Source organism: Rhinoderma darwinii, chromosome 13, assembly GCF_050947455.1.
Source record: "Rhinoderma darwinii isolate aRhiDar2 chromosome 13, aRhiDar2.hap1, whole genome shotgun sequence".
Taxonomy (NCBI): Eukaryota; Metazoa; Chordata; class Amphibia; order Anura; family Rhinodermatidae; genus Rhinoderma; species Rhinoderma darwinii.
The window spans coordinates 64,401,344-64,518,785 of NC_134699.1; the positions used below are offsets into that span (position 1 = coordinate 64,401,344).

Genomic DNA, 117,442 nt, shown 5'->3' on the forward strand with positions numbered 1-117,442 from the left:
TGTCATTTCATTTATTCACACATTCACTACAGAAAATACCCCGAACCACCCCACAGTCCGCTCCGGCAAACAAATAACATTTTAATATAAAACAAGTTCCAGGCTCCAACTCCAGAAATGGCCGCGGAGAAGAGCAAGATGGGTGTGCACAGCGCCAGGAGGCCCCTAGAAAGTCGCAGCTTCTATAGACGTCTGAGCGACAGCGAATCATATCAAAGTGACGCGAAGCACCACCCAGTATGACATGTGACATTGTGGGCGGAGCTCGTGCTACTCGCAGAATGATTTTGGCGCTTCCACTCAGATGCTGGTATTGGTGACCCCATGAAGGGTTGGGGGTTTTTCTTTCGGCTCGGCCTCCTCTCTCCAGCGCAGCGGCCGCTCAGTAGCCATGTTTTCTTTTCTTGTGCGTCTTAAGGCCGGCCGCGGACTGGAACGCTTTACCGCAGTCCTCACACTCGTGCGGCGTCGTGTCCAGGTGCTGAGTCTGGTGACTTTCCAGTTCTGTTTCTGTCGGGAAACAGGCGCCGCAGATCTCGCAGCACAGAATCACCTCGATGCGATGCTCTGCAGGGCCGGGCACGGGGCTGGAGGATTGTGTCGCGGGTGAGGCCGGGGCCCGGTTATGTATCAGCTCCACGTCCTTCCTCTGTTTCTTACGGCCTCTTATTCTTTTTGTCTTAGTCCTTGTAACCGCAGGATCCTCGGAGGCCGGGACATCGTCCTCTACCCCAGCGTGTTCAGAGAGATGAGCGGTGTCTGGTCTTGTGTCTGTACCTGACAGAAGCAATGGCAGTAAATACAGCTTTTCATGCAACCGGAGTATAAAACGAGTGAATGCAGCTTTTGGTGTTGCTAGAGAGTGACCTAGAAGTATGAATGCAGCTCTGGAGGTTAATGGAGCGTAAGGCTATGTTCACACACTTAACAAAAAACGTCTGAAAATACGGAGCTGTTCTCAAGGGAAAACACCTCCTGTTTTTCATGTGTTTTTATTAGCAAGTCGCGTTTTCCACTGCGTTTATACGGCCGTTTTTGGAGCTGTTTTTCAATCAAAAACGGCTCAAGAACGGACATGCACTTCTTTTTTACAGAAGTTTTTTTACGCAGCCGTTTTGAAAAACACCCCTTCGGAACAGAACGCCGTATTTCCCATTGAAGTCCATGGGCAGATGTTTGTAGGCGTTCTGCTTCCGATTTTTCAGCCGTTTTTCGGAAAGTTTACGGCACGAAAAACCGTCTAAAATATCCCGTGTGAACATACCCTAAGACATGTGGATACAGCTCTAGATGTGACTGGCGTATAGGGCATGATGTAACGGATTCAGTACAAGTAATAATATAGTTACTAAAGATCGTACCTGAGTTGTGCGCGGTCTCCTCCCCCCCATTCCTTGTGATCTTCCCGTTCTGATTACCTGTGAATAGAAGACAGGGATGAGCAGTGAGGTCCACGGCCATTACCGCGGGAGAGAAGAGCGTGGCTCGTTTACCTGCACCGCTTCTCCTGACCTTGCGCAGGATGGCGGCGAGCTTGGTGGGGCGCCCGCTCCGGGGACGCGTTTCGATGGTGTTGAACACTTTCCACTTGTATATAATCTGCCGGACGGTGGAGCGATGCAGCTCAAACACTTTGCTGATGGTTTTGTAGCCTTTGCCGGACTTGTGAGCCTCCACAACCTTCTTCCGGAGCTCTTCGGAGATCTCTTTGGATCGGGGCATGGCTCCCGGGTGCCGACCTGCGACATAAAGAAGTCAGAGATGACAAGCAGCGCGCAGCAGCCGATGTGATCAGAGAGAAGGAGCGTGCAGTCATCATCATGTCCTGCGGCACTGCCATCCGGGAGACCGATCCAGCTCATCTCAGCCTAAGCTTCCTGTTTCATGAATAGAATTCTACATCTACAGTGAAGACTGACACCTACAAGGATTTTCTGGTTTTATGAAAATAAAGCGGATGAAATAAACAATATTGGTGTTAAAAAATCTGCCCAGATAAGACGATCCGGCTGATATGTCAGAAAACCCCCTTTAACCCCGATACTGAAGGTATTTTAAAGCGATTTTTAACGTTTTTCCATCGTCGCATTCAAAGACCTGCAACGTTTTTATTTTTGCGCTGACATCGCTGTCTGAGGACAAGTTGTATTTTTAAATCGCACCATTTTGCGGTACATAGAATTTTTTGGGGAACTTTTATTAACTTTTCTGGTGGGGTGATAGGAAAAAAAACACCATGAAATTTAGCCTCTTTTACGCCGTTTACCGTGCGGTATAAATAACTTTATTCACCGGGTCGTTACGATTGCGGCGATACTAAATGTATATTGTTTTTTTTTTGTTTTTTCTTTTACTACTTTTACACAGTAAAAACATTCTTTTTTTTTTTTTTAATTATTTGTTTTTGCGTCGCCATATTTTAAGAGCCATAACTTATTTCTTTGCCGACATTGCTGTAGGAGCGCTTTTTGTTTTGCTCGACGACTGGTGGTTTTTTATCGGTACGTTTTGAAGTACATGGAAATTTTTTATCAAATTTTTTTGACGGCAAGATGAACCGAAAACAGCAATTCTGGCGTTGTTTTTTTATTGCGTTCACCGTGCGGGTTAAATAATGCAATCGTTTCATAGTTGGGGTCGTTACGGACGCGGCGATACCAAACATGTGTAACTTTTTTCATAATAAAAAGTATTTTGTAAGGGAAGAAAGTGGGTTTTTAATTCTTTTTTTACTTGGAATTTTTATTTATTACAAACTTTATTTTTACTCCCACTAGGGGACAATTATACCCGGTTTTCCGACAAAATCAATAGCGCAGTCGACTCTGTCGGAAAACCGGAAACCTGCCGGAATGGTGACTGAAACGGAAGCTGTGGTTTCACTTTCACTTTCCGTTGCGGGGTTCACCCGACGGAAACCTCAGACGGAACCCCAAAACGGAAGCGAACGGTGATGTGAACAGGCCCTTATGCAGACTGCACTTTTGCTTCCGTCAAAAAAAAACAAAACAAAAAAAAACGGAAACCTAGCGAACGGAGATAAATGGAAAGCAACTGAAACAAAAGCATTACCATTGAAATCGCTGGTAGTTGTAACGGAACCGTTGCTTTCCGCTTAATCTTTCCATCATGGCGGGAGAGAGGTAAACGTATAGTAGCGCCAGTGTGAACTTAGGCTAACAGCCTCGGGCTTTGTGGGAAAACTTATGAAGTGTCGCAGAAAAGGCGTCACTTCGGAAGAACTACCCCGAACGGTGAACGTAGAAACACCGCACACCGTCGGTAAGGGGTTAACCGCCAGCGGTCTATGGACAGGTTGCCGAATTTTGACATATACAAAAAAAAAAAATCTTATTAAAAACTAAAATATAACAAATCCTATTAAATACTCATTTTCTAGCTGGCGCATCGTCACAACGCCACGCACCACTTTATACACCGCGCCGTCCTGCGATCCTGCGTGGGAGGGACATTTTTTTTTCATTCAAAAAAATAAAAAAAGTGTGACCCAAAACAGAAAATGGCACACAAATCCTCAAGATAAAAGGTGACTATACGCAGAATTCGCCCGCGACATTTACTCCGGCGTCACGTGAAGAGAGCGGCATAAAGTCACCAGAACAGAAAACTGCAAATCCATAAACCCCAGAGGAGCAAGCGCACCCCAAACCCCGTACCCCCCCGTCGCAGCGTTACCGACACAATATTGTCAAGTTCACACATCACATCCGTGCGCTCCAATGTCAGCCACAAATGGGATAAAATATACACAGCACACAGACAAAGCTGCTGCGAAACCCAAACCTACATCAGGTCAACACGCCAGCGCCTTCATACAACTTTACACTAAAATGACATGAAAATTCAACTTTGCATCTAAAACGGGCACTCACGGAGACCGCTGCGCAAAAAAAAGGTAAGATGTGAGAGGTTCACTAAAAAAAAAAAATAATAAAAATCGCCAAACCGTTTTTGTACGCGTTACCTTAGGGATTATACGGCTACGTAGATCTGTTCCCATCCCCCTATACAAAGTCTAATTCTCATCCAGGATCACAATTCCCTAACCTTGTACGGACACGGATTCAATGTGTGGAGAGGATTGAAAAAAAAAATATTCCTGCAACTCTCTATTACTACTTTGTGCTTGAATTGTTCGCCTTTGTCAAGATCTCTGCTTGTTGTCAGTGAATGTGAATATTCTTGTTTACGTCCATAGGCTAAGAATCCATCCGAACCTTAATACTTCTCACAGCTGAGGGCTTGTTACAGTGCATCAGTCTACACAATCCTCTGTGGGTGAACACCAGCAGCAGCTCCTGTCCTGATGGTTTGTTACAATGTATCAGCTTGGAGTGTAAAATATTTTTGATCGTCAAAATTTGATACATTTGCAACGAACCTTTGAGGATGAGACAACAAAGTGGAGTGACTGGTCAGAGGAGTGGGGGACACTGGGGGGGGGTGAGATCACAGAGACCAGCAGTCCCGTCACGTGACCAGTGACATGAGCTCAGCACGATCCACCATCATAACAACAGGTAATAAATCATCATCTTCATCACACACCTGGAGACAAGAGCAGAACCGGAAGCAGCACCATGTGGGAAGAGCCGTGCACTGATTCTACACAGGAGGCAGCCGCGGAGGACGCCGGGACATGTAGTGCTCACTCCGCTCGTATTATGCCCGATTCCTCCGCTCCGAACTACAGGAAGAAACCTGACAAAGACCAGCCAATCAACGTCACTGACGCCACCGGAAGTCTCAGTCCACAGGCATTATAAAGCGCACGGCAGTGTTAGTGATGTTGCTGTAGACACCCACCCCCAATGTCCTTAAGGCAGCAGCCATTTTGTTGTAGTCTTCAAATTGAATTTATACTTCCATCTGAATGTATGGAATAAAACTAGATCTCCTTCTGCTCTACATTTCAAGACAAGCTGGAAATAACTCCATCTCACCACCACAGAGCCCTCTTAACAACTCCATGTGACCACTGCAGCCCCCATAACCGCTCCATCTCACCAGAGACCCCATAACAGCTCCATCTCAACACCACAGAACTCCCATAACTCCATGTGACCACTGCAGAGCCCCCATAACAGCTCCATGTGACCACCAGAGCCCCCATAACAGCTCCAATCTCACCAGAGCCCCCATAACAGCCCCATGTGACCACCGCAGCACCCCCATAACAGCTCCATCTGACCAGAGCCCCCATAACAGCCCCATCTGACCCGAGCCCCCATAACAGCCCCATCTGACCACCGCAGCGCCCCCATAACAGCACCATGTGACCACAGAGCCCCCATAACAGCCCCATCTGACCCGAGCCCCCATAACAGCCCCATCTGACCACCGCAGCGCCCCCATAACAGCCCCATCTGACCACCGCAGCGCCCCCATAACAGCACCATGTGACCACAGAGCCCTCATAACAGCCCCATCTGACCAGAGCCCCCATAACAGCTCCATGTGACCACAGAGCCCCCATAACAGCTCCATGTGACCACAGAGCCCCCATAACAGCTCCATGTGACCACAGAGCCCCCATAACAGCTCCATGTGACCACAGAGCCCCCATAAGTTCCTTTTTCTCTCCATAGAATAGTTTAGTAATATACCATATATAGTAGTACACCGGGGCAAAGACTTTGTTTGCTGCCCTGTATGTAAATACCCTGCCCCCCCTCACTGGGCATCCAGCCCCGGGCACATGCCCCACTTCTTCTAGCTTCGCCCTCAGCCTGCTATCCCCCATGCTGTACAGTGCAATATACCAATTACATCGTAGTTATGGCCATTGTCCCACCTATCCCTGCAGTCCCTGATCCCGGGGACTTTACTGCTGACATTTTCTAGGAGAACATTTTTAATTGCTGATGAATCTGTTCGGCAGTATGTTCCCTATTGTTCTCTGTTATCAGCCACCACGAGCTGGGAAGGGGCTGACTCGGCAGTTTTCCTTATAGATCTCCAGTGCTGAGATATTTCTGCCTCTTTCCAGCCTGGCTGATAACACAGAGCAATAGCTTGTCTCTAACACAGGCCAGCAGCATGGAGATGAAGCCAAGAATTAGTGTCCCTTTAACCCCTTCCCACCTGGTGATTCGCTAGTTGAGAGACTGGAATGTTTTTTCTTAGTTAACCTTTTCAGTGCTGTGATCTGTACAAGGGAGGGACCCGGAATGGGCGTGGCTGGGACTAGACAAGGGCCCCTGGGCCCGCGCTTCCTGCTCATATCTCCGCACACACCAGTGTATGGAGCGGAAAAAAGGACCAAAACTAAAATAAATACATTTTATTTCATAAAACCTTTGTACAGTATTAACCCCTAGTGTCTGGCCTCCCCCTGACCGTCACAACGCGCACTAAGAAGTCAGCGATGAACATTGGCAAAAAACAAAGATGGCGGGATGGTGGTTTTTTTTTGGGGGGGGGGGGAGACTTTTATTCCAGAAAAATCGAAAAGTTCTATTTAGTCCTAAAGACCCAAAAAAGTCCTGAGGGGTTACGGCAGAATTTTGCCCCCAGTATGACATGTGACATTGTGGGCGGAGCTCGTGCTACTGGCAGAATGATTTTGGCGCTTCCACTCAGATGCTGATATTGGTGACCCCATGACGGGTTGGGGGGTTTTCTTTCGGCTCGGCCTCCTCTCTCCAGCGCAGCGGCCGCTCAGTAGCCATGTTTTCTTTTCTTGTGCGTCTTAAGGCCGGCCGCGGACTGGAACGCTTTACCGCAGTCCTCACACTCGTGCGGCGTCGTGTCCAGGTGCTGAGTCTGGTGACTTTCCAGTTCGGTTTCTGTCGGGAAACAGGCGCCGCAGATCTCGCAGCACAGAATCACCTCGATGCGATGCTCTGCAGGGCCGGGCGCGGGGCTGGAGGATTGTGTCGCGGGTGAGGCCGGGGCGCGGTTATGTATCAGCTCCACATCCTTCCTCTGTTTCTTACGGCCTCTTATTCTTTTTGTCGTAGTCCTTGTAACCGCAGGATCCTCGGAGGCCGGGACATCGTCCTCTACCCCAGCGTGTTCAGGGGGACGGACAACGTCTGGACCTGACAGAGGCAATGGCAGTGAGGGAATTAGGGGCTTCTACACGTTTGCAAAAATAAGTACACCCCTGCTGTGCAAACCCAGTACTACTGGATGGCGGTCCGAGGTTCCAAAAATCCACGGAACATTATGGGACGGATATGAGGGAGGTTTCAGCAGTCACTTTGCACACGGTGCATTGTAGGGGGTCTCAGATGAGCTGTTTGGGAAATCTCTCTCAAGCAATCTAGTGACTAGGGTAAAAGACTTGTGGATGCAGCTTTATATGTGAATGGAGTATAAGATGTGTGCATGCAGCTCTGGGTGTGAAATATGATCATTTTGAATGCAGCTGTAGATGTGAACAGTTAGGGTATGTTCACACGGCCTATTTACGGACGTAATTTGGGCGTTTTACGCGTGGAATTACGCCCAAAAATGCGCCTCGATAGCGTTGGCAAACATCTGCCCATTGAAAGCAATGGGCTGACGTTTGTCTGTTCGTATATTTACGCGTCGCTATCAAAAGACGGCGCGTAAATAGACGCCCGCGCCAAAGAAGTGTCATGTTACTTCTTCAGACGTAAATGGAGCCGTTTTCCATGGAAAACCAGCCCCAGTTACGTCCGTAATGGACGCGGCGTTCAAGCGCCTGCACATGCCGTTCCGGCTGAAATGACGGGGCTGTTTTCTCCTGGAAACAGCCCCGTAATTTCAGCTGTTACGGACACTGCCGTGTGAACATACTCTTAGGGTATGTGCACACGATGAGTCAAAAACGTCTGAAAATACAGAGCTGTATTCAAGGGAAAATAGCTCCTGATTTTCAGACGTTTTTTAAGCCACTCGCGATTTTCGCTGCGTTTTTGGAGCTGTTTTCTATAGAGTCTATATAACAGAACGCCGTTTTTCCCATTTAAATCAATAGACAGATGTTTGGAGGCGTTCTGCTTCCGATATTTCAGCCGTTTACGACACGAAAAACGGCCAAAGATAGGACGTGTGAACATAGCCTTACTGAGCATGTTCTGTAGAGGAGACGTCTCATCTGACACTCGCACATTCTCTTCCCGCTCAGTGCAGCCGCGCAACATCTGGAAATGAAAAGACACAAATAATATGTCACCGGGTACAGGGGACCCCACAATCTGACCGCAGACCTTATACACTGATATCACCGGGTACAGGGGACCCCACAATCTGACCCCAGACATTATATACTGATATCACCGGGTACAGGGACCCCACAATCTGACCCCAGACATTATATACTGATATCACCGGGTACAGGGACCCCAGAATCTGACCCCAGACATTATACACTGATATCACCGGGTACAGGGGACCCCACAATCTGACCGCAGACCTTATACACTGATATCACCGGGTACAGGGACCCCAGAATCTGACCACAGACATTATACACTGATATCACCGGGTACAGGGACCCCACAATCTGACCGCAGACCTTATACACTGATATCACCGGGTACAGGGGACCCCACAATCTGACCGCAGACCTTATACACTGATATCACCGGGTACAGGGACCCCACAATCTGACCGCAGGCATTATACACTGATATCACCGGGTACAGGGGACCCCACAATCTGACCGCAGACCTTATACACTGATATCACCGGGTACAGGGGACCCCACAATCTGACCGCAGACCTTATACACTGATATCACCGGGTACAGGGGACCCCACAATCTGACCGCAGACCTTATACACGGATATCACCGGGTACAGGGGACCCCACAATCTGACCGCAGACCTTATACACTGATATCACCGGGTACAGGGGACCCCACAATCTGACCGCAGACCTTATACACTGATATCACCGGGTACAGGGACCCCAGAATCTGACCCCAGACATTATACACTGATATCACCGGGTACAGGGGACCCCACAATCTGACCGCAGACCTTATACACTGATATCACCGGGTACAGGGACCCCAGAATCTGACCCCAGACCTTATACACTGATATCACCGGGTACAGGGGACCCCACAATCTGACCGCAGGCATTATACACTGATATCACCAGGTACAGGGGACCCCACAATCTGACCGCAGACCTTATACACTGATATCACCGGGTACAGGGGACCCCACAATCTGACCGCAGACCTTATACACTGATATCACCGGGTACAGGGGACCCCAGAATCTGACCGCAGACCTTATACACTGATATCACCGGGTACAGGGGACCCCAGAATCTGACCGCAGACATTATACACTGATATCACCGGGTACAGGGGACCCCACAATCTGACCGCAGACCTTATACACTGATATCACCGGGTACAGGGGACCCCAGTATCTGACCGCAGACCTTATACATTGATATCACCGGGTACAGGGACCCCAGAATCTGACCACAGACATTATACACTGATATCACCGGGTACAGGGGACCCAACAATCTGACCGCAGACCTTATACACTGATATCACCGGGTACAGGGGACCCCAGAATCTGACCGCAGACATTATACACTGATATCACCGGGTACAGGGACCCCAGAATCTGACCGCAGACATTATACACTGATATCACCGGGTACAGGGGACCCCACAATCTGACCGCAGACCTTATACACTGATATCACCGGGTACAGGGACCCCAGAATCTGACCACAGACATTATACACTGATATCACCGGGTACAGGGGACCCCACAATCTGACCGCAGACCTTATACACTGATATCACCGGGTACAGGGACCCCAGAATCTGACCACAGACATTATACACTGATATCACCGGGTACAGGGGACCCCACAATCTGACCGCAGACCTTATACACTGATATCACCGGGTACAGGGACCCCAGAATCTGACCGCAGACGTTATACACGGATATCACTGTCTGTACTGAGAATGCTCTGGAGTGCTTCCGACAGTTAGACCAGCAGAATTGTGAGTGCAGCTCTGGGTGTGACTAGTGGTAATGGATGGTCTATGTAGATGATGCTGAACCTGCGATCCGCACAGTTTCCCCCCTCAGAGCTCCCTTATACACAGTGACGAGGACCTGCACCGTGCTTACTGCAAAATCCAGAGGTGGCTGAGCAGACAGGTCTACACAAGAGTGGGGGGAACCGAGGTCTGGGGGCAGCGGCCAAGCAAACTCAATGACTGCAAAGATTGTAATAACTATTTATAATGGGAAACTCCACTTCAACCAGACAGCATCACTGCGAATACAACTGTGGGGGTGACTGGAGTGTAAGACTAGTGAATGCAGCTCTGGAAGTGACCGAGAACTGTGAATGCAGCTCTGGAAGGGACCGAGAACTGTGAATGCAGCTCTGGAAGGGACCGAGAACTGTGAATGCAGCTCTGGAAGGGGACCGAGAATTGTGAATGCAGCTCTGGAAGGGACCGAGAATTGTGAATGCAGCTCTGGAAGTGTCCGAGAACTGTGAATGCAGCTCTGGACTGGCGTATAAGACGTGTGGCTGCAGTTCTGAATGTGACTGGAGTATAAGACGCGTGGCTGCAGCTCTGGATGTGACTGGAGTATAAGACGCGTTGCTGCAGCTCTGGATGTGACTGGAGTATAAGACGCAAGTGGCTGCAGCTCTGGATGTGACTGGAGTATAAGACGCAAGTGGCTGCAGCTCTGGATGTGACTGGAGTATAAGACGCAAGTGGCTGCAGCTCTGGATGTGACTGGAGTATAAGACGCGTGGCTGCAGCTCTGGATGTGACTGGAGTATAAGACGCAAGTGGCTGCAGCTCTGGATGTGACTGGAGTATAAGACGCAAGTGGCTGCAGCTCTGGATGTGACTGGAGTATAAGACGCAAGTGGCTGCAGCTCTGGATGTGACTGGAGTACAAGACACGTGGCTGCAGCTCTGGATGTGACTGGAGTATAAGACGCGTGGCTGCAGCTCTGGATGTGACTGGAGTATAAGACGCGTGGCTGCAGCTCTGGATGTGACTGGAGTATAAGATGTGTGGCTGCAGCTCTGGATGTGACTGGAGTATAAGACGTGTGGCTGCAGCTCTGGATGTGACTGGAGTATAAGACGTGTGGCTGCAGCTCTGGATGTGACTGGAGTATAAGACGTCTGGCTGCAGCTCTGGATGTGACTGGTGTATAAGACGTGTGGCTGCAGCTCTGGATGTAACTGGCGTATAGGGCATAATGTACAAGTAGTTATAAAGTTACTGATTCTACGTAGAAATGTCACCCGTCTCGTACCTGAGTTGTGCGCGGTCTCCTCCCCGCTGGCTCCGCCGCCGCCATTCCTTGTGATTTTCCCGTTCTGATTACCTGTGAATACAAGACGGTGATGTGTTGCGGGCTCAGCGGCCATTAGCGCAGGAGAGAAGAGCGTGACTTTTTTTTACCTGCACCGCTTCTCCTGACCCTGCGGAGGATGGCGGTGAGCTTGGTGGGGCGCCCGCTCCGGGGACGTGAGGCGATGGTGCTGAACGCCTTACACTTGTATACGATCTTGCGCACGGTGGAGTGATGCAGCTCAAACACTTTGCTGATGGTTTTATAGCCTTTGCCGGCCTCGTGAGCCTCCACAACCTGCTGGCGGAGCTCTGCCGGGAGATCGCTGGATCGGGGCATGGCTCCCGGGTGCCGACCTGCGACATGGGGAGGAGCGGGGGTTATATTGCGAGATCCTGCGCGGAGAAATTGTTACAATGTATCAGTCTGGAGTCCGGGCCGGCCTGTGCACTGGATACAACTGTAACAATCCCGCTACTGTGAGGAGGATCGGGGCAGTCACACGTGGATTTCCGCAGTGTAATCATAATGGGCTCAGATGGGAAAAATATTCCGCAACTTGACAGATTTCTCTACGAGTTGCGGCCTTACTTCAGGAGGGCCGTAAACAAGAATGTTTCCATTCTGTGACAGCAACCAGAGCTCTTGAAGTTGGTAAGGAAGTGTATTATAAAGTTGCAGAACGTCATTCATTAAAAGCATTTTCCAGAACGTGTATTTATCACGAACCCCGCAACTATAACAAGAGGCCGCCAGATAACCGCGTCTCCAGGTGACAAGGTGAGACAACAAAGTCACCGGGGGGTGCAGGGAAATATATGAAAGTAGTGTGAGGGTGCGAGAATGTCAAACAATTGTCCACAGCGCTGCACCCCCGGCTCCCCTCCCTGCACCCCAACTTACAAGTGATATAGTCAGAGGAGAGGGGGGGGGCACTAGGGAGTAATATCAGAGAGAACAGGAGTTGTGTCACGTGACATGAGCTCAGCACCATAAATCATCATCCTCATCACACACCTGGAGACAGAAGCAGCACCATGGGGGAAGAGCCGTGCACTGATACTACACAGCAGGAGGCAGCCGCAGAGGACGCCGGGACATGTAGTGCTCACTCCGCTTCTACTATACCCGTCTCCTCCGCTCCGAACTACAGGAAGAAGCCTGACAAAGGGCGACCAATCAGCGTCACTGACGTCACCAGAAGTATTAGCCTCTAGACGACGGGAATTATAAAGCGCACAGCAGAGTGAGTCATGTTGCTGTAGACACACGCCCCCAATGTCCTCAGGGCATCAGCCATTTTGTTGTAGCCGACCCCACAGATTACAGTTGGTCGATGATTGCATTTATACTTTCAGCTGAATGTATTGAATAAAATTAGATCTCCATCTGCTCTATATTTCATTACAAGCTGGAAATAACTCCATCTCACCACACTGCACCCATAACAGCACTCTTCGATCACAGAGCCCGTACAACAGTGCCATCCAGCCAGAGCCCACACAAGTGTCATCCAGCCACAGATCCCACACAACAGTGCCATCCAGCCACAGAGCCCACACAACAGTGCCATCCAGCCACAGAGCCCACACAACAGTGCCATCCAGCCACAGAGCCCACACAACAGTGTCATCCAGCCACAGAGCCCACAGAACAGTGTTATCCAGCCACAGAGCCCACACAACACTACCATCCTGCCATAGAGCCCACAGCAGTGCCATCCAGCTCCGCAGAGCCCATACAACAGTGTCATCCAGCCACAGATCCCACACAATAGTGCCATCCAGCCGGAGCCCACACAACACTACCATCCAGTCCCGCAGAGCCCATACAATAGTGTTATCCAGCCAAAGATCCCACACCACAGTGCCATCCAGCCACAGACCCCACAATTGTGCCATACAACCACATAGCCCGCACAACAGTGCCACCCAGCCACTGAGCCCACACAACTGTGCCATACAACCACATAGCCTACACAAGTCTCATCCAGCCACAGACCCCACACAATAGTGCCATACAACCACATAGCCCGCACAACAGCATCACCCAGCCACAGATGATGGTTATTAATATAGGTCACAATCACCACTCACGTGACTTAGATGCGACTGTAAAGGGTTACTGCGCTTTTCCACACGCCTATCGCATCAGGCTAACAATGAGAAAAGCGCACCCGACAACCAATCCAGACATCCTCAGAAAACGCCACCACTTGCTGCATTAGGCCGACAAGAGCCTCCGGGTAACACACAAGTTCACCCAGGCACACACTGGATCTGAATACCATTAAACAGGTTATGCTTTTCCTCTTCGTGGTTGTGGGTAGGTTTAAAGCAACAAAGAACAAACATATTAATTTTAAGGTTTAATACATAAAAGTGTAGCTTCAACAGGTTACAAAAATGATGTGATAAAAATGACACACGTATAAGCAAAACCGTCACAAAAATAAAAAGGAAGAAAGTGAAGAACAGACGTCTTACTAATCAGATCGATGAGAGATCCCGCTGAGGAGAACGTCTTGAAGTTGGACACAACGTGGTCGCATCTCCTGTGGTCTGACCGCGTGTTTCTGGATATGCCATTTTTTAAAGGGTCCGAACAAGACCCCTCACCCTCCTGGTCACGTGAGAGGAGGATGGGGCTAATTCATGCAAAACAGGAAAGTTGCCGGACACAATTCTAATAGGAAGCCAGGTGTACGTAAAAAGTTATGGCTTCTGAAATGCGACATTTAAAAAAACGGAATAAATAAATGTTAAAAAAAATGCTCCGTCAAAATCGGCCGGCCACTAAAGCGTTAAATCTTTAGCCGTTTGCAAGTGTGAGATTCAGACCAGGAAGTAATGAAATCGCTGACGAGACTTTCACTTCAATTTTTGTCAACGATGGCGTCTCCTATTCTGAGGGACGAGCTGAGCTGCTCCATCTGCATGAAGATCTATACAGAACCCGTCACCCTGAGATGTGGACACAACTTCTGCCGGGGGTGCATCGCTGGCGTTCTGGATTCCGAGAAGAAATGTAAAGTTTACTCATGTCCCGACTGTAGAGCAGAGTTCAAAGATCGTCCTGAGCTCTGCAAAAACATTGTCCTGAGTAACATCATAGATTGTCTCCGGTGTCTTGAGCCAAAGACGGCAATCTTCTGCACCTACTGCATCCGTTCTCCAGTCCCTGCTGTCAAAACCTGCCTCTTTTGTGAAGCTTCTCTATGTGAGGATCACCTTACAGTCCACAGCAAGTCCTCAGAACATGTCCTATGTGACCCCACCACTAACCTGGAGAACAGAAAATGCTCTGTCCACCGGAAGATCCTGGAATATTACTGCACCCAGGACTCTACCTGTATCTGCGTTACCTACTGCGTCGCTGGACCACACCGCGGTCACCAGGTGATGTCTCTGGCTGAAGCCTCGGAGATAAAGAAGAAGAAACTGGGAGATGTTCTGAAATTGTTCACGTCAATGAGAGAGAAAGCCAAAATAAGTATTCAAAGTCTGGAGCGACGCAGGAAAGAAGTGAAAGAAAAGGCAGGGGAGACGAGAGAAAGGGTCCAGTCCCTGTTTACAGACCTGAGAAGAAGGCTGAACCTGTTAGAAAGGAGAGCGCTGGACGTCCTCGTCAGGCAAGAACTGAAGGTGTCGTCCTCAGCCCAAGATCTGATCCACCACCTTGAAGTCCAGAAGGATGAGTTGTCCATGAAGATGAGTCACCTGGAGGAGCTGTGCAACATGACTGATCCACTGACCGTCCTACAAGACGAGGAGGCCTCACGTGACACCGGTGGTAACACCGAGGCTTACGATGTTGGCGACATTAACAACCATCAGATCTCTCTATTGCTACACACAGGTTTATCCGATCTATTAGCCGATACAAATGTGTGGATCCATATATTAAAACCCGAAGACTTTCTATTGGATGTGGAGACGGCTTCTAACAACATTACTTTATCGGAGGACCTGAAAGGGATGTCCTACTCGCACGCCGACCACAATCGTCCGGACACGGCGGAGAGGTTTGATCGTTACCACGCTTTAAGCATGAGGGTCTTCTCGTCAGGGCAACATTACTGGGTAGTGGAGATCGGTACATCCAGATATCTGAGGCTAGGAGTGTGTTATCCCAGTACCTGCAGGAAAGGCTATGTAAATATCGGAGATGACAATAAGTCCTGGTGCCTCTACCGAAACGATCTATATAAATTGTTTTCAATACATGACGATAAAGCAACGCAGTTACCTTACGACGTTTCCTCCGATAGAATTGGAATATATCTGAATTATGAGTCCGGACAGTTGTCGTTTTATGAACTCAGTGACCCCATTAGGCACTTGACCACCTTGAACGCCACCTTCACGGAGCCCCTGCATGCGGCATTTCAGTTAGAACATGACGGATATATACGAGTTATAAGTGGTGAGTGATACTTTAGTGTTCTGACAATTCTGACAGCCCCTTTATAAATGAGGGGCCCCCTGACGATGAGCTGGTCCATATGATGACCTGTCATTTCTAAATAAAGTATTACTTGGCACCCATTATAATTTATGGGCGAGGGCTCTCCACTCTGGCTGATGGGAGTCAGGGATAGGCAGAGTATATGGCTTCTTAGGGCGCCATTGGTGGTCAGGGGTACAATCTATGGATTCAAGTAAATATTTAATGATTTGTTGCAATGTCTAGGATGGCTCCTTGAGAGGGGCTGAAGTTGCAGGCGGACCCCCGACTGAATAGAACGGACTGTTGTCGTATATTGAGATCAGCTAGGTTTGCAGAGGGGATGGAGGGAAATGGGGCATGTTTTTTTAAATTCAGAAATAAAGTTTATTGTAAAACAGCAGAAGTAAATACAGGGCATTGAGATGTGAAGACAACAGGTCCAATACAAGTACGAAGAACTCAGTAATGCAATACAGCAACGGGTCAGAGGAATCAGAAGTTCAGACAATTAGGGCAATGAAAGTTATCAAGTAAAGAATGTCGATAGTGTATAATGTAGACATGGAAAGCGAGAGGAGCCAAACCAACAGGGCAGATAGGAGCCACGTCCGTGGCAGCCAACAGATCAAGGGATCGGGGGTGAGTCCAAGCCTCTGTGTTGGGGGGGAGCAGACAGTAGCGGGAGATTGCAGCCATCTAGCCCAAGTTTTGGTGAATCTGAGGGGACAGTTTCTATGTGGGGTAACACACCACCAACCACAGACAGCCACCCTGCAAATGTAGGGGCCCGACAGGACAACCAAGTCTTGGCTAACAGCTTCTTGGCATGATATAATGTCTCCACAATGAATGTATGGATATGACGGGAGACGCCAGTGCTGTCCCTGACTTGGGTAAGGTGTTCCAGTGCACTGTGCAGAGATAATATACGGCGTATACACTGCTATACCCATCATTGAACCATACCATGTTTATTTTCAATATATGCTGATTTCGTGCTTGCTTGGTTGCTGTGATGATATTTTTATGTATAGTTCCATGTAACATCAGGGGAGCCCTCTGTGGCCCTATATATGCCCATTCAGTGTGCATTGTATTCTTTATTGTACAGCTCTGCCCCTTTATTTCTGATACAGCGCCATTTTTTGCATATCACGGTTTGGTTGTCCATCTGTACTGTGGTAATCATCTCTATGCTTTTATTTATTTGCTTGTTGTTTTAATCTTATTCAATAATAAATTTAGACCTTTTGAATTGATCTCTGGTGTGTCAGACTCCGATCTTTAGGTTATTTATGACGGGAGTCATAGTCCGCAGGGTTCGGAGTGAATAGACAGGTCTTAGGGCACAGCGGGACAGGAGACCGCATCTCGTCGTTCAGAAATTGGACAACTTGAGACCAGAATCCGGCTAATTTAGGGCAGGACCACACTAGATGATAAAAGGAGGCCGAGGTAAGTCCACATTTGGGGCACTCGTCAGGACGGAAGCGACGTAATCCAGAGGTGGTATAATACGCCCTATACAGGATGTAAAATTGTGTGAGTCGCTCATTATAGTCGCATGATACAAATTTAGGAGAGAGGGCTCTGTCCCACTCATCCTCAGTCAGCGGCCCCACATCACATTCCCATTTTGCCTTCAGAGGGGTGAGCATAGATTCCCTAAACTCACCGGATAATAGGCTATAAAGTTGGGAAATCACATGTTTAGCTGGTGGAGAGAGCAGAAAGTTGGAAACTTTGGTACCCAAGTTCTCCGGGGCCAGCTGCGTCTCAAGTGCATGTTTGACTATCAAATAGGAGAACAATTTGGAGGGGGGAGAGAAAATTCCTCCTGCAGCTCTGGGAAGGTCTTAATACCAGAATGCCATCTTGCCAGGTGGGATAATTGACCAGCAATATAGAACCATTTAACACTGGGGAAAGATACACCACCCTCATGCCATGGGGTGTATAGACGCCGGCTAGCCACCCTTCATCTACCATTATTCCATACAAAAGAAGGGAGTAAACTCCAATACGCTGTAAAACACAGGCTGGAGGGTATACAGGAGACTGCTGGACAATATACAGGATTTTAGGCATTAGGGTCATCTTAACTAAACTCTCGCAGCTGTAGACAGGAGCAATTGGTTCCATCTGACAATCTTGGCACGCAGAAAGGAAATCAAAGGGGTGATACTTAATTCTTCAAAGTCAAAAACTGATCTGGAAATCTGTATACCAAGATACCTAATAGAGGTCGACCAGAGGCGCGGGGTGGAGATCGCTGAGGCAACCGGGGCCGATATATCTAATGGTAGAAATGGAGCGTTTATATAGAAAGAATGGTAGAGACGGGGGACTTCCGGGGGGCGGGGCATCGTGGATGTCCGCTTTTAGACGGAGCTCCCTCGCGGCCTACCAGGATCCACGGTGCATTACCGCCATGGCGTCATACGACTGCTCCTAAGGGCTGCTACGGGACTTACCGGGTCTGCCCACCTTGAAGGAGCTCCTCGTTTAGCTGTCCCCAGAGTCCTGGGCGGTGTAATGCTGGATCGCAGCATCCGATCTCAGTGGTGGCCGCCATCTTGGAGGATCCTCTCCGGCTGCTAACGCTGGGGCCTGCACTTCGCAGGAGGAAACCGGCCTTAAGGTGGGAGGTGACTCCCGTCCAGGCCAGAGGTTTTAGCTGTCTGGCGGCAGGCAAATTCCCAGCTACCGCCAGATAGGGGTGATACTGCCGGCTGTCGGTGCCACGTGGGTCAGCACGTCAACGGTGCACATCAGCTCCCATCTCCTGGACTATGTGACACAGCGGGCATATAGGTAGCGGGCCGTTATCTCCCCAGGCTCCTGCCATCCTGAATTTTGAGCCCCTGACGCTCTGGGCCACTAAAGGGGTAGCAACGATCTGCCATTTTTCTTTGCATTTGCCTGCATTGCACCTTTGTATGCCCCTCAAGGTTCACAGTATTGCACTGGGAATATCAGTGCTGAAGAGATCATAATTTTTGTTTTGGATCATACTGAGGCTGGATAGTTCTGTGACAGTTTATTTTTCCTACTATAACTAGCTGATGGTTCACCATGATTTCACATGCTCAGGACTGCAGCCCCATTTTCCTAATGCCGCAATGATTATGTGACACATCGCTGGAGAGCTTCCTCATCATATCCCTGTTACGCCCACAGCGCCCCCTGGTGCTCGCTCTTCTCCTCACGATCTGGTGATTGGGTCATGGACAAATATCTAACAAATCTACAGGAGGGAGATCCTCCGGCTCTCAGATTTCTCAGGTGTCTATCTCCTCCCATTCTCTGGAAATGCAGAAGTCCAAGAGCAGCACTAAAGGGGACAAGCAGGCTCCTAAATCCTCGTCTGCCAAAGCCTCACGACCACAGTTCTCACCAGAAGTGTCACTGGGAGGGGACATTACGCCGCCACTATTGTCTCCATAATACAGTCTGCAGAACAGCAGCGAGATGGACACCCACCAAGCCACCCTGGTAGCTCAAGAGGTCTCTAAAATGTTGTTGCCACTTTTTGACAAAAGACTGGAGGTATTGCACACTGCTATTAATGCAGCTCTGGCACAACTTACATCGCATTCTCTAAAGATAGCGGACTTGGAGACGAGGGTGGTAACAACAGATACCTCAGTGTCCACAATGGAGGAAGATGTACGGCGAATCCAAGCCTCTAATCAAGAACTAAGAGACAAGATGGACGACCTGGAGAACCGGGATAGACGTAATAACTTGCGTTTCGTGGGGGTCCCGGAAAAGGTGACTGGTGAACAACTGCTGGATTATCTCTGTAAAGATCTTCCTAATGCTCTGAACATCGAGCTTGGCGGTGACTCGCTCATGATAGAACGGGCACACAGACTGGGCCCTCCCAGAGCTGGGCGAAATGCGTGGGATGGCAGACCTCGTCCGGAGATTGCCAAATATTTCCACTGGGCAATAAAGGAGAAAGTCCTACGGGCCTACAGACAACAGAGGAAACTAGTCATCCACGACTCTAAGATCCTAATCTTCCAGGACTACTCGGCAGTGGTCGCTCAGAAACGCAAAGCTTTTGCCCCGATCTGCCGTCTACTGTATGACAGGAACACTCGGTTCCAACTCTTGTTCCCAGCAAAATTGAAGGTGCAGGATGGTGACCACACACTCATCTTTGAGGATCCTGTACAGGCCAGACGACGACTTCGCTTGGAGGAAAATGGTGCAGGGTGACTCAGGTCTTTGATAGAGGAAAGCTCGCACACTTGGCATATGGACATGTGCTTCATATTCTTCTAGTTTAAAAATAGTTACTTGTAGCAATTCTACCTCTTTGATGGCAAATATCTTGTTACCCAAACCCAGGTTCGCCATCAATGTTGTTTACATGTTTATTTTGTATTTACTATTCTCGCTTGTGCTAAACTCCTTTCTTTTGCAGACGACTGAGGGCATGGTTCTCGCCGATACACACACCATTGGGATTAGGCTGGGCACGCGGCTTGCTGGGACCGCGGGAGGTTTCGTACCTGGATCCAGCTTCGTGACACGGGATGAGTCCCCAACATACGCACCTTCCTGACACATATCACACTTCTCCCCCTATCCGATTCCTCTCCTGGAATGTGGATGGCTTGAATACGCCCTTGAAGAGGAAGAAGATGCTTAAAGGGAAGAGGTCATGATTTTTTTTACCATATTGCTTTTAATATAATATTATATTACTTCTCTATGGGGGCTGCCAATTTTTTTTTCATCTCTGTGTCGATTAACGACAAATACAGATATAGAATACGGCACATACAACCCCATAGAGAATGCGAGCGGGAGCCGTTCCATTCACTATAGCGTACGCAGTCTGTGTGGGAACGGCGCATGCACCGCTCCCACACAGGCCAAAATGAAGCTCATTCGCAGAGAGAAATCCGGCGCCATTTTCATGTGGACCGGAAGCCGCTGCCGGACAGTAAGATGAAGACTTCCGGCCGCAGCTTCCAGCCATATGTTCAGGCGCAAGGAATAGGAGCGGAGGCGGCAGCAGGTAATTTATGTTCGTGTATATTATGTTCGTGCATGTTCAAATTATTCTTGGATAAATTATTCTATCTCTTGAAAATGGACTCGGTAGAGACCTCTCTCCATAAGGAATTACGGGTCCAACAATTTATTGAAACATGGGAAACACTCATTGCATTACTCCAGCAAAACCTTCAGATACAAATACGGAAATGCTTTGAACCAACGGTCTGGTTCCACGCACAGCTGCTTCTGGGGAATGCACCCGTGTAAGATACGGTCGGGATACTAGTGGTTGTCTGGTGTGGGCGAGAGCCATGCTTCTTCTTCCGTGTCCCCGCATAGATACGATGGGTTCTGTTGGGGTGGATGTATGCGGTGGGCTGGTTCCCGCGGACGCCTCCATCCCCGATTTATGTTTTTCTTTTTCAAATTCAATGGGGTGGGGAATTGCTTACAATTTAATATGCACGTGGGTGTTGCATCTGTATTGTTTCCTTTATCAGCAACGCGATGTCTGAGAAAAGAAAAGTGTACACAGCGCCACATGGTGCAAGATAAACCTCGATAGGTAAAACCATGAATTGTAGTGGTAAGTTGTTGGCCTTCCACTCTAAGCTATACCTGCCAGCATGAGCTCTTACGGTGAGTCTGTTTTTGTAACCAGGTTGCAGCTTTCAGTATCCAGGTACCGGCATCAATCGTAATGAGCCGCAAGTAAATAGAAATTATATATTTTTTGAAAAAAATATATATGTAAAAAACTGGATATTTTGGAAAGCGTTACTCAATATGAAGAATAAGCAGAGTGATGCTGATAAGCAGGTTTATTGTATAACAAGGATGGGCAACGCGTTTCAACGCAGAACATGTGACTGTTTACCGGATGACGTCAGTCACATCTGTTTTTTATCTATGTACTTGATTGTTTCATGTTTGGCGGTTTTTTTGCCTCTAATCCCCTCCCCATCATCCACATATAAGACATATGTCTTGCTTGTTTCATACCTAATTTTGGCCTGACGAAGTTGCATGTTCTGCGTTGAAACGCGTTGCCCATCCTTGTTATACAATAAACCTGCTTATCAGCATCACTCTGCTTATTCTTCATATTGAGTAACGCTTTCCAAAATATCCAGTTTTTTTACATATATTTTTTAATTTCTATTTATCAGCACAGCGAGATGAGTTATTTTGTTCTCATTTCTTTTCTTTTTTCCTCTCCTTCTCCCTTTCCCCGCCCCCCCCCTCATCTACTTATTATGTTCGACCAGTTAGGTCAACCCCTTGATGATGATTAATTGGTGTTTAATGGAAATTTCAATGATCCTCTGGACTACTGATGATATTACATTGTTCCCCCTCCTTGCTTTCCTTCTGTTTCCCCCACAAACGTAATAGTTTGGAAAAAATGTTCAATAAAAAGGTTGAAAAAAAGAATGCTAGTAACAGGTGTGAAAGTGGGGCGACAAGAGACAACTGAACGATTTATAGCCATCATGATGACCGTCAGGGATTGAGGGTGGGGGGTGGTTCGTTCTAAAACCGCTGCCTGCGGCCTAAGAGCTGATCCTGGCCTTGCAGGAGTCCCAAGTAAAGGACCCTCCCCGTTACATCCGTTGTCCTGGGCAGGCAGGTGGAGAGATGTTAATGAAGTGGGTAACACCTGAACGTTTCGTATTGTCCATTCGCCTCGCGGTGCTGCTTCCCATGAGCCTCCTTGTTCTGTCACTCGCTCGTGATCACGCCTGGAGCCACCATTCGCTCCCGTTTTTTGCCTTTGTTTGGTTACCGGTCCACTTTGGGCTGCAGGTCTGTATATCTTTTTGCTATAGATTTCATCTGAGAAAAGACCTTTCCTTTGCAAACGTTTCTTTGATACAAAAACAAAATCTACAGCTCCAATATGAACCAAACAACGTACCAGACGTCTGGCGACCCGTGCCGATGACTCCGCAGGCGCGCTGGCTCGTCTGCACCCGGCCGTGGTTGTACCTTCTGAACGTACAGACACCTTTTGTGCTTTAAAAACTCAGATCTGATCCTCAATGATTAAAACCATAAAGTGGCCGGACCGAATACGGCTTCATTATATCAACAGTGATGTGAAATGTCTCAATAAAACGTCTGAGGTGTCACGTGACCTCCGGGGGTTTGCCGCCGCGCAGTGCCTTGGTGGTAGCGGCACGGGACGCGCTGTAGTGATAAACCAATCCCCAATAAAGCAAGTTTAACAATCGTTTTATTTCACTTCAGGTTTCGAGGCCTCAACGTTCCACATTATAAACATCTTCATAACTAAACCGCTTCAGGTAACATCGAAATCAGAGCTTTATGTCAACAGTAATCACAGAGGAAACATTCAGGTCACCCGCACGTACAACTGCCCCACATATCAGCCCTTTCTGCGCTCTCTACTCCGGGTTTACAACTCCACATAGTCTAAGGCCTCATGCACACGACCGTGGTGGTGGGCGCCGCCAGCCGTAATAAGACATGTCCTATCTTCCTGCAGTCCAGGCTCCAATGCACGGACCGTGGAAAGCAGCGTCGCGTGCATGGGCCCACAATACACCCGCGGATTTGCGGCTGCATAAATACGTTCGTGTGCACGGGGCCTAATACTGGCGGGTCTGTAGGCTGAAAATGTCGTCTGTCCCCTGCAAACTGGACCCAAAGACATGTTCAGCTTTAGTGAATAAGGAAATGTTAGAACAGAAGGAATAAAAATACAAAACATGAAACATAAGGACACCAAAGGGTTAAAGAGATCCTAAATAAGCCTAAACATAGGAGTCCTGCTCAGACTTTCTACACGGAGCGCGGCCCCATCCAAGATTGGGACTCTACAGCAACAGGTTTTAGAGGTGGCGGTAGAGGCAACGAGCTGGCACAGGAAGGGTGTATTATATAACATGGGTGTGTAGGAGAGCACGACCTGGGCATAGGTTGTAGCTCCGTCACTTTAGACTCCATGTTTCCTGCTTGGACTGCATATTGGAAAGAGGTTTCCTGTCCATTTTGCAGTCTATGGGGCAATATTTTATTATTAGTTTCGTGTAGTGCGGACGTGAGGCCCGGGGCACGGTGTCTCCACAACCTTCCTCTAGGTCTATACATCTCTATGGACTTAATCCCCGCCATATAGCAGGCGCCTGTGGGGGACCAGAAGTAGATGATCTCCTCACAGCAGGGTCTGCTCTTTACCTTATGTCTTATTACGTATGGCCTTCTAGATGGGAAGCATCAGGAATAAGTCATGTCTGGACAGACTAACATTAAACAGGGCGGCTATGGAGTGGGACATCTGGCAGGGGACTGAGGGACACCAGTAACCCCGACACATCCGCCCATTGTCCCCACACTGCAAAAAATCACAAATGAGTCGATTCTAGATATTCAAAGCGAAGACGACTTCGAAGAAGACTTTACTGATCCCACATCCGAGACGAGCGGCCGTACGACGACTTGTTGGGAATATGTTTACATTTTATGACAGAGGTCACTGCCACCTCGCGGGCTGAAGGGCCGGCCGGCCTGGTAACTAGAAGAGAAGCGAAAAACAACCCCAAGACACGATGTTCACTGAAGATTGGAGTCTAAAAACAGAACGAATGTGAACTGTCCATACGAAGTGCTATACCTGGGGGAGGGGGACGCGAGATCTTCACCTCCTGATCTTATTCTAGGTGCACTAAAGAGCCAAAAACATTAAGGAATGTATTAAATAAGGACTAGAACTATTCTATAATACTGCAGCTTGACACAGGTGGATAAGGATGTGGGGGGGGGGGGGGGGTTGGGTCGGAGGGGTGTAACACAGAACCCCCCCCCCCACTCTCTTTAGTGATCTCATGTATGACACCCCCCGACCTGAAACAAATAGTGGGGAGTCCTATAAAGGATGCATAGGGGAGGATGAGAGCATTGTACCAGCGAGCACTCCCCCCCCCATCCAGGAGAATATACCAAAAGAATCCGCATAATGGGCATTGTAGTAGTACAACTGGACTGGCGGATGTTGAATCCAAGGCCTGGCTGATGTCTTCAGGGGACCATCGATATGATATTTTTGTTGGTGGGATTCTCCATCCATCTAAGAGGACAGTCTGACGTCTCATCAAGCAAAACGGGGATAGGACAAGTAAATTTTTACCTTCCCAAACCCATGTTGACCCCAGGAGTAACAGAACCAGAGGCTCCCAAAAAATATCAGGTCTGTTCAGCTGAGCGGGATTAATGAAGAGCAGACCAGTGTGAGACGACAAGCCGCGCGTCGAGTGCCAGCGCAACTTCCGTGCCCTCCTACACTTGATTAAAAAAAAAAATCTACAAATATATAGAATCACACAAACTAGAAACCTAAACTTTCACTTAGAGATCGAAAAGACAGTAAATCAGGAGTCCTTTTTTCCGCAGAACGTGCCGACCTCCCTGTGGATGATGGAGAAACGAGGATTCCAAAACCAAAAACCCAGTCCAGTCTTCTTGTTGGTCAGACGGTATCGGGCGCGGCGGCACTTGTGGTGAACCTTTATAAAATATCTCGCAAGTACCAAGTCCTACCTGGTGCGGTCGCCTCTCCGGCCGTTATACCTCCTCATGGTGGAAAGCCCATTTATGTTTCATGAAATGTGACTTATGTGCAAAGCGTTTCCCGCACAGCCGGCACATGATGGGCTTCTCGTGGTCGTGAATCTTCTCGTGTCTGGCCAGCTGGGACTTGGTGTCGAATCGATGGTCACATTTGCTGCAGGACACCGTCTTCCCTTTCGTGTGCCTTCTCTGGTGAACCAGCAGACTGCACTTATGACCGAACTTTCTTCCGCAGTGTTCACACTCGAAGGGTTTTTCTCCGGTGTGCGCCCTCTGGTGGATAACGAACTGGGACTTGTAGTCGTACTGGATACCGCAGATGGTGCAGGCGTAGCGCTTCACGGCGTGGTTCTCCGCCCGGTGCTTGATCAGCAGTGATTTGGTGATGAACACTTGGCCACAGTCCTCGCACTCCACGTCCACCTCTTCCTCGTAACTCTTCAAGTGCTTCTGGGATTTGAGGTGCCTTTTAAACGCCAGTCTTTTGGGGAAAGTCATGTCGCACTTCTTACAGTGGTAAATTCTTCTCCTTCGACGTAATAAATTGTATTTCTTCATTCTAGAACCGCCGTTGGACGCTCCCTCATCCTTAAGTACATTGGAAGAGCTCGGAAGGCTTGACGAGAAGTCCTCGTCCCCTTGCGTGGAGTCCTCCTCGTCATCATCTTCCTCGGACAATAACTCGGACTCGCTGTAGTCGCTGAACGCACCGTCGTCCGGCAGCCATTCTGGAGAGTTCGGCTGCTTTGTCATATCTTTGGCTTCCTCCTCACTGACTGACTCATCTGTTACACGGGAAGACAAGATTAAAGAGCAGCCATCACGATTGGTGGGGGTTTAATACAATCACAAGGCGGGATCTCCCTAAACGAGGGCTAATGTTTTCCGTGTCCTGCTGGGAGATCTTTCAGGTCATTAATTAATACGTGCGAATGATTCTAAGGCCTGTGTCCCCCTCCGAACAAGTCCATGGGGTTTACATATCATCATCTCGCTCCTCCGGACCATGCTAGGGATAGATTTCTCTATTAGTGAGATAGGGGGCACCCAAATCAAATACGGTCATCAGTACGAAGGTCACGTGCAGCATTCCAGCCAATCCCATGGCAGGTAAGTAACCCGCTTACCGTGTGATTGGATGAAAGACCGCAGCGGATAAGAGTAGGACTAATGCAATGCCCTGATCTTCCTCTAGGGGGAATTTATACGATGAAAAGAGCTGTACAGTGGAGGAAATAAGTATTTGATCCCTTGCTGATTTTGTAAGTTTGCCCACTGTCAAAGACATGAACAGTCTAGAATTTTTAGGCTAGGTTAATTTTACCAGTGAGAGATAGATTATATATAAAAAAAAACAGAAAATCACATTGTCAAAATGATATATATTTATTTGCATTGTGCACAGAGAAATAAGTATTTGATCCCCTACCAACCATTAAGAGTTCAGCCTCCTCCAGATCCAGTTACACGCTCCAAATCAACTTGGTGCCTGCATTAAAGACAGCTCTTACATGGTCACCTGTATAAAAGACTCCTGTCCACAGACTCAATGAATCAGTCTGACTCTAACCTCAACAACATGGGCAAGACCAAAGAGCTTTCTAAGGATGTCAGGGACAAGATCATAGACCTGCACAAGGCTGGAATGGGCTACAAAACCATAAGTAAGACGCTGGGTGAGACGGAGACAACTGTTGGTGCAATAGTAAGAAAATAGAAGACATACAAAATGACTGTCAATCGACATCGATCTGGGGCTCCATGCAAAATCTCACCTCGTGGGGTATCCTTGATCCTGAGGAAGGTGAGAGCTCAGCCGAAAACTACACGGGGGGAACTTGTTAATGATCTCAAGGCAGCTGGGACCACAGTCACCAAGAAAACCATTGGTAACACATTACGCCGTAATGGATTAAAATCCTGCAGTGCCCGCAAGGTCCCCCTGCTCAAGAAGGCACATGTACAGGCCCGTCTGAAGTTTACAAATGAACATCTGGATGATTCTGAGAGTGATTGGGAGAAGGTGCTGTGGTCAGATGAGACTAAAATTGAGCTCTTTGGCATTAACTCAACTCGCCGTGTTTGGAGGAAGAGAAATGCTGCCTATGACCCAAAGAACACCGTCCCCACTGTCAAGCATGGAGGTGGAAACATTATGTTTTGGGGGTGTTTCTCTGCTAAGGGCACAGGACTACTTCACCGCATCAATGGGAGAGTGACAACCTCCTTCCCTCCACCAGGACATTAAAAATGGCTCGTGGCTGGGTCTTTCAGCACGACAATGACCCGAAACATACAGCCAAGGCAACAAAGGAGTGGCTCAAAAAGAAGCACATTAAGGTCATGGAGTGGCCTAGCCAGTCTCCAGACCTTAATCCCATCGAAAACTTATGGAGGGAGCTGAAGATCCGAGTTGCCAAGCGACAGCCTCAAAATCTTAATGATTTACAGATGATCTGCAAAGAGGAGTGGGCCAAAATTCCATCTAACGTGTGTGCAAACCTCATCATCAACTACAAAAAACGTCTGACTGCTGTGCTTGCCAACAAGGGTTTTGCCACCAAGTATTAAGTCTTGTTTGCCAAAGGGATGAAATACTTATTTCTCTGTGCACAATGCAAATAAATATATATAATTTTGACAATGTGATTTTTTTAATATAATCTATCTCTCACTGGTAAAATTAACCTAGCCTAAAAATTCTAGACTGTTCATGTCTTTGACAGTGGGCAAACTTACAAAATCAGCAAGGGATCAAATACTTATTTCCTTCACTGTATATACTGCCATGTCAATTTTATAGGGGAAAATGTGTAGACTGATGAACCTTCACCCTAAAACAGGATCGTTCACAATTTCCCAGATACAAAAGCGACCGCTGAGTTCCTGACATGATATAAATATTACATAGTATGGAATTACTTTGCTGGTTCTTTTTGATGTCCCTCCCTCCGCTTGATTCCTATTGGTAGAGCCCGGCGCCAGTCTTACCTGAATCTGTATCGTCCGGCAGTTCCGAGACATCCGGAGGCTCCTCTGTGACCACGTCGCTGTAAAGCTCCTTGTGTGATTTGATATAGTCCCACTCCTCCACCGAGAAATACATAGCGACGTCGTCGCACTTCACCGGCACCTGCAACGCAGGACATGAGGCTCAGCGCCGGCGACTCGCACCCCAGAACAGTTACACTCCACCGAAAACAGACGTCTCTGACTAAAATGATTCATTTCTATATCCCTAACGAATCATGGCCTATTGATAAGCGACAGCTGAATTATGTTCACGCCGCTGCTCAGCAGGTGCGGACATACCTCTATGTACTCATCGTGTCACCTACAACGACCACGAGACACACACAATACAAGCCGATAGCAGGAACAGCCCGGTACATCTGATCAGTGGCCATGGCCGGTACCACAACTTGTAATGAGGATGATGATGATGTCAGCACTCACCTCCTCCGGACTGTCAGGGGGGTCATCTCTCTCCGCCAGCACCCATTTCTACATAGGAAGACACATTACAAGTTAGATGAGAGAATAATAATAAGATCGTTATCGCAGTTTCCTCCGGGTGTCACCCACTGGGAGAAGGTGATCAGACATCACCGCCATGTGGTCTATACAGTAACAGCCCCTACAGGGTCCAATGTTTGGTGCAACGTCTGACAACTCCACTCCCACGCTCTTACAGGAGAGATCGGTGCTTGGAGAGTCTCAAATAGAAACAGAGGTGGATTCATATCCCCATTTACAGCAATGTCAGCACAGATCGGCCTTTACACAGGCAGGATGTGGATATTGATGTGGATGGTGATGTGGATGAACACCCGGCCTCCATGACAATAGCGCACATGACAGAGGTCACACCAGGAAATCTCTTAGTGGCGCAGCCTCTGACTAGAAGCGAGCCGGTCTCAATGGCTTTATGACAGTAAGAAGACCAAGCACAATCTCACATCTCCAGTCAGAAGAGCCACGATCTCCAGGACTTGCTTCAGGAACTTCTGCGTCATCAGCTTGGACTCCTCTTCAATAAAGGGGGTATTGAGCAAATGCTGCATGAGCGAGACCTGAAATCCAGAGAAAAGATCATAGGGGAGAGGTCTAAACATTCATCCTGTACATCTATTATACACGTATCTTGTGGCCTCTGGCCACGTGGCTCATGATGCAGTGACCGGGCGCTTTAATAGGGGTATATCCCATCTCAGACATTTATGGCTTCTATTTAGGATATGTAATAAATGTTGGAGATGGGAATAAATCAGTAAGAGCGATGGAGGAAGTGCACTGTAGCTTGACTTACCATCACTTCCTCCATGGCAAAGAACAATCTGCTGTCTTTTACGGGGACATTTCTTGGTAACGGAGAAGTGTCCGGAGTCAGTCCCTGCAGTAACGACGTCCAGTTCTGCAGAGCCGGATCTTCGGTTTCCTGGTTTGGATCCGCGGTTACGGGCTCTCCCATACTCATGTCTCTGGGTGGGACCGCAGGGCCGAACCGGTAAAGATAATCCGGTCTTACGCTCCAAGAATCATCTCTGCGGCCAAGTAGGAACTCCGAGCACTGAACGGCCTTGTCTGCCGTGCACCGCAGGGACTGCAAATTGTTGAAAAATTTTAACATTCGTGTGGAAGTGGAAGCTTCTCGGACAAGTATCGGTCTGGTGAGCACCCCAATGCTGCGGACGCCCCAGGAAGGGTCGGTGTTGGTGGCGACGTGTCTCAGATTGCGGTTGTATTCGGCATAGACGTTGAGGTGTTCTTTGGAATGGTAAGAGTCATCAAAACCAGACTCCGACTGAAAGGGTAACTCGACCTCCTCCTCCTTTATGATGTTCCTCTGAAGGCCTGGAAAGATAGTGGGTACAGCACCGGCTTTCAGCTTCACCTCTGCCCCGTGGATCATATAACTATCGGGGGCAAAGTGATCAGAACACATTCCAAATCTCTCCGAGGGGCTCATGTCAAGCACCTGCCGGGCAGCGAGGTCCAGGTCACCGAAGTTCTGGCCGGTTTGCTGGAGCCACAATTTTACTATAGACAAGTTGTTAGGAAACATGTGGACAGTGACATCAGGATGCTGGATCTCCACAAAGTTCGGGCATTCTGTAACTATGCATCTAGAGGTGACCTCCCCCTGCAAAGAAAACATCACTGGATGTTATTATATATATATATATAGCATACAGTAATCTAATAATATACAAATATACCACAAGAGTGAGAAACATTGTTTACAGGTGACGAGAATGTAAAGTTAAAGGGGTTCTCTGCGCATTTTATATTGATAGCCTATCATTAGGATAAATCAATATAAACATCCCCACCGATCAACTGATAGAAGGGGCTGCGGAGTCAAACGCTTCAGCCTAGTCAAGACTTACCAGGTTCAGCACCGTACACATCCATAACTACTATAATACTGTCCACTATATACAAGAATATAACTACTATAATACTGCTCCTATATACAAGAATATAACTACCATAATACTGCCCCCTATATACAAGAATATAACTACTATAATACTGCCCCTATATACAGGAATATAACTACTATAATACTGCCCCCTATATACAAGAATATAACTACTATAATACTGCTCCTATATACAAGAATATAACTACTATAATACTGCTCCTATATACAAGAATATAACTACTATAATACTGTCCACTATATACAAGAATATAACTACTATAATACTGCTCCTATATACAGGAATATAACTACTATAATACTGCCCCCTATGTACAAGAATATAACTACTATAATACTGTCCCCTATATACAAGAATATAACTACTATAATACTGCTCCTATATACAAGAATATAACTACTATAATACTGCTCCCTATATACAAGAATATAACTACTATAATACTGCCCCCTATACAAGAATATAACTACTATAATACTGCCCATATATACAAGAATATAACTACTATAATACTGCCCCCTATATACAAGAATATAACTACTATAATACTGCCCCTATATACAAGAATATAACTACTATAATACTGCTCCTATATACAATAATATAACTACTATAATACTGCCTCCTATATACAAGAATATAACTACTATAATACTGCCCCCTATATACAAGAATATAACTACTATAATACTGCCCCCTATATACAAGAATATAACTACTATAATACTGCTCCTATATACAAGAATATAACTACTATAATACTGCTCCCTATATACAAGAATATAACTACTATAATACTGCCCCCTATACAAGAATATAACTACTATAATACTGCCCATATATACAAGAATATAACTACTATAATACTGCCCCCTATATACAAGAATATAACTACTATAATACTGCCTCCTATATACAAGAATATAACTACTATAATACTGCCCCTATATACAAGAATATAACTACTATAATACTGCCCCTATATACAAGAATATAACTACTATAATACTGCTCCTATATACAAGAATATAACTACTATAATACTGCCCCTATATACAAAAATATAACTACTATAATACTACCCCTATATACAAGAATATAACTACTATAATACTGCCCCTATATACAAGAATATAACTACTATAATACTGCCCCTATATACAAGAATATAACTACTATAATACTGTCCCCTATATACAAGAATATATCTACTATAATACTGCTCCTATATACAAGAATATAACTACTATAATACTGCTCCTATATACAAGAATATAACTACTATAATACTGCTCCTATATACAAGATATAACTACTATAATACTGCTCCTATATACAAGAATATAACTACTATAATACTGTCCCCCTATATACAAGAATATAACTACTATAATACTGCCCCTATATACAAGAATATAACTACTATAATACTGCCTCCTATATACAAGAATATAACTACTATAATACTGCCTCCTATATACAAGATTATAACTACTATAATACTGCTCCTATATACAAGAATATAACTACTATAATACTGCTCCCTATATACAAGAATATAACTACTATAATACTGCCTCCTATATACAAGAATATAACTACTATAATACTGCCTCCTATATACAAGAATATAACTACTATAATACTGCCCCCTATATACAAGAATATAACTACTATAATACTGCCCCCTATATACAAGAATATAACTACTATAATACTGCCCCCTATATACAAGAATATAACTACTATAATACTGCTCCTATATACAAGAATATAACTACTATAATACTGCCCCCTATATACAAGAATATAACTACTATAATACTGCCCCCTATATACAAGAATATAACTACTATAATACTGCCCCTATATACAAGAATATAACTACTATAATACTGCCCCCTATATACAAGAATATAACTACTATAATACTACTCCTATATACAAGAATATAACTACTATAATACTGCCCCTATATACAAGAATATAACTACTATAATACTGCCCCTATATACAATATAACTACTATAATACTGCCCCCTATATACAAGAATATAACTACTATAATACTGCCCCCTATATACAAGAATATAACTACTATAATACTGCTCCTATATACAAGAATATAACTACTATAATACTGCCCCCTATATACAAGAATATAACTACTATAATACTGCTCCTATATACAAGAATATAACTACTATAATACTGCCCCCTATATACAAGAATATAACTACTATAATACTGCTCCTATATACAAGAATATAACTACTATAATACTGTCCTTATATACAAGAATATAAATACTATAATACTACTACTATATACAAGAATATAACTACTATAATACTGCCCCCTATATACAAGAATATAACTACTATAATACTGCTCCTATATACAAGAATATAACTACTATAATACTGCCCCCTATATACAAGAATATAATTACTATAATACTGCTCCCTCTATACAAGAATATAACTACTATAATACTGCCCCCTATATACAAGAATATAACTACTATAATACTACTCCTATATACAAGAATATAACTACTATAATACTGCCCCTATATACAAGAATATAACTACTATAATACTGCCCCTATATACAATATAACTACTATAATACTGCCCCCTATATACAAGAATATAACTACTATAATACTGCCCCCTATATACAAGAATATAACTACTATAATACTGCTCCTATATACAAGAATATAACTACTATAATACTGCTCCTGTATACAAGAATATAACTACTATAATACTACTCCTATATACAAGAATATAACTACTATAATACTGCCCCTATATACAAGAATATAAATACTATAATACTACTACTATATACAAGAATATAACTACTATAATACTGCCCCCTATATACAAGAATATAAATACTATAATACTGCCCCCTATATACAAGAATATAACTACTATAATACTGCTCCTATATACAAGAATATAACTACTATAATACTGCCCCCTATATACAAGAATATAACTACTATAATACTGCTCCTATATACAAGAATATAACTACTATAATACTGCTCCTGTATACAAGAATATAACTACTATAATACTACTCCTATATACAAGAATATTTCTACTATAATACTGCCCCTATATACAAGAATATAAATACTATAATACTACTACTATATACAAGAATATAACTACTATAATACTGCCCCCTATATACAAGAATATAAATACTATAATACTGCCCCCTATATACAAGAATATAACTACTATAATACTGACCCTATATACAAGAATATAATTACTATAATACTGCCCCCTATATACAAGAATATAACTACTATAATACTGCCCCCTATATACAAGAATATAAATACTATAATACTGCCCCCTATATACAAGAATATAAATACTATAATACTGCCCCCTATATACAAGAATATAAATACTATAATACTGCCCCCTATATACAAGAATATAACTACTATAATACTGCCCCCTATATACAAGAATATAAATACTATAATACTGCCCCCTATATACAAGAATATAAATACTATAATACTGCCCCCTATATACAAGAATATAACTACTATAATACTGCTCCCTATATACAAGAATATAACTACTATAATACTGCTCCTATATACAAGAATATAACTACTATAATACTGCTCCTATATACAAGAATATAACTACTATAATACTGCCACTATATACAAGAACATAACTACTATAATACTGCCCCTATATACAAGAACATAACTACTATAATACTGCTCCTATATACAAGAATATAACTACTATAATACTGCCCCCTATATACAAGAATATAACTACTATAATCCTGCCCCCTATATACAAGAATATAACTACTATAATACTGCCCCCTATATACAAGAATATAACTACTATACTACTGCCCCCTATATACAAGAATATAACTACTATAATACTGCTCCTATATACAAGAATATAACTACTATAATACTGTCTCCTATATACAAGAATATAACTACTATAATCCTGCCCCCTATATACAAGAATATAACTACTATAATACTGCCCTTATATACAAGAATATAACTACTATAATACTGCCCTCTATATACAAGAATATAACTACTATAATACTGCCCCCTATATACAAGAATATAACTACTATAATACTGCCTCCTATATACAAGAATATAACTACCATAATACTGCCCCTTATATACAAGAATATAACTACTATAACACTGCTCCTATATACAAGAATATAACTACTATAATACTGCCTCCTATATACAAGAATATAACTACTATAATACTGACCCTATATACAAGAATATAACTACTATAATACTGCTCTTATATACAAGAATATAACTACTAGAATACTGCTCCTATATACGAGAATATAACTACTATAATACTGCCCCTATATACAAGAATATAACTACTATAATACTGCCCCCTATATATAACTAGTCTGGTTTGTTGTCTCTGTACGGATATGTAAGAATACGTGTGACTTCACACCCCATTCCTCCGTCACTCTTGTGTATTGACATACGAGGATAGATACAGTAATAAATAATATGGCGGACGCCTCTGAAGCATTTGGCTTAGTCTTCTGCAGTCTTGTCTCTGTGTCGGGTCTGCGGATTGTGGACTGTAATACGGTCGTCACACATGTAGAATACTTTTCTCTGTGTGAACAGCTCTGTAGAATATGTCTGGCTCCGTATTCAGTATGCAGGTCATAAATACACAAGTGTGAGTGAGGGTGAGGCTGGATAAGTGACATTGTGACTTGCCGATGCTTCGTGGTCTGGGTGGAGTGGACTTGTGGACTGGGAGTGGCACTGCTCGATCTTCAGTGGTGCGGTCCCGCTGTCCACTAGAGATGGCGGGGAGGAATCATAGTCACATTCTTCAGTTTTAATCTGGACTATCCTGGAGTCTAATGACTGAGAGGAGAGTACTGACGGCTGGACAGACAAGGTCGGGAGCGCGTCCTTCTTCAGTATTCTCCTTCCGCCCTCGACCATCGTGTAGCATTCTGGGGAGAAGTGGCGAGAACAGATCCGGTATTCAGACTTCAATTTGTCCTCCATGATTTTTTGAGAAACTTCATCCATGTCTTGGAAGTCCAGTCCGGTTTGGAGCAGCCAGGACTTGATGAGTTTTATAGTATTGGGGAATGAATGAAGAATCACGCCGGGGACATTGCTCTTCCAGGTGACGGCACATCCCTTCACGATACACGACGTCATCCTGCCCGGAAACACAAAAAACAAAGAAATAAATGACAAAAACATCTCCGACACCCGTCTATCGGGCCCTCTGGCCATGCTGCTCCGGTGGAGCCTTTTCAAGCAATAGTGGAACCCTCCTTTAAGTATCTGGTGGGATGGGCTGTGAATGCAACTGGTCACCACTGCATGCGGGCACCGCTTATCTGATCAGCGTGGTAGTGGGGTGAGCAGACTTTTATATACCGTGACCGATCCTTTATCAGACAATGCTAAAAACACAACTTCCCTTCTCAGGACAGTGGTGTATGGCAGGGTTGGTTTAGTGAGGGGGAGAGGATGGAAGTTGTTGTTTTTAAAGCAGCAGAGGGTTGCAGTGCCTCTGCTGGTGATGTGCAGTAATGACAGCTTGCTGAACATCCAATCAGACAGGTATAATCTACTCTCTTACTACGTCACCTCCTCAAGACGTGTCCCAAAATCTGAGTGTGGAGACTAAAGTCCGGCCCGTGCGCAGAGTCCTGACCGCTGCATGTATGGCCGCCGCTACATAACCACATGATCTGGGGGGGCGTGCTCCCTCTTCAGGGTAACTCGGGGCGTGCTGCTCACACCAGCCACCTCCTGGTCTTATATCCTCGGCCTCCTCCTAGAAGAACCATTGGACATTGATTCCAGCAAGGGTGAAGGAGTGGTCTCCAGGGGGTCAGTCATGGGTAATATACACGATCCGGCCATTTTGTATTCTATTTTTTGTGGGGTGATTTTCCGGCGTTCATCGGATAAATAACGGTATCTTCCGGACGCGGCGACACCGGTGATGTTCAGGATTTATCACATTATTTTATTACAGAAACATCATGTGGGTTATAATAGATTTTAAATCACTTTAGATTTCTTGTAGGTCACACACCCCCCTCGCCAGCCTGATGCGACTTGGGCCTTGTTCACACAGTGCAGATTTTGCACGCGTTTATCAAGCCGAAATGGAACCTGAACAGAATATATAAATGAAGGCCTTAAAGTTCCTGTTTTCCTGGATCCAATTGTGGCTTTGGCTTTAAAAACGCACACAAATTCTGCACGGTGTGAACAAGGCCTTGTAGTTCTAGTTGAGGACGGCCTGTTCACCCCTCCCCATGTTTTTGGAGTTTACCTTTCATACGGGTTCAGGAACTTTCCAGATATGAATCCTCAGGTTTTAGATGAAGGTGCGGAGTCTATGAAGAGAACGGCAGACATGAGACTGCGGAGAAACTAAAGAGGAACTCCTGCTGACATCACCCGGAGTCACCCCAGAGAGCACATAGCAAATATCTGACCCGTACACAGAACTGGAATTTTTACACTGCTGCTTTAGTACTAGCGCCCCCTATATTTATACTGCAGCATTAGTACTAGCACCCCCTATATTACATATTTGCACTGTAGCATTAGTACTAGCACCCCCTATATTACATATATATACTGCAGTACTAGCACCCCCTATATTACATATTTGCACTGTAGCATTAGTACTAGCGCCCCCTATATTACATATATATACTGCAGTACTAGCGCCCCCTATATTACCTATATATACTGCAGTACTAGCACCCCCTATATTACATATTTGCACTGTAGCATTAGTACTAGCACCCCCTATATTACATATATATACTGCAGTACTAGCGCCCCCTATATTACATATATATACTGCAGTACTAGCGCCCCCTATATTACATATTTGCACTGCAGCATTAGTACTAGCGCCCCCTATATTACATATATATATACTGCAGTACTAGCACCCCCTATATTACATATTTGCACTGCAGCATTAGTACTAGCGCCCCCTATATTACATATATACTGCAGTACTAGCGCCCCCTATATTACATATTTGCACTGCAGCATGTCATCACACCTTGACCACATGAAATATGGTTATAACATAGGGCAGCCATGTTTTCCCCCTCACACGGTGACATTATATCAGGACACCCCGGGTTACACAGGAAGCTTCCAGTACAATGTGGTGATGGGTAATAATGAGCTCATTCACACCTCCGCCTCCTCCTATTATCTACACCCGACATGTATGAACCCTCCCGTCCCCCGGCACTGTGAGTAACAATACATAGTGGGGTCCACGCCGCCTGCGCCCCCCACCATTACCTGCCCACAGACGCTCAGCGTGCAGCTTGGAGGGAACAACACTCTCTCTGGACGTGCTGATTGGCTGCGCCAGTGAGGTGACGTCACCGCGCCCCACCCGCCGTCGTCATGCCTTCTGGGAAATGTGGTTTATTTTGTTTGGACGCCGAAGCGTTTTGATTGGCTGTGCTTGGGTACGTCACTGATGCCCAGCGGCGTGTAGTTCGCGCTGATGAAGGCGCAGGACTACAACTCCCAGAATCCTAATAGGACAAAAAGGAACTGTTTGATGATGTCTCGGTCTGTCAGCCAATAGAGTTGCAGCTTTGTTCCCAAACGTGCTATTTCCATTTTGTGCGCGGCTGTGAACGGTAGGTAAGTTTCCTGCTTATATTCTACGTGTTGTTATATATTATCAATGACTGGTCTGTAATCACTATACTCTGCTCTACAGCTCACCCCCTGTAATATATATATATATATATATATATATATATATATATTCGATAACCTCTATATTGTGTCTAGACTACCTAAAAGCAGTTTCCAGTTCCAAACCCCATGTCGCGATATACATACGTTTCCAGTCATGTGACTTTTCTCGCCTTCAGTCGCTAAATGGGAAACAATGGCGACTGCTGTAAGTTCTACGATAAAGTAATGAGCCTCATAACGAACTCTGTCTTAAACCGTCCAGGTTGTCTGTAGTAACCAATCAGAGCTCCGTTTTCATTTCTCAAACTGCTGTGGAAAAATGAAAGCTGTGCTCTGATTGGTTGCTATGGGCAACAAGGTCCGCTTTCCTTTCAGACGGTTTTAATGGATGAGGCCGGTGTTTTCTCCTGGGGGTAGTAGTTGTGCTTATGTATGTACAGCCCGTGTAGTTGGACTGAGTATGTCTCCGGCACTGAGTGACGTTTCATCTCATTGAGTTGTATTATATGACTGGGGCAGCCTCCATACGTTGCGTTGTCTCTTCCGTCCCAAGAAAATGTCATTGCATAGATGTCCGTTTATTCCTAGGCGACATTGTTAGTTTAGTAACGGTCACGCGAGCGGTAGGGTGGCCGCTCTTCTTAGCTGTCTGTCCCCTACGACTTGCTAACCTACCAGATACGAGGAACAGATGGGAGTGTGAACGCAGGACCAGACTACGCAGGGTTCGTTTGTAGTCTGTTACCATAGCGACTCATAATTCTCTTCCTTTTTTTTCTTCTTTTTTTTTTTTTTTTAAAGAATTTTCTACATAAAATTTAAAAAAAGAGGGACTTATGTGATAATGCCGCTGCTCTCCGTTTTCCTTGTGATGTGATGTCCATGCGATCTGCAGAATAGTGACTGAGATATTTTATAGAAACAGCGCCACATCTTTCTATGGGTTATGTCTGGTATTGCAGCTTCATTGAAGCGAATGGGGCTGAGCTGCATTACCACACGCAACCTGTGGACAGTTGTGGTGCTGTTTATGAAAGAAAGCAGCCATGTTTTTCTAATCCTGTACCACCCCATTATAAGGAGTTTTTCAGCAGCTTGGGTTCTGTATAGAGGAGGGGGAGGGCAGTGTAGCGATACCGGTTGCATGACTGAGAAATGGATGTTTAAAGCCCGTGTCGCTGCCATCACAAGGCGGCCCATTGGTGTTCCAGGCTCTCCACGCTGCCAGCCCCGCCCCTCTGCTCTGTGCGGCGGCTTTAGTGGTTTCCTGATTGGATGCTAGAGCTGTCACTCAGAGCAGAGACTGGCACTTGTGACCGTTGCATTAAACGTTCACTTCCCGGTCGTGAAATTTGCGTGACCAACACAACAAGTATCACTACCCTGCCCCCCCCCCCCCATATGGAGCCCGGGCAGCAGTCGTGGGGGCTCCAAACTTCTACCACATTCCCTTTAATGCTGGTGCGTAGTAGAGTTGGCGATGTTATTTTTTTTATTTTATTTTTACGTCGTCTTCACCGCTTCGTTACAGACGCCTGATTATTATATGTGGCCAAAAATACAAACTAGAAGAGGCAAAATCTAATAAATATTTCCCGGTGATTACAAAAGGTAACGTGGACCTGTCCGCTGTAACTGAGGAGAAAATGAATAAGGTGGAAAAAAAGCAAAAAGTTGAGTAAGAACAACGTATGATCCCGCTGCGTGGGCCACAACCCGCGGTGGCGTAGTCCAGTGCATTTACCATCTTTCTTTTGCAAATATGAGGCGTATGGATCTGGCCATACTCGCGTCTCTTCCGCTTCTAACCTGTGCCCGGGCTGCGGCTGTTTTTTAGCCCGCGCTTCGCTCTGCATTCTATCTGTCATATAAAGTGACAAGCTGGACGAGGGGACGTGGCCAGGTAATTTGTATGTGTGGAATCGGACGGTCTCATAGTGAGGCTCCTAACCAGAGGTCTCGCTGCTGGAACCCCCGTGGATCGGCTGTTTGTGGTGGGGGGGCCTCAGTACTTGATCTTCTTGTATAAGACGGTGCACCCTCAAGACCATTACCTTACTAGATGTGGTGACAGAATGAGAAGAGTACGTGAAGAGGCGACGTCCAACTATAAACCCTTTCAGGAGGTTCTTCTGTCCACTCTTGTGTCTGGATCATGTATGTTCAGTCAAGGTGTCTGGTGGTCTCCATGGACGGGTTGTGGTGAATGGCCCGTCATGTTCTGTAACTTATTAAGAAGCGTCGGTTTACTCCCCTGGTCTATACAACCATTGACCCACGTAGAGGAGAAAATATTAAGATTCCTAGAGGACACGCAAGAGGACACAGACCCCTCAGGTTGCCCAAGGATTGGCACGTGCCTCGTTTCTTGACCTGGCAATGGCTGCCAAGAAGTAACCAGCTTTTCTTATTTGGCACATTGTCTTTGTCAACGCTCTACAATGGTGGAACCAATAGTGAATCGGTCAGGAAGGCGTGGAGCCAGCGGGTTCATTATCAACCTTCTTCACTTTATCATCAGCCATGGTGACGTTGTATCATCCGGGACCTGCCAGACACGATCTACTACATCGGACCAAACCTATACATGACTCCAAGTATCCCATATGTTCTCTGTGGACATCTGGTGGAACAATTATGGGATGTGTCTCAAACTCTTTCTTTTTTTTAAGTTATTCTAAAGTTTAACATCAATTGGCCTTGAAATTCCCTTGTGGGTCAATAGAATATTTTCTCATCCTGGAGAGGTTTCCAACCATGAGAAAGCTGATCGCTATTTCACTCGACTCCACCATAAACGTGAGTGGGGAGAGGTCCATAGGCGGCTTCAGACCCTTCTGCCAGTCGCTTATATTCCGCGAGAACAAAAGATGGGCAATATTGAAACCCAACATGCCCGACCTTTTTTTTTTTTTTTTTTTTTTTCCTTGACATCTGCCATTGGGGGAGAGTCGGGAGGTCCCCATACACATTAGTCTGCCGGTCCCGTTGAAAGTGACGGGTTCAGTCCTTCTGGACCGGCGTGAGGTTAGTAATTATGTTCTTGCTGGTGCCTCAAGTCCTAATATTGTAGAAGTTGTGTGTCTTTTAGGTGTAGTCACGTAGATTTTTCTGGGACAATTCATTCTGGGACTATACTGAATTGTCCACTTTCATAGTCTGTTGTATGTAGAACTCGCTAGTCCATGCCCACTTCTTGGTACCAGATCTGTTTTTGGCCAGGTATAGATGACGTTTCAGAGCAGGTGGATCAATATTATCTTGGAGCAACCACATATTCACCAATCCTGGCCCTCGGCTGTCCTCTGCACCTGTTTTTGTGCCATGGGCTTGTGTAAAGGGCACAAGGACAGGAATGCTTGAGCCTTTGTTTTTATCCAGTCACGCATTACGTACAGTATCTTGTCTTTACACGTTGTACGTGTCTGTTCACAAAGGCGATTATAGGGTATCCCAGTCTTAAGAAATGGATGGCCTGTCCTTTATTATGGTCCCTGCTTGTTCTATGAGTCACTGACACACTTATAGCGGCGGTTCAGTGTCACAGCCTTCTCACATTTACTTGAGCTTGCAACAAATGTGTAGGCGATTCACAGTACGAAGCAGAGCTCATACGAGTGATGTGGCCCCTTCAAAACAGGTAATCAGTGGAGGTGCTGAGTCTGACCCCCACGATCAGATATTGATGGCCTATGGGGAGGATAGGCCATTCATTTCTTAAGACTGGAAAACCCCTTTAAGCCCCTTACACTCAGTGGTTCTATGGCTCCTATATAGAAGAAAAACTTGAGTATAAATCTGCATATAATCGGCTATGTGAATTCTGGCTAGTGAGCCTCACTATATACTGATCCTTCCTGTTCTGTAGAGATCACTTCTCAGTATACATCTCATTACCATCACAGGCAGAATTACACTGACAGGTAACACCTATATATAGACGACACCGGATCGACCATTTATAATAGGCGATGGACACCTCCCCTCCCTGCACAATGACCCCTCAACAGGTCATAGAGCATGCCCACTACACACTCCCATATAAAGTCAATGGATCAGATCCTGACTATTGTTTCCTATGGTCCATGTGGCTGCTGTAAAGCAGATCTCTAAATGCTGTGAATAGCCGTTCAGAAAATAAAAAAAAAGTAAATGTTTTAATTTAGTAAAACAAAATATAAGCAATCCTTTCCCGTTAAAGGGGTTGGCCGCTTTCTAAATATATTAATGTCCTATGCCCGAATGTAAAAAGTTACCTAGCCTTACACCTGGGATGTCTTTGGAAATAGTGCATCCCCCACCTGGTCTGTAGCTTGCACTGCGGGGCAAGCGACCATGTAAACCACATCTGAGCATTGATGGACGCCGCAGTGATGTAATATATCACATGATCCCCGAGTATAACTTAAACGTTAGGGCATATGACATTAAAGGGTTATTCCCATCTTAGACCCTTACGGTATATGGACAGGATATGCCATAAATGTCTGATAGATGTAGGTCCCATCTCTGGACCCGCACCTATACCCAAAACGTGGTTCCCCGACCCCATCCCACTTAGGCGGTCGTTGCATATAGGTGGAGAGGTGGCCAGATTACGAAGCACCAGAGCTGGCCGTGCTATGCGGTGTCCATAACGCCCATAGAAGTGCCATAAATGTCTAAGATGGGAATATCTCTAATTGTTAAGGGGTGGCCAACACTTTTAAGGTACCGTTTTCTGTAAGACAGGAAGTCTAAAGTGTTAAAAGATTTTGGTAACTTTTTTGGTGCTGATCAGGAAGGTGTAAATACTGCAAGATTTTTGTTTTTCCTTTATTCATGAACGTTGGTGCGTCTGAGACCCTTCTACCTGGTTCTTCATGATTTCAGTGGGGGCATTGTCAGACGCAAAGTCTCTCAATGCCGTCTTCATATTCATGTATCCTAAACGTCTTGAGCCGTGGACGCTTAGAAACGTACTCCAGTCCATGGATGCTCTGGACCGGGATGAACGGCTTGGACTGAATTGGATGACCCTCGGTAAGTACGTCTATTCTACCAGTGGTTTATGGGTTTGCTAATTCACAAATAGGTTGCATCTTCACAAGATGTCTGGCTCTCCTGTGTACAGGCGATGACCGGTCCACTCTAAACGCCAAAAAATCCATGTAAACAGAACCATTACTGATCCTGATCATCTGCAGAAAATTAGTGGACGGTTTTTCGTTAAAAACAAGAAGTTGGCCATACTTTTCCTTTATGATGAGCTGGAGTACATAGGTGGACGGGACGGGCAGATGTCTCAGACGGCATCTACTTGTGTTTGGTCACCCTTCTATCGACAACCTATATAGAAACGTCTTTAATAAGATATACAACAACATTTGATAGGCCACGCTGGTAGAATTGGGGCATCATTTTCTCTAAGATGATGAGGTACCTGCTCCCTATTGTGTGAGATGCTTTAGTTAAACCGTTTTTAGTCTCTCACTATTCCTCTATTTTCATCTTGTCGAATGAATAGTTTTATTAAAGAGAAAAATGTTGTTTCTTTTGTCTTAATCTTCGCAGGGGGACAATCATGCCCAGTTGTATTGTTTTAGGCTGCCCACACAAGTGTGGCAAAAAGGACTCGTTTCCGGGAGTCATAATGCATGCCTTCCCCCGATCCCTGGATCGAATCAAGGCTTGGCTTCTCCGGACTGGTCAGATATTTGAAGACTTGGACGGATTGGCACAACGGATCTACGATGGAAAGAAGAACAACGGACATCGCCTTTGCTCCGCACATTTTACAGTAGACAGTTATAAAGCAAATAAATCCCACAGCATTCTTCGACCTGATGCCCTCCCAAGCATTTTCCCTCCGCCTGGGGTCCATCACAGCCGTAGACGGGCACGGAAGCAAAAAAAAGATGTTTTGAGTCAGCTTTCCAACTCGCAACCTCACTTGCTTTGGCAAGAATCTGCTAGAGGAGAAGCCTGGACGGAAAGAGAGTATTTGTTACAGGGTGCCGAAACCCAGACGGACCTGTCCTGTTTTGACAGAAGAGATCTTCAACAGTACGATGGATCTTTACCAGATAAAGAGTTTCAGCATCTTCTTCAAGATCCTCATCGTGTCCTAGAACACTCTGTGCCAAGCGGCCCTCAATCTCTGCTTTCGGGACTCAAAGAAGAGCAGGATCAACTGCCGTATGCTGAACATGAAGATGGGACCATGCCGGCACTACAGGAGCACCCAAGATTGCTGACTTCTATAAAATCGGAAAATATTGATGAGCACCTGGAAGACCATCATACGGATGCTATTCGTCGCATTGTAATAGACTCGCCCAAGGAAGAAGACCACCGCCTTATGTTCCATGGTCTGGAGGACCAGTCTCATCCAGAACAAGGTCCCCTTGAGGTTAGTATGAAGGATACAACTACAAGCATTGGATGTTTTTGGTGAGGAAAGTTCTATTCACGTCTGATTTTACCCAACCCATGCCAAACCTGTTCATCTTCCACCAAGAACCATCTATAAAATCCACCGTACCCAATCATCTGTACCCATACCCAATCATCTGCACCCGCATATATGTCAGACAAAATGTTTTACCAAATACCGGACAGGTCATTGAACGTCATTGTCTACAGTATCTAATGTTCTTTCTGTTATTTATCTGCCCACTAATAAACGTTTGGGTTCTAGGTTTGGGTACGACAGTGGAGGGCTGTCTTTGGCTCCCAAATTGTGTTAATAAATGTCTGGCACTTCTGGATGAAGGGAAGGCATGTTACATGCTGGTAAGAACTTTAACCATTTCCCGTCTCCAATCTGTAGCTATACGTACAAGGCCATTTCCTGTACAGCTGGGGAATAAATCTACAATCCATCTCATCTTCAATGGCAAATATCGCTGTATCGCACCTTCCCATTAATGTAGAGCGGACTCTGTATCGGCTCGACTCGCCAAGTGATCTGCTCGTATTCATTCGGGCCGTTGATTGAAAATGACGTCACAGGTCTCTGACAGTTACATGGGAGAGAGGAAGATGATGGTCGGACCCAATCTGTATAAAGAGCACATCTAATAGAGATCTGATGGCCACCAGCCATTACATCCCTACTACGTGTGATCTGCATACTAAGAAAAGACCGAGGGAGAATTATATGGTTTTCAAACTTTTTTGGTTAAAGTAATTTTATTAGATGGTAAAAGGAAAAAAAATGGAAATTTGAATACTTACCATTTTTTCCCATTTTCCTCTCTTTAAAAGTAATGATACTGGTTGTATTTGTCACATATTAACCCCTTCAGGACTGAGCTTGTTTTGGCCTTCAGGACAGCCAATTTTTCAAATCTGACGTGTCACTTTATGTGGTAATAACGTCTGAATTCTTTCACCTATCCAAGCGATTCTGAGATTTTCTCGTGACCTATTGTACTTTATGTTAGTGAAAAAAATTGGTCGATAAATTCAATATTTGTTTGTAAAAAAACAAAACACCAAGACTTGGAGAAAATTTTGCAAAAACTTAGCATTTTTATAAATGTCAATGTATCTGCTTGTAAAATAGATAGTAATACCACACAAAATAGTTACTAATTAACATCACCCATATGTCTACTTTATGTTTGCATCGTTTTTTGAACATTCTTTTATTTTTCTAGGACGTCACAAGGCTTAGAACTTTAGCAGCAATTTCTCACATTTTCAAGAAAATTTAAAAAAGCTATTTTTTCAGGGACCAGTTCAGTTTTGAAGTGGCTTTTAGTGCCTTATATATTAGAAAGTCCCCATAAATCACCATTTTGAAAACTTCACCCCTCAAAGTATTCAAAACAGCATTCAGAAAGTTTCTTAACCCTTTAGGCGTTTCACAGGAATTAAAGCAAAGTAGAGGTGAAATGTACAAATTTGTTATTTTTTTTTGCCAAAATTCCGATATGCCATTTTAGTGCATAATATGTTGTGCCCAGTTTGTGCCACTGAAGACAAATACCTCATAAAATATTAACCGGGTTCTCCCGGGAATGGCAATGCCATATATGTGAACGTAAAGGGCTGTTTGGGCACGCTGCAGGACTCAGAAGGGAGGGACGCCATTTTGCTTGGTAGTAGTTCTGTTTGGCGTTTTGCTGGTATTTCAGGGGCATAATAAGAGGGTATAATAATGGGGTAAATAAAAATCCGCAGATGTGTGGCCGTTGTCGCACTGAAATGGCGCCCGATCTTATCCGCCATATTCTGAGAGCCAGAACGTCTTTATTTTTTCTCCACCGGAGCTGTGTGAGGACTTATTTGTTGTGGGACAATCTGTAGTTTTCATTGGTACCATTTTGGGGCTCTGACAATGTTTTTTTTTATTTTTTTATGGCGTTTTACCATGGGCTATAAATGACCATTTTACTTTATTCTGCGGGTCGATACGATTACGGCGATACCAAATGTATATAGTTTTTTTAATGTTTTGCAGCATTTTACACCATAAAATCACTTTTTAAACTTATTTTTGTGTGTCACCGTATTCAAAGAGCCGTAACTTTTTTAGTTTTCAGTCAAAAAAGCTGTGTAAGGGCTTGTTTTTTTGTGAGATGGGTTTTAGTTTTTATTGGTACTGTTTTGGAGTACATGCGACATTTTGATCACTTTTTATTCTATATTTTGGGAGGGGTGGTGATCAAAAAATAATCATTCTAGCTTCGTGTTTTTTTTGTTTTTTTTTTTCCCGGTCTTCACCGTGCGGGAAAAATATTATTATAGTTGAGGTCGTTACGAACGCGGGGATACCAAATATGTGTGCTTTTTTTTTTTAATGCGTTCATTTTTTTTTCCTATAATAAGACTTATTATAGGAAAAAAAGCATTTTCTGTTTGTGACTTATAACTTTTATTTTTTACATTTTTATTATCATATTTTTGTTTTTTTTTAACTTGTCCCACTAGGGGACATTTAGACTTGCATCGCTGCAGGAATACATTACACTACCTACGTAGTGTAATGTGTTCTGTCATTGTGACGTGACTATCACTGACAGGAAGCCTAGGAGGACCAGCCTCTGGCTGGTCCTCCTAGGCTTCCGTACATGACAGCCTGGAGGCCATTGTCTGGCCTCCGGTTGCCGTGACGAGGATCGTCAGCCCCCGCAAATACATGTGGGGACTGCCGATTTGCTCTAAACCTCTTAAATGCGGCGATCGCAATTGGGGTTAATTGCCGAAATCAGTGGCGATGGGCCGCTGATTGGCAGCACGGAGAGCAGGGCAGACACAGCACCGCGTGGTGGTCAACTGTTAGGTGCGCGAAGTTACTGCTCATAAATGCATCGTCCGAGCTACCAAGCTTTACCGTATTCTGGACCCACCTCAGTGGGCAGACTACTCTCAGCAGAGTTGACTGGGAAAGAGGACGACAAATACCGGGATAGCTGAAGGCAATCATAATTCATGAAGGCCCAAATGGAACTCGGGACATTGTGGAGAAACTGAAAACATACATAATAAGACTAATTACAATAATCCTGACCCTACAAAGTTCGTTGTAGACCAGATAAAAATAAACCTCGCGTGTGTATGTGTCATCCTCTTCACCTTGATGTTTTCTGAGCACAATTGGCCTTTCCAACGAGCTCCCAGTCCGAGCTTCAGTCTAACTTGTTCCATATGTGGAAGATTTAGCTTGGTTCAGTCGAGGATCCACTTATTTGCTTTCCTGGCTGTTCCATGTTCAGTTCTCTTCTATGAATTTCGATTCGTCTTGTCAAACTAATGAAAAATTCCATTAAAATTCTTTGTCTTGCTCTCCGCAGGTGGACAACAATGCCTTATTGTTTTATTTCAGGCTGCCCACACAGGTGTGGGGAAAAGAATAAGTTTCCGGATGTGATAATGCACGGTTTCCCCCGATCTGTAGATCGGATAAAGGCTTGGCTTCTCCAAACAGGGCAAACGTTTGAAGACCTCAATGCTTTAGCTCAGCACATCTCAACCAAAAATGACAGATATCGTCTTTGTTCAGCACATTTCACAACCGACTGTTATATAATAGATGAATATTGCAAAATTCTAAAACCTGATGCCCTCCCAAGTATTTTCCCAGTTTATCACGACCTTAATGGGACCGTTTTAAAACGGCAAAGAAGGAAAAAAAACCTGAAGGTTCTGGTCAACATTCAAATCCAATGAATGCAAGACTAAACGCTTGTTCATTACAAGGTGTTCAGACTGATCCATCTGACACCCAAATCCATAGACCGTTATTGGAGAAAGTACTTTGAGACCCTGTCCGTGACATGGTAACTATCTTACCCAAGAAAGAAGGCCTCCTCACATGCCAGTATTTGGGCAGCTCTGTTAACTCTACGGACCGGACAAACTCCAGAGGTACAGATTACAGGCCCCACGAGGTTAGTATGATAGAAGGGACAGTATTGGATGTAGTGGAGAGGAGTCCTGCTAGACCGGCAACCATGCGTCTCCAAGATCTGTATTCTATTATATCCACAACCGCTGATGCGTCGTTTTATTTGTCAATTAAGTAATATAGTTTACTATATTATCTCACCTTGCACAATTGTTGCCAGAAGGTAAGCCAAGATCTAAATCTGGTACTATCTGACAGGCACAGAAGCTTCATGACGCCACAGCCGTAAGGAAGGCTGGTCAGAAAACGGTGGTGGATGACCCAAGCAAACAACAGTGGGAGGAGACTCTGGACAACCAACCGTTCTCAGCACAGCAAAGAGACCGTCCAATGAAAGTCAGAATCTGTTCTGGGTGTTGAACATCATCTCGGCAGGCAAACCTGAAGTTTGCAACCTAATCCCGATCTTTAGTGGAGAGTAATCCTCCTAAAGGTCATGCCCAAGAACCTCCAGGATCATGCACTGAGGGACAGATTGTACCATCTACATTGGAAGAAGCTGTTTGTTTTTGTTTTTTTGGGTTTTTTTTTTCACTGGAATGAGCAGACAACCCTTCATTGGACTACGCAAAGCTGCTTTTCAATATTACACGTGATCGCAGTGTGGAATTCTGGTTGTCTGAGAAGATCCTATAAATCTGATGGACTTCAGGGTCCACTTTTGAACGGTTTGTCGTCCCCCCCCCCGGTTTATTTTTGTTTTAGAAGATGAGAAACTTGTCCCCAATTACTCCACAATATTCGCCATTGATGGGCACTGATGGCTTCAGTATGACAAATTGGTTTAATATAGAAAACACAACCATTATTTCTGCTCTTTAGCGTTCGTTGTAAGGTTCCCGATCCTGGTGACTGGTTATAACTCATCGTCCTGTGTCGTATGATGATGATGCTGCTCCTCCTTATCACATGAGTCGTGTCCTTATTCTTGGCCACAGATCAGTATAAACCCCATATTGGTGTGAGAGTCTCCAGTGATAAGTCATTGCTGGACCATCAATTATGATTTGTGTCTTCTGGAAATAATCGAGTATTAGGAAGAATATCCATTACTCCTGTAATAACTCATGACGTCTGAGAGATACATTATAAGAAGTAGGTGGGAGAGATGGGACTGGGTCAACGGATGGTGATTTCTCCTCTTCGTCAAGTGTCCAGATTTCTGAATTTAGATGTAGGGATGGTTTTCTACTATGGGTTCAGTTTATAGGAATATCTCGTGATTGAAGAAATATACGGTGGATCACTATCTCAAGTCCTAACCGTGAATAACCGTCGTCAATTTACAATTTTTGAAGTGATGGACTAGACTCTTCTCCGCTCCCGTGTAATTTGAGACGTTCTGCCCATCAGTGTTGTCATGTTATGCACATTATCCGTATTCGCACAAGGTTCTGGTGGGAAATGTAAACCTGGGTTGCGTCACTCAAGAGGAAAGAAGTTGGTCCTTAGTTTAAGGCTTGAATGTATAAAACTATGAGTATATGAAAGTAAATTAACCTTGTCCTTGTAATTTTTCAGACAGGCGAGATGCCGCAATGTATTGTGAAGGGCTGCCTGCATTACGCTGGGTGGAAGTACAGCACCCCTGGAGTGACTCTACACATGTTTCCTAAGGACTTGACCTTGATTAAAAAATGGCTTCTACAGACCAACCAGGACTTTGGTGACCTTGACTTTTTTGCAAAGGGGATTTTGGAGAGAAAGACTGGTGTTTTCCGGATTTGCTCTGCCCATTTTGCCCCAGAATGCTACACTTTAGATGGGTCACAAAAAGTACTTTTGAAAGGTGCTATTCCAACAATATTCCCTGAGCGGGATAAACCATCTAACAGAATTGAGCCCGCGGTTACTCCCGTATTACAGAATATTTACCTGCCCATAAGTCTGTGGACAAACAATGTTTCTATGGTATCAAATATAGCTCTATGCGGCAATAACCAACTGATAAATCCTGGCATTAAAGCTAATCAGGACAACAATATAATCACTGATACTTTTGGGGTTAATGTCGGCACGTCAACAGCAGAATCTAAGCCTGAGGAAAGGCCCAATGAACATGTAAATCCCTCAGCGCCAGATTTTGGCAAATGCCCCCGTCCTAGCCTTGAGGATGCCAACACATGTGCTGGTTTACCAGATGGCATGCGGCATGAACGGCTGAATACTGCCACTGAGACCGACCCAACGTTCCCTGACTTGCCCAATAAGAAGGTAGATCAAGCAATCCAATGGCCGGAGTATGAGAATAACGTGGATGGAGAGCCATGGAAAGTTCTGCATGATCATTTCTACAAAGTGCCACGTGGCACCAAGTATCCGGGTATGAAGCGATGCTCGCTCACAACGGAGTATAAGTCAAAGGATGGTTTTGGGGGCTATTGTGACGGCAGTCATTCGGAGAGCGAACTGGTGAGTTTACCATTTCTTGAGATTTGTTTAGTCTAAAGGAAACCCTGACAACCCTAATAGGTCAGTCTCTGAGTTAGCGGCTTTCCATCCATTGTCTTCAGTAGTTGGGTTTCTTGTCCAAACTTGCTAATGGGTTTTCCCTAAAACCCTGTTTGTCGGGAAGGAAAAAAAAAAGTTTACATGGTCCAAGGGGTGTCTCGTGGAGATTCCATCAAGCATTGACCTGAAGCAACAGGGTTCTTAGTGACCACTCTACTTAAAGTCGGCACCCGGTAAAACTGTAGATAGCCTTTAAGGAGAAAGACGAAACGCTATTCTGATCAGCTGAAAAAACTTGCAGAGACTTGAGTAGTTGTTGACTGGCAGGCCGATGTTTGGTGACTTCACTTTCTTCTGTCTCCCCCATAGTTCTCAATGTTGCGGTACGTGGCCCGCGTCTTCACAATTGATAAAAATAAGGACCTGAAGACGGCAAGAATCTTAAACCAAGCCTTGGAGATTGTCTCCCTGATATCTGGAGAGGTGAGCCCCTCTTCTTCTTCGACCTTTGATGATAAATCACGCTTGGACCCAATGGTCCTTTAGGCTTTAGATTTCAGATGTTGCCCTTCAGAATTAGAGATTGGCTGTGTTCTGGGTCCATGGATGCCCAATGACTGACACTTTTTACAATATCTTTTATCTGGCTTTCCCCTTTAACTTAGAGTTGATATTAGTCAGTGTTCATATTTGGTGTATTTTTTTCATGATTTTATAACAGGAATGGGTCACCGTGAACAAGAACTCCATCCATAAAGGTGTGCACCAGCTGACCGGAGAGGTGAGAAGCCATATTGCCTCATGCTAGTGACGTTTCCCAGAATTTTCCACGAGAGAATTGAGAAAGGCAGTAAATGTATATAAGGGGGCAGCACTGAGTAAACTTCTAACCGTTACCGACCTGAGATCAGGCGTTTGTTACCGAGGAGCCCGCAGGCCGGTGCCATCAGAAGTAAAACTAGAAAATGTCTACTCCATTGCCATTTAATATAAAGCGCATGTCTTACAGTTTCCTGTGAAGTGTGGTGACGTGGCCGTCTACTTCACAATGGATGAATGGAGCTATATAGATCAGCACAAGGAGGACTATGGGGACTTTGTTACAGATAATGTCCCAATGAGTCGCACGTGGGAAGTCCCAGAACACTGGGATTCTGGTAAGAAATTGCCTTTTTTTTGCTGTACTTTACAATGCCGGATGTAAATCTCCCATAATACACTGCTCTGTACAGGCCCTTCACAAGCAGCTTTAATTGTGAATAGAGTTTTAGACTCTTCTCTGTTTTGTCAGATCCCATGACGGATGATGATGATGATGAAGAAGATGAAAACGTGGAGAATTTCCCGCAAAGACAAAGCTCCTCAGATTGGGAACCAGACAGTGACTGGGCATCGGAGGATATTTACGACAGCCTCGAACAAAAATCAAATCACTCCGAGAAAGGAAGCGGCAGATCCTCGGTCTCCTCTAAGAAACGGACAGGGGATCAGGCATCCAGTAAGAGCCCCGAGAGATCGTCTTCTGCGGAAGGGCACCGCATGACTCACAGGTGTGATCAGTGTGAAGAGGCTTTCCCCGACACACAGGCTCTGGAGACGCACCAAATAACACACATGGAGAAGTGTGAGGAGTGCGAGGAACTGTTCAGCTCGAAAGCAGAACTCATTAAACACGGAGCCGAGAACCACGCCGTTAAACGCTACGCCTGCACCATCTGCGGCATCCAGTACGATTACAAATCACAGTTCGTTATACACCAGCGAGCGCACACCGGAGAAAAACCCTTCCACTGTGATGCCTGCGGGGCAAAGTTTGGCCACAAGAGTAGTTTACTGGTCCACCAGAGGAGACACGCCAAAGGAAAAACGTTTAAGTGCAGTAAATGCGATAGGCGGTTCGACAAAAGAAGCGAGAAGGCCAGACACGAGAAAGTCCACGAGCAGGAAAAGAAATATAAATGCAGTAAATGCGATTGGCGGTTCGACAACAGAAGCGAGAAGACCAGACACGAGAAAGTCCACGAGCAGAAAAAGAAATATAAATGCCGGAAATGTGGGAAGACGTTTGTACAAAAGGCGGCTCACAAGAGGCACAAGTGGGACCATGATGATAACTGAGGCTGTTTTGTATCTCGGAGACGACACTCGAGTGTTTGGCTGTTGTTGGTTTTTTGCTATTTACTTTCTAGGTTAAGTCAGGGAGTGAGACCTCTGTTGTGGTAGTCGCATCATCTCCATTGCAGGACAGCAATTTCATGGTCAGGGCAAGGCTGTTTTTGGAAGCAAGTCCTGCCTCCTCGTAGGCTTCAGGTGACTGGTGGAGCCCGGGCCTCTGGCTATAGTTTGTTTTTTTACACCACTATCTAGCACATTCCAGTCTTTATAATGCTACTTTGATTTTCATTTCTTTTTGGACAACAGATGGCGCTGTATGACTTGAGTGAATGTCCATTGGACGGCATAGATGAGACCACTCCTACAACTAGTATCTAAAGGGGGGTTGTCAAAACGTAGCAATCCTTTACAATTTTAAAGAGGGACATGCAAATTCAGATTCTTAAAGTGACCAGAGCTGTGCCAAAAATTAGCTTCATCCAACCGTGAACAGCGGTAGGAGCCGTGATCGTTCTGTGGAGGCCATTGATTTGTGATCAGTTGATCCAATGACCTGTCCAACTCCTTATCCTGTGTTGAATCCACCAAGTTATTATCACGTCTGTGGCTGCTTTAAGGGATTTGGATTGAGACATTTATTGGACATGCTTAGAAATGACCCCCTGCTCGGTATTGCTGCTAATGAAGAACGTAAAATGCCATACAGGATTAAAAAGACTTGGCTGCTTTGTTACAAAAAACAGTGCCGCAGCTGCCTACAGGTTGTATGTGGTACTGCAGCTCTGCCCCATTTACTTCAGTGGAGGTGATCTGCAATACCAGACACAACCTGTGGACAGGTGTGGCGCCGTTTTTGGAACAAAGCAGCCATGTCTGTACCATTCCCAGACAACCCCTTTAACATTCGCTGAGCATTTCATTGGACATTGCCATGGTGGGAACAATATCATCCAGGAAATCCTGATCGGGGCAAGGTATCTGAGCACATGTGCCCAGTGGGATGGAATAATTGTCTGATTGGGAGTCTACGATGTACTGTGTATATATGAGGGCAGTAGTTTTCTTCTAATAACTAGTACTTCCTTATTATAAGGTTGTGGAGACTCGTCGACACTGGAATTATATATTATATTTTGTATGTTTATGCAACTTGTTTAATAAATCTTTATCCTAAAAAGAAAATAATCGGGGACTCTAATATGGCTGTTTAATAAGGTCTGGTGTAAATGGGATGAGAAAAACAGGGCTGCTTTTTTTTTTTTTTTTTAAACTGCGCCACACCCACAGGTTGTGACCGGTATTGCAGCTCAGCTACATTCACTTCAATGGTGCTGAGCTGCAATACCAGACACAACCTCTGGACAGGTGCAGTGCTGTTTTATAAAACAAAGCGGCCATATTTCCCGGGTTCCTGTACCCCCGCTTTCATTTGCATCACCCTGGATTGTATTTTTTAGGGAAGTTCCCTTTTTTTTTTTTTTGGAACAATTTTTTTATTAATTTTCATAGAATTACACATATGTCACTCCAACGTAAGCTTGAAAAAGAGAGGAAGAAGAAAATCGATAATCATGAAATAATCAAGTTATCAAATCATAACCATAAAGCCAGCATCAAGTTTCGGTTCACATTATTCCAACTAGCTCATTAAACTTGGTTGAGGAAAAGGGCTAAGAATCCAATTACTCCAAATATTAGTGAATGTAGAAGAGGAAAAGTTGCCATATGCTATTATTTTCTAAGTGTTGATTGATGAAAGCAGTTCCTGAAATGTAGGGGCACAGGCGCTCTTCCAATGTCTGGTCAAGACTAATTTGGCCATAACCAAGATTTTACATGTCAATGGCCTGAATCTGGAAGGAACGACCTCCATGTGTATGAAGAGCAACGCTAAATAAGGGGAAATGGGAATCTTAAAGGGAATGTGTCGCTAGAAAAAAAAAAATATGTTGTTTTTTTTAGTTAAACAGTTAGTGTATAAATGATTAGACATTGTGCTAATTTTTTCACGAGTCAGGAAATATTATAAATTAGATTCTAATGTATAACATTTCCATGTGCTGGTCACTAGAGGGAGCAATACCCAAAATTGCAGCATTGGCATGTTGTAAAGCAATCTCATTGCTTTATGCTGCAAAATTTGAGAAGACACACTCGCTCTAGCGTCCTCACAGAATCCCCCCTCCGTTATCCTGGCTAGTGGCAGGAGAAAGGAGGGGATTGAACGGTCAAACCTCCTACACTGTGTGTCGCCATTTTTTGAGCTAACACACAGTGTAGTAGGTTTACATACAGTAGTAATCACACAGTAAAACACGTACATACACAGAAATAACTTACCTGCTCCTGCTGCCGCTGCTCCCTCCGCTCCAAGTGCACAAGTCCGGAAGCCGCGACCGGAAGTCGTCATCTTACTGTTTGGCCGCGGCTTCCGGTCCACAAGAAAATGGCGCCGGACGTCGCTCGGCCGAAGACCTTCCATTTGGACTGTGTGGGAGCGGCACATTCACTGTTCCCACACAGACGGTGTACGCTGCAGAGAATGGAACGGGTCCCGTTCGCATTCACTATGGGGCTGTATGTGCCGTATTCCATCTCTAGGTGGCGTTAATCAATAGGAAGGTATGATTTGAGAAGAGGACGTAAGTCTATTGATTCCTGTTGCAAGTAAGACCAGCAGGCTAGAGCGGCTGTCGTAAATGGAGAGATTTGGCGAGGGATTGGGACATTCCAAAATTCTAGAAAAAAAAAGTGCTTTCATACTAGAAGGGAAGATATACATGGATTCAATTAGTGTTTGAGGAGATTATCCTGCCAGCCCGAGCTAAAAAGTGCCACCAGAGCAGATTTTAAGGAGTCTGCGGGCGATGATAACGAGAGTATAATGTCGTCCGCATATAGAGACCCGGTATGTGCTCTCTGCCCTATTTGTATCCCATGTATATTAGGGTGTGTTCTTAAGAGTTGTGCAAGTGGTTCTATAGATAGGATAAACACCGATGGCGATAGTGGGCATCCCTGCCTGGTACCATTAGTTATTTGAAAGCTATCTGATAACACACCATTAGTGTAAACCTTAGCTGAAGGATGTGAATATAAAGCCTTAATAGCCATAAGTATCGCCCCCTGAAAACCCATTTCTTCAAGAGTGGAAAAAGCATAAGCGCAATGAATGCGGTCGAACGCTTTTTCCGCATCCAAAGTTAACATAACAGAAGGGGTAATGTGACCGTTCTATATGATGTAACAGGCCCAGCACTCTACGTGTGTTATCTGAAGCCTGTCTTCCTTCCACATCTCCTACTAGGTCCTCTACTATCAATAAAGGCAGGAGGGGGGCAAATCTCATAGCCAAAATTTTAGCATATAGCTTAACATCCGTTTTCGATAACGATATAGGGCGAAATTTCTGAGGGGCGTCCATGGTTTTACCTGGTTTTGGGATAGTTACTATTAGTTTTCTGCTGGCATAAAGCCAGATGACATAGCTTTTTGAAAAAATCTGCTCATATAGGGAGAAAATTCCCTGCAAGGATTTATAATATACGTTTGAAAGTCCATCTGGACCAGGGGATTTACCGCTGGGCACTTGCTGAATTGCAGTAGCGATCTTTGCTTCCTGTATTGGAGAATTCAAGCTCACTAGTTGATTCTCGGAGTGTCGGTAGGGCCAGGTTGTGAAGAAAGTTTTGTATGTAAATTACTTTTTAGTTTGCAGTTACCAAGCGAACCAGATGAATGTTGGACTAGTAGAACCTGTTCCTCTGGATATATAATGTCTAGTTCCAAGGTAAATTGTCAGAATGAGGCGTCCTGCTGAGGAATGTCCACTAGGGGCAGTATTTGTAAATGACTGTGATCGTGTCCTTCAAGGCTGCAAGTAGTCTACTAATGTCCTGTCAACACGCTCACCTACACAGAGAAATCCACATCACATGGCCTCATCCTTCACCGTTTTCACGTCAGTTTAAAACGGATCCGTGTGTCAGTTGTGACATCCGTGTGGTTTCCGTTGTCACTCCGCACCCGTTCCCTTTTAAACGGACGCTGTGCTTCTGTTTGCCTTCCGTTTTAAACGGTCCGTTAAATTCCATCTTGCGCGTTGAATGCAGGGAACTTTGGCACGCCCTGCCGTTGCTTCGGATCCATGAAAAGCAGACTGCACACGTGTGCCGTCCGTTTTTTTTTTTATTTTTATGTACCCATAGACTTCAATGAACGACAGACAAAAGTAGGACATGCACTACTTTTGACGGAGCGCACGAACGGAACTGTCAAAACAAATGAAGTGTGAGTGGCCCCATAGAAATTAATGTGTCCGGGTGGGATCTTTTTAAAAAAAAATCGGATAGCACCCTGAAGAAAATAACTGAAGCGGGCATGAGGCTTTACCACCACTGATTTCTAGAGCGAAAGGGCTACTGCACTCCATAAAAGCCCCCAGACCCCTATGGGACCTCTCCGTGACTTACTTTTTACTGGAAATCTCTAGGACTGTGACATGAATGGCCTTTTGCTTAGAGTAGAACGCCGGAGGTTTCAAGGATTCCACCTCCTTTATACGGACTGGGCCGCGAGGATACCCACTTCCATGTATTTGGCCATTGTATACAAAGCGGTTTTCTATAGCACCAGACTGTATACTTTTATATGGAGATTTTTAAAGGTGATGGAGGTCCCCGTTCTCGGCACACAGTTGACCACATCCACGCGGTCTGTTCCGTATGGCCCATTCATGTCTATGGAGAGCGACTGGGGGCTCTCGCTATAGGTATTGGTGGGGGTTCCAGCAGTCAAATCCTCACTAATCACCATTTTATGGCTATTCTATATGATATACCCTAAAACTTACCACCAGGACAACCCGTTCCAGTATATGGACAAGTCGGATCATTGCTTGGACACTTAGGAGACCACGGAGGGGTTAATACATTTCTATCACGAATCTCTGCTAATATTTCTCATTTAAGTTTTTAATTCTCAAATTTCATTGTATTACATTTGTTTGCATTGTCACCGCAGCGAAACAGCGAGGGAAGAAACAGTCCGTACTACGCAGAGTTCTGTCAATATAACATAGGTACAGATTACAGAACCGCCATATTTTTATCGGGGCGGTATTAAAAACGAGGAATTGCCCCTTTGAAGTGCTCACCGTACCCCAGACATCTCACGATTTGCTGATTTTTAGCCACCCGTTATCATTTACCCAGAATGCAGCATGAAGAGGCTCGGTGAAGTTTTCATTGAAAGTGTATAAATGTCTGATGGGGTCACACAGCTCGTAGAAGGACAGTCGGCCAGAGTCATAGTCCACATGTATCCCGTACCTATCGGAGGACATACCGGGAAGCAGCTGAACGTCTTTACCGTTATGTCTTATTGAGTACTCCTCGTACCACCTGCAGAAGCACCAGGACTTCTTATTATTGCCAATCCAGGACTTCTCCCCTTTGGTTTCGGCACTGGGATAAGCCATACCCACCATCCAGTATTCCGCTTCACTGGCCTCCACTTCCCAGTAATGTTCTCCAGACAGAATTCCTTGGATGCTTAAAACTTGGAATTGTTGGAATCTGGCTGGCGTTTCTTTACGGCGTTGACTCACCACCGACCACGTTGCGGATTTGAGGTCTTTTGTGATGGACACATTATTGGCAGCGGTGTCTATGTCCAGTAAAAGATCGGAAGACTCGATTCTATAAAAGTCCTTCTTTGCCTCTGTCACAATGTCGTCTAAACCGTCATATAAGTTCAGAGCAATGAGGAAATGGTTCAGATTCCCGGAGCTGTCGATCATTTTGTCGATCTCAGAGTCGTTTCTTTCTTTGCTATCACAGAAGTTCACCACCAGATCTTGTAGGATGGTCAATGGATCAGTGGAGTGGAGAAGTTTTTCAACGTTCGCGATCTCCCTTGACAACTCGTCCTTTCTTATTTCCAGCTGCTGGATCAGATCAGAGATGGAGGACGACACATGATCTCTCTGCCTGGAAACCTCACTCAGGACTTTCTTCTCTAGATCTTCCAGTTGCCTCCTCATTTTAGTAAAGAGCACGGTCACGGTTTCTAGGAGACTGGTTACTTTGTCTGGAATCTCGTTCTTCTGTATCAGTAAATTCTGGATCTCTTCGTCTGTTTTTTCTCTCTTTGCATCTAGTGTTTCGAGAATACCTTTTAGTCTTTCTTTTCTCTTTTCGGTGGCCTCATTTAGTGGCTCCAGCTCGTGTGTCCTGTGCATCTCTGCCAGGCAATACACACAGATACAAACTTCATCCTCATTGCAGTAATATTCCAGGATCTTCTTATGCTCGGAGCACTTCTGGTCCTCCAGGATGGGGGTGGGTTCACCTAGGACATGTTCTGCAGACTTTACGTGGACTCTTAGGTGGTCCTCACACAGAAAAGCTTCGCAATGCAAACAAGTTTTAACAGCAGGTGCAGAAGAGTGAATACAATAAGAACAAGGTATGAGTGGCGGCTGCTCCTCCTGTCTCGGAGTAGACATAAGGGTCTGATCTACGCTCCTCCAAGTCATGCTCTCTAGGAAAGGAAGTTCTTTGCATTGAGGACAGGCGTAATCTCCAGACCCCTTCAGTGTGTTCAGGACTCCATCAATGCACTCCGGGCAGAAGTGGTGTCCACATCTCCGGGTTACTGCATCTGTATAAACGGTCAGGCAGTTGGAGCAGACTTTAGTGTGTTGCAGAAGAGCAGTCGCCATTGCTGAAGCCAGGAAGAGGAACCAGGAAGTAGACTTGTTTCTTTGAAACCTGGGACTCCCGGCCGCTCGTGTGCCTTGACTTGTCCCACTGATGAGGTCACAGCTTCCAGGCGACTTGTGATTCCTGACTTGACACGTCCGTCTCCAGGTCACAGCTGAGAAGAAAAACCGCACGCACGTCTCAGCTATAAGACTAGTAGGAGACAAACTCCCCACAATGCTGGGTGTTACTTATTACCCTACCAAGGGGTGTAACTTCATCTTAACCCTTTATGCTACCAGTGTTTGATTGTAGATGGACCTAGCACTAAACTATACCGTTCTCGATGCTGGCTCAGCAGACAGTATTAGATACACAACTCAGATGACAGTATCACACATGATCGGATTAGATACCGCAGCTAAAGACAATATCACACCTGATAAGCTTAGATACACGGCTCAGTAGACAGTATTACATATGATAGGATTAGATACCGCAGCTAAAGACAATATCACACCTGATAAGCTTAGATACACGGCTCAGCAGACAGTATTACACATGATAGGATTAGATACCGCAGCTAATCAGACCGTATCACACATGATCAGCTTAGATACACGGCTTAGCAGACAGTATTACACATGATAGGATTAGATACATGGCTCAGATGACTATCACATGATAGATTAGATACACAGCTCAGCAGTCAGTATCACACATGATAGGATTAGATACACAGCTCAGCACACAGTATCACACATGATGGGCTCAGATACAGCAGCTCAGCAGACAATATCACACATGATAGGATTAGATACAGTGGCTCAGCACACAGTATCACACATGATGGGCTCAGATACAGCAGCTCAGCAGACAGTATCACACATGATAGGATTAGATACAGTGGCTCAGCAGACAGTATCACATGTGATTGGATTAGATACACAGTTCAGCAGACAGTATCACACATGATAGGATTAGATAACCAGCTCAGCAGACAGTATCACACATAATAAGATTAGATACACCGCTCAGCACACAGTATCACACATGATGGGCTCAGATACAGCAGCTCAGCAGACAGTATCACACATGATAGGATTAGATACAGTGGCTCAGCAGACAGTATCACGCATGATAGGATTAGATACACAGCTCAGCAGACAGTATCACACGTGATGGGATTAGATACACAGCTCAGCAGTCAGTATCACACATGATAGGATTAGATAACCAGCTCAGCAGTCAGTATCACACATAATAGGATTAGATACACAGCTCAGAAGACTATCACACATGACAGGATTAGATACATGGTACAGTATCACACATGACAGGATTAGATACATGGTACAGTATCACACATGATAGGATTAGATACAGTGGCTCAGCAGACAGTATCACACATGATAGGATTAGATACACAGCTCAGCAGACCATATCACACATGACAGGATTAGATACACAGCTCAGCAGACAGTATCACACATAATAGGATTAGATACACAGCTCAGAAGACTATCACACATGATAGGATTAGATATACAGCTCAGCAGACAGTATCACTCATAATAGGATTAGATACACATCTCAGCAGACAGTATCACACATGATAGGATTAGATACAGTGGCTCAGCAGACAGTATCACACATGATAGGCTCAGATACAGTGGCTCAGCAGATTATCACATGATATGATTAGATACACAGCTCAGCAGACTGTATCACACATGATAGGATTAGATACACAGCTCAGCAGACAGTATCACACATGATAGGATTAGAGACACATCGCAGCAGACAGTATAACACATTATAGGCTTAGATACAGCAGCTCAGCAGACTATCACACGTTATAGGCTTAGATACAGTGGCTCAGCAGACAGTATCACACTTGATAGGATTAGCTACATCGGCTCAGCAGACCGTATCACACATGATAGGCTCAGATACAGCAGCTCAGCAGACAGTATCACACATGATAGGATTAGATACAGGGCTCAGCAGTCAGTATCACACGTGATGGGATTAGATACACAGCTCAGCAGACCATATCACACATGACAGGATTAGATACATGGTACAGTATCACACATGATAGGATTAGATACAGTGGCTCAGCAGACAATATCACACATGATAGGATTAGATACACAGCTCAGCAGACCATATCACACATGACAGGATTAGATACACAGCTCAGCAGACAGTATCACACATGATAGGATTAGATACACAGCTCAGAAGACTATATCACACATGATAGGATTAGATATACAGCTCAGCAGACAGTATCACTCATAATAGGATTAGATACACATCTCAGCAGACAGTATCACACATGATAGGTTAGATACACAGCTCAGCAGACAGTATCACACATGATAGGCTCAGATACAGTGGCTCAGCAGACTGTATCACATGATATGATTAGAAACACAGCTCAGCAGACTGTATCACACATGATAGGATTAGATACACAGCTCAGCAGACAGTATCATACATGATAGGATTAGAGACACATCGCAGCAGACAGTATCACACATTATAGGCTTAGATACAGCAGCTCAGCAGACTGTATCACATGTTATAGGCTTAGATACAGCGGCTCAGCAGACAGTATCACACATGATAGGCTTAGATACAGTGGCTCAGCAGACAGTATCACACTTGATAGGATTAGCTACATCGGCTCAGCAGACCGTATCACACATGATAGGCTTAGATACAGCAGCTCAGCAGACAGTATCACACATGATAGGATTAGATACAGGGCTCAGCAGTCAGTATCACACATGATAGGATTAGATACACAGTTCAGCAGACAGTATCACACATGATAGGATTAGATAACCAGCTCAGCAGTCAGAATCACACATGATAGGATTAGATACACAGCTCAGCAGACAATATCACACATGACAGGATTAGATACACAGCTCAGCAGACAGTATCACACATAATAGGATTAGATACACAGCTCAGCAGTCAGTATCACACATGATAGGATTAGATACAGTGGCTCAGCAGACAGTATCACACGTGATGGGATTAGATACACAGCTCAGCAGTCAGTATCACACATGATAGGATTAGATACACAGCTCAGCAGACAATATCACACATGACAGGATTAGATACATGGTACAGTATCACACATGATAGGATTAGATACAGTGGCTCTGCAGACAGTATCACACATGATAGGATTAGATACACAGCTCAGCAGACAATATCACACATGACAGGATTAGATACACAGCTCAGCAGACAGTATCACACATAATAGGATTAGATACACAGCTCAGCAGACTATCACACATGATAGGATTAGATATACAGCTCAGCAGACAGTATCACTCATAATAGGATTAGATACACATCTCAGCAGACAGTATCACACATGATAGGTTAGATACACAGCTCAGCAGACAGTATCACACATGATAGGCTCAGATACAGTGGCTCAGCAGACTATCACATGATATGATTAGATACACAGCTCAGCAGACTGTATCACACATGATAGGATTAGATACACAGCTCAGCAGACAGTATCACACATGATAGGATTAGAGACACATCGCAGCAGACAGTATAACACATTATAGGCTTAGATACAGCAGCTCAGCAGACTGTATCACACGTTATAGGCTTAGATACAGTGGCTCAGCAGACAGTATCACACATGATAGGCTTAGATACAGTGGCTCAGCAGACAGTATGACACTTGATAGGATTAGCTACATCGGCTCAGCAGACCGTATCACACATAAGCTTAGATACAGCAGCTCAGCAGACAGTATCACACATGATAGGATTAGATACATGGCTCAGCAGTCAGTATCACACATGATAGGATTAGATACACAGTTCAGCAGACAGTATCACACATGATAGGATTAGATAACCAGCTCAGCAGTCAGAATCACACATGATAGGATTAGATACACAGCTCAGCAGACAATATCACACATGACAGGATTAGATACACAGCTCAGCAGACAGTATCACACATGATAGGATTAGATACACAGCTCAGCAGACAATATCACACATGACAGGATTAGATACACAGCTCAGCAGACAGTATCACACATAATAGGATTAGATACACAGCTCAGCAGACAGTATCACTCATAATAGGATTAGATACACATCTCAGCAGACAGTATCACACATGACAGGTTAGATACACAGCTCAGCAGACAGTATCACACATGATAGGATTAGATACAGCAGCTCAGTAGATAGTATCACACATGACAGGATTAGATACATGGTACAGTATCACACATGATAGGATTAGATACAGTGGCTCAGCAGACAATATCACACATGATAGGATTAGATACACAGCTCAGCAGACCATATCACACATGACAGGATTAGATACACAGCTCAGCAGACAGTATCACACATGATAGGATTAGATACACAGCTCAGAAGACTATATCACACATGATAGGATTAGATATACAGCTCAGCAGACAGTATCACTCATAATAGGATTAGATACACATCTCAGCAGACAGTATCACACATGATAGGTTAGATACACAGCTCAGCAGACAGTATCACACATGATAGGCTCAGATACAGTGGCTCAGCAGACTGTATCACATGATATGATTAGAAACACAGCTCAGCAGACTGTATCACACATGATAGGATTAGATACACAGCTCAGCAGACAGTATCATACATGATAGGATTAGAGACACATCGCAGCAGACAGTATCACACATTATAGGCTTAGATACAGCAGCTCAGCAGACTGTATCACATGTTATAGGCTTAGATACAGCGGCTCAGCAGACAGTATCACACATGATAGGCTTAGATACAGTGGCTCAGCAGACAGTATCACACTTGATAGGATTAGCTACATCGGCTCAGCAGACCGTATCACACATGATAGGCTTAGATACAGCAGCTCAGCAGACAGTATCACACATGATAGGATTAGATACAGGGCTCAGCAGTCAGTATCACACATGATAGGATTAGATACAGTGGCTCAGCAGACAGTATCACACGTGATGGGATTAGATACACAGCTCAGCAGTCAGTATCACACATGATAGGATTAGATACACAGCTCAGCAGACAATATCACACATGACAGGATTAGATACATGGTACAGTATCACACATGATAGGATTAGATACAGTGGCTCTGCAGACAGTATCACACATGATAGGATTAGATACACAGCTCAGCAGACAATATCACACATGACAGGATTAGATACACAGCTCAGCAGACAGTATCACACATAATAGGATTAGATACACAGCTCAGCAGACTATCACACATGATAGGATTAGATATACAGCTCAGCAGACAGTATCACTCATAATAGGATTAGATACACATCTCAGCAGACAGTATCACACATGATAGGTTAGATACACAGCTCAGCAGACAGTATCACACATGATAGGCTCAGATACAGTGGCTCAGCAGACTATCACATGATATGATTAGATACACAGCTCAGCAGACTGTATCACACATGATAGGATTAGATACACAGCTCAGCAGACAGTATCACACATGATAGGATTAGAGACACATCGCAGCAGACAGTATAACACATTATAGGCTTAGATACAGCAGCTCAGCAGACTGTATCACACGTTATAGGCTTAGATACAGTGGCTCAGCAGACAGTATCACACATGATAGGCTTAGATACAGTGGCTCAGCAGACAGTATGACACTTGATAGGATTAGCTACATCGGCTCAGCAGACCGTATCACACATAAGCTTAGATACAGCAGCTCAGCAGACAGTATCACACATGATAGGATTAGATACAGGGCTCAGCAGTCAGTATCACACATGATAGGATTAGATACACAGTTCAGCAGACAGTATCACACATGATAGGATTAGATAACCAGCTCAGCAGTCAGAATCACACATGATAGGATTAGATACACAGCTCAGCAGACAATATCACACATGACAGGATTAGATACACAGCTCAGCAGACAGTATCACACATAATAGGATTAGATACACAGCTCAGCAGTCAGTATCACACATGATAGGATTAGATACAGTGGCTCAGCAGACAGTATCACACGTGATGGGATTAGATACACAGCTCAGCAGTCAGTATCACACATGATAGGATTAGATACACAGCTCAGCAGACAATATCACACATGACAGGATTAGATACATGGTACAGTATCACACATGATAGGATTAGATACAGTGGCTCTGCAGACAGTATCACACATGATAGGATTAGATACACAGCTCAGCAGACAATATCACACATGACAGGATTAGATACACAGCTCAGCAGACAGTATCACACATAATAGGATTAGATACACAGCTCAGCAGACTATCACACATGATAGGATTAGATATACAGCTCAGCAGACAGTATCACTCATAATAGGATTAGATACACATCTCAGCAGACAGTATCACACATGATAGGTTAGATACACAGCTCAGCAGACAGTATCACACATGATAGGCTCAGATACAGTGGCTCAGCAGACTATCACATGATATGATTAGATACACAGCTCAGCAGACTGTATCACACATGATAGGATTAGATACACAGCTCAGCAGACAGTATCACACATGATAGGATTAGAGACACATCGCAGCAGACAGTATAACACATTATAGGCTTAGATACAGCAGCTCAGCAGACTGTATCACACGTTATAGGCTTAGATACAGTGGCTCAGCAGACAGTATCACACATGATAGGCTTAGATACAGTGGCTCAGCAGACAGTATGACACTTGATAGGATTAGCTACATCGGCTCAGCAGACCGTATCACACATAAGCTTAGATACAGCAGCTCAGCAGACAGTATCACACATGATAGGATTAGATACATGGCTCAGCAGTCAGTATCACACATGATAGGATTAGATACACAGTTCAGCAGACAGTATCACACATGATAGGATTAGATAACCAGCTCAGCAGTCAGAATCACACATGATAGGATTAGATACACAGCTCAGCAGACAATATCACACATGACAGGATTAGATACACAACTCAGCAGACAGTATCACACATAATAGGATTAGATACACAGCTCAGCAGACAGTATCACACATGATAGGATTAGATACACAGCTCAGCAGACAATATCACACATGACAGGATTAGATACACAGCTCAGCAGACAGTATCACACATAATAGGATTAGATACACAGCTCAGCAGACAGTATCACTCATAATAGGATTAGATACACATCTCAGCAGACAGTATCACACATGATAGGTTAGATACACAGCTCAGCAGACAGTATCACACATGATAGGATTAGATACAGCAGCTCAGTAGATAGTATCACACATGATAGGATTAGATACACAGCTCAGCAGACAGTATCATACATGATAGGATTAGATACACAGCTCAGCAGACAGTATCACACATGATAGGCTCAGATACAGTGGCTCAGCAGACTGTATCACATAATATGATTAGATACACAGCTCAGCAGACTGTATCACACATGATAGGATTAGATACACAGCTCAGCAGACAGTATCACACATGATAGGATTAGAGACACATCTCAGCAGACAGTATCACACATTATAGGCTTAGATACAGCAGCTCAGCAGACTATCACACATTATAAGCTTAGATACAGCGGCTCAGCAGACAGTATCACACATGATAGGCTTAGATACAGTGGCTCAGCAGACAGTATCACACTTGATAGGATTAGCTACATCGGCTCAGCAGACCGTATCACACATGATAGGCTTAGATACAGTGGCTCAGCAGACAGTATCACACATGATAGGATTAGATACACAGCTCAGCAGACAGTATCACACATGATAGGCTTAGATACAGTGGCTCAGCAGACAGTATCACACATGATAGGATTAGATACACAGCTCAGCAGACAGTATCACACATGATAGGCTTAGATACAGTGGCTCAGCAGACAGTATCACACATGATAGGCTTAGATACAGTGGCTCAGCAGTCAGTATCACACATGATAGGATTAGATACACAGCTCAGCAGATAGTATCGCACATGATAGGATTAGATACACAGCTCAGCACAGTATCACACGATAGGATTAGATACACAGCTCAGCAGACAGTATCACACATTAGATACACCGCTCAGCACACAGTATCACATAGGATTAGATACACAGCTCAGCAGACCGTATCACATGATAGGATTAGATACACAGCTCAGCAGACTATCACACATGATAGGATTAGATACACAGCTCAGCAGACCGTATCACACATTAGATAAACCGCTCAGCAGACAGTATCACACATGATAGGATTAGATACACAGCTCAGCAGACACTATCAAACATGATAGGCTTATATACAGCAGCTCAGCAGACAGTATCACACATTATGGGATTAGATACAGTGGTTCAGCAGACAGTATCACACATGATAGGCTTAGATACAGCGGCTTAGCAGACAGTATCACACATGATAGGCTTAGATACTGTGGCTCAGCAGACAGTATCACACATGATAGGATTAGCTACATCGGCTCAGCAGACGGTATCACACATGATAGGCTTAGATACAGTGGCTCAGCAGACTGTATCACACATCATAGGCTTAGATACAGCAGCTCAGCAGTATTTTTTATACGATTTAACCTCTTATGTGTTCGCTGCAGTTGATGGGTACTTTGGGTAATACATAGAACAGGCAGAGCTCTATTAGAAGACTTTGTAGGTGAATAATAAATTCCATATTCCACTGGGATTGTGTTTGATCAGCTCGGTAATCCATATATATTCGTATTCTCCCACATAAAAGGCATGAGGTGGATTATAATCAGACACATAAAACTCCAGGACCTTTGTGTATTTCCAGAAATCCTTTATTCTCTGATGTAATGTGCCCTCCTACCACTGCCCAATGCAAGAGATGCTGCCAGTGCCCCCACAACACTGCCCAGGTGACTCATGAGGGGGTTCGCGGCCAACAAATGTGCCTCCCGCAAGAGCAGATTACGCAATCTAGAGGAGCCATATTTTGGTGCCGTGACCCCCCCCCCCCCATTATTCCCTCCATAGCAGCATTATGACGTGACTGTAAGGTGTAAACTTCACCTAGAACCTCAATCATGTAACTGTTTCTTCACAGACTTCATAATTTCAGCCAAGTCTTTGTGTATTTCCAGTGAAATGAGAATCTCGTCCAGTTCATCCACATCATGGAGACCATTTACATCGTCCGCCTTCTTTTCATTACCTTCTACATCAGCAAAGTCTTTTCCCCCCGATTCCATTTCTTGCAGGACATTTATTGGGTCGGTCATGTTACACAGCTCCTCAACATGAATTATTCTCTTGGAGAGTTCGTCCTTCCTTGTGTTTAATTGTTGGATCAGATCGGAGACTGGAAGTGACGCCTTCTCTTCCCAGCTGGAGATGATGCTCAGGACTCTTCTCTCGACGGTTTCTAGGTATTTTCCGATGTCTCTAAACAGGGCAGTGACTCTCTCGGTTTCTCCAGCTGCTTTTTTAGTCAGTCTTTCTTTTTCTCTTTGTAGAACCTCAAGTCTTTTTTCGGCCTTGTCTCGGTTCTTGGCCAGTTTCTTCTGGATATGTTTGCATTTTCTCTGTTTCTTCTTTGAGGCTTCCGTCACAGACACCACCAGATGTCCATTGTGCGTTCTATTGATTTTGCAGATCGCGCAGATACATGAATTGTCCTCCATGCAGTAATACTCCAGGATCTTCTTATGGACGGGGCATTTTTTGTTCACGAGGGAAGTGGTGGGGTCAACGATGACATGTTCTGGTGACTTATTGTGGGTTGCCAGATGATTATCACAAAGAGAAGCTTCACAGTGTAGACAGGACTTTACCGCAGGTACACAACTGTGGATGCAGTAGCTGCACCGGGTCCCGGTATCTTCGGATTCCTTGTGAGTTAGAAGAAAAGCATCGGATATGTTTCGTAGCTTCAGGTTCACCTTGAGGGAAGGTCGTCTTCTATACCTTCTATTGCATTCTGGACACGTATACTCTCCCTCAACCTGATGCTTCCATGCTTTGGTGATACACTTTTGGCAGAAGTTGTGTTCACAAGGCAGGCGAACAGGATCCGAATATATCTCCATACAGATGGAGCAGATCATTTCAGCCTTCACACCAGCAGACGCCATCCCCAACACTGAAACATTAGGTAAATAATCGATTGTAGGTAACTCTTCAACTGAGTCAACAGCTACTTGGCACGGAGACCTTGAACGTCAGACAACAGAAAAAGATTGGAACATGGCAACAAAAAACCTGTGCGTAATTATGGAGTCCATTGTGCAAAGACAAGAGGAGGTAAAACTGTCAATCACCACGATGAGTCAAAGGTCAACACTGAGGCACGAACTATATAAGTCTCATTGTCTTACCTAAAACCCCCCACAAGACCATGGAGTCCTCTGAAAGGGATGTGATAGTTATAGACCACACAAGGCATCTCCCTAGGAGACAACTAACGAAAATCACAGGCACAAGATCAAAGCAAGAAATAGTACCATCCCAGAGATCTCGAATAGTAAGAAAGTGAGTTATGTAGACCCCCGAAACATCCGCGATAGTCCAAACGTGTGTGAAAAAGCCAAACAGCTGTCCTGCAGGTACACAATGCATTATAGACACATCCTTTCATAAAAATATTGTACATAGGGGGCAGTATTATAGTAGTTATATTCTTGTATATAGGAGCAGTATTATAGTAGTTATATTCTTGTATATAGGGGCAGTATTATAGTAGTTATATTCTTGTATATAGGGAGCAGTATTATAGTAGTTATATTCTTGTACATAGGGGCAGTATTATAGTAGTTATATTCTTGTATATAGGGACCAGTATTATAGTAGTTATATTCTTGTATATAGGGGCAGTATTATAGTAGTTATATTCTTGTATATAGGGGCAGTATTATAGTAGTTATATTCTTGTATATAGGGGCAGTATTATAGTAGTTATATTCTTGTATATAGGGAGCAGTATTATAGTAGTTATATTCTTGTATATAGGGGCAGTATTATAGTAGTTATATTCTTGTATATAGGGAGCAGTATTATAGTAGTTATATTCTTGTATATAGGAGCAGTATTATAGTAGTTATATTCTTGTATATAGGGGGCAGTAGTATAGTAGTTATATTCTTGTATATAGGGGCAGTATTATAGTAGTTATATTCTTGTATATAGGGGCAGTATTATAGTAGTTATATTCTTGTATATAGGGAGCAGTATTATAGTAGTTATATTCTTGTATATAGGAGCAGTATTATAGTAGTTATATTCTTGTATATAGGGGGCAGTATTATAGTAGTTATATTCTTGTATATAGGAGCAGTATTATAGTAGCTATATTCTTATATATAGGAGCAGTATTATAGTAGTTATATTCTAGTATATAGGAGCAGTATTATAGTAGATATATTCTTGTATATAGAGGCAGTATTATAGTAGTTATATTCTTGTATATAGTGGGCAGTATTATAGTAGTTATATTCTTGTATATAGGGGCAGTAGTATAGTAGTTATATTCTTGTATATAGGAGCAGTATTATAGTAGTTATATTCTTGTACATAGGGGGCAGTAGTATAGTAGTTATATTCTTGTATATAGGAGGCAGTATTATAGTAGTTATATTCTTGTATATAGGGGGCAGTATTATAGTAGTTATATTCTTGTATATAGGGGAAGTATTATAGTAGTTATATTCTTGTATATAGGAGCAGTATTATAGTAGTTATATTCTTGTACATAGGGGGCAGTAGTATAGTAGTTATATTCTTGTATATAGGAGGCAGTATTATAGTAGTTATATTCTTGTATATAGGGGGCAGTATTATAGTAGTTATATTCTTGTATATAGGGGAAGTATTATAGTAGTTATATTCTTGTATATAGGAGCAGTATTATAGTAGTTATATTCTTTTATATAGGAGGCAGTATTATAGTAGTTATATTCTTGTATATAGGGGGCAGTATTATAGTAGTTATATTCTTGTATATAGGGGCAGTAGTATAGTAGTTTTATTCTTGTATATAGGGGCAGCATTATAGTAGTTATATTCTTGTATATAGGGAGCAGTATTATAGTAGTTATATTCTTGTATATAGGAGCAGTAATATAGTAGTTATATTCTTGTATATAGGGGGCAGTATTATAGTAGTTATATTCTTGTATATAGGGGGCAGTATTATAGTAGTTATATTCTTGTATATAGGGTGCAGTATTATAGTAGTTATATTCTTGTGTATAGGGGCAGTATTATAGTAGTTATATTCTTGTATATAGGGAGCAGTATTAGGCTGGGTTCACACGTGGCGGAATTTCACTTGAATTCCGCTGCGGACACTCCGCAGCGTTAATCCGCAGCGGAGCCGTTTCTCCATTGACTTCCACTTAAATTTAGAAGTGTTCGTTTAGACGATGCGTAAAATTCCGCTGCGGAGCATAGGCTGCGGAGCGGAATTTGGTGTCCGCAGCATGCTCTGTCTGTTGCGGAGCAGTGGCGGACTGGTTGCGGACTCATGGCGGAATTTCTCCATTGACTTCAATGGAGATTCTAAATTCCGCAATGAAGTCCGCAGCTGTCATGCACATGTTATGTGTGCTGCGGATGCGTCTTGCATTTTTAACATGACATTTCTTCATTCTGGCTGGACCTATGTATTTCTAGGTCTACAGCCAGACTGAGGAAGTCAATGGGGCTCCCGTAATTACGGGAGCGTTGCTAGGAGACGTCAGTAAATAGTCACTGTCCAGGGTGCTGAAAGAGTTAAGCGATCGGCAGTAGCTGTTTCTGCCCCCTGGACAGTGACTACCGATCCCAATATAGAGCAACCTGTAAAAAAATAGAAGTTCATACTTACCGAGAACTCCCTGCTTCTGTCTCCAGTCCAGCTTCCCAGGATGACGTTTCAGTCTAAGTGACGGCTGCAGCCAATCACAGGCTGCAGCGGTCACATGGACTGCCGCGTCATCCAGGGAGGTAGGGCTGGATGCCAAAAGAGGGACGCGTCACCAAGACAACTGCCGGTAAGTATGAAATTCTTTTACTTTCACTAGGGAAAGTGCTGTCCCTTCTCTCTATCCTGCACTGATAAAGAGAAGGGAAGCACTTTTTCCGCAGTCCGCAGAAGCTAGTCCGCATCAATTTACTGCACATTTTGGGCAGATCCGCAGCCGTAATCCGCAACCCGGATTAGGTGCGGCATTGATGCGGACAGTTGCGGAGGAAATCCGCCACGTGGGGGCATGCCCTTATAGTAGTTATATTCTTGTATATAGGGGCAGTATTATAGTAGTTATATTCTTGTATATAAGGGCAGTATTATAGTAGTTATATTCTTGTATATAGGAGCAGTATTATAGTAGTTATATTCTTGTATATAGGAGGCAGTATTATAGTAGTTATATTCTTGTATATAGGAGCAGTATTATAGTAGTTATAGTCTTTTATATAGGGGCAGTATTATAGTAGTTATATTCTTGTATATAGGGGCAGTATTATAGTAGTTATATTCTTGTATATAGGGGCAGTATTATAGTAGTTATATTCTTGTATATAGGGGGCAGTATTATAGTAGTTATATTCCTGTATATAGGAGCAGTATTATAGTCGTTATAATCTTGTATATAGGGGCAGTATTATAGCAGTTATATTCTTGTATATAGGAGCAGTATTATATTAGTTATATTCTTGTATATAGGAGCAGTATTATAGTAGTTATATTCTTGTATATAGGGGCAGTATTATAACAGTTCTATTCTTGTATATAGAGGCAGTATTATAGTAGTTATATTCTTGTATATAGGAGCAGTATTATAGTAGTTATATTCTTGTATATAGGAGCAGTATTATAGTAGTTATATTCTTGTATATAGGAGCAGTATTATAGTAGTTATATTCCTGTATATAGGAGCAGTATTATAGTAGTTATATTCTTGTATATAGGGAGCAGTATTATAGTAGTTATATTCTTGTATATAGGAGCAGTATTATAGTAGTTATATTCTTGTATATAGGGGGCAGTATTATAGTAGTTGTATTCTTGTATATAGGGGCAGTATTATAGTAGTTATATTCTTGTATATAGGGGGCAGTATTATAGTAGTTATAATCTTGTATATAGGGGGCAGTATTATAGTAGTTATATTCTTGTATATAGGGGCAGTATTATAGTAGTTATATTCTTGTATATAGGGGCAGTATTATAGTAGTTATATTCTTGTATATAGGGGGGCAGTATTATAGTAGTTATATTCTTGTATATAGGAGCAGTATTATAGTCGTATTATTCTTGTATGTATATAGGGGCAGTATTAGAGTAGTTATATTCTTGTATATAGGGGGCAGTATTATAGTAGTTATATTCTTGTATATAGGGGCAGTATTATAGTAGTTATATTCTTGTATATAGGGGCAGTATTATAGTAGTTATATTCCTGTATATAGAGGGCAGTATTATAGTAGTTATATTCTTGTATATAGGGGGCAGTATTATAGTAGTTATATTCTTGTATATAGGGGGCAGTATTATAGTAGTTATATTCTTGTATATAGGAGCAGTATTATAGTCGTATTATTCTTGTATGTATATAGGAGCAGTATTATAGTAGTTATATTCTTGTATATAGGGGGGCAGTATTATAGTAGTTATATTCTTGTATATAGGAGCAGTATTATAGTCGTATTATTCTTGTATGTATATAGGGGCAGTATTATAGTAGTTATATTCTTGTATATAGGGGGCGGTATTATAGTAGTTATATTCTTGTATATAGGAGCAGTATTATAGTAGTTATATTTTTGTATATAGGGGCAGTATTAGGGCATGGCCAGACGTGGCAGATTTCCTCTTGAATTCCGCTGCGGACACTCCGCAGCGTTAATCCGCAGCAGAGCCGTTTCTCCATTGACTTCCACTTTTATTTAGAAGTGTTCGTTTAGACGAGGCAGAAAATTCTGCTGCGGAGCATAGGTTGCGGAGCGGAATTTGGTGTCCGCAGCATGCAATGGCTGTTGCGGAGTTGTGGCGGACTGGTTGCGGACTCATGGCGGAATTTCTCCATTGACTTCAATGGAGATTCTAAATTCCGCAATGAAGTCCGCAGCTGTCATGCACATGTTATGTGTGCTGCGGATGCGTCTTGCTTTTTTGACATGACATTTCTTCATTCTGGCTGGACCTATGTATTTCTAGGTCTACAGCCAGACTGAGGAAGTCAATGGGGCTCCCGTAATGACGGGAGCGTTGCTAGGAGACGTCTGTAAATAGTCACTGTCCAGGGTGCTGAAAGAGTTAAGCGATCGGCAGTAACTGTTTCTGCACCCTGGACAGTGACTACCGATCCCAATATACAGCAACCTGTCAAAAAAATAGATGTTCATACTTACCGAGAACTCCCTGCTTCTGTCTCCAGTCCGGCTTCCCAAGATGACGTTTCAGTCTAAGTGACGGCTGCAGCCAATCACAGGCTGCAGCGGTCACATGGACTGCCGCGTCATCCAGGGAGGTCTGGCTGGATGCCGAAAGAGGGACGCGTCACCAAGACAACGGCCGGTAAGTATGAAATTCTTTTACTTTCACTAGGGAAAGTGCTGTCCCTTCTCTCTATCCTCCACTTATAGAGAGAAGGGAAGCACTTTTACCGCAGTCCGCAGCAGCTAGTCCGCATCAATTTACTGCACAGTTTTCGGCAGATCCGCCACAGAATCTGCAACGCAGATTCTGTGCGGCATTGATGCGAACAGTTGCGGAGGAAATCCGCCACGTGTGGGCATGCCCTTATAGTAGTTATATTCTTGGTTATAGGAGCAGTATTATAGTAGTTATATTCTTGTATATAGGGGGCAGTATTATAGTAGGTATATTCTTGTATATAGGGAGCAGTATTATAGTAGTTATATTCTTGTATATAGGGGCAGTATTATAGTAGTTATATTCTTGTATATAGGAGCAGTATTATAGTAGTTATATTCTTGTATATAGGGGCAGTATTATAGTAGTTATATTCTTATATATAGAGGCAGTATTATAGTAGTTATATTCTTGTATATAGGAGGCAGTATTATAGTAGTTATATTCTTGTATATAGGAGCAGTATTATAGTAGTTATATTCTTGTATATAGGGGCAGTATTATAGTAGTTATATTCTTGTATATAGGGGGCAGTATTATAGTAGTTATATTCTTGTATATAGGAGAAGTTTGATAGTAGTTATATTCTTGTATATATGGGGCAGTACTATAGTCGTTATATTCTTGTATATAGTAGTTATATTCTTGTATATAAGAGGCAGTATTATAGTAGTTATATTCTTGTATATAGGGGCAGTATTATAGTAGTTATATTCTTGTATATAGGGGCAGTATTATAGTAGTTATATTCTTGTATATAGGGGGCAGTATTATAGTAGTTATATTCTTGTATATAGGAGAAGTATTATAGTAGTTATATTCTTGTATATAGGGGGCAGTATTATAGTAGTTATATTCTTGTATATAGGGGGCAGTATTATAGTAGTTATATTCTTGTATATAGGAGCAGTATTATAGTAGTTATATTCTTGTATATAGGGGGCAGTATTATAGTAGTTATATTCTTGTATATAGGAGCAGTATTATAGTAGTTATATTCTTGTATATAGGGAGCAGTATTATAGTAGTTATATTCTTGTATATAGGAGCAGTATTATAGTAGTTATATTCTTGTATATAGGGGGTAGGATTATAGTAGGTATATTCTTGTATATAGGGGGTCAGTATTATAGTAGTTATATTCTTGTATATAGGGGCAGTATTATAGTAGTTATATTCTTGTATATAGGGGCAGTATTATAGTAGTTATATTCTTGTATATAGGGGCAGTATTATAGTAGTTATATTCTTGTATATAGGAGGCAGTATTATAGTAGTTATATTCTTGTATATAGGAGCAGTATTATAGTAGTTATATTCTTGTATATAGGGGCAGTATTATAGTAGTTATATTCTTGTATATAGGGGGCAGTATTATAGTAGTTATATTCTTGTATATAGGAGCAGTTTGATAGTAGTTATATTCTTGTATATATGGGGCAGTACTATAGTAGTTATATTCTTGTATATAGTAGTTATATTCTTGTATATAGGGGGAGTATTATAGTAGTTATATTCTTGTATATAGGGGCAGTATTATAGTAGTTATATTCTTGTATATAGGGGGCAGTATTATAGTAGTTATATTCTTGTATATAGGAGCAGTATTATTGTAGTTATATTCTTGTATATAGGAGCAGTATTATAGTAGTTATATTCTTGTATATAGGAGCAGTATTATAGTAGTTATATTCTTGTATATAGGAGCAGTATTATAGTAGTTATATTCTTGTATATATGGGGCAGTACTATAGTAGTTATATTCTTGTATATAGTAGTTATATTCTTGTATATAAGAGGCAGTATTATAGTAGTTATATTCTTGTATATAGGGGCAGTATTATAGTAGTTATATTCTTGTATATAGGGGCAGTATTATAGTAGTTATATTCTTGTATATAGGGGGCAGTATTATAGTAGTTATATTCTTGTATATAGGAGCAGTATTATAGTAGTTATATTCTTGTATATAGGGGGCAGTATTATAGTAGTTATATTCTTGTATATAGGGGGCAGTATTATAGTAGTTATATTCTTGTATATAGGGGGCAGTATTATAGTAGTTATATTCTTGTATATAGGAGCAGTATTATAGTAGTTATATTCTTGTATATAGGATGCAATATTATAGTAGTTATATTCTTGTATATAGGAGGCAGTATTATAGTAGTTATATTCTTGTATATAGGGGGCAGTATTATAGTAGTTATATTCTTGTACTTAGGGGCCTCATCCAGAGGTGTCAGTGGAACAACTGTCAGGATTAATAATATACATTTTTACATCATCTTTATCTGCTATTCATATGTTTGGGATTAATATTATTCTATATTCTCCCTCCTGGAATCCTGTGATGTTTCCACAGTGATATAATACATATAATACTTTGCTACTAATGTGTAAATAATCGTCATACAAGCAGCAGGAAACTAAAAATCAATCATGTGACTTTATCCGCCTGGAGGTTAGTCAGCGGCTAATGAAGTAATTTAAGAAAACCAAGTTAGTCAGAGACGTGACCCGGCCTGTGTTCTACGTCTCTCAGCGTTGCTTAGCTATTCCTCTTTCCAATAGACCACACCCCTAATTTATTAAGCCCCACTCCTTCCATTATCGGATATGCTGACAGTCCCATGTAGGAGTCCTGGTTTGTGAACCTGTGTCTTATGATCTCATCCTTTCGTTATTACTGAAGACGTCTGTCTAGGAGGTCTGGAATGACAATATAGGAGCCGGCAGTCACATTTCAGGGAGTGGAAAGGGTTAATGCTGGAGTAAATGTCTCCTCCGCAGGGACCACATTGTGTTCTGGAGATTATATCTTATTCTGCATTTGCAGATGGGATTATTGATCCCTTTTTTATATTTTGGGAGCCGAGACCAGTCCATATACAGAAAGGGTTAATCCTACTCACACATGCGGACAATGATCCTTCTACTTAACTCTTTCTTGGTCTCTCACCACACAATGGTGATAAGGGGCCGCCAACATTTGGGCTCCACTTCTCTGACCGCTTCTAACATGATGGCCGGATGACGCTTTAAACACAGATATTCTTAGTGATTTTTGCTTTAGGAAAGCTGCGACAGTCGTCACCCAGCTTTCCCAGACTTCTGAATGGCAAATATAGCTGTGGGATTGTCACTGTATAAGCAGGCAGGGTCTGGAAAGTTGGATGAGAAGCCCCGTGCGGCCCCTGAAGTGAATGCTCACAGTGATGTCACTTGTTCTTCCTCTTTAGACGCTGCCGGGCGTGTCTGATCTGTCTTATTACAGGACGAGCCGTGAGCTGAAATCACGGAAGAGCAGACGCTGAGCTCCGGGTAAGTGACAATCACTCTGGGCTTATTCATGGGGTGCGGAAGTGACGCCACCATCAAATCTCCAGATACAGGGGTAACTCTCATCCTCCCATGTTACACTTACAGGGGTCCAGGGAGCTGAGATTTGGGATCTGTTTGATGGGTTTCTCACACTGCGGAGTTGATGAACAACTCCCTCATCTTCCAGGAACGTTGGGAGTGAGAACTAAGAAAGAGGGATATTGGGGCAAGTCACAGTATTCCTAATAATTCCAAGAAACAAAGAAAGGGTTAATGTACCTAAACGCCTATTATTTATTTACTTTCTCTACATACGTCGTTTGTAATCTCCCCATCGTCCCCGTCCCCCCACAATCTATTCTTCCTATCTCACACCCATGTATCACTCCCATCATCCCTGACCACAGGAGCTTACAATCTACTCTCTCATACAAAACTTATCATCGACATCATACTTGTCCCCAGGAGCTCACAATTTAGTCTTTGTATCTCACACAATGCATCACTCCCATCATCCCTGAAACCAGGAGTTTACAATCTATTCTCCTTTTATACCGGCCGGCAACGCTCGACCGGTGCAGCGAGCACCGATCAACGAGAGATCGTTGATCGGCGCTCGTTTGCTCCTGTCACACGGAGCTATGGATGGGGAGGAGCGCTCGTTACTCTGATCGCTCGTCCCCATACGTTATTATCATGTCGGCCGCGCGTCTCTCTGTTTACACACCAAGATGTGCTGCCGACAATGATAATACTTCACTTTTTATTTAGGCTATGTGCACACACACTAATTACGTCCGTAATTGACGGACGTATTTCGGCCGCAAGTACCGGACCGAACACAGTGCAGGGAGCCGGGCTCCTAGCATCATAGTTATGTACGATGCTAGGAGTCCCTGCCTCGCTGCAGGACCACTGTCCCGTACTGTAATCATGATTACAGTACGGGACAGTTGTCCTGCAGCGAGGCAGGGACTCCTAGCATCGTACATAAGTATGATGCTAGGAGCCCGGCTCCCTGCACTGTGTTCGGTCCGGGACTTGCGGCCGAAATACGTCCGTCATTTACGGACGTAATTAGTGTGTGTGCACATACCCTTAACAATACGACCAGCAGATGATCCGGCGTTTGCTCGTTCATCTGCTGATCGCTGCCGTGTTCACACAGGGAAATGATCAGGAACAAGATTTCTATGAACTAATTATCTGCCCGATAATCACCCAGTGTAAAACCCCCTTTACACAAAATGTATCACTCCCATCATCCCTGACCCTAGGAGCTCACAATCTACTTATCCTATCTCAAACCTATTGTATCACTCCCATTATCCCTGTTCCCTCACAATCTAATCTGATCTCACACACACTATCACTCCCATCATCCGTGACTTTAGGGGTTTACAATCTAATCTCCCTCTAGCAAAAAATGTATCACTCCCATCATCCCTCCACTGGAAAGGATTTCTTTCAGAGCGGTTTAGGTGGTGCCCGACTTCTCTTGGCTCTGCCCTCTTTTAGTCTCTGAGGTACAGATGTCCATTGATTAGTATGGAGGCCATGCTGGAAATCTTGGGGTCCCCCGCCTACGATGGCTGATCTGGCCTCTCGCAGCAGTAACGCTCCTCTGGACTGACTTGCAATGTGATATGAGGTTGTCCACATTCACATTTTATAAACCCTTTAGACAATTTATTTCTGGTATTTTTTCTCTATAGGATGGGAGAACCACAGGAAGACATGAGAGGCTTCCCCGGTCATGGTCACCCCTATTTTACATTTGGGGTCATAGCAGATATTCAGTATGCAGATAAACCAGATGGACTTAGTGGCTGGAAAACCCTGAGATACTACAGCCAGAGCTGCCTCCACCTTCAAGACGCCATAAAAGAGTGGAACGCCGAGGACATCATGCCCAATTTTGTGTTGCAACTTGGGGACATCATCGATGGCTTCAACAAAAGAGCTGGAACGTCAGAAGCCTCACTAGAAACGGTTCTTACCAAGGTTCAGAAGGCAAAGATGCCTTTCCACCACATCTGGGGGAACCATGAATTTTATAACTTCAGTCGGGATTATTTAAGAGAGTCAAAGCTTAACACAACTTGGCTGGAGGACAAAAGACCAGAGGAGCTCGACCCAAGTCATGGAGGAACCTCAGGCAGCAAGGACTATTATGCGTATCACTTCAGTCCTCACATTAAGTTCAGGTTCATTGTTGTGGACACATATGATTTAAGTGTCCTTGGCCGAGGAGAGACCAGCGATGGATACCAGAAGTCTTTAGCTTTCTTGGACAGTAGTCAATATAATTTTAAAGGTACGTGCACGAAAACTAGAACTAAACTAATTGTTCATTATTGGACCAACCCCCCTTTTGTGGAGGTGACCTAGCATGGGAGGTCTCTCCACAAAAAATACATTTGAGTTATGGAAACCCAGATGAGCTCCCACTTGGTTTCCATAACTACTACTAAGTCAATGTATAGTGTGCATGGCTACCTCTACATTCAGGGTTGGGTTTGGTTGCTAGACCACCCTAATTTCACATACCTTTGGTCAACCCCTTTAACTAGAAGACCAGCCTGAAATCAACGCCATACAACATCCTCTATATACATGGCGCGGTCATACACAAGGGTTGATGTTCTGCATGGAGACCACAGATCTTGGATGTAGAATTTTCAGCAGATACAAGATATATGACCTTCATGTTATTCTCCTTGTAGGTAGAACCGGCTTCCATATGGTGGAGTTTAATGGTGGCATGGGCAAGGAGCAGTTGGCGTGGCTGAATGACGTCCTCACGTATTCTGACCGCAATGGTGAGAAGGTGATCATTGCTGGTAAGTTCTCCATCATAGGGCACCCTCTAGTGGGTAACAAGCCCATATTTTTGGGAATGTCCTATAAATGTAAATTGTAACTAATTGTGTTGTTGCATCACAGGTCACATCCCCATCCACCCAAAAGCGAAGTGCAGTCTCTGCTTGGCGTGGAACTATGACGAGATCCTCAGGACCATCCGATCTCACCCCAGCGTTGTGTGTTATTTCGCCGGGCATGACCACAGCGGTGGATACCACCTGGACTCCCATGGCATACACCATCTCACTTTAGAGGGGGTTATTGAGTCACCCCCTGGCACCAACGCCTTTGGGACGGTCTTTGTGCATAAGGACGGGCTGTTTCTACGTGGGAGAGGGCGGGTGAGGGACCGCTTCTTACCGTATCGTATGGAGGCCAAATCTGGCACCAGTTGTTACACGTGTTCTGGCGCTTCCTCTGGTGAAAGATAAGGTTTGTTCCTCCGAGGGAGAACATTATTATTACATATTCATTATTTATGGATACAAGGAGTTATAAATGTAAGAAGATTTAAAGGAGTATACCGACTTATATAAATATATAATGTATTAACATACGCCGCTCCCGCAGCGCTGGACGCCTGTGTCCCGACCCGCCTTCATTTAAAGGTTGCAGGATGAAGTAACTCTGTGATGTCACTATGGCCCGAAAGTCCACAACCCCTCCAAACTATGAGCGTCAGGGAATCTGGCGGGGTGGGAATGGCAAACCTTCAGTGAATATGTTAAAATTGTTATTAATGAAATATTTTTGGCTGATTCAGTCGTCTGAGCTTGTTACATGCAGGTAGCGGTGGCGATAGAACCAGCCACAATCACAGCGATAGAATGGACTCCAGTACTAGAAATATTTGTATCCAAAAATCACCACTAATCAGGGATGGACAACTGACTGATAGCCACACAATCCTCTCCTGAAATACTCTGTGCTGTTGGGGTCCCTGTCTCCAGGTTTATGTGGGCAACACATTTACAGTAGGCCCCGAGTCTGCTCGCCGCTCCAGGACTAACACTGCGCTATATCGCATCGACCCTAGAATAGGTCACATGGGCACGTCTGCTGCGGTCAATGCAAGATTTGTAAATTCAAAGTTTACATCTTTTAGTGTTGGAAAATAGCAAAAAAAAAAAAAGTTACAAGATAAAAAGTGTCATACAGTGCCCAGACGGCATCCCACATCACCTCAATATATAAATAGTGCTATAGATTGCCCGAAAAAATATTACATTTTCCACAATGCCAACATATACAGGGCCATAAAGTGCCCATATAAGCTGCTATACAGTGCCTCCATGTGCCATACCGTTTCCACTTACTGTAATATAATGCCTTGATAAACTGTGCCATGCAGTGACTCCTTTGGGAAAAAACAACGACAGATCTGTCTTTCATGATGTCTTACAGTATAAATGTCAGTGTGAAGAGAGAAAACTGATCGAGATCCCTGCTCCCCATGAACCCGTGAATTGTTCTCTCTTCATGGCCATTTAAATCTAATATATCTCAATAAAATAAGTGTTAAACAGTTTGTCCGCCTGGTGTATCCAACATTATTACATACACTGTTCACTGTTAATGTTTCTAGATAGACATGTAGTTGTACCATATTAAAACGTATAACTACTATAATACTGCCCCTTATATACAAGAATATAACTACTATAATACTGCCCCTATATACAAGAATATAACTACTATAATACTGCCTCCTGTATACAAGAATATAACTACTATAATACTGCCCCTATATACAAGAATATAACTACTATAATACTGCTCCTATATACAAGAATATAACTACTATAATACTGCCCCTATATACAAGAATATAACTACTATAATACTGCCCCTATATACAAGAATATAACTACTATAATACTGCTCCTATATACAAGAATATAACTACTATAATACTGCTCCTATATACAAGAATATAACTACTATAATACTGCCCCTATATACAAGAATATAACTACTATAATACTGCCCCTATATACAAGAATATAACTACTATAATACTGCCCCTATATACAAGAATATAACTACTATAATACTGCCCCCTATATACAGAAATCTAACTACTATAATACTGCTCCTATATACAAGAATATAACTACTATAATACTGCCCCTTATATACAAGAATATAACTACTATAATACTGTGCCGTATATACAAGAATATAACTACTATAATACTGCCTCCTATATACAAGAATATAACTACTATAATACTGCTCCTATATACAAGAATATAACTACTATAATACTGCCCCCTATATACAAGAATATAACTACTATAATACTGCCCCCTATATACAAGAATATAACTACTATAATACTGCCCCTATATACAAGAATATAACTACTATAATACTGCTCCTATATACAAGAATATAACTACTATAATACTGCTCCTATATACAAGAATATAACTACTATAATACTGCCCTCTATATACAAGAATATAACTACTATAATACTGCCTCCTATATACAAGAATATAACTACTATAATACTGCCCCTATATACAAGAATATAACTACTATAATACTGCCCCTATATACAAGACTATAACTACTATAATACTGCTCCTATATACAAGAATATAACTACTATAATACTGCCTCCTATATACAAGAATATAACTACTATAATACTGCCTCCTATATACAAGAATATAACTACTATAATACTGCTCCTATATACAAGAATATAACTACTATAATACTGCCCCCTATATACAAGAATATAACTACTATAATACTGCCCCCTATATACAAGAATATAACTACTATAATACTGCCCCCTATATACAAGAATATAACTACTATAATACTGCCCCTATATACAAGAATATAACTACTATAATACTGCCCCTATATACAAGACTATAACTACTATAATACTGCTCCTATATACAAGAATATAACTACTATAATACTGCCTCCTATATACAAGAATATAACTACTATAATACTGCCTCCTATATACAAGAATATAACTACTATAATACTGCTCCTATATACAAGAATATAACTACTATAATACTGCCCACTATATACAGGAATATAACTACTATAATACTGCCCCTATATACAAGAATATAACTACCATAATACTGCCCACTATATACAGGAATATAACTACTATAATACTGCCCCTATATACAAGAATATAACTACTATAATACCGCCCCTATATACAAGAATATAACTACTATAATACTGCTTCTATATACTAGAATATAACTACTATAATACTGCCCCTATATACAAGAATATAACTACTATAATACTGCTCCTATATACAAGAATATAACTACTATAATACTGCTCCTATATACAAGAATATAACTACTATAATACTGCTCCTATATACAAGAATATAACTACTATAATACTGCCCCTATATACAAGAATATAACTACTATAATACTGTTCCTATATACAAGAATATAACTACTATAATACTGCCCCCTATATACAAGAATACAACTACTATAATACTGCTCCTATATCAAAGAATATAACTAATAAGTGTAAAAAATAACATTTAGAGCCATAACTTTTATTTTTCCGTAGATTAAGTGGTATGAGTGCTTATTTCTTGCGGGATAAGCTGTAGTTTTTAATGATACCATTTTGATGTACATGCGAGGTTTTTATCACTTTTATTTCATTTTTTTTGTGGGAGATGAAGTGACCAAAAAATAGAGATTCTGGCGTTTACAATTTTTTTATTTTTTTTACTGCGTTCACCGTGCGGGGTAAATAATGATATAGTGTAATAGTTCAGACTTTTACGGACGCGGCGATACCAATTATGTTTATTAATTAATTTTTTTACTATGCTCTATGGGGAAAATGGGAAAAAGTTTTTTGGGGGGAATTTAAATTTTTTTATTTATTTTTTTTACATAAAAAAAAAACTTTATTTAACTCTTTTTTACTTTTTTTATTAGTCCCCCTAGAGGACTTCAACCAGCGATGTATTGCAGTATATCGTGATTCTGACAGGCCGGAGGCAGCGCTTAATAGGTGCACACAGATGGCGGACCTGGGGGGCTTCATTAGGCCCCCAGACAGCAATAGCAACCATCGCCACCCCTCAAAGGCATTGCGGGGGGCACGATGAGCTGTTAGAGGGGGTCATCCCCCTCTTTCTAACTAGTTAAATGCTGTGGTCGCTATTGACCTCGTTGCTCTGAAGAGTCGGCTGTAACAAACAGCCGACACCGGCATCGTATGGATCAGGTTCACTCCGTGAGCCCGTTCCATACTTCCCCCTACCTGACTTTGGTGTATGGATACGTCATATGTCGGGAAGGGGTTAATGGATAGATGACCATAAAAACCTACAAATCGGTAACTGTGTCCCTCGTGTATGATTTGGCGCTACATAGATGACAAGTAATGAATACCGTTTATTGGATACATGCAATTTACACGTGGCGTCTCCAGGTGGTCATCTGATATAACGCTTTTATGAAATGGAATCTATTGTCCCTTGGTCTTTGTGAGTTGACAGTAGGACATTTCGGAACAGTTTCTGTGGTCGCAACGGTACCACTACGCCTTGATTTCCGTAGGTTCCATATTAGAAGAAGGTATATACCAGTTGGAGAGTCAATCACGCTGAGACCAAATTCTCAAAAGGTAAGACTCCAATTTATTATGATATACAGCGTATATTTATAGGACACATAGAACAAAGAGAATAACTCATAGAGTGTAATCTGCAAAGGGAGAATCCCTCGCGCTGACCTTGATAAATACAGAAGAGATGAATTCCCTTGTACTGGGCACGTGATCACTGAATGTTACTTGCATGAACTGTTTTACTGCCAAGAAAAAATAACTAAGTAATCTGCAGATTATTACAAGACAAACTAAAAGACAAAAAATGAATATCATACTGTGCAGTGTGTACTGACACGAAATACAAAACATGGAATTTTGAAGTTATTCCTTCACATACATCATACCCTGAGCAGTAGATTAGAAAAATCAAATTACGTTATAGTGTACTACACACCACAGCCGATATAATGCAATAATAGTTTTACCTAATACTACTTTTTTTATGGGACAGCCCATTGACTTGTTGGTCAAAAAGTTGAGGATGAGCAGATGCCAAGGCCTACAGGGCATAGGGTCCGATGTCATCTGGGTAAATATGCTCTATGCTTACCAAGTCAATGGTGGGTGACCCAGTGTGACACTGTTAATCAAGGGCCAACATACACCTGGAGCCAGATCCCAGTGCCAACCTTCATTTGGGGAAGTGACTATGTACATGCCGTCACTATCCATTGAAATGTAAATTAGTTCCATAATCCTCCCTCATTAACTTCCCATCACCCAATGGCCACCAGTTTAGTGAAGTTTGGCACCTATGGGATGGCTCGTTCTTGAGGTTGGTGGGAATAAGGTCAGCTGGACCCCCACTAGTCAGACTTTAATGGTGTTTGTTACTGACGTTTCATAAAAGTAGTAGTCCTGGTAGATACCTCTACAGAGCCCATAGATCAAGCTTGACACTTAACTTCACTAGCCTTACATATAAGAAGGAAGAGCTTGGCTCTAGACCATATTAGTTCCCAATGACGAGACCTAAAATCCATTTAATCAGTTCTCCACAGGTCCATTTCCTAGTTTGTAATAGTCACAGAACCGTGAAAAACACTGACGATGGCATAAAGTTGCTCGGTGAAAGTGGTGGTGAAGGTGTGAATGTGTCTGATGGGGTCACACAGCTCATAGAAGGACAACTGCCCGGCCTCGTAATCCAGGTAGATCCTGAATCTATGGCAGGTGATACTGTGACGTAACGGAGTACCACATCTGTTATGTTTTAGGTTATAATCCTGATTGCTCTTCCGCAGACTCCATGATTTATCGTTCTGACCACTAAGGTACTGGTCACCACCTCTACTCATACTGGGATAACACATCCCGACTCTCCAGCTACTGGACTCACTTGTATCCACTTCAAAGAAATGTTGTCCGGCTGAAAAGCTCCTGGTGCTTAGAACCTGATATTGTGGAAACCTCTCAGGTGTTTGGGGGCGACTCTGGTTGACCTCTGACCAGGAGGCTATTTTCAGGTCATCCGATATATGTATATTATTGGCAGCTGTATTTATATCCAATACTACATCTGTAGATTTTTGCAGATAGAGTCCCCTCCTCATGTGTCTTATCATATCCGATAGTGCGTGTAATGTCTCAGTGATTAGGGCCACGTCTGGACCTCCTGCAATCTGCTGCTTTTTGTCCTCTTCCCGTCTGTCCTCCTCTTCAGCCTCCTCAGTATCACAAAAGTCAACTCTTTCTGATTCTCGCTCTTGTAGGACAGTTAATGGATCGGTCAGGTTACATAGCTCCTCGACGTGACCCAACTTCATGGACAGCTCGTCCTTCTCTTTTTCCAGCTGATGGATCAAGTTAGAGAATGACGCTAACACCTGCTCTTCCAGCCTGGAGATCTCTGTCAGGACCTTCTTCTCCAGGTTCTCCAAGTGTCTCCTAACATCTTGAACCATGGCAGTGACTTTCTCGGTGAGACCAGATGCCTTTTTTTGCTCTTTTTTCCGACAATGTTGCAGACTTTGGAGTCTTTTTTCCAATTCCTCTTTCTTAGATGTCAATTTCTCCAGAATGCGTTTCAATCTTTCTTTCTTTTTCATAGATGCCTCATCAAGCATCTCCAGCTTGTGTCCTCGATGTACTCTAGCTGAACAATATACACATATACAGGTCGCATCCTCAGAGCAGTAATATTCCAGGATCTTCTTATGGACAGAGCATTTTCTGCTCTCTAGGTTAGTGATGAGGTCAGATAGGACATGTTCTACTGACCTGCTGTGGGCTCTTAGGTGGTCACCACACAGAGAAGCTTCACAATGTAGACAGAATTTAAGAGAAGGCACCTGGGAATGAAGGCAGTAGGTGCAGAAGACTCCAGTCTTTTGTTCTGGCTCAGTAGAGAGGAAATGCTCTGCTATGTTACGGAGCGTTATGTTCCTGTGCAGCGCTGGACGCTCCTCAAACTCTGCTCTGCAGTCAGGGCAGGAGAAAACTCCAGACTCCTTCTGTGTATCCAGCACACGGTCAATGCACCCCCGGCAGAAGTTGTGTCCACATCTCAGGGTGACGGGATCTGTATAGAGGTCCAGGCAGATGGAGCAGCTCAGCTCGTCCCTCACATCTGTAGATGCCATTATGGAAGAATGAGGAAACCGGAACAGGATGTTAACTCGGGGAGTAGCAGGGGAGGCAGTTCTAATGAGGAACATGGGGAACTAATCCTCTTGAAACTTGAGACTTGGTGGAGGAGACGGAAGGAACTACTATAAGGCCCTGTTCCCACTGAGTTTTGTGACGCGGAAACTGCTCTGCAAAACTTGTCAAAAAACGGCCAAAAATGCCTCCCACTGATTTCAATGGGAGGCGGAGGCGTTTTTTTACCGCGAGTGGAAAAACCGCCTCGCGGTAAAAAGAAGCGACATGACCCATCTTGAGGCAGTTTCCTCCTCCAAAACCCCATTTCAATCAGTGGGAGACGGGAAAAAAAACGCCTCGACGAGTGTTTTGACACGTTTTTGTCAAACCACTGTGCAAAAAACACCTGGAGCAGATTTTGCAGGAGGAATTTTCTTCCAGCAAAAAACTCAGTCTGAACTAGCCCTAAGAGAACTACATGGCACCCAATAAGAGGAAAGTTTCTTACGGAGTTACAAAGTTATTAATAGCTACTCAAGTCCTTAGAATAAAAAACATGCACAAACTTTTGGTGAACGACACAGTGTTGAAATTGTCACTACATGTACAGCCTGACCAGTCACGGTACCTAGTCATCGGACATAGCCGCAGCCCACCTGCCTCCAGCTTACCATAGCTGAGTCCTTCTGCCAGGTCTTCCCCCTCACCATGTCAACCAGGCCCTACTTGTGCCTAGCTGGCCCCCTTAGCTTGTTGCCATTCCTTCTGACCGACATCAATGGTCAACCACATGCCACCGGCCAGAAACATCATCGCATACAGATGTCCTCCAACCACTGGTCCTCTTAGTTGGAAACATCTTGCACAATCATGTCCATACCTGGGAGATGTTATATAGTGGTGATCAGGAGGTGCTGAAATATTTATTGTAGAGGATATCTGAAGAAGACCAAGTTCTTTACCTCTTCTGTGAAGACAGAAGCAGCTGGACAACCCATAGAGATGGTTTGAGAAGATTGACCTTGATGAACGTGTCCATTATGAATCAGTTTTATTACATGTAGGATAACGAGGACACCGGATAGTAAAATACTCATCAAATGATTACTCAAAAAAGTATCTTGGTGGTGATGTGGGCATCCAAAGTTTTCGGTGTTCTCTTCCATCGTTATGATCAATCCCCACGTTTTGTTTGATCCTCTGGCCTTGTGGCTGGGCAGGGGTCGTTGGTGTAGATTGAGTGCACGGGCGAGACAGTTGATTCCACCTGTCTGTGAAGGTGCTGAGGGGGGTAAAGAAGCTCCCAGGACACAGCACTTGGCAAAGCCTAGAAACATTTCGCAAGTTCACAGCTGATACTACTGCCAGGAGAAGAGTGTGTGTGGTGAGTGCCACGTAGGTAGGTAAGGAAACCTGCTGCTGAGCACGGACAGGATTTTAGGACCACTGGCCTGTTATAGTGGGGTGTGAGGTGTATTGAGATCCTCAGACAGAGCAATGTTGGATAAGCGGGAAGAGGACCCCAGGAATAACATGTGAGAATTGCCAAACCAGGGAAGTATGAAAGTAACTGACCCTGCTTCTCTCTGATGATATTCCTGTTAGTGAAGGTTACATAGTCCACCATTGTGTTGGGCACTCTGCCATGAATATAAATACAATGTATCATGTTTCCAATTTTACTTTCAATAATGTAGATAAGAAATCGAAAACATATTATTACGTAGCATGTATGCAGCTCAGGTTTAAAGAAAAGACTGCACAGTACTGTACACAGGCAGCTGAGAGGGAGAGAAAAGACTGCACAGTACTGTACACAGGCAGCTGAGGAGGAGAGAAAAGACTGCACAGTACTGTACACAGGCAGATGAGGGGAGAGAAAAGACTGCATAGTACTGTACACAGGCGGCTGAGGAGAGAAAAGACTGCATAGTACTGTACACAGGCGGCTGAGTAGGAGAGAAAAGACTGCACAGTACTGTACACAGGCAGCTGAGAGGGAGAGAAAAGACTACAGTACTGTACACAGGCGGCTGAGTAGGAGAGAAAAGACTGCACAGTACTGTACACAGGCAGCTGAGAGGGAGAGAAAAGACTGCACAGTACTGTACACAGGCAGCTGAGCAGAGAAAAGACTGCACAGTACTGTACACAGGAAGCTGAGGGGAGAGAAAAGACTGCACAGTACTGTACACAGGCGGCTGAGGAGAGAAAAGACTGCACAGTACAGTACACAGGCAGCTGAGAGGGAGAGAAAAGACTGCACAGTACTGTACACAGGCAGCTGAGCAGAGAAAAGACTGCACAGTACTATACACAGGCAGCTGAGGAGAGAAAAGACTGCACAGTACAGTACACAGGCAGCTGAGGAGCGAAAAGACTGCACAGTACTGTACACAGGCAGCTGAGCAGAGAAAAGACTGCACAGTACTATACACAGACAGCTGAGGAGAGAAAAGACTGCACAGTACTATACACAGACAGCTGAGGAGAGAAAAGACTGCACAGTACTGTACACAGGCAGCTGAGAGGGAGAGAAAAGACTGCACAGTACTGTACACAGGCAGCTGAGCAGAGAAAAGACTGCACAGTACTGTACACAGGCAGCTGAGAGGGAGAGAAAAGACTGCACAGTACTGTACACAGGCAGCTGAGCAGAGAAAGGACTGCACAGTACTGTACACAGGCGGCTGAGGAGAGAAAAGACTGCATAGTACTGTACACAGGCGGCTGAGTAGGAGAGAAAAGACTGCACAGTACTGTACACAGGCAGCTGAGAGGGAGAGAAAAGACTGCACAGTACTGTACACAGGCAGCTGAGCAGAGAAAAGACTGCACAGTACTGTACACAGGAAGCTGAGGGGAGAGAAAAGACTGCACAGTACTGTACACAGGCAGCTGAGAGGGAGAAAGGACTGCACAGTACTGTACACAGGCAGCTGAGGAGAGAAAAGACTGCACAGTACTGTACACAGGCAGCTGAGCAGAGAAAAGACTGCACAATACTATACACAGGCAGCTGAGGAGAGAAAAGACTGCACAGTACAGTACACAGGCAGCTGAGGAGCGAAAAGACTGCACAGTACTGTACACAGGCAGCTGAGCAGAGAAAAGACTGCACAGTACTATACACAGACAGCTGAGGAGAGAAAAGACTGCACAGTACTATACACAGACAGCTGAGGAGAGAAAAGACTGCACAGTACTGTACACAGGCAGCTGAGAGGGAGAGAAAAGACTGCACAGTACTGTACACAGGCAGCTGAGCAGAGAAAAGACTGCACAGTACTGTACACAGGCAGCTGAGGAGCGAAAAGACTGCACAGTACTGTACACAGGCAGCTGAGCAGAGAAAAGACTGCACAGTACTATACACAGGCAGCTGAGGAGAGAAAAGACTGCACAGTACAGTACACAGGCAGCTGAGGAGCGAAAAGACTGCACAGTACTGTACACAGGCAGCTGAGCAGAGAAAAGACTGCACAGTACTATACACAGACAGCTGAGGAGAGAAAAGACTGCACAGTACTATACACAGACAGCTGAGGAGAGAAAAGACTGCACAGTACTGTACACAGGCAGCTGAGAGGGAGAGAAAAGACTGCACAGTACTGTACACAGGCAGCTGAGCAGAGAAAAGACTGCACAGTACTGTACACAGGCAGCTGAGGAGCGAAAAGACTGCACAGTACTGTACACAGGCAGCTGAGCAGAGAAAAGACTGCACAGTACTATACACAGGCAGCTGAGGAGAGAAAAGACTGCACAGTACAGTACACAGGCAGCTGAGGAGCGAAAAGACTGCACAGTACTGTACACAGGCAGCTGAGCAGAGAAAAGACTGCACAGTACTATACACAGACAGCTGAGGAGAGAAAAGACTGCACAGTACTATACACAGACAGCTGAGGAGAGAAAAGACTGCACAGTACTGTACACAGGCAGCTGAGGAGAGAAAAGACTGTACAGTACTGTACACAGGCAGCTGAGGAGGACAGAAAAGACAGCACAGTACTGTACACAGGCAGCTGAGGAGAGAAAGGACTGCACAGTACTGTACACAGGCAGCTGAGGAGAGAAAAGACTGCACAGTACTATACACAGACAGTTGAGGAGAGAAAAGACTGCACAGTACTATACACAGACAGCTGAGGAGGAGAGAAAAGACTGCACAGTACTGTGCACAGGCAGCTGAGGGGGAGAGAAAAGACAGCACATTACTGTACACAGGCAGCTGAGGGGGAGAGAAAAGACAGCACATTACTGTACACAGGCAGCTGAGGAGAGAAAAGACTACAGTACTGTACACAGGCAGCTGAGGAGGACAGAAAAGACTGCACAGTACTGTACACAGGCAGCTGAGGGGGAGAAAAAAGACAGCACAGTACTGTACACAGGCAGCTGAGGAGAGAAAAGACTGCACAGTACTATGCACAGACAGCTGAGGAGAGAAAAGACTGCACAGTACTATACACAGACAGCTGAGGAGGAGAGAAAAGACTGCACAGTACTGTGCACCGGCAGCTGAGGGGGAGAGAAAAGACAGCACATTACTATACACAGGCAGCTGAGGAGAGAAAAGACTACAGTACTGTACACAGGCAGCTGAGGAGGACAGAAAAGACTGCACAGTACTGTACACAGGCAGCTGAGGGGGAGAGAAAAGACAGCACAGTACTGTACACAGGCAGCTGAGGAGGGAAAAGACTGCACAGTACTGTACACAGGCAGCTGAGGAGAGAAAAGACTGTACAGTACTGTACACAGGCGGCTGAGGAGGACAGAAAAGACAGCACTGTACTGTACACAGGCAGCTGAGGAGAGAAAGGACTGCACAGTACTTTACACAGGCAGCTGAGAGGGAGAGAAAAGACAGCACAGTACAGTACACAGGCAGCTGAGCAGAGAAAAGACTGCACAGTACTGTACACAGGCAGCTGAGCAGAGAAAAGACTGCACGGTACTATACACAGGCAGCTGAGGAGAGAAAAGACTGCACAGTACAGTACACAGGCAGCTGAGGAGAGAAAAGACTGCACAGTACTGTACACAGGCAGCTGAGCAGAGAAAAGACTGCACAGTACTATACACAGACAGCTGAGGAGAGAAAAGACTGCACAGTACTGTACACAGGCAGCTGAGGAGAGAAAAGACTGCAAAGTACTGTACACAGGCAGCTGAGGAGAGAAAAGACTGTACAGTACTATACACAGACAGCTGAGGAGAGAAAAGACTACAGTACTGTACACAGGCAGCTGAGGAGGACAGAAAAGACTGCACAGTACTGTACACAGGCAGCTGAGGGGGAGAGAAAAGACAGCACAGTACTGTACACAGGCAGCTGAGGAGAGAAAAGACTGCACAGTACTGTACACAGGCAGCTGAGGAGAGAAAAGACTGTACAGTACTGTACACAGGCAGCTGAGGAGGACAGAAAAGACAGCACAGTACTGTACACAGGCAGCTGAGGAGAGGAAGGACTGCACAGTACTGTACACAGGCAGCTGAGGAGAGAAAAGGCTGCACAGTACTGTACACAGACAGTTGAGGAGGAGAGAAAAGACTGCACAGTACTGTGCACAGGCAGCTGAGGGGGAGAGAAAAAGACAGCACAGTACTGTACACAGGCAGCTGAGGAGAGAAAAGACTACAGTACTGTACACAGGCAGCTGAGGAGGACAGAAAAGACTGCACAGTACTGTACACAGGCAGCTGAGGGGGAGAGAAAAGACAGCACAGTACTGTACACAGGCAGCTGAGGAGAGAAAAGACTGCACAGTACTGTACACAGGCAGCTGAGGGGGAGAGAAAAGACTGCACAGTACTGTACACAGGCAGCTGAGGGGGAGAGAAAAGACAGCACAGTACTGTACACAGGCAGCTGAGGAGAGAAAAGACTGCACAGTACTGTACACAGGCAGCTGAGGGGGAGAGAAAAGACTGCACAGTACTGTACACAGGCAGCTGAGGAGAGAAAAGACTGCACAGTACTGTACACAGGCAGCTGAGGAGGACAGAAAAGACAGCACAGTATTGTACACAGGCAGCTGAGGAGAGAAAGGACTGCAAAGTACTGTACACAGGCAGCTGAGGAGAGAAAAGACTGCACAGTACTATACACAGACAGCTGAGGAGAGAAAAGACTGCACAGTACTGTACACAGACAGCTGAGGAGGAGAAAAAAAAATTCACAGTACTGTGCACAGGCAGCTGAGGGGGAGAGAAAAGACAGCACAGTACTGTACACAGGCAGCTGAGGAGAGAAAAGACTACAGTACTGCACACAGGCAGCTGAGGAGGACAGAAAAGACTGCACAGTACTGTACACAGGCAGCTGAGGGGGAGAGAAAAGACAGCACAGTACTGTACACAGGCAGCTGAGGAGAGAAAAGACTGCACAGTACTGTACACAGGCAGCTGAGTAGGAGAGAAAAGACTGCACAGTACTGTACACAGGCAGCTGAGGGGGAGAGAAAAGACAGCACAGTACTGTACACAGGCAGCTGAGGAGGGAAAAGACTGCACAGTACTGTACACAGGCAGCTGAGGAGAGAAAAGACTGTACAGTACTGTACACAGGCGGCTGAGGAGGACAGAAAAGACAGCACTGTACTGTACACAGGCAGCTGAGGAGAGAAAGGACTGCACAGTACTTTACACAGGCAGCTGAGAGGGAGAGAAAAGACAGCACAGTACAGTACACAGGCAGCTGAGCAGAGAAAAGACTGCACAGTACTGTACACAGGCAGCTGAGCAGAGAAAAGACTGCACGGTACTATACACAGGCAGCTGAGGAGAGAAAAGACTGCACAGTACAGTACACAGGCAGCTGAGGAGAGAAAAGACTGCACAGTACTGTACACAGGCAGCTGAGCAGAGAAAAGACTGCACAGTACTATACACAGACAGCTGAGGAGAGAAAAGACTGCACAGTACTGTACACAGGCAGCTGAGGAGAGAAAAGACTGCAAAGTACTGTACACAGGCAGCTGAGGAGAGAAAAGACTGTACAGTACTATACACAGACAGCTGAGGAGAGAAAAGACTACAGTACTGTACACAGGCAGCTGAGGAGGACAGAAAAGACTGCACAGTACTGTACACAGGCAGCTGAGGGGGAGAGAAAAGACAGCACAGTACTGTACACAGGCAGCTGAGGAGAGAAAAGACTGCACAGTACTGTACACAGGCAGCTGAGGAGAGAAAAGACTGTACAGTACTGTACACAGGCAGCTGAGGAGGACAGAAAAGACAGCACAGTACTGTACACAGGCAGCTGAGGAGAGGAAGGACTGCACAGTACTGTACACAGGCAGCTGAGGAGAGAAAAGGCTGCACAGTACTGTACACAGACAGTTGAGGAGGAGAGAAAAGACTGCACAGTACTGTGCACAGGCAGCTGAGGGGGAGAGAAAAAGACAGCACAGTACTGTACACAGGCAGCTGAGGAGAGAAAAGACTACAGTACTGTACACAGGCAGCTGAGGAGGACAGAAAAGACTGCACAGTACTGTACACAGGCAGCTGAGGGGGAGAGAAAAGACAGCACAGTACTGTACACAGGCAGCTGAGGAGAGAAAAGACTGCACAGTACTGTACACAGGCAGCTGAGGGGGAGAGAAAAGACTGCACAGTACTGTACACAGGCAGCTGAGGGGGAGAGAAAAGACAGCACAGTACTGTACACAGGCAGCTGAGGAGAGAAAAGACTGCACAGTACTGTACACAGGCAGCTGAGGAGGACAGAAAAGACAGCACAGTATTGTACACAGGCAGCTGAGGAGAGAAAGGACTGCAAAGTACTGTACACAGGCAGCTGAGGAGAGAAAAGACTGCACAGTACTATACACAGACAGCTGAGGAGAGAAAAGACTGCACAGTACTGTACACAGACAGCTGAGGAGGAGAAAAAAAAAATTCACAGTACTGTGCACAGGCAGCTGAGGGGGAGAGAAAAGACAGCACAGTACTGTACACAGGCAGCTGAGGAGAGAAAAGACTACAGTACTGCACACAGGCAGCTGAGGAGGACAGAAAAGACTGCACAGTACTGTACACAGGCAGCTGAGGGGGAGAGAAAAGACAGCACAGTACTGTACACAGGCAGCTGAGGAGAGAAAAGACTGCACAGTACTGTACACAGGCAGCTGAGTAGGAGAGAAAAGACTGCACAGTACTGTACACAGGCAGCTGAGTAGGAGAGAAAAGACAGCACAGTACTGTACACAGGCAGCTGAGGAGAGAAAAGACTACAGTACTGCACACAGGCAGCTGAGGAGGACAGAAAAGACTGCACAGTACTGAACACAGGCAGCTGAGGGGGACAGAAAAGACAGCACAGTACTGTACACAGGCAGCTGAGGAGAGAAAAGACTGCACAGTACTGTACACAGGCAGCTGAGGAGAGAAAAGACTGTACAGTAATGTACCCATGCAGCTGAGGAGGACAGAAAAGACAGCACAGTACTGTACACAGGCAGCTGAGGAGAGAAAGGACTGCACAGTACTGTACACAGGCAGCTGAGGAGAGAAAAGACTGCACAGTACTGTACACAGGCAGCTGAGGAGGACAGAAAAGACTGCACAGTACTGTACACAGGCAGCTGAGGGGGAGAGAAAAGACAGCACAGTACTGTACACAGGCAGCTGAGGGGGAGAGAAAAGACAGCACAGTACTGTACACAGGCAGCTGAGGGGGAGAGAAAAGACTGCACAGTACTGTACACAGGCAGCTGAGGGGGAGAGAAAAGACAGCACAGTACTGTACACAGGCAGCTGAGGAGAGAAAAGACTGCACAGTACTGTACACAGGCAGCTGAGGAGGACAGAAAAGACAGCACAGTATTGTACACAGGCAGCTGAGGAGAGAAAGGACTGCACAGTACTGTACACAGGCAGCTGGGGAGAGAAAAGACTGCACATTACTATACACAGACATCTGAGGAGAGAAAAGACTGCATAATACTGTACACAGACAGCTGAGGAGGAGAGAAAAGACTGCACAGTACTGTGCACAAGCAGCTGAGGGGGGGGGGGGGGGAGAAAAGACAGCACAGTACTGTACACAGGCAGCTGAGGAGAGAAAAGACTACAGTACTGTACACAGGCAGCTGAGGAGGACAGAAAAGACTGCACAGTACTGTACACAGGCAGCTGAGGGGGAGAGAAAAGACAGCACAGTACTGTACACAGGCAGCTGAGGGGGAGAGAAAAGACTGCACAGTACTGTACACAGGCAGCTGAGGGGGAGAGAAAAGACTGCACAGTACTGTACACAGGCAGCTGAGGGGGAGAAAAAAGACTGCACAGTACTGTACACAGGCAGCTGAGGGGGAGAGAAAAGACTGCACAGTACTGTGCACAGGCAGCTGAGGAAAGAAAAGACTGCACAGTACTGTACACCGGCAGCTGAGGGGGAGAGAAAAGACTGCACAGTACTGTGCACAGGCAGCTCAGGAGAGAAAAGACTGCACAGTACTGTACACAGGCAGCTGAGGAGAGAAAAGACTGCACAGTACTATACACAGACAGCTGAGGAGAGAAAAGTCTGCACAGTACTGTACACAGACAGCTGAGGAGAGAAAAGACTGCACAGTACTGTACACAGACAGCTGAGGAGAGAAAATACTGCACAGTACAGTACACAGGCAGCTCAGGGTTAAAGAAAAGACTGCACAGTACTGTACACAGGCAGCTGAGGGGGAGAGAAAATACAGCACAGTACTGTACACAGGCAGCTGAGGGGGAGAAAAAAGACTGCACAGTACTGTGCACAGGCAGCTGAGGAAAGAAAAGACTGCACAGTACTGCACACAGGCAGCTGAGGGGGAGAGAAAAGACTGCACAGTACTGTACACAGGCAGCTGAGGGGGAGAGAAAAGACAGCACAGTACTGTACACAGGCAGCTGAGGGGGAGAGAAAATACAGCACAGTACTGTGCACAGGCAGCTGAGGAAAGAAAAGACTGCACAGTACTGTACACAGGCAGCTGAGGGGGAGAAAAAAGACTGCACAGTACTGTGCACAGGCAGCTGAGGAAAGAAAAGACTGCACAGTACTGTACACAGGCAGCTGAGGGGGAGAGAAAAGACTGCACAGTACTGTACACAGGCGGCTGAGGAGGAGAGAAATGACTGCACAGTACTGTACACAGGCAGCTGAAGAGGAGAGAAAAGACTGCACAGTACTGTGCACAGGCAGCTGAGGAGAGAAAAGACTGCACAGTACTGTACACAGGCAGCTGAGGGGGAGAGAAAAGACTGCACAGTACTGTACACAGGCAGCTGAAGAGGAGAGAAAAGACTGCACAGTACTGTGCACAGGCAGCTGAGGAGAGAAAAGACTGCACAGTACTGTACACTGGCAGCTGAGGAGAGAAAAGACTGCACATACTGTACACATGCAGCTGAGGGGGAGAGAAAAGACTTAAAAAGTACTGTACAGACAGCTGAGGAGAGAAAAGACTGCACAGTACTGTACACAGACAGCTGAGGAGAGAAAAGACTGCACAGTACTGTACACAGACAGCTGAGGAGAGAAAAGACTGCACAGTACTGTACACAGACAGCTGAGGAGAGAAAAGACTGCACAGTACAGTACACAGGCAGCTCAGGGTTAAAGAAAAGACTGCACAGTACTGTACACAGGCAGCTGAGGGGGAGGGAAAAGACTGCACAATACTGTACACAGGCAGCTGAGGAGAGAAAAGACTGTACAGTACTGTACACAGGCAGCTGAGGAGGACAGAAAAGACAGCACTGTACTGTACACAGGCAGCTGAGGAGAGAAAGGACTGCACAGTACTGTACACAGGCAGCTGAGGAGAGAAAAGACTGCACAGTACTATACACAGACAGCTGAGGAGAGAAAAGACTGCACAGTACTGTACACAGGCAGCTGAGGAGAGAAAAGACTGCACAGTACTGTACACAGGCAGCTGAGGAGAGAAAAGACTGTACAGTACTATACACAGACAGCTGAAGAGAGAAAAGACTACAGTACTGTACACAGGCAGCTGAGGAGGACAGAAAAGACTGCACAGTACTGTACACAGACAGCTGAGGAGAGAAAAGACTGTACAGTACTGTACACAGGCAGCTGAGGAGGACAGAAAAGACAGCACAGTACTGTACACAGGCAGCTGAGGAGAGAAAGGACTGCACAGTACTGTACACAGGCAGCTGAGGAGAGAAAAGACTGCACAGTACTGTACACAGACAGTTGAGGAGGAGAGAAAAGACTGCACAGTACTGTGCACAGGCAGCTGAGGGGGAGAGAAAAAGACAGCACAGTACTGTACACAGGCAGCTGAGCAGGACAGAAAAGACTGCACAGTACTGTACACAGGCAGCTGAGGGGGAGAGAAAAGACAGCACAGTACTGTACACAGGCAGCTGAGGAGAGAAAAGACTGCACAGTACTGTACACAGGCAGCTGAGGGGGAGAGAAAAGACTGCACAGTACTGTACACAGGCAGCTGAGGGGGAGAGAAAAGACAGCACAGTACTGTACACAGGCAGCTGAGGAGAGAAAAGACTGCACAGTACTGTACACAGGCAGCTGAGGAGGACAGAAAAGACAGCACAGTATTGTACACAGGCAGCTGAGGAGAGAAAGGACTGCACAGTACTGTACACAGGCAGCTGAGGAGAGAAAAGACTGCACAGTACTATACACAGACAGCTGAGGAGAGAAAAGACTGCACAGTACTGTACACAGACAGCTGAGGAGGAGAGAAAAGACTTCACAGTACTGTGCACAGGCAGCTGAGGGGGAGAGAAAAGACAGCACAGTACTGTACACAGGCAGCTGAGGAGAGAAAAGACTACAGTACTGCACACAGGCAGCTGAGGAGGACAGAAAAGACTGCACAGTACTGTACACAGGCAGCTGAGGGGGAGAGAAAAGACTGCACAGTACTGTACACAGGCAGCTGAGGGGGAAAGAAAAGACAGCACAGTACTGTACACAGGCAGCTGAGCAGAGAAAAGACTGCACAGTACTGTACACAGACAGCTGAGGAGAGAATAGACTGCACAGTACTATACACAGACAGCTGAGTAGGAGAGAAAAGACTGCACAGTACTGTGCACCGGCAGCTGAGGGGGAGAGAAAAGACAGCACATTACTGTACACAGGCAGCTGAGGAGAGAAAAGACTACAGTACTGTACACAGGCAGCTGAGGACAGAAAAGACTGCACAGTACTGTACACAGGCAGCTGAGGGGGACAGAAAAGACAGCACAGTACTGTACACAGGCAGCTGAGGAGAGAAAAGACTGCACAGTACTGTACACAGGCAGCTGAGGAGAGAAAAGACTGTACAGTAATGTACACAGGCAGCTGAGGAGGACAGAAAAGACAGCACAGTACTGTACACAGGCAGCTGAGGAGAGAAAGGACTGCACAGTACTGTACACAGGCAGCTGAGGAGAGAAAAGACTGCACAGTACTGTACACAGACAGCTGAGGAGGAGAGAAAAGACTGCACAGTACTGTGCACAGGCAGCTGAGGGGGAGAGAAAAAGACAGCACAGTACTGTACACAGGCAGCTGAGGAGAGAAAAGACTACAGTACTGTACACAGGCAGCTGAGGAGGACAGAAAAGACTGCACAGTACTGTACACAGGCAGCTGAGGGGGAGAGAAAAGACAGCACAGTACTGTACACAGGCAGCTGAGGGGGAGAGAAAAGACTGCACAGTACTGTACACAGGCAGCTGAGGGGGAGAGAAAAGACAGCACAGTACTGTACACAGGCAGCTGAGGGGGAGAGAAAAGACTGCACAGTACTGTACACAGGCAGCTGAGGGGGAGAGAAAAGACAGCACAGTACTGTACACAGGCAGCTGAGGAGAGAAAAGACTGCACAGTACTGTACACAGGCAGCTGAGGAGGACAGAAAAGACAGCACAGTACTGTACACAGGCAGCTGAGGAGAGAAAGGACTGCACAGTACTGTACACAGGCAGCTGAGGAGAGAAAAGACTGCACAGTACTGTACACAGGCAGCTGAGGAGAGAAAAGACTGTACAGTAATGTACACAGGCAGCTGAGGAGGACAGAAAAGACAGCACAGTACTGTACACAGGCAGCTGAGGAGAGAAAGGACTGCACAGTACTGTACACAGGCAGCTGAGGAGAGAAAAGACTGCACAGTACTGTACACAGACAGCTGAGGAGGAGAGAAAAGACTGCACAGTACTGTGCACAGGCAGCTGAGGGGGGGGGGAGAAAAGACAGCACAGTACTGTACACAGGCAGCTGAGGAGAGAAAAGAGTACAGTACTGTACACAGGCAGCTGAGGAGGACAGAAAAGACTGCACAGTACTGTACACAGGCAGCTGAGGGGGAGAGAAAAGACAGCACAGTACTGTACACAGGCAGCTGAGGGGGAGAGAAAAGACTGCACAGTACTGTACACAGGCAGCTGAGGGGGAGAAAAAAGACTGCACAGTACTGTGCACAGGCAGCTGAGGAAAGAAAAGACTGCACAGTACTGTACACCGGCAGCTGAGGGGGAGAGAAAAGACTGCACAGTACTGTGCACAGGCAGCTCAGGAGAGAAAAGACTGCACAGTACTGTACACAGGCAGCTGAGGAGAGAAAAGACTGCACAGTACTATACACAGACAGCTGAGGAGAGAAAAGTCTGCACAGTACTGTACACAGACAGCTGAGGAGAGAAAAGACTGCACAGTACTGTACACAGACAGCTGAGGAGAGAAAATACTGCACAGTACAGTACACAGGCAGCTCAGGGTTAAAGAAAAGACTGCACAGTACTGTACACAGGCAGCTGAGGGGGAGAGAAAATACAGCACAGTACTGTACACAGGCAGCTGAGTGGGAGAAAAAAGACTGCACAGTACTGTGCACAGGCAGCTGAGGAAAGAAAAGACTGCACAGTACTGTACACAGGCAGCTGAGAGGGAGAGAAAAGACTGCACAGTACTGTACACAGGCAGCTGAGGAGGAGAGAAAAGACTGCACAGTACTGTACACAGGCAGCTGAGAGGGAGAGAAAAGACTGCACAGTACTGTACACAGGCAGCTGAGGAGGAGAGAAAAGACTGCACAGTACTGCACACAGGCAGCTGAGGGGGAGAGAAAAGACTGCACAGTACTGTACACAGGCAGCTGAGGGGGAGAGAAAAGACAGCACAGTACTGTACACAGGCAGCTGAGGGGGAGAGAAAATACAGCACAGTACTGTGCACAGGCAGCTGAGGAAAGAAAAGACTGCACAGTACTGTACACAGGCAGCTGAGGGGGAGAAAAAAGACTGCACAGTACTGTGCACAGGCAGCTGAGGAAAGAAAAGACTGCACAGTACTGTACACAGGCAGCTGAGGGGGAGAGAAAAGACTGCACAGTACTGTACACAGGCGGCTGAGGAGGAGAGAAATGACTGCACAGTACTGTACACAGGCAGCTGAAGAGGAGAGAAAAGACTGCACAGTACTGTGCACAGGCAGCTGAAGAGAGAAAAGACTGCACAGTACTGTACACTGGCAGCTGAGGAGAGAAAAGACTGCACATACTGTACACATGCAGCTGAGGGGGAGAGAAAAGACTGAAAAAGTACTGTACAAACAGCTGAGGAGAGAAAAGACTGCACAGTACTGTACACAGACAGCTGAGGAGAGAAAAGACTGCACAGTACTGTACACAGACAGCTCAGGAGAGAAAAGACTGCACAGTACTGTACACAGACAGCTGAGGAGAGAAAAGACTGCACAGTACAGTACACAGGCAGCTCAGGGTTAAAGAAAAGACTGCACAGTACTGTACACAGGCAGCTGAGGGGGAGGGAAAAGACTGCACAATACTGTACACAGGCAGCTGAGGAGAGAAAAGACTGTACAGTACTGTACACAGGCAGCTGAGGAGGACAGAAAAGACAGCACTGTACTGTACACAGGCAGCTGAGGAGAGAAAGGACTGCACAGTACTGTACACAGGCAGCTGAGAGGGAGAGAAAAGACTGCACAGTACTATACACAGGCAGCTGAGGAGAGAAAAGACTGCACAGTACAGTACACAGGCAGCTGAGGAGAGAAAAGACTGCACAGTACTGTACACAGACAGCTGAGGAGAGAAAAGACTGCACAGTACTGTACACAGGCAGCTGAGGAGAGAAAAGACTGCACAGTACTGTACACAGGCAGCTGAGGAGAGAAAAGACTGTACAGTACTATACACAGACAGCTGAGGAGAGAAAAGACTACAGTACTGTACACAGGCAGCTGAGGAGGACAGAAAAGACTGCACAGTACTGTACACAGGCAGCTGAGGGGGAGAGAAAAGACAGCACAGTAGTGTACACAGGCAGCTGAGGAGAGAAAAGACTGCACAGTACTGTATACAGGCAGCTGAGGAGAGAAAAGACTGTACAGTACTGTACACAGGCAGCTGAGGGGGACAGAAAAGACAGCACAGTACTGTACACAGGCAGCTGAGGAGAGAAAGGACTGCACAGTACTGTACACAGGCAGCTGAGGAGAGAAAAGACTGCACAGTACTGTACACAGACAGTTGAGGAGGAGAGAAAAGACTGCACAGTACTGTGCACAGGCAGCTGAGGGGGAGAGAAAAAGACAGCACAGTACTGTACACAGGCAGCTGAGGAGGACAGAAAAGACTGCACAGTACTGTACACAGGCAGCTGAGGAGAGAAAAGACTGCACAGTACTGTACACAGGCAGCTGAGGGGGAGAGAAAAGACTGCACAGTACTGTACACAGGCAGCTGAGGAGAGAAAAGACTGCACAGTACTGTACACAGGCAGCTGAGGGGGAGAGAAAAGACTGCACAGTACTGTACACAGGCAGCTGAGGGGGAGAGAAAAGACAGCACAGTACTGTACACAGGCAGCTGAGGAGAGAAAAGACTGCACAGTACTGTACACAGGGAGCTGAGGAGGACAGAAAAGACAGCACAGTATTGTACACAGGCAGCTGAGGAGAGAAAGGACTGCACAGTACTGTACACAGGCAGCTGAGGAGAGAAAAGACTGCACAGTACTATACACAGACAGCTGAGGAGAGAAAAGACTGCACAGTACTGTACACAGACAGCTGAGGAGAGAAAAGACAGCACAGTACTGTACACAGACAGCTGAGGAGGAGAGAAAAGACTTCACAGTACTGTGCACAGGCAGCTGAGGGGCAGAGAAAAGACAGCACAGTACTGTACACAGGCAGCTGAGGAGAGAAAAGACTACAGTACTGCACACAGGCAGCTGAGGAGGACAGAAAAGACTGCACAGTACTGTACACAGGCAGCTGAGGGGGAGAGAAAAGACAGCACAGTACTGTACACAGGCAGCTGAGGAGAGAAAAGACTGCACAGTACTGTACACAGGCAGCTGAGGGGGAGAGAAAAGACTGCACAGTACTGTACACAGGCAGCTGAGGGGGAGAGAAAAGACAGCACAGTACTGTACACAGGCAGCTGAGGAGAGAAAAGACTGCACAGTACTGTACACAGGCAGCTGAGGAGAGAAAAGACTGTACAGTACTGTACACAGGCAGCTGAGGAGAGAAAAGACCACAGTACTATACACAGACAGCTGAGGAGAGAATAGACTGCACAGTACTATACACAGACAGCTGAGTAGGAGAGTACACAGGTACTGTGCACCGGCAGCTGAGGGGGAGAGAAAAGACAGCACATTACTGTACACAGGCAGCTGAGGAGAGAAAAGACTACAGTACTGTACACAGGCAGCTGAGGAGGACAGAAAAGACTGCACAGTACTGTACACAGGCAGCTGAGGGGGACAGAAAAGACAGCACAGTACTGTACACAGGCAGCTGAGGAGAGAAAAGACTGCACAGTACTGTACACAGGCAGCTGAGGAGAGAAAAGACTGTACAGTAATGTACACAGGCAGCTGAGGAGGACAGAAAAGACAGCACAGTACTGTACACAGGCAGCTGAGGAGAGAAAGGACTGCACAGTACTGTACACAGGCAGCTGAGGAGAGAAAAGACTGCACAGTACTGTACACAGACAGCTGAGGAGGAGAGAAAAGACTGCACAGTACTGTGCACAGGCAGCTGAGGGGGAGAGAAAAAGACAGCACAGTACTGTACACAGGCAGCTGAGGAGAGAAAAGACTACAGTACTGTACACAGGCAGCTGAGGAGGACAGAAAAGACTGCACAGTACTGTACACAGGCAGCTGAGGGGGAGAGAAAAGACAGCACAGTACTGTACACAGGCAGCTGAGGGGGAGAGAAAAGACTGCACAGTACTGTACACAGGCAGCTGAGGGGGAGAGAAAAGACAGCACAGTACTGTACACAGGCAGCTGAGGGGGAGAGAAAAGACTGCACAGTACTGTACACAGGCAGCTGAGGGGGAGAGAAAAGACAGCACAGTACTGTACACAGGCAGCTGAGGAGAGAAAAGACTGCACAGTACTGTACACAGGCAGCTGAGGAGGACAGAAAAGACAGCACAGTATTGTACACAGGCAGCTGAGGAGAGAAAGGACTGCACAGTACTGTACACAGGCAGCTGAGGAGTGAAAAGACTGCACAGTACTGTACACAGGCAGCTGAGGAGAGAAAAGACTGTACAGTAATGTACACAGGCAGCTGAGGAGGACAGAAAAGACAGCACAGTACTGTACACAGGCAGCTGAGGAGAGAAAGGACTGCACAGTACTGTACACAGGCAGCTGAGGAGAGAAAAGACTGCACAGTACTGTACACAGACAGCTGAGGAGGAGAGAAAAGACTGCACAGTACTGTGCACAGGCAGCTGAGGGGGGGGGGGAGAAAAGACAGCACAGTACTGTACACAGGCAGCTGAGGAGAGAAAAGACTACAGTACTGTACACAGGCAGCTGAGGAGGACAGAAAAGACTGCACAGTACTGTACACAGGCAGCTGAGGAGAGAAAAGACTGCACAGTACTATACACAGACAGCTGAGGAGAGAAAAGTCTGCACAGTACTGTACACAGACAGCTGAGGAGAGAAAAGACTGCACAGTACTGTACACAGACAGCTGAGGAGAGAAAATACTGCACAGTACAGTACACAGGCAGCTCAGGGTTAAAGAAAAGACTGCACAGTACTGTACACAGGCAGCTGAGGGGGAGAGAAAATACAGCACAGTACTGTACACAGGCAGCTGAGGGGGAGAAAAAAGACTGCACAGTACTGTGCACAGGCAGCTGAGGAAAGAAAAGACTGCACAGTACTGTACACAGGCAGCTGAGAGGGAGAGAAAAGACTGCACAGTACTGTACACAGGCAGCTGAGGAGGAGAGAAAAGACTGCACAGTACTGTACACAGGCAGCTGAGAGGGAGAGAAAAGACTGCACAGTACTGTACACAGGCAGCTGAGGAGGAGAGAAAAGACTGCACAGTACTGCACACAGGCAGCTGAGGGGGAGAGAAAAGACTGCACAGTACTGTACACAGGCAGCTGAGGGGGAGAGAAAAGACAGCACAGTACTGTACACAGGCAGCTGAGGGGGAGAGAAAATACAGCACAGTACTGTGCACAGGCAGCTGAGGAAAGAAAAGACTGCACAGTACTGTACACAGGCAGCTGAGGGGGAGAAAAAAGACTGCACAGTACTGTGCACAGGCAGCTGAGGAAAGAAAAGACTGCACAGTACTGTACACAGGCAGCTGAGGGGGAGAGAAAAGACTGCACAGTACTGTATACAGGCGGCTGAGGAGGAGAGAAATGACTGCACAGTACTGTACACAGGCAGCTGAAGAGGAGAGAAAAGACTGCACAGTACTGTGCACAGGCAGCTGAGGAGAGAAAAGACTGCACAGTACTTTACACAGGCAGCTGAGGGGGAGAGAAAAGACTGCACAGTACTGTACACAGGCAGCTGAAGAGGAGAGAAAAGACTGCACAGTACTGTGCACAGGCAGCTGAGGAGAGAAAAGACTGCACAGTACTGTACACTGGCAGCTGAGGAGAGAAAAGACTGCACAGTACTGTACACAGGCAGCTGAGAGGGAGAGAAAAGACTGAAAAAGTACTGTACAAACAGCTGAGAGAAAAGACTGCACAGTACTGTACACAGACAGCTGAGGAGAGAAAAGACTGCACAGTACTGTACACAGACAGCTGAGGAGAGAAAAGACTGCACAGTACTGTACACAGACAGCTGAGGAGAGAAAAGACTGCACAGTACAGTACACAGGCAGCTCAGGGTTAAAGAAAAGACTGCACAGTACTGTACACAGGCAGCTGAGGGGGAGAGAAAAGACAGCACAGTACTGTACACAGGCAGCTGAGGGGGAGAGAAAAGACTGCACAGTACTGTGCACAGGCAGCTGAGGAGGAAAGAAAAGACTGCACAGTACTGTACACAGGCAGCTGAGGGGGAGAGAAAAGACTGCACAGTACTGTGCACAGGCAGCTGACGGGGAGAGAAAAGACTGCACAGTACTGTACACAGGCAGCTGAGGAGGAGAAAAACGACTGCACAGTACTGTACACAGACAGCTGAGGAGAGAAAAGACTGCACAGTACTGTGCACAGGCAGCTGAGGAGAGAAAAGACTGCATCGTACTGTACACAGGCAGCTGAGGGGGAGAGAAAAGACTGCACAGTACTGTACACAGGCAGCTGAGGGGGAGAGAAAAGAATGCACAGTACTGTACACAGGCAGCTGAAGAGGAGAGAAAAGACTACAGTACTGTACACAGGCAGCTGAGGAGGACAGAAAAGACTGCACAGTACTGTACACAGGCAGCTGAGGGGGAGCGAAAAGACAGCACAGTACTGTACATAGGCAGCTGAGGAGAGAAAAGACTGCACAGTACTGTACACAGGCAGCTGAGAAGGACAGAAAAGACAGCACAGTATTGTACACAGGCAGCTGAGGAGAGAAAGGACTGCACAGTACTGTACACAGGCAGCTGAGGAGAGAAAAGACTGCACAGTACTATACACAGACAGCTGAGGAGAGAAAAGACTGCATAGTACTGTACACAGACAGCTGAGGAGGAGAGAAAAGACTGCACAGTACTGTGCACAGGCAGCTGAGGGGGGGGGGGGGAGAAAAGACAGCACAGTACTGTACACAGGCAGCTGAGGAGAGAAAAGACTACAGTACTGTACACAGGTAGCTGAGGAGGACAGAAAAGACTGCACAGTACTGTACACAGGCAGCTGAGGGGGAGAGAAAAGACAGCACAGTACTGTACACAGGCAGCTGAGTAGAGAAAAGACTGCACAGTACTGTACACAGGCAGCTGAGGGGGAGAGAAAAGACTGCACAGTACTGTACACAGGCAGCTGAGGGGGAGAAAAAAGACTGCACAGTACTGTGCACAGGCAGCTGAGGAAAGAAAAGACGGCACAGTACTGTACACCGGCAGCTGAGGGGGAGAGAAAAGACTGCACAGTACTGTGCACAGGCAGCTCAGGAGAGAAAAGACTGCACAGTACTGTACACAGGCAGCTGAGGAGAGAAAAGACTGCACAGTACCATACACAGACAGCTGAGGAGAGAAAAGACTGCACAGTACTGTACACAGACAGCTGAGGAGAGAAAAGACTGCACAGTACAGTACACAGGCAGCTCAGGGTTAAAGAAAAGACTGCACAGTACTGTACACAGGCAGCTGAGGGGGAGAGAAAATACAGCACAGTACTGTACACAGGCAGCTGAGGGGGAGAAAAAAGACTGCACAGTACTGTGCACAGGCAGCTGAGGAAAGAAAAGACTGCACAGTACTGCACACAGGCAGCTGAGGGGGAGAGAAAAGACTGCACAGTACTGTACACAGGCAGCTGAGGGGGAGAGAAAAGACAGCACAGTACTGTACACAGGCAGCTGAGGGGGAGAGAAAAGACAGCACAGTACTGTACACAGGCAGCTGAGGAGAGAAAAGACTGCACAGTACTGTACACTGGCAGCTGAGGAGAGAAAAGACTGCACATACTGTACACATGCAGCTGAGGGGGAGAGAAAAGACTGCACAGTACTGTACACAGACAGCTGAGGAGAGAAAAGACTGCACAGTACTGTACACAGACAGCTGAGGAGAGAAAAGACTGCACAGTACTGTACACAGACAGCTGAGGAGAGAAAAGACTGCACAGTACAGTACACAGGCAGCTCAGGGTTAAAGAAAAGACTGCACAGTACTGTACACAGGCAGCTGAGGGGGAGAGAAAAGACAGCACAGTACTGTACACAGGCAGCTGAGGGGGAGAGAAAAGACAGCACAGTACTGTACGCAGGCAGCTGAGGAGAGAAAAGACTGCACAGTACTATACACAGGCAGCTGAGGAGGAAAGAAAAGACTGCACAGTACTGTACACAGGCAGCTGAGGAGGAAAGAAAAGACTGCACAGTACTGTACACAGGCAGCTGCGGGGGAGAGAAAAGACTGCACAGTACTGTGCACAGGCAGCTGAGGAAAGAAAAGACTGCACAGTACTGTACACAGGCAGCTGACGGGGAGAGAAAAGACTGCACAGTACTGTACACAGGCAGCTGAGGAGGAGAAAAACGACTGCACAGTACTGTACACAGACAGCTGAGGAGAGAAAAGACTGCACAGTACTGTGCACAGGCAGCTGAGGAGAGAAAAGACTGCACCGTACTGTACACAGGCAGCTGAGGGGGAGAGAAAAGACTGCACAGTACTGTACACAGGCAGCTGAGGAAAGAAAAGACTGCACAGTACTGAACACAGGCAGCTGAGGGGGAGAGAAAAGACTGCATAGTACTGTACACAGGCAGCTGAAGAGGAGAGAAAAGACTGCACAGTACTGTGCACAGGCAGCTGAGGAGAGAAAAGACTGCACAGTACTGTACACAGGCAGCTGAGGGGAGAGAAATGACTGCACAGTACTGTACACAGGCAGCTGAAGAGGAGAGAAAAGACTGCACAGTACTGTGCACAGGCAGCTGAGGAGAGAAAAGACTGCACAGTACTGTACACTGGCAGCTGAGGAGAGAAAAGACTGCACATACTGTACACATGCAGCTGAGGGGGAGAGAAAAGACTGCACAGTACTGTACACAGACAGCTGAGGAGAGAAAAGACTGCACAGTACTGTACACAGACAGCTGAGGAGAGAAAAGACTGCACAGTACTGTACACAGACAGCTGAGGAGAGAAAAGATTGCACAGTACTGTATACAGACAGCTGAGGAGAGAAAAGACTGCACAGTACTGTATACAGACAGCTGAGGAGAGAAAAGACTGCACAGTACAGTACACAGGCAGCTCAGGGTTAAAGAAAAGACTGCACAGTACTGTACACTGGCAGCTGAGGGGGAGAGAAAAGACAGCACAGTACTGTACACAGGCAGCTGAGGGGGAGAGAAAAGACTGCACAGTACTGTACACAGGCAGCTGAGGGGGAGAGAAAAGACTCCACAGTACTGTACACAGACAGCTGAGGGGGAGAGAAAAGACAGCACAGTACTGTGCACAGGCAGCTGAGGAGAGAAAAGACTGCACAGTACTGTACACAGGCAGCTGAGGGGGAGAGAAAAGACTGTACAGTACTGTACACAGGCAGCTGAGGAGAGAAAATACTGCACAGTACTGTACACAGGCAGCTGAGGAGGACAGAAAAGACTGCACAGTACTGTACACAGACAGCTGAGGAGAGAAAAGACTGCACAGTACTGTACACAGGCAGCTGAGGGGGAGAGAAAAGACTGTACAGTACTGTACACAGGCAGCTGAGGAGAGAAAAGACTGCACAGTACTGTACACAGGCAGCTGAGGGGGAGAGAAAAGACTGTACAGTACTGTACACAGGCGGCTGAGGGGGAGAGAAAAGACAGCACAGTACTGTGCACAGGCAGCTGAGGAGAGAAAATACTGCACAGTACTGTACACAGGCGGCTGAGGGGAGAGAAAAGACTGCACGGTACTGTACACAGGCGGCTGAGGGGAGACAAAAGACAGCACAGTACTGTACACAGGCAACTGAGGAGGAGAGAAAAGACTGCACAGTACTGTACACAGGCAGCTGAGGAGAGAAAAGACTGCACAGTAGTGTACACAGGCAGCTGAGGGGGAGAGAAAAGACTGCACAGTACTGTACACAGGCAGCTGAGGAGAGAAAAGACAGCACAGTAGTGTACACAGGCAGCTGAGGAGAGAAAAGACTGCACAGTACTGTACACAGGCAGCTGAGGAGAGAAAAGACTGTACAGTACTGTACACAGGCAGCTGAGGAGAGAAAAGACTGCACAGTACTGTACACAGGTAACTGAGGGGGAGAAAAAAGACTGCACAGTACTGTACACAGGCAGCTGAGGGGGAGAGAAAAGACTGCACACTCTGTACACCTGGTATCTGACCACTATATGATCACTCTATGGTGGTAATACTCTGCAGAGCTCCTGTGTACACCTGGTATCTGACCACTATATGATCACTGTATGGTGGTAATACTCTGCAGAGCGCTGTGTACACCTGGTATCTGACCACTATATGATCACTGTATGGCGGTAATACTCTGCAGAGCGCTGTGTACACTTGGTATCTGACCACTGTGTGATCACTGTATGGTGGTAATACTCTGCAGAGCGCCTGTGTACACCTGGTATCTGACCACTATATGATCACTGTATGGCGGTAATACTCTGCAGAGTGCTGTGTACACCTGGTATCTGACCAATGTATGGTGGTAATACTCTGCAAAGCACCTGTGTATACCTGGTATCTGACCACTATATGATCACTGTATGGTGGTAATACTCTGCGGAGCGCTGTGTACACCTGGCATCTGACCACTGTGTGATCACTGTGTTGCGGTTTTATTATTATATCGGTGCTATATACAGTGGTGGTGTACACTTCTCTCTGACCTTATGATCAGGTGTTTCTATTTTCCAATTTTATTTTCCTTGTGTTGTTCTTGTGGTTTACCACATAAAAGACAAATTTGTCGCCGTGCCCATTGCAAGGTGAAATGTATGTGGGCTGTGGGGCTCGTGTGCCAGACCTGTTTTTTAGTTCCAGTCCGGCCCGGTTTGTAGAATAAAGGTTCCCTGTTTTTCTAATCCTGTACGACCACTTTAAGACGGACTGAAGGGGCCGGATCTCTCGATGAGATTAATCTAGTTTTGGGTGGGGGCAGAAGCTTTATCCTCTGATTTTTTTCTGGAGTGTCACTTTAAGAACTTCTGAAAACGAAGAAGATTTTGGATATTCTCAGATCAGGTCGTTTTTCATTTCTTATAACTTACGATATTGTCGGATATGGAATGGTGGTCTCGGAGGACTAGGGGTTAATGATCAATGTCCTGTAATATAATATAACGTAACAGGCTGAGGGAATTATAGCGGCTGTAACAGGGAACCTTCAGCTTGGGTTGTGATTGGTTGAGATCTGGACGTTTCATTGGCTGCTCCGTTTGTGAAATGCGTCGGCGCCTGATGAGGGGGAGGGGGGGCCATGGGCTGTGATGTTTTGTGCAGATAATTTGGTGGTGTTTGGAAGGGGGGTAATATTTTCTCTGACCACATTCAGGGGTGTAGCTATAAGGGGTGCAGAGGTGGTAGTCACACCCGGGCCTTGGTACCTGAGGGGGCTCAAAAATTCCCCCGCCACATAAGACACCAGTATTATAAATGGCACTCGGTAGGGGGCGCTCTGTTACAGATTTTGTATTGGGGCCCAGGAGCCTCTAGTTATTTCTCTGCCCACAATGCACCACAGCAGAACATACTGCGGAGATACACCGAACCAGTAGAGGGCAGTGGCAAGATCTGAGGTTCTCCAGCTTTGGTGGACTAGCCCTTTAAGGAACGCAGGAACAGTGCATGGCAAGAGATAAAGACCGATAGACAAAAATCATTTTTATAGTGGACTTTCCCTTTAAGGAATGCTATCTTTACCCCGGAGAATTTCATTGCACTGCCTGTTGTCAGACATTATGAAGATGTGTTATCATCCACGCAGTAATATTCCAGCATCTTCTTGTGGATGGAGCATCTTCTGACATCCATAGAAAGGCTGGGGTTGGATAGGACATGTTCGGGGTCCTTGCCATGGACACTTAGGTGGTCATGACATAGAGAAACTTCACACAGTAGACAGGACTTGATGGCGGGTACAGAAGACTGGATACAACAAGTGCAGGCAATCCCAGCCGTGTCTTCTGGCTGAGCAGACAAGAAGTAATGTATGATATTGCACAGGGCTCGGTTTCTCTGTGGTAAGGAACTTGATTGCCTCCTACATTCTGGACAATTATAAACTCCAACCCCCAGACCCGGCAGAAGTTGTGTCCACATCTCACTGATGAAGGTTCCTTCTAAATATCCAGGCAGATGGAGCAGGTCTGCTCGTCCCTCAGATTGCCCGGCGCCATCACGGGCCTCATGACGTCAGCTGAAGGTGTTGTCACCGGGCGGTGGAGGTCTCCTCGGGTTAAGGGGAGATTCACACGAACGTTGCGTTTTTGCGCGCGCAAACAACGCAGCGTTTTGCGAGCGCAAAAACCATTTGACAGCTGCGTGTGTCATGCGTGTCTGATGCGCGGCTGCGTGATTTTCGCGCAGCCGGCATCATAGAGATGAGGCTTGTCAACGCCCGTCACTGTCCAAGGTGCTGAAAGAGCTAAATCTTTCAGCACCCTCGACAGTGAATGCCGAACACAACAGCGAAAAACCTGTACAAAAAAAAGATAAAGTTCCTACTTACCGAGAACTTCCCGGCCGTTGCCTTGGTGACGCGTCCTTGGTGACGCGTCCTTGGTGACGCGCCTCTCTTGACATCGGGCCCCACCTCCCTGGATGACGCAGCAGTCCAAGTGACCGCTGCAGCCTGTGATTGGCTGCAGCCTGTGCTTGGCCTGTGATTGGCTGGAGCTGTCACTTGAACTGAAGTGTCATCCCGGGAGGTCGGACTGCAGGAAGGAGACAGGAGTAATCGGTAAGTTAGAACTTCGGGTTTTTTTTACAGGTTAATGTATTTTGGGATCGCAAGTCACTGTCCATGGTGCTGAAACAGTTTAACTCTTTCAGCACCATGGACAGTGACTATCTCCTGACGTCGCGTACCGATAATTTTTTTGCCGGGATCGGCCAAAACGAGTTTGGCCGAACCCGGTGAAGTTCGGTACGCTTGTCCCGCTTCGCTCATCGCAAAGACACTCCGTTTGGATGTTCGGAAACAGAAAAGCACGTGGTGCTTTTCGGTTTTCATTCATCCTTTTCACTGCTGTTGCGCGAATCACGCTCGTCCCACGGAAGTGCTTCCGTGTGGTGCGCGTGATTTTCACGCACCCATTGACTTCAATGGGTGCGTGATGCGCGAAATACGCAGAGTTTTTGAACCTGTCGCGCTTTTTGCGCAGCAGACAAACGCTGCGCAAAAAGCACGGACTGTCTGTACTGCCCCATAGACTTGTATTGTCCATGCGTGCCGCGTGAAAACCACGCGGCCCGCACGGACCGAATACACGCTCGTGTGAATCCCCCCTAACAGTCATGAAGTTGATAGGAGAATTTGTGTTCTTATCAAAGAGGTTCAAGGAGGCACCTGAATAAGTGTAAAAACACACGGCCTTATATTCTCATTAACGAGGAGACAAAAACCAGCAGATCCAGTCATCTCTCAGCATCAGGTTTGCTGCAATGGAGACTTCCAGATATGAGCTGGGCAGGTCCTGTGTAGACATCACAATCACGTGACCTGGTAGACGGGTTGGAATAGCAGAGCTGGGACGCATGTCTTTCCTGTACACGCTCTATAAAGGGTTGGACGTTGACTTATCATCTATAGGTGGCACCGGAAAGTCCGTTTTCCGTGTTGCACAGCATGCATGTTCTCCTTGTATTCTTGAGGACTTCCTATAGGGGGGGGGGGGGGGATTCTCCTTCTTCCATTCAGATACAGATGAAGAACTGCTGAGATCCCCAGATGTAGTAGAGCTCAGTTTGTCATAAACCGAACCAGAAAGCTATCGTGGGGCAGGGGGGACGCCATATTGCCACAAAACCTGTAATATAACATAGCTGAGGTCTGCGGTCACCTGCTCCTCACTATAATGCGGCCCCCTACTATCCCCATACTGCGCCCATGCTCCAGCACTGCAATTATTGAGAATTAGCTATAGGGGGTGTTGAGGGAGCAGTTTCTACCAAGCCTATAGTCCTAGGTCCTGGTTCACACCCCCAACTAGGACCGTCCACTATTCTTGGCCCAGTTCTTCACTAAACTGGTTGCTGATGTTGCGTGGCCTTGGAGAAGGATGGATCCAAGATGAGCCGGGCTTCATATCTACAGGGGCCCCATAGCAGCCTCATGGACTGCCTCTATAGTATGTGCACCCTCCCACCACTATATCTGTTGCCAGGAGAATGTGTGGGGGTATCTCAACTGGGGATCCCTGTGGGTGTATCTAACTCGGGACCTTGTGCGTCTATCTAAACTGGGGATGCTTGTGGTTGTATCTAAACCAGGGGGGGCTTGTGGGTGTATCTAAACTGGGGGGCCTTGTGGGTGTATCTAAACTGTGGGGACTTGTGGGTGTATCTAAACTGGGGGTGCTTGTGGGTGTATCTAAACTGGGGCTCCTTGTGGGTGGGTGGGTAAATAAATACCAAGAAATGTTTATAATTTATTAGGCTACATAGAATTCACACATAATATTTATTTACGTACGTGACATGAACGAGATATTAATATTAAGAATCTTAATATTAATGGTACAGCAGTATTATTTATACATTATACAGCACTGTTATTAAATTACTTTAAGTATGGAGCTGTTATTTGAGCAGTGTATGGTGGTATTATGTGAGCAGTGTGTGGTGGTATTATGTGAGCAGTGTATGGCGGTATTATGTGAGCAGTGTGTGGTGGTATTATATGAGCAGTGTATGGTGGTATTATGTGAGTAGTGTGTGGTGGTATTATATGAGCAGTGTATGGCGGTATTATATGAGCAGTGTATGGCGGTATTATGTGAGCAGTGTATGGCGGTATTATGTGAGCAGTGTATGGCGGTATTATGTGAGTAGTGTATGGTGGTATTATGTGAGTAGTGTATGGTGGTATTATGTGATCAGTGTGTGGTGGTATTATGTGAG

General features: G+C 45.0%; 7 protein-coding genes across 11 annotated transcripts in view; 3 read left to right on the forward strand and 4 right to left on the reverse strand.

Annotated features, from left to right (window-relative positions):
- Positions 1–12,436, reverse strand: part of LOC142665959 (uncharacterized) — a 12,445-nt gene extending 9 nt beyond the window's left edge. The window contains exons 1-6 of the mRNA XM_075845798.1: positions 12,325–12,436; positions 11,418–11,663; positions 11,269–11,340; positions 1,494–1,739; positions 1,362–1,418; positions 1–777 (exon numbers count right to left, since the gene is read on the reverse strand). The exon at positions 1–777 is cut by the window's left edge and continues 9 nt beyond it. Coding sequence (XP_075701913.1) covers positions 383–777; positions 1,362–1,418; positions 1,494–1,739; positions 11,269–11,340; positions 11,418–11,663; positions 12,325–12,346 — 1,038 coding nt within the window. The 5' untranslated portion in view covers positions 12,347–12,436 and the 3' untranslated portion in view covers positions 1–382. The remainder of the gene's footprint in view (positions 778–1,361; positions 1,419–1,493; positions 1,740–11,268; positions 11,341–11,417; positions 11,664–12,324) is intronic.
- A 1,732-nt stretch (positions 12,437–14,168) lies between these two features.
- On the forward strand, positions 14,169–16,996 carry LOC142665812 (E3 ubiquitin/ISG15 ligase TRIM25-like). The gene has a single exon (XM_075845587.1). The coding sequence runs from the start codon at positions 14,199–14,201 to the stop codon at positions 15,738–15,740; it is 1,542 nt and encodes a 513-aa protein (XP_075701702.1). The 5' UTR covers positions 14,169–14,198; the 3' UTR covers positions 15,741–16,996.
- Positions 16,997–22,990: 5,994 nt separating this feature from the next.
- On the reverse strand, positions 22,991–38,826 carry LOC142665936 (uncharacterized). Of its 4 annotated transcripts, none has more exons than XM_075845760.1 (8): positions 38,758–38,826; positions 37,199–37,262; positions 35,605–36,064; positions 29,672–30,505; positions 29,322–29,435; positions 28,819–28,866; positions 28,354–28,495; positions 22,991–26,147 (listed from the first exon to the last, which is right to left on the reverse strand). In XM_075845760.1, the coding sequence occupies exons 3-8, from the start codon at positions 36,061–36,063 to the stop codon at positions 25,357–25,359; spliced, it is 2,388 nt and encodes a 795-aa protein (XP_075701875.1). In that variant the 5' UTR covers position 36,064; positions 37,199–37,262; positions 38,758–38,826; the 3' UTR covers positions 22,991–25,356. The 4 variants fall into 4 exon arrangements, with proteins under 4 accessions (XP_075701875.1, XP_075701872.1, XP_075701873.1 ...); XM_075845757.1 differs by lacking the exon at positions 38,758–38,826 and adding an exon at positions 38,200–38,290; XM_075845758.1 differs by lacking the exon at positions 38,758–38,826 and adding an exon at positions 37,949–38,189.
- LOC142665937 (manganese-dependent ADP-ribose/CDP-alcohol diphosphatase-like) lies at positions 38,387–83,680 on the forward strand. Its single transcript, XM_075845761.1, has 5 exons — positions 38,387–38,553; positions 79,206–79,287; positions 81,003–81,604; positions 82,014–82,130; positions 82,234–83,680. Exons 3-5 carry the CDS (start codon positions 81,004–81,006, stop codon positions 82,581–82,583), a joined length of 1,068 nt encoding a protein of 355 aa, XP_075701876.1. The 5' UTR covers positions 38,387–38,553; positions 79,206–79,287; position 81,003; the 3' UTR covers positions 82,584–83,680.
- Positions 44,171–54,739, forward strand: LOC142665935 (uncharacterized). 2 transcript variants are annotated; one of them, XM_075845755.1, is made up of 6 exons: positions 44,171–45,004; positions 50,531–51,421; positions 51,830–51,943; positions 52,182–52,241; positions 52,470–52,617; positions 52,752–54,739. In XM_075845755.1, the coding sequence occupies exons 1-6, from the start codon at positions 44,177–44,179 to the stop codon at positions 53,576–53,578; spliced, it is 2,868 nt and encodes a 955-aa protein (XP_075701870.1). In that variant the 5' UTR covers positions 44,171–44,176; the 3' UTR covers positions 53,579–54,739. The 2 variants fall into 2 exon arrangements, with proteins under 2 accessions (XP_075701870.1, XP_075701871.1); XM_075845756.1 differs by lacking the exon at positions 52,182–52,241.
- On the reverse strand, positions 58,560–60,491 carry LOC142665607 (E3 ubiquitin/ISG15 ligase TRIM25-like). The gene has a single exon (XM_075845316.1). It carries the CDS (start codon positions 60,297–60,299, stop codon positions 58,746–58,748), a length of 1,554 nt encoding a protein of 517 aa, XP_075701431.1. The 5' UTR covers positions 60,300–60,491; the 3' UTR covers positions 58,560–58,745.
- A 3,643-nt stretch (positions 83,681–87,323) lies between the features above and the next one.
- LOC142666629 (E3 ubiquitin/ISG15 ligase TRIM25-like) lies at positions 87,324–89,381 on the reverse strand. The gene has a single exon (XM_075846763.1). The coding sequence runs from the start codon at positions 89,373–89,375 to the stop codon at positions 87,804–87,806; it is 1,572 nt and encodes a 523-aa protein (XP_075702878.1). The 5' UTR covers positions 89,376–89,381; the 3' UTR covers positions 87,324–87,803.
- Positions 89,382–117,442: the final 28,061 nt, after the last annotated feature.

Bases quoted from the DNA above. Each gene is read 5' to 3' on its own strand.
- LOC142665935 (XM_075845755.1), top strand. From the start codon at position 44,177: ATGCCCAGTTGTATTGTTTTAGGCTGCCCACACAAGTGTGGCAAAAAG. The intron at 45,005-50,530 runs GTTAGTATGAAG...GTAATTTTTCAG, and splicing joins CAGAACAAGGTCCCCTTGAG to ACAGGCGAGATGCCGCAATG. The intron at 51,422-51,829 runs GTGAGTTTACCA...TCTCCCCCATAG, and splicing joins GTCATTCGGAGAGCGAACTG to TTCTCAATGTTGCGGTACGT.
- LOC142665812 (XM_075845587.1), top strand. From the start codon at position 14,199: ATGGCGTCTCCTATTCTGAGGGACGAGCTGAGCTGCTCCATCTGCATG.
- LOC142666629 (XM_075846763.1), bottom strand. From the start codon at position 89,375: ATGGCATCTACAGATGTGAGGGACGAGCTGAGCTGCTCCATCTGCCTG.
- LOC142665936 (XM_075845760.1), bottom strand. From the start codon at position 36,063: ATGACGTCGTGTATCGTGAAGGGATGTGCCGTCACCTGGAAGAGCAAT. The intron at 28,496-28,818 runs GTGAGTGCTGAC...CCTGCGTTGCAG, and splicing joins CCCCTGACAGTCCGGAGGAG to GTGCCGGTGAAGTGCGACGA. The intron at 26,148-28,353 runs GTAAGACTGGCG...CCCGTGTAACAG, and splicing joins GCCGGACGATACAGATTCAG to ATGAGTCAGTCAGTGAGGAG.
- LOC142665937 (XM_075845761.1), top strand. From the start codon at position 81,004: ATGGGAGAACCACAGGAAGACATGAGAGGCTTCCCCGGTCATGGTCAC. The intron at 81,605-82,013 runs GTACGTGCACGA...TTCTCCTTGTAG, and splicing joins TAGTCAATATAATTTTAAAG to GTAGAACCGGCTTCCATATG. The intron at 82,131-82,233 runs GTAAGTTCTCCA...GTTGCATCACAG, and splicing joins TGAGAAGGTGATCATTGCTG to GTCACATCCCCATCCACCCA.
- LOC142665607 (XM_075845316.1), bottom strand. From the start codon at position 60,299: ATGGCGACTGCTCTTCTGCAACACACTAAAGTCTGCTCCAACTGCCTG.